General features: G+C 36.1%; 14 protein-coding genes and 3 pseudogenes across 25 annotated transcripts; 16 read left to right on the top strand and 1 right to left on the bottom strand.

The window, feature by feature from the left end:
• Positions 1 to 6492: 6492 nt before the first annotated feature.
• On the top strand, positions 6493 to 10885 carry LOC125191967 (anthranilate synthase alpha subunit 1, chloroplastic-like). The gene is made up of 11 exons (XM_048089448.2): positions 6493 to 6732; positions 6994 to 7178; positions 7292 to 7481; positions 8062 to 8213; positions 8457 to 8572; positions 8650 to 8896; positions 8982 to 9038; positions 9166 to 9318; positions 9763 to 9843; positions 9947 to 10033; positions 10262 to 10885. The coding sequence occupies exons 1-11, from the start codon at positions 6555 to 6557 to the stop codon at positions 10688 to 10690; spliced, it is 1875 nt and encodes a 624-aa protein (XP_047945405.2). The 5' UTR covers positions 6493 to 6554; the 3' UTR covers positions 10691 to 10885.
• Positions 10886 to 12037: 1152 nt separating this feature from the next.
• Positions 12038 to 12722, top strand: PSRP4 (plastid-specific ribosomal protein 4). Its single transcript, XM_048100029.2, has 3 exons — positions 12038 to 12216; positions 12281 to 12345; positions 12441 to 12722. Exons 1-3 carry the CDS (start codon positions 12063 to 12065, stop codon positions 12573 to 12575), a joined length of 354 nt encoding a protein of 117 aa, XP_047955986.1. The 5' UTR covers positions 12038 to 12062; the 3' UTR covers positions 12576 to 12722.
• A 2386-nt stretch (positions 12723 to 15108) lies between these two features.
• LOC125200947 (Pleckstrin homology (PH) domain superfamily protein) lies at positions 15109 to 15817 on the bottom strand. The gene has a single exon (XM_048098795.2). It carries the CDS (start codon positions 15725 to 15727, stop codon positions 15290 to 15292), a length of 438 nt encoding a protein of 145 aa, XP_047954752.1. The 5' UTR covers positions 15728 to 15817; the 3' UTR covers positions 15109 to 15289.
• Positions 15818 to 17838: 2021 nt separating this feature from the next.
• LOC125200950 (arginyl-tRNA--protein transferase 2-like) lies at positions 17839 to 21460 on the top strand. Of its 2 annotated transcripts, none has more exons than XM_048098798.2 (6): positions 17839 to 18109; positions 18391 to 18429; positions 18835 to 18985; positions 19344 to 20483; positions 20684 to 20999; positions 21082 to 21460. In XM_048098798.2, the coding sequence occupies exons 1-6, from the start codon at positions 17977 to 17979 to the stop codon at positions 21196 to 21198; spliced, it is 1896 nt and encodes a 631-aa protein (XP_047954755.2). In that variant the 5' UTR covers positions 17839 to 17976; the 3' UTR covers positions 21199 to 21460. The 2 variants fall into 2 exon arrangements, with proteins under 2 accessions (XP_047954755.2, XP_088920849.1); XM_089064723.1 differs by having other exon boundaries at positions 17975 to 18109; positions 19409 to 20483.
• Positions 21461 to 21561: 101 nt separating this feature from the next.
• Positions 21562 to 23335, top strand: LOC125200940 (6,7,8-trihydroxycoumarin synthase-like). The gene is made up of 2 exons (XM_048098788.1): positions 21562 to 22546; positions 22668 to 23335. The coding sequence occupies exons 1-2, from the start codon at positions 21644 to 21646 to the stop codon at positions 23277 to 23279; spliced, it is 1515 nt and encodes a 504-aa protein (XP_047954745.1). The 5' UTR covers positions 21562 to 21643; the 3' UTR covers positions 23280 to 23335.
• A 1304-nt stretch (positions 23336 to 24639) lies between these two features.
• LOC125200936 (disease resistance protein RGA2-like) lies at positions 24640 to 30464 on the top strand. Of its 5 annotated transcripts, XM_048098781.2 has the most exons (8): positions 24640 to 27899; positions 27980 to 28061; positions 28172 to 28203; positions 28776 to 28880; positions 29370 to 29482; positions 29763 to 29852; positions 30009 to 30138; positions 30228 to 30464. In XM_048098781.2, the coding sequence occupies exons 1-2, from the start codon at positions 24736 to 24738 to the stop codon at positions 27984 to 27986; spliced, it is 3171 nt and encodes a 1056-aa protein (XP_047954738.1). In that variant the 5' UTR covers positions 24640 to 24735; the 3' UTR covers positions 27987 to 28061; positions 28172 to 28203; positions 28776 to 28880; positions 29370 to 29482; positions 29763 to 29852; positions 30009 to 30138; positions 30228 to 30464. The 5 variants fall into 5 exon arrangements, with proteins under 5 accessions (XP_047954738.1, XP_047954735.1, XP_047954733.1 ...); XM_048098778.2 differs by having other exon boundaries at positions 24641 to 28061; positions 28803 to 28880; XM_048098776.2 differs by having other exon boundaries at positions 24641 to 28061.
• A 1480-nt stretch (positions 30465 to 31944) lies between these two features.
• Positions 31945 to 39857, top strand: LOC148931366 (putative disease resistance protein RGA3). 3 transcript variants are annotated; one of them, XM_089065923.1, is made up of 10 exons: positions 31945 to 35321; positions 35662 to 36260; positions 36366 to 36419; positions 36572 to 36620; positions 36854 to 36938; positions 37016 to 37095; positions 37911 to 38001; positions 38153 to 38404; positions 39327 to 39423; positions 39577 to 39857. In XM_089065923.1, exons 1-2 carry the CDS (start codon positions 32606 to 32608, stop codon positions 35682 to 35684), a joined length of 2739 nt encoding a protein of 912 aa, XP_088922049.1. In that variant the 5' UTR covers positions 31945 to 32605; the 3' UTR covers positions 35685 to 36260; positions 36366 to 36419; positions 36572 to 36620; positions 36854 to 36938; positions 37016 to 37095; positions 37911 to 38001; positions 38153 to 38404; positions 39327 to 39423; positions 39577 to 39857. The 3 variants fall into 3 exon arrangements, with proteins under 3 accessions (XP_088922049.1, XP_088922048.1, XP_088922050.1); XM_089065922.1 differs by lacking the exon at positions 36572 to 36620; XM_089065924.1 differs by lacking the exons at positions 35662 to 36260; positions 36366 to 36419; positions 36572 to 36620; ... (4 more) ...; positions 39327 to 39423; positions 39577 to 39857 and having other exon boundaries at positions 31945 to 34747; positions 34830 to 34980.
• LOC125209928 (disease resistance protein RGA2-like) lies at positions 32055 to 32600 on the top strand. The gene has a single exon (XM_089063959.1). The coding sequence runs from the start codon at positions 32055 to 32057 to the stop codon at positions 32598 to 32600; it is 546 nt and encodes a 181-aa protein (XP_088920085.1).
• A 4079-nt stretch (positions 39858 to 43936) lies between the features above and the next one.
• On the top strand, positions 43937 to 47178 carry LOC125209886 (putative disease resistance protein RGA3; annotated as a pseudogene).
• Positions 47179 to 50968: 3790 nt separating this feature from the next.
• LOC125200939 (putative disease resistance protein RGA1) lies at positions 50969 to 57395 on the top strand (annotated as a pseudogene). The gene is made up of 7 exons (XR_016135521.1): positions 50969 to 51144; positions 51558 to 51657; positions 52152 to 55450; positions 55544 to 55602; positions 55856 to 55912; positions 56059 to 56290; positions 56848 to 57395. The product of XR_016135521.1 is annotated as a putative disease resistance protein RGA1 (transcript).
• A 416-nt stretch (positions 57396 to 57811) lies between these two features.
• LOC125209741 (putative disease resistance protein RGA1) lies at positions 57812 to 61069 on the top strand (annotated as a pseudogene).
• Positions 61070 to 64422: 3353 nt separating this feature from the next.
• On the top strand, positions 64423 to 68474 carry LOC125200938 (putative disease resistance protein RGA3). 3 transcript variants are annotated; one of them, XM_089064728.1, is made up of 4 exons: positions 64423 to 67128; positions 67829 to 67893; positions 68034 to 68046; positions 68099 to 68474. In XM_089064728.1, the coding sequence occupies exon 1, from the start codon at positions 64453 to 64455 to the stop codon at positions 67123 to 67125; it is 2673 nt and encodes an 890-aa protein (XP_088920854.1). In that variant the 5' UTR covers positions 64423 to 64452; the 3' UTR covers positions 67126 to 67128; positions 67829 to 67893; positions 68034 to 68046; positions 68099 to 68474. The 3 variants fall into 3 exon arrangements, with proteins under 3 accessions (XP_088920854.1, XP_088920853.1, XP_088920852.1); XM_089064727.1 differs by having other exon boundaries at positions 67829 to 67904; XM_089064726.1 differs by lacking the exon at positions 68034 to 68046 and having other exon boundaries at positions 67829 to 67904; positions 68065 to 68474.
• A 136-nt stretch (positions 68475 to 68610) lies between these two features.
• On the top strand, positions 68611 to 72431 carry LOC125209660 (putative disease resistance protein RGA3). The gene has a single exon (XM_089064725.1). It carries the CDS (start codon positions 68947 to 68949, stop codon positions 72259 to 72261), a length of 3315 nt encoding a protein of 1104 aa, XP_088920851.1. The 5' UTR covers positions 68611 to 68946; the 3' UTR covers positions 72262 to 72431.
• A 2287-nt stretch (positions 72432 to 74718) lies between these two features.
• On the top strand, positions 74719 to 76887 carry LOC148931365 (uncharacterized). The gene is made up of 4 exons (XM_089063952.1): positions 74719 to 74895; positions 75060 to 75392; positions 75999 to 76066; positions 76170 to 76887. The coding sequence occupies exons 1-4, from the start codon at positions 74719 to 74721 to the stop codon at positions 76885 to 76887; spliced, it is 1296 nt and encodes a 431-aa protein (XP_088920078.1).
• Positions 76888 to 83841: 6954 nt separating this feature from the next.
• On the top strand, positions 83842 to 86328 carry LOC125200944 ((+)-pulegone reductase-like). 2 transcript variants are annotated; one of them, XM_089064731.1, is made up of 5 exons: positions 83842 to 84080; positions 84505 to 84682; positions 84992 to 85158; positions 85294 to 85376; positions 85744 to 86328. In XM_089064731.1, exons 1-5 carry the CDS (start codon positions 83889 to 83891, stop codon positions 86120 to 86122), a joined length of 999 nt encoding a protein of 332 aa, XP_088920857.1. In that variant the 5' UTR covers positions 83842 to 83888; the 3' UTR covers positions 86123 to 86328. The 2 variants fall into 2 exon arrangements, with proteins under 2 accessions (XP_088920857.1, XP_088920856.1); XM_089064730.1 differs by having other exon boundaries at positions 83842 to 84113.
• A 3944-nt stretch (positions 86329 to 90272) lies between these two features.
• Positions 90273 to 92933, top strand: LOC148931364 ((+)-pulegone reductase-like). Its single transcript, XM_089064729.1, has 5 exons — positions 90273 to 90532; positions 91169 to 91346; positions 91620 to 91786; positions 91942 to 92024; positions 92386 to 92933. The coding sequence occupies exons 1-5, from the start codon at positions 90308 to 90310 to the stop codon at positions 92765 to 92767; spliced, it is 1035 nt and encodes a 344-aa protein (XP_088920855.1). The 5' UTR covers positions 90273 to 90307; the 3' UTR covers positions 92768 to 92933.
• Positions 92934 to 102241: 9308 nt separating this feature from the next.
• On the top strand, positions 102242 to 104642 carry LOC125200941 ((+)-pulegone reductase-like). Its single transcript, XM_048098789.2, has 5 exons — positions 102242 to 102504; positions 102971 to 103148; positions 103465 to 103631; positions 103738 to 103820; positions 104074 to 104642. Exons 1-5 carry the CDS (start codon positions 102280 to 102282, stop codon positions 104450 to 104452), a joined length of 1032 nt encoding a protein of 343 aa, XP_047954746.2. The 5' UTR covers positions 102242 to 102279; the 3' UTR covers positions 104453 to 104642.
• Positions 104643 to 105621: the final 979 nt, after the last annotated feature.

The following is a 105621-nucleotide window of genomic DNA, read 5'->3' as shown; positions in this document are numbered from 1 at the left end:
AAATATAGGAATGTTGTAATTAGTGAAAAATTGATGGAGTGTGATGTTTTTATGTTCCAGCAATGTTTTTATTGTGATGATTTTGACAAATATATTTTTGACATAAACTGCTCCTAATTTGTATCGTTGAAGTGTGGAATATAATAATTAATGAAACATTTAAGTTGTTATTAAAAAGATTGGACCCATGCTTTTTAGGCCCAGAATATCTATAGTTTGACATTATCCTATAATAATCTATATTTTGTTTTTCGTCACAAAGAAAATTCAATAAAATCTGCCGATTTCAAACCAAAGTGAGTACTAAAATCCATCCTAAAGAGAACCAACGATTTTCAGCCCCACGGCATGTCTAATTTTTGTGACAATAAACTCTTCATTTCTCCTTCCTTTTTTGACCTGATTAATCGAAAAATATACTCCATTCGTCCCGGAATAAGAGTCCTATTTAGTTAGGACATGAGTTTTAAGAAATGTAAAGAAAATTGAGTTGAATAAGTTAGTAGAATATGAGTCTCACTTATATATATTAGATTTATAACAAAATGTGAGTGAAATAAGTTAGTGAATGTGTGACCTACTTACCATTTATGGTAAAAGTGAAATATGACGTTTATTGTGAGACGAACCGAAATGACAAAACATGACTTTTATCATGGGATGAAGAGAGTAGATGTTAACAGAAGACATACGTATGTCAACTATATTTATTTGATATACAAATATCTTCGTGATGACATCTTATAACATAGGTTGTTGACATAGTTGTCAGTTGTCAATTTAAAATAGCTATCAACTTAACATGATATTATATTTATATTTATATTTATATTTTTGACAATGTAGACATATACACTAGTTTTATTTACTACCTAAGTTGGCACTATCATGAGACTTGTTTAGAGGGGCAGATGTAACATAAAGCTATGAAACATACAGTTCATTTCTTGCTTATTAATCTCATTTTTTGCATGTTTATAGTAAGAAAGCTATTTGTAGAGGTTAATCAACGACGAAATGGATGAGAATTTGGAAAATGACATTAAATTAAAGTACGTAAGAATAAGAGATCGGTTACACAACACGCGTTGATTTAATGAGATGGGACATGGGTCCACCTAATTTAGATAACTATTTGACCGATAAATTTCAGAATATGAGTCTCAATTCGGTGATCTTTTGAAATTTAGGATTAAATTTGCTAACTTTTCAGAATATGAGATCGAGGCACTCAATTTTTTCGGAATAAGGCTTTTAGTTTTTTCTCTTTTTGTCTCTTTTTTTTTCTTGTTATTTCTCTCACAAAATATATGAATATACCAAAATTAAGTACTAAGAGCATAAGCATTGGAAGACCCTCCCAAAAGGCCCTTCTATTTTTATTATTTTCACGTGAGCATTTTACCCCACTTATTATTCAGGACCTATCTCCCGGCAATGGAAAAGCATATCTCAAGGGCCTATCCCATTTTTCATTTCACGATGAATATTTATATATTTTATTTTTAATTATTGGTATCAAATAAAATGCGATAAATGAGAATAAATTCAAGACAAATAAATTTTAAAAAATATATTATTAAAAAATTCCTACATTTAAAAAAATACAGAAAGCAAATCAACTAAAAAAACCCAGATAAAAACCTACAAGATACTGACTCAAGCATTATCGTCATCGGAATTCAGACCCAATTTTTTCTTCATCTTTGTGATTTTTTCCAGATGTCCGAAATTCTGCAGAGTGTCATCAAAATTCATTTTATAGAGAGAGGAAAAGAGGTATAGAGTGAGAAGAATGAGGTGAAATGTAAGAATGGGGCATGGAGGATAATAAATAAATGAAAATTCGTTCATAGAGCCAATCATCGCCCCTATCACTACAGTGGGGGCCGATGATCGGCCCTATGAGATCGGCCATGGCTGATAAAACAGCTCTTTGCGGGTGTTGCCGATGATCGGCCCCTCTTCCACAATGAGGGGTCAATGGGGAAGCCAATCATGGGCTTGGTTGATCGGTCCCCATTGCTAATGCAGTAAAGCCTATCAATCAAATCGCCTATCAATCAAATCGAACACCACAAATATATAATTTCGAAATGATTCAGTTTGATTTACAAGATATGATTGACAAAATATCCAACTTAAAGGATTGGTTTGCATGAATGACCCTATGGTGGATAATTCACGACTGAACTTGTGATGGATAATTAGGTCCTTTTACTTGTACCGTCCAAGGCAAAAGTACGATTCAACTCAATTGGATTAACTATTTGGTTTGCACTACTAACTTTGTGAATAATAATTCTATCTACTTACTAGTAATTCTTGGGGCAAAAGTATGAAGTGATTGCAGATGCATTGGCATGGACAAGGATCGGGTCCTATGGAATGAACGACGGTGCATAGACACGGACAATGAACAACTCCTACCTCTAAAGCGGAAGATAACATGAAAAAGATAATATATATATATATATATATATATATATATATGGGCATGTTAGGGTGCCACCACCCCTTAAAATAACATCATACCACCATTCATAGCCAATCATTTGTACACGTGGACGAATAATAAGCTGTCACGTGGCAAAAAAACAAAAAAAAAACTGAAAAAGACGGTCAACAATTTGTTGGTCTTTATACAACAATATTTCTTGTCCAGCAATATCCGACACACTATACAACAATCTATAGATTGTTGTGTAGTGTTTGTAATATTGATGTGTAGCGTTTATAATATTACTGTATAAGTGGTGTCACGATGTCATTTTAACACAAACCTATACATATATATATTAAAAAATTGTAGACTTGAGAATATGCATGTACGAGACTATTAATTATTCATGTTGCCATCTAATAATACGCAACAATAATTGAAATGAGCAAGATCAAGATTCATATGTTGAGCATATAAGAGACCTTACTTGTTGAGATATTTGTTTTACTGATTTAATCAGAAAAAACTAGAAAATCTCTTATTGAACATACTAAATAATGGAGTACATGATTTTGTCTAATAAAATAATAACTATATCTTTTAAACCTTCTGAATTGATGTCATATTCTCTACTATCAATATACAAATATATACTACTTAATACACATTAAAAATGAAAGTATAAAACCTATTCAACCAAGATGCATTACTATAAGGACATAGTGATATAAAAAATTGTAAGGTGACCCAATGAAACAAAATGAATCGGTATAAGGATCTAATAGAATAAAAAATTTGTATAAGGTCCTAATGAAATAAAATGTATTACTACAAGGACCTTTAGATATACTTTGACTTAATTTTATATAAAAAAAATGAGTTATTGAGATGTGAGGTCCATTGCCAAAAATAAGATAGAAAAATAATCGAAATAGTTATTTGCGGATGAACAAAAATGAAAAGTTTAGACAATTAATCGATGACAAATGGAGTATTATTGATTTTATTTGTCATAGTTTTTATGCAATTTCCCATGATTATAAAAAAAACTTATTATTTTCCTATTTTAATCACAATCCTTCAATTTGTTAAATACCAAAATCATTCTATCCATATACCAAACCAAGAGCCACCTTCAAAATAATTTGTGTATATGCTAAGTGTTTCATCTGGGAAATTTTATCTTATAATGAACCCCTATTCAGGGAGTCACTGTATTTTATTTTGTGATGTGTTTATCTTATTTAAAAAAAGAGTATCTAAATTGATTTATATATTTTCCACAAATATATTTGGGGTCTTATCTATGGGATTGGGAGTCACTAAATATCGCTTGCAACTTCCAAATGCAAAAGTTAAATTGGAAAACGGCATTGATGAAGTATGAGCAAATTGGCAAAGAAGTTAAATGATATTTGCCATATTATTTCTATTTGTTGAAAATTGGAATACCACCATGAATCCTTGATTACATACGACATTTGATTTTACTTTATTCTATAGTTAGATGAACTATTCAATGCATGCTGATCTGTAACATTAAAAAGTGTACATTTATAAATAAAAAAAATAAACGTGAAAATTATTCGAACTCTTTCAGTTGAGAAGTAATTTGGTAGTAGTTGATGACAAGTAATCGCAATAAATATTTTTTTGATACTATTAGTTTTGTAATTTTTGTGGGAATCCCTTCTTTTATAACATTAATTTAAAAAAAATGCTAAGTTAAAAAATTAATAAAATATGAATCTCAATTTTATAAATTAATTTTATAATACTAAATATGTATAATCAGTTAGTGAAATATAAAGTCAGTATATTATTTATAATAAAAATAAAATGAGATTATGAGATATTTATTAGTGGATGAATTAATATAGCAAATGAGACTTTTATTATCGGACGAAAGAGCAGAAGTACTATATTTGCATTTATATATTTTCTTATTGAGCACCATAATCGAGAGTGATTAAAAAATGTCAATCAAATTTGCATCCGAAAATAATTCATTGCAACCTTTTGATTTTCAGAATTTCTCCAAATTTCTGTTTAACTTCAAATACACGCAGTATAGTTTTTTTTTTAATTGCTAACTTTATAATAGAGTAATAAACAATTCTTAAGAATTAAAATCAGTGAGAATATAAGAAAATAAAGTACTCCGAATTATAATGTGAAATTAAACAATTTTCTAGATATCTTCTCTATATCAAAATTAGGATTACCCAACTCTTTAAATAAAAATAAAGTAAAATGTTAATGTAGAATATAATGAATGGTGTATATTTTAAATGTAGTACTTTTTTTTTTATCATGTTGTCCTTTCATAGTTTTACAGTGTCTGTTAATCGGTAAAATAATTTACTACTTTATTCTTTTAATGGTTACATATTTGACATAATCGGATATGCTCGAATCTATAATGGGAAAATCTCCAATAAAGCCAAAAGGTACTTATTTATTTATTCAATCAAAAAGTACAAAGATTATTACGATAATAAAAATAATAATTAAATTTTGAGAAATATTACTTTAAATTCTAATTATTCTGCACTATTAATTATATAATGAAATATCAAAAATATTTTCATATATCATAAAATATCAATTTTAAACCAATTTTCCAACCCCATATCTACAAACCATACATAATCTCATTTATTCCATGTTGACAATCATATACTTATATTAATAAGATTATCGTTGAATAAAATACAACGAATCGACTTACAGATATAGTCCGTTATATCGTCGTATCGTTATCAAGCCGCAATCATGACATCTCATTTCTCGATTGATTGGTTAAAAAATGTCGACGTGGCTCATAAAGTACAATATCAGGATATAATAACTGTTTACATTAATCCTCGATTCGATGGTCTTACAAATCATGAATAACGTCATTTTATTCTGTGTGATATAGTTCGTTATATCGTCACATCGTTATCAAGCCGCAATCATGACATCTCATTTCTCGATTGGTTGGTTCAAAAATATCAACGCGGCTCGTAAAGTACAATATCGGGATACAATAACCGTTTACATTAATCCTCGATTCGATAGTCTTGAAATCATGAATAACGTCATTTTATTCTACGTTGAAAACACGACAAGATGACTATAGAGCCAAAAAAACCGCGAAAAACAAAATTACAGGTAAAGATCGTTATACTGCTACGTCGTTATTATGCCACAGTCTCGACAATTTCATTTCACGATTCGTTACCTCCATAAATTTAGGGTTTCTTAGTAATACACTAATACTCCTCATTTGACAAATTTGATAAATTTCAAAATTATTTGATTTAGTACATGGCTTCTATAGGAAGGTAAACTGATTAAATAAATCGATATTTACAAAAGTACTCAATTGGCTAGATAAGATCGTTATTGAACTTTGGAAATATGAAAGTAACATACATTTATTGCAATATTCCTGATTTACACAAGAATTTATATTGGGATAAGCTATAAACATAGGTGTGCAAAGTTTAATACTTTTATGATTATTTTCGATTAAATATATATAAATCGATATTCAATTTTACACTCTATTTATTTTTGGTGGCAAATTAATTTCAAAAAATATTTAAATTAATCTCTAATTGAATTATCAATTACTCCCTCCGTCCACGAATAAGAGTCTTGTTTTTTCATTTTGGTCCGTTCACGAATAAGAGTCGCGGTTCATAATTACCATAAATGGTAAAGAGACCATACATTCAACTAACTCATTACACTCACATATCATATAAAACTAATCTATACAAGTGAGACTCTTATTCTACTAACTTTCGTCCACCTATTTTTCTTAACATTTCTTAAAACCCGCGCTATTTAGAATTAAAACTCTTAATCGTGGACGGAGGGAATATATACTTAAAAAAAGAAAATATAAAGGGAGAGCATGCCGAGTATATGCTAAAAAGTTATAAGCGCCAACCGCATTAATAGGTAACCGTTTTTATTCAAGTCAAGCTTTGCAATAAATTTAAATTTCACTATTCATTTCTATTTTAATATAAATACCGCTCACAATTTCCCGATTTTCACCATTCTCTCTCTTCTCTCAAAAACCACAGTCACACACTGCTGCAAGCTCTTCTTAGCTATGGCAATGCAAATGCAAATGCAAGCTCTATCGTTTTCGCAGCGGCTCTCTCCGAAGCCGTCGCCGGCGGTGCGGAGAGCGTCTCCGCCGTCCGTCGCTTGCGTTTCCAGAAGAAGCTGCGTCTCGCTCCGCCTCCGCGCGGCATTCCGGTGCGCTTCCCCGAGGATGAGCTCTCTAGGTTTGAATCGACTTTTCCGAGCTGTTTCATTTTGATGATTTCGTGTTTTGTGATGCTTAATTTGCTCCGATTTGAGGTTTGCGCTCTGATTTTAGTTTTAATTTGAGGAATCTCGAGTTGGAAATTGAAATTGCAATTGAAATTGAGTCGATTTCAAATTCAGTGATGATTTAGTTTGTGTTTGTGTCTGTTTATTTTATTTGAAAATTGAGCGGCATGTTGAATTGTTGATGGATTTTTGATTTGGTGAGAGCTGTGTAGAGGTGGATGAGAAGAGATTTGTTGAAGCGGCTGAAGCTGGAAACATAATTCCGTTGTATAAATGCATATTCTCGGATCATTTGACGCCGGTGCTGGCTTACCGGTGCTTGGTGAAGGAGGACGACAGGGAGGCTCCGAGCTTCCTGTTTGAGTCTGTTGAGCCTGGATTTCGCTCATCGAGTGTTGTAAGTAGCTGATTTTTCCATCTGATTGTTGTTTGTTGGTGAATTAGACGTACATGCATGTGTGTGGATTCTTGTAGTTATGACTCGAGTGAGCTCGGTTGCGATTTTTGCAGGGTCGTTACAGTGTGCTTGGGGCACAACCAGCTGTGGAAGTTCTCGCAAAAGAGAATAAAGTTACGATTCTGGATCACGCCTCTGGAAAGATAGTCGAGAGGTTTGTAGAGGACCCTATGACAGTTCCGAGAAGCATTTCGGAATCGTGGAGGCCGCAACTAGTCGATGACCTTCCAGATGCGTTTTGTGGTGAGGATTGGTCTCGTTAAAATATGAATAGTGTTTATGCTTGCCTTTTAAACATGTTTCATGGACTCATTATCTTTTTAATTGCATATATGTTATTTTGGTGGATCTTGTGGAAGCATCGTTTTGGCGTTCTGGTTCTTGCTGACGCATGTTTAACCCCCTTGTTGGTAACTTTCGTGTGATATTATGGAATAGTCACTTATATGAAAATTGTCGTTATGGAACTGGAAAAGATACTATTATATGTTTCATATTTGCCAAAAACAATGTTTTTTTTCTTTCCTTCTTGGTATGCCTGACTACACATAAGTCCAATAAATTTACATACATATATGCTCAATAAATTGATATAATGTTTCCCTGATAACTGAGTTTTAAGTGAAAAGGGATCTAGGGAATTGCATATGTCTTCATTGGGTTGATTAAAGCAATTGGTTTTGGTTTCGCTTCATTGGCAGTATCCAGTAGGTAATGATATGAGCCATATGCATTTTCTCTCACCCTTTTATTAAGTGTATATACAAACTGCATCTGTAGTTATAATATTTAAGCTACTCTCATTTTTTTACCTTCTCAACAGGTGGATGGGTTGGATTTTTCTCATATGATACAATTCGTTATGCGGAGAAGAAAAAGCTTCCTTTCTCTAGCGCTCCAGAAGATGACAGAAATCTGCCTGACGTTCATCTTGGGCTGTATGATGACGTAATTGTTTTTGATCACGTGGACAAGGTACACCAATTATTTTTATGTGGATCTTTTGTTATATACTTTTTTGTAGCCTTATGTTTCTTCCTTGAAATTGCCAAAGCAATCATAATATAAAGAGTTGACAACCTCATTTTGTTTAAAGGTGTCCATAAATAGTCTCGCATTGATATCTCGTTATCTCAACTTCGCGCTTTGTAGCTTTCATTACTTCTTATTTCATATTGGGATCATCAATTGACATTATATCTATGATATTCTTCTCAGAAAGCATATATAATCCATTGGGTGCGCTTAGATCAATATTCATCTGCTAAAAAAGCTTACAACGAAGGAATGAAACGCTTGGAAAGATTGGTTTCAAAAGTTCAGGACATAGATTCGTGAGTATTTTACATTTCATCCTTAAAATATGAATATTGTCATTTTGTATACCAATGCGTTTATCACCATTTTGCAGTCCACGGCTAGCTCCAGCTCGTGTTGATTTCTGCACTCCTGATTTTGACCTTTCTCAATACAAGAGAAACATGACAAGCGAGGAATACATGAAGGGTGTTTTAGAGGCTAAAGAGCATATTTTGGCTGGGGATATCTTTCAAATTGTTTTAAGTCAACGCTTTGAAAGAAGGACATTTGCTGACCCATTCGAAGTATACAGAGCTCTGAGAGTGGCGAATCCAAGTCCATATATGAGTTACTTGCAGGTTGTATTTTTGTGTGGGTCTAGTCTTCATTAGTTTTAATGAGTCAAGAACTCAACATACCATTTTCATTTTTGCTCCATATCAGGTTAGAGGTTGCGTTATGGTTGCTTCGAGCCCAGAAATTCTTGTTCGTGTAAATAAGGTAAACTTATAGCTTGATATCAGTTTGTCTTTGATGATGTGCTCATTTTACATGGTTGAAATTATCAACATTTATTTGTCATATGGACAAACACACCTGACACATTTGAATGTTGCTGTATTGACAGAAAAAGGTTGTTAATCGACCTTTGGCTGGGACAACTAAACGAGGGAAGACAAGCGCTGAGGATGAAATGTTGGAGATGAACCTTTTACAGGATGAGAAGCAATGCGCAGAACATATTATGCTGGTTGATCTTGGCAGGAACGATGTTGGCAAGGTTTGTTTATTATTCATATTTGACGTTACTCTTTTTAGACAAAAATTATACTGATGTCTAGAAGGAAACTTTTGACACCATATCTATATTTTCTGCTTTTGATAACATGATTGTAAAAAGTAAAATCTCTTAATTCTCGAGTACTTCCTGTTTACATACTAGACCAAGAACAGTACATCCAAGTCCTAAATCATAATAAAATTACTGAAATATAGTCCTAATATTATATGAATAGTTAGTTAAGTAGCGAGGATTAACATGTTTTACACTTTCACTTGTTACTCCATACATTATTTCTTCTCTACTTGGGGATGGGGGGAGATGTGGAGAGTTTGAACCATCGATCTTAACATAACTGAAAATGATTTTATATTGGAATATGGCCTTTCTAGCAAATCAAGATCGTTTCTTATCTGATGCACCTGTTTTTTAATATTTCGCCAGGTTTCAAAACCTGGTTCGGTCAAAGTGGAAAAGCTCATGACTATTGAACGATATTCCCATGTGATGCACATAAGCTCCACTGTAAGAATATGATTATAATTGTATAGTTTCTTATTGAATCGCCATTGTTTTTGTCCGGTTGCTCAAGAACTATTCCATATTCCGTGGTAAATTATGATTATAGGTAACTGGGGAGTTACTAGATCATCTGACGGCTTGGGATGCACTGCGTGCTGCACTTCCCGTTGGAACAGTTAGTGGAGCACCAAAGGTAACGATGCAGCTCTAGCTTATATGAGTTTATGCACTGAATTTAACTCGACTGAAACACAATGATATCTCTCTCTCCAACGGGTCTCTTCATGATATATATACTGACACAACCCTTGGTTACTAGTATTAATTCTTGTTAGTGCTTCTCTTGCTAAAATCACAAACGATTATTGTTTTTTCGTATTTGTGAGTCGATAAGATTCGTGTTTTGTGTCCCCTTCTTCAGGTGAGGGCTATGGAGCTGATTGATGAATTTGAACCAACAAGGCGGGGACCATACAGCGGTGGGTTCGGAGGGATCTCCTTCCTAGGCGACATGGACATCGCGTTGACTCTGAGGACAATCGTCTTCCCCACTGGAGTCCGTTACGACACAATGTATTCGTACAAGGACGGCAACAGGCGTCAGGAATGGATAGCCCACCTCCAAGCAGGTGCTGGAATCGTGGCTGATAGCCAACCAGAGGACGAGCAAGTCGAGTGTGAACGCAAATCTGCTGGTCTGGCCAGGGCCATTGATCTGGCTGAGTCGGCTTTCGTCAACAACGCTGCCCCAGAACCAGCAACGGCGGATAGCTCTCCCCCGGCCCAGGTCCGCAGTCGGGAGTTGATTGCTCACAACGGAGCTATGGTGCTTGACTTGGAATCAAACTAGCTTTGTTAGAATAGTGTTTGTTATGCTCTAGCGTTTTACAAACTACAGTATATGAGGGCTCATATGCTTTTAGGCTTAATGGCTTAATGCAAGTGCTCTTTTTTTTTTTTCCTTCTTGCTTTGTCCTTTTAGTTTTTATATGTAAATTATGTTGAAACTACAGTTTTCTCCCTTCAAATAGAATCAATGGTTTCACATTTGCTCTCAAACTCTCGGCCTACCGGTCTGAGGGGAATCGCCTTACCAATCAAAGTATTCTCTATTGCCATGTTGAAAGGCAAATTTGTCGAGGGAAAGGCTATCGTCTTACCGTTGCGGCTCACGTGTCTTCGAGTTGAATAGTGTCACGCATATAAACCCTCCAGGCTCCAAGGCGGTTGATGTCAAAACCACAGGGTTAAAAATTTTCCTATTTATTTATTTTTTATTATTGAAAAAAAGGCTTAAACCATTCAAAAACTCCCCAAAAGCAAAGAAATACCGCATACAATCAACACAACAAGCACAAGTGCCCAACCTAGCAACCTTGCAATTGAATGTTTGAGAGTAAAATGGATTGGTTATTGGGTGACTTGTTTTTGTAATGTATTTTAGTCATCATATGTGATTTGCATTTTATCATATTGATAGAGAAACATTTCATTAGTTGAATTACATTTATAGAGAATGAGTGATAGAGACTATGATTATAAGACGACTTAGATATCTCAGTCAATTATGATTCTATAGTGTAAAAGGTGCATGAATTACTCCAATATTTCTCGCCATATGCATAAAAAAGATAAATTTGAAACTCATATTTTATCGCATTTTGTTTATAGCTTTACTAGAGGAGACTGAGGAGTCATGTTTTGGTTTGATAAGCTAGTAATATCCAGATATAGATACTTATATGACTATTTTTAAGTGTTTGATATTATAGTTAATCTATTATGTCAGCTCGTAGTTTTCTCTATGGTCCATCCGAGCCCGCAAATTTCTCCTTAAAATACAAAGATACGTATCTCACAAATTTGGTCAGATAACATTTCTACCTCATTTATTATGATTTATTAATACAAAATCTAGATAATTTCTTGTCTACCAAACAACAATTAAAAAACCTTCATCCGAGCTTATCTTGACACGAAACCCGCATTTCTTATCTCATTTAACAAATCTTGTTATATCTCATCTTTCTTATCAAACGAGCCCAGGAGTGTATTTTTTGCGGGTGGGCATATTTTTAATTGGAGGTAAATAAAAAGTTATGAATAGTTGTGTAAAATCAAAAGTCCTCCACAAACGACGTCGTTGCGGCATCACATTCTATCCAAAACAAAATCCTTAAAAATCCCCCAATTCACAAATTCGTCACTCAATTCCACAGATAATGGCGTCTCTCTTGCTCGGAATCGGAGCTCCTCCAATGGCGGCCAGAGCCCTCACAATTCCCCCTTCTCTCCCTCTCTCCAAATCCCAAGCCCTACTCAACCCCTCCTCCTCCTCCCTCTCCATCTCCACACCTTCCCCCACTCTTCCCCTCAGTAAGTAAACTCTCTCTCCTCCCTCCCTCTCTCTCTCTCTCTAATTTTTCAATTTTTGGTTCAGTTTTCTGCGGCAGAGGGGACAAGAAAACTGCAAGGGGGAAGCGGTTCAATCACTCGTTCGGAAATGTGGGTTTATTACGCTGAATTTTTAGTAATTTTTTTAGTTTTCTGTTTTGGGCATTTATTCATACAATTTGTGGGTGGTTTTTTGGTGTGTGAAGGCGAGGCCGAAGGATAAGAAGAAGGGGCGAGGGCCGCCGAGGGTGCCGGCGCCGCCGCTTCCGCCGAGGAAAGACAAGTATGACGACGGCGAGGTGGTCAAGATTGAGATTGATGAGTCTCTGTTTGGGAACTGATTGAATGTGTTTTTGTGTTTTGGGTAATTTTTTTTTGTTAAAATCTTCAGCTAGAACTGAGTTTTATTTTGATTATCCAATATTTGCATATAGAATGTTTCAAGATTATTCATGATTCATAATATTTGAGCTAATTTGTTTGATTTATATTCTATTGAAAATGTGAGACTAAAAATAACTTAGTATTGATGATAAAAGTACATTCAATTATGAAAAATACACATTTCTTTATGCTAGAATGTCTATCATTGCTAATTCATCAAGAATTCTTTCTTTTAAGAAAGTATATTTATCATTGCTAATTTCTCAAGAATTCTTTCTTTAAGATAGTATATTTATCATTGCTAATATATCAAGATTTATTTCTTTAAGATAGTAATCCCTCCGTCTACGATTAAGAGTCTCATTTCTAAATGGCGCGGGTTTTAAGAAATGTTAAGAAAAGTAGGTGGAAGAAAGTTAGTGGAGGAGTCCCACTTGTATATATTAGTTTTAAATGATATGTGAGTGAAATGAGTTAGTGGAATGTGAAATCTTTTTACCATTCATGATAATTATGAACCGGGACTTTTATTCATGGATGAATAATTATGAACCGGGACTTTTATTCATGGACGGAACAAAATGGTAAAATGAAACTCTTATTTGTGGACGGAAGGAATAGTATATTTATCATTGCTAATTTATCAAGAATTCTTTATTGGTGATATTGGTATAGGCTTGTAATTAATTGACTTTGAAATTCCCCTCTCAAAGATTGCATTTTTCTGGGATTTTGGAGCTATATCTGTTGAAAGGTCCCATTTTTAATAAGGTTGAATGGTTGATGATCTTTGTAAAGCCATCTTTGTATGCCCTAGGAAGTATATGATGCTACCCTATAACATGCAATGAAGAAAAGAAAGATTAGATTTTTAACTAAAAAATTACATGTAACTACTATTCCTGACTTACTATTTGGAAGATTTGCTGCACAAAATGGCTTAAGAGATCCAAATAAGAATTGCAAGCAAAAAACACCTTGTAAAGAGTAAAATAGCAAATCTCATTCAACAATGCTGATATCCCATTGCTAATTTATCAAGAATTCTTTATTGGTGATTTTGGTATAGGCTTGTAATTAATTGACTTTGAAGCATTTTTCTGGGATTTTAAAGCTATATCTATTTAAAGGTCCCATTTTTATTAAGGTTGAATCTGGTTGATTATCTTTGTAAAGCCTTCTCTGTATTCCCATCTAAGTAAACGAACATGACAACAAATTCACACGAAAATGTATCACTTTTCTAATCAATTCCACATTTTCACTGGAAACTATTTCAGCAGTTAAGAGAGAGAGAGAAATCACATCTGAAGATTTCACCTTTAGAACTATAACCACACATACTCTAGGTTCTAAGCAGGTTAAAAACAAACTATATAATCAGCAAAGACCGAGAGATGTTGCTCGGAAACTCCCCTGATGCTACCTTACGAACTAGATAATATCGTGCATCGAATACGGTTTCATATACAAGACTACCTGCTCATCATATATTCCCAAATATCATAATTGTAACTAGTAAGATGCATTTAAACAAGATACACACATTTGATCACAAAATTGGTTGATGCTTTTAGATTTTCCAAATCCGAGAGATACCAATGAGTTTAAAGCACGAAACGAGTAAGGTGATTGGAGCTGCAATAGGAAACCTATCAAGATATACCAACTGGAAAATACAAGGCATTTGTTCACCACCTTGGTTGATTCAGATTGTCAATCAGAGAGATACCAACACATTTGAACAAATCCAATCTCAAACAAGCAAGTAATTCGAATAAGCAAACACCATTTGATGCCACAATTTACAACATTTATCACAATTAACACCAAATACACTTTCCACAAAACCACAGCAAAACAGAATTTGAAGTTTATTGGAGATTCAACTACCTAAGTTCAAGTTTGCAGAAATAGGAACAAAATCACAAATCCAACCTCAAACAAGCAAATAACTGAATAAGCAAACAACATTTGATGCGACATATACTGCATTTATCACAATTGATTAACACAAAATACACTTTCCAGAATCACAAAGCAAAACAAAGTTTGAAGCTTTTTTGGAGATTCAACTACCTAAGTTCAAGTTTTGCAGAAATAGGAACAAATCCAACCTCAAACAAGCAAGTAATTGAATAAGCAAACACAATTTGATGCCACAATTTACTGCATTTATCACAATTAACACCAAATACACTTTCCACAAAAGTAAAGCAAAACAAAATTTGAAGCTTTTTTGGAGATTCAACTACCTAAGTTCAAGTTTGCAGAAACCGGAACAAAATCACAAATCCAACATCAAACAAGCAAGTAATTGAATAAGCAAACACCAATTGATGCAACATATACTGCATTTATTACAATTAACACCAAATACACTTACCACAAAACCAAAGCAAAATAAAATTTGAAGCTTTTTTGGAGATTCAACTACCTAAGCTCAATTTTGCAGAAACAGGAACAATTCAACCTCAAACAAACAAGTAATTGAATAAGCAAGCACCATAGATGCAACATATACTGCATTTATCACAATTGATTAACACCAAATACACTTCCAGAAACACAAAGCAAAACAGAAATTGAGAATTTATTTATATACCAACACCACCATAAAATTAAAAAAAAAAGCAAAGATCAGAAAAATTAGGGCAAACCGATTTCACCCCTAACCCTTGCGGCTATCGTAATCGAGAACTTCGTTATCAGTAACCGACCTCGACTGCTGGACGATGGATCGGCCGATCGAGTTGATCCAGTCCTCCTTCTCCTTCTCGGAATCGGCGATGAAGTACATCGTCTCGCTCCGGGTGGAGAGCTCGAAGGCGAATTGGCGATGGAGCACGTCCTCGGCGCCCTTGACGGTGAGGCAATCGGCGACGGGGATGACGCCGCGGGGGCGGGAGGCGCGGGTGACGGTGGACTCCTTGAACCAGAAGAGCTTCCCCTGCTTCAGCACGAACCAGCGGCGGCGCCAGGTCTTGATGTACTCGCCCTGCTTCGTCAGCCAGCCGGCGCGCTCCGGCGCGCCCCAGAACTCGACGCCGTCGTAGTCGTCGGCGCCGGCTTCGGCTGAGCCAACCACAGCTCGCCATAGGCTTGCCATGGACGGTGATTTTGGGGATGGATTTGATGATGGATGAATTTCTGTAGCGTTTCTGCTTTTGGTTTATTGTTTATTTATCGATTTCATTTTAATTGGAATCTATTGACATTTTGTGATTATACGAAGCTAGAATTATTAAATACTCCCTCCGTCCCAAATTTATAGTCGTATTTTGTTATGGCACGAGTTTTAAGGAATTGGTGGAGTATATAATTAATAAAGTGAGCGGTGAAGTGTGTAATAAATTAAATGAGATAGTGGAGTGTGATGATGGAGTATGTAATAAATGAAGTGAATTGGTTGAAGGTGAGTCCCTTTTTACTTTTTGGTTTTTTACTTTTATTTTGATTTATTTTAATGTAGATAATGACACTTGAGTGTAATTTTAGTGAATAATGGGGTAAAATTTTATGTCCAAATATGAAAAATTCTAAATGTGACTATAAATGTGGGACAGACTTTTATGGCAAAATGTAACTACAAATCTGGGACGGAGAGAGTACGGAATAATATATAACTATCTCTAGAAAATTAGTCAAGAATGCAACAAAAATAAGAATAACAAGAATGCAATAATTGATCAATGACCACTACTGATGCAATACTCCCTCCATCCCCGATTAAGAGTCACACTTTTTTATTTCAGTTGGTCCCCAATTAAGAGTCACACTTTATTTTTACTATAAATAGTAAGTAGATTTCACATTCTACTACCTCAATTCACTCACATTTTATTATAAAATTAATATAAAAAAATAAGTCCCACATTTCATTAACTTTTTCAACTAACTTTTTTTTAACATTTCTTAAAACTTGTGCCCGGTCAAAGTGTGACTCCTAATCGGGGACGGATGGAGTATAATACTATGACATCTATTGATCGAATATATTTCTACACATGAATTAAAGTGATCATTCTATTTTCAGTTCGACTCTACGGGATATTTAGGCTTTTCGGATGGTCGGCTGCTTTCCCCACCCTCCTTAAATCCGCCATTATATTAAAAGTTGAAATGAAAATTCAGATAACTAATACTCTTTCTGTTTCCTTATTTCGGCACGGAGTTTAAGAAATGAATGTTGAGTGTATTAAATAAATATATAAATAAATAAGAAAGAAAAAAAGGTAGATAGAATAAAATAAAAAGTGAGTAAAGTAGAGATAATAAAGTAAGTGAACTAAGTAAGAAAAAGAAAATATTTACTTTATATGAAAATGACTCAACTGTGAGAAAATTTTTTCCGAATGAAAAAATGATTCAACTATGAAGGAATGTGGAGAGTATGACACTTTCAATTAATGATTTTATTTATCACACCATTATTCTATCAGAACTTAATATAGCCAATAATTTACTCAGTCAAATCAGCCTGATAAATATACTTATTTGAAGGAGCTTATTAATGAAGCTTTCAAATAATTATTCAATCATTTGAACCAATCCAATTATTAATTAATCAAAAGAACTTCGATTTATGGTTTAATTAGGTCAAATTATTATTAATAAAAATATTTCTTTTGAATACAGAATTAAAAGTAATGTAGTTATTAAATAAATAATGAATAAAATATAAGAGACTAACAAAGACATTTCTTTCAAAACTTTTAAAATAGAAAATTAACTTAATTAACAATGACAATACTTATTTATGTTATGTTAATATCCCTACTGTAATTATCGGATTAGGATAGTTAGAAATAATTGTCATAGAAGTAATTATTTTAACTCCATTTTCGCTTTTCTTTTTAACTTTCTCAGGTGACTATTCTTTTTCAGAAAAAAATAGTACTCTCTGTCCCTGTTTAAAATAACACGCTTTTTTTCTAGTTTGTCCCAACTAAGATGACACATTTTTTTTTTGGTAACTTTCTCTCTCCAATTAATACACTCAACCACTTTTTCTTACTCCTATTAAAATATCTATCTATCTTTATCTCTCTACTTTAATACCTACACCCACATTTTCTCTCTCCAATTAATCACTTTAACCAATAACTCCTAAAAACCCGTGTCGATAAGCAATGTGTCATTTTAGCCGGGACGGAGGGAGTAGTAATTGTTACAGTATGATTTTTTGACCATATTTTCATTGTTATTTTTTGTCTCAAAGAAATGAATTTTCAATTAAAGGAAAAGGAAAGGGAGAGAATCAATAGAAGCAAAATCGCCCAATTGATTCCACTGCCGAATCACAAACTCGGAGAATTTGCTGCAAATCCTTCAAATTCGAAACAGTAAGCATCGGAGATGGCGGATGCGCGGAGCGAAGCGAGCACCAGCGGCGGCGGTGGAAGAGGCGAAAGCGTGGTCGGCGATGTAGGCCGCCGGAAAAGCACCTGTGGCTACTGCAAATCTGGCGCCCGCACCAGTGTTTCTCACGGTTAGTGCATCGATTGATTGCTCGTGGCTCCCCGATTTGTGTGATTCAGCTGAGGATGTTTTTGATAAGTGAATGAACTGTCACTTTAGCAATTAGAAATGCGTTTTTCAGATTGGGGATTTGAGGTTAGGTTTTTGGTGTAGTTATTCGTTTGGAGAGAATTGTGTTTTTCTGTGATTGGATGATTGATGAGAATTGTTGGTTACTGAATATCGCAATGTTTGAGCTTGATGATGGTGTAATTGAGTTATGTTCTGAATTTCGGGAATTTTATGTTGTAGGGCTTTGGGCGCATAGTTTGACGGTTGATGATTATCAAGGTTAGTTCTTTGCTTGATTTCCTTCAATAGAGTATAATGCGGTGCTATCAATTCTCTTCAGTAATTTGCTCCCACTGCTTTGTTTCCGTAGCTCGGGAATCGGTTTGATACACTTGCTACTTTTGAGATTCATTTGTTTAATCAGGTTTAAATCAGTAGTATATAAATTCTAGTGGTTATCATTTACGAAATGTGCTATGCTGACGAGCACTCTTAAATAGCCCTGTGGCTCATATTTTCTATGTGAGAGAAATTAAACACCAAAGCAAGTGCAGTTTTGATTTGTTACAGGGATTTGATGATATACTGTTAATAATTTTGTTATATAATTTAATTGGTGAATGGTGATGCTGTATAATTTTTACTAGACTAGGCTGAGTTTTCTGAAAGCTTTCTTCGCTCTAGCTCTCCTTGACAGAGGCTGGAGAAGATCTGGCTGTTTCCTGTACAAACCGGATATGGAGAAAACATGCTGCCCCTCATATACTATTCGTCTCAAAGCTGCTGACTTTGTTCCTTCAAAGGAACAAGTGCGCGTGTCTAAAAAGATGCAAAGGTATACCCATAACTCCAGCATTTCATTGTATGCAAATTAATTCATTTATTTACTTAATGCAAGCCTTCTGCTGGTTGTCTATATTAATGCATGAGCTCTATAAACGGCTTGGTAGTTGGCCAGCTTTTAAAATACTAATCAATTTTCTGAAATTGATTGTCCTATGATTTGCCTGTTTGACTAAAGACATGATAAGGAACCTGTCAGTTTCCTAGCATAATCCTCGTCTGAAATATTTTTTATCTGCTTGAGGACGTTTATGTTGCTTCATTTCGAACTTTAGTTACTTGTCACAAAGAATCCTTATTTTGGAAAGTTTCCAATGGGTAAATAGCTAAATGTGAGTTGATCTTTCTAGGTTTTTAAATCGCACATTAGATGTGACCACAACAGGCAAGTCAGCTAATGAGCTGAATTCTGCAGCCGCTTCCAGCTCTGGAGATAACCGCGAAAAAAAATCTGCTACAGTGGATTCCTCCAAAGTTGATGGCAAAGATAAGGATAAAACTGGTCAGTCTGCGCATCTCTTGTCAGACCAGATTGATAAAACAGTAGAGCTATGTGTAGAATCTGGCGAATTACCTGCTCACATACAGCTGCCAAAGGCTTCCGTCAAACAAGTTACACCAGCTAAAAGAAAGTTGCAAGCAGAAAACTCAGAAGAACTGATGTTCTCCTGCAATGTTGCCTTCCAGATTGTAGCTACTATACGGCGATTAAAGAAAGATGCTGAGCATGTGAAATCAGTTGAACATGGACTTGGAGGGAACAAAGACATCTCTGACCTTTCCACTCAGAAGACTGCTGAAATTTTAGTGAGCCACTTGAAGCAGCTAGGACAATCCCATGGTTTGTCAGTTAGAGCTTGCAATGGACACATAAATTTCTATTCTGCTATAGAAAAGGCTGATATGGTGGAAGTTGGTAGAAGCACAGGCTCCAAAACTCCTCTCCCAGATGCTGATGCCAATATTAGAACTGTAAAGAAAAATTCTGGAGGAGGCAGCCAAGAAAGGAGGATTGAGATTCGATTAAATAAATCTAGCTTTAATTATGAAGAGTATTGTTTGTACAGAAAATATCAACTTAGGGTGCATAATGATACACCCGAACATGTGACTGAAAGCTCATACAAGAGATTTTTGGTTGACACTCCTTTAGTATATGTTCCACCGAATGGTGATGGCTCGGTGCCCCCATGTGGCTTTGGCTCTTTCCATCAGCAGTATGTGGTAGACGGGAAGCTAATTGCTGTTGGAGTTATTGATATATTGCCAAAGTGTTTGTCGAGCAAGTATTTATTTTGGGATCCTGATTATGCATTTCTGTCACTTGGCAAATATTCAGCTCTAGAAGAAATCAAATGTGTTCAGGCGAACCAAGTACATTGCCCCATGCTTCAGTACTATTATCTTGGCTATTATATTCACTCATGCAGCAAGATGAGGTACAAAGCTGCGTATCGACCATCTGAGCTTCTCTGTCCTCTTCGCTACGAGTAAGTACACCAAATTACTGCTTCTATTAGCTTATTACTAGAGCACACAACACATTGGAAAATAAATTCCACCGTGAAGCTTTTGTGAGATGTTGTACAAAGAGTATTCTTCATAAATTTCAACTTGTTAATTATTCACATTACAAGTTTTGATTGTCAGACTTTGCATTCCAGTAACTTATTATATTCTAATATGTCAGGTGGGTTCCATATGATATCGCAAAGCCACTTCTTGATAGAAAAAAGTATGTGGTCTTATCAGACCATGCCAGTCTACAAAACGAAGATTCATCGCCGCCGAAGGTGAGTGATGGGCACATAGAAGAGCAGCAAAATGAGCTTGACCAGGAGACCATGGATGATGGTATGCACGATGATGAAATGACTGAACTCGACTCGGATTCATCCGACGTTGAATCAGACTCGGAAGTTGGTGCCTCAGCCACTGTGGTCCTGGACGATGCTGACCTTGACAATGTTTTGATTGGAATAAGAGGACTTCGTCTCCGATACAAGGTACCCCTGCCATATTCTCTAATCAAAATGTTTACTCTTGTTGTGCCATAATGTGATATTCTTTGTTTAACATCTGTTGAAGGACCTTAAACACGCGTTTGATCCAAGTCAGAGGAAGTTCTTGGAGACACAGTTAGAAAGATATGCCAAAGCTGTGGGCACTGAGCTATCGGGCCAGATGGTTTACACCGCAGGGTAGATCTCTTCTCTTCGAGGGCGTATATTGGTGATCGATGGTCTGGATCTTCGCAAGGTAATTCAGCTTTCTGAGCTACAAAACTGGGAGTTTTATCTATTGTTCCACCAGATATGTTTCTCATTTCATTTTCCATCTGTTTCTGCTGTTACTTTCTCTATTATCACTTCATGAAATTACAAGGTGTTTCTGTAATTAATTGCTTTGTATATTTCAGACGTTTGAATGATTTATAGACTGGTTTATTTCAGGTACAGTATTATTATATCCCTTTCCATTTGATATTGTACATTTTTACTTTATCGTGTGGGGGCCACAACATTAGGACCGATGCATGCACACACACTTAGGTATCACGTGGAATTATTTTTCTACATTATCATTTATATAAATATCTCCATCCCATTAAAATTCAATCTATTTGTAGCCTCATTTCTTCCAATCCACAATGCAACTCTTACTATCCATAGCTCTCCCACTAATACTAATATACCTAATCATCCACAAAACAAGAAAACCCCCCAAAACCCTATCTCCGCCCGGTCCCCGCGGCCTCCCCTTCATCGGAAACCTCCACCAATTCGCGGCCGCGGCCGACCCACACCTCTACCTATGGAAACTCTCCCAACAACACGGCCCGATAATGCAACTCAAACTCGGCTCCACACCTCTCCTCGTCCTCTCCTCCGCGAAATCCGCCAAAGAAGCCCTGAAAACGCATGACCGCGCATTCTCCGGCCGGCCTAGGCTCCACGGCCAGCAGCGCCTCTCCTACAACGCCTCCGACATGGTCTTCGCCCCCTACGGGGACTACTGGAGGGAGATGAGGAAAATCACCTCCCTCCACCTCTTCAGCATCCGGAAGACCCAGTCCTTCCGCCCAGTCCGCGAGGACGAGGTCTCCCGGATGCTGGAAAGGATCAGGAGCGCCAGAGGAGCTGATAGCTCCTCTGGCGTGGACCTCAGTGCCGCGGCTATGGCGCTCAGCACTGCTCTGATATGCAGAGTGGCGTTCGGGAGGAGGTACGAGGAGGGCGGGGACGAGAGGAGGCGGTTCGACAAGATGTCGAGGGAAGCGCAAGGGCTGATGGCGGCTTTCTATTTGAAGGATTACTTTCCTTGGTTGGGATGGGTGGATAGGGTGAGTGGATTGATGGATCGCCTTGAGAGAGGGTTTTGGGAGCTTGACTCGTTCTACGAGGAGCTCATCGGGGAACGGAGGCGGAGGAAGACGGCGGTGGAGGGGAAGGGGAAGGAGGAGGAAGATATTCTTGGGGTTTTGATCAAGCTTAAAGAGGAGAATTCATCTTCTATTGAAATAGGTTGGGATAATATCAAAGCACTCCTAATGGTAAAACATTTTTAAATATTTATTTTTGTGCTTTGATTGAAAATGGAACACATTTATTTCCATTCATTTTCCACTTTGATACATCTAATTATTTTATAGTTTGCTTATAATTTTTTTGCAGAATATTTTTCTTGCTGCAACCGATACGACCAGTGTGTCGATCGTTTGGGCGATGACGGCCCTAATGAAAGCACCCAACGTTATGAAAAAAGTTCAATTAGAAATCAGAAATTTGATAGGAGAAAAGGCCAAATTAGATGAAGATGATTTACCTAATCTCCCATACTTAAAAGCAGTGATTAAAGAGACATTGAGGTTGTACCCTGCAGGCCCACTTCTTGTACCTAGACAAACAATCGAAAAATGCACCCTAGAGGGCTATGAGATTCAACCTAACACAACAGTTTTCGTTAACGCGTGGGCGATTGCACGTGATCCCGAGTACTGGGACGAACCGCACGAGTTCAGGCCCGAGAGGTTCTTAGATAGTAATATCGACATCACAGGGCAAGACTTCGGGGCGATCCCATTTGGATCGGGCAGGAGAATTTGCCCTGGGATATTGATGGGACTTGCAAATGTGGAGCTCGCGGTTGCAAGTCTTGTTTATCATTTCGACTGGCAGATGCCTCCTGGTATTCGAGCTGAGGATATCGATACAGATGTTGTGCCAGGGATTACTATGCATAAGAAAAATCCACTTATCCTTGTGGCTAGAGACTATGTTGTTTAGTATACTTTTCTTTTAAGGCATGTATACATGTTTTCCTTCTATTTTTGGTAGGTCAAGGATTTGAGTCACGCCAAATACAAGAATTGTCACTCAAAAAGGAAAATGAAGACATAGATCCGAGTATGAAGATTATTATCTAATAAAAATAAAATGCATTTTTAAATAGACTCTCACATCTGTAAAAAAATGTAGTGCAAATTATTATAGATACGCATAAATTAGTATACTCCATCTGTCCCATTAAAGATGAAACGTTTTTCTTTTTTGTTTGTCTCAATAAAAATGAAACATTTCCTAAAATGGAAACAACTCTATCTCTACTTTTTCATCTCTCTTACTTTACTCTTTCTTCATCAACTCACAAAACACTACATAAAATCCCGTGCCGATTCTCAAATATTTCATTTTAAGTGGGACGGAGGGAGTACTACTGTATATGCATAAGTCAGGAAATTCGAATTATCATGGTTATGGAGACACATTAAAATTCATTATTGATCCTCTTAAAAAAATTTAGTTTCACAATCTAAGGCTAAATCGAGGATTCGAATCATCATAAGGTAAATGGAGAAGTAGTCCTTATGCTTAAACTATCCATAAATCTTGCACGTAAAATACAAAATCTAACCGTTAATTCAAACTATGGTTTATAAGAGATTATTGACTCAAGCCTTGAATCATTTTATAGTAGATGACTAAACGTTTTAAATTTAAGTACTACTCCCTCCGTCCCGGCTAAGATGACACATTGCTTAGCCGACACGGGATTTTAGGAGTTATTGGTTAAAGTGTTTAATTGAAGAGAGAGAAGGTGAATGTAAGTATTATAGTAGAGAGATGAAGAATGATGGATATTTTAATAGGAGTGAGAAAAAGTAGTTGAGTGTATTAATTGGAGAGAGAAAGTTACCAAAAAAAGAAATGTGTCATCTTAGTTGGGACAAACTAAAAAGGAAAACGTGTCATCTTAAGCGGGACGGAGGGAGTATATCTAATATATTGTATATATTCCTATAGGTGGCCAATCATAATCAAAATCTTGACTTTTTATTTGTTTGGATTTTCCTTGCGTAAGAGATTTCATTCATAGATTTTAACGAGAAGTTATATGTATACAAGGATTAAGTTTCAATCGATTACGAAAAAGAAAATACTTAACACACTTTACAACATAATCAAACGGTTACATTGATAGATAATGTTTAAACAGTGGTGGTACTTTGTAAGCATTCTCTTTACTTCACATTCATTGGATTCTAACATTGTCAAGGACAATTGACAGTGAATGATAGATGAGACTCATAATGAATGTTAGGTGAGAGTCATATTGAATGAGTTTGGTTTGGGATTGCATATCATCCACATTTCATATTACCCAAAACTTTTACAACCATTCTTCATCTTCCAACATAAACTCTCAAGCATTTTGTCTCTCTAGATCTATCTCTACGAAACCATGGAAGCCGTTGCTACAGCAGCCGTTGAAGTTGTTGTCCAAAACCTGATCAACTTTCTCAAGGAAGAGTACTCTCTGCTTCGAGGTCTCGACAAAGATTCTGAACAGCTGCAGGAGACTTTGAAGATGATTCAAGCCTACTTGAGTGATGCTGAGAAGAAATCCACCACTGAAGCTGTGAAGATGTGGTTGAGGAAACTTGAAGCTGTGGCATTCGATGCTTATTATGTCTTGGATGAACTCAACTATCATTTTCTCTACAAAAAGGCGAGGAAAATGGAAGCACCCAATCCCAAGCCGAAGTACAAGGTACTATCATGCTTGTCATCCTGTTGTAGTGGTAGTCGCATCTCACGTCACTCTAAAATGGCTCATACCATTAAACAAATTAATGCGGATTTTGAGTGTGTGAACAAAAAGGCAACAGATCTTGGCCTTCAATTCATTCTTGCGAATGCACCTCCTGCTGTTGTAGATACTTCCCGTGAGACTGATTCGGTGAGTCTTGATCCAATCTTTATTGGAAGAGATGATGATGTGCCTAAACTAGTTCACATGCTCATCCAAACACACCCCGAGAAAGAGAACCGGATGTTCTCCATCGTTGCTCTTGTGGGAATGGGGGGTATGGGGAAAACTACGTTGACTAAAAAAGTGTTTAACCATGAAAATGTGAAGGCTCAATTCGGATCACTTCTCTGGGTTCACGTTTCTCAAATCTTTAATCCCATCATTCTTTTCAAAAAAATTCTTTTAGCATTGAAGTCACTTGGTGGTGATGAAGGTCAGAGTAGGGAAGCTATCCTTTCAGCATTGCCTTCAGACGGTGGTGATGAAGGTCAGTGTAGGGAAGCTATCATGAGAAAGCTTAAAGATGCTTTCAAGGAGAAAACATATCTTCTTGTTCTTGATGATGTATGGAATGAAGATGTTGCAATGTGGGAAGAGTTTTTAAATTCCTTGTCAGGAATTACTTCAACTTTGGGAAATGGCATTATCATCACTACCAGAAGTCTAAATGTTGCTTCTATTGTTAAACCACTTAAATACACTTTAAGAGGCTTATCAGATGAGGATTGTTGGACCATAATCAAAGAAAAAGCCTTTGATGTAAATGAAGAAGTTCCACCACAATTTGAGATTATTGGAAAAAGGATTGCAGAAGCATGTCAAGGTTTGCCCTTAGCTGCCAATGTTGTTGGTGGTGTGCTTCGACGATGTAAGTCCGAAGAAGATTGGCGTTTAATCAGTGTAAATTGTCTTTCAGTTGCTGAAGGTGCTGAAAGAATTAAAGATATACTGAAATTGAGTTATAATTATTTGCCTTCACCATCTCTGAAGAAATGTTTTGCATACTGTTCAATTTTTCCTAAAGGTGACATGATTATTAAGCATCAGTTAATTGAGCAGTGGATGGCCGAAGGATTTCTTCAACCAGATGAAAGAAATGAGATGGAAGATGTGGGAAATAAGTTTTTCAATGTTCTTCTACACAACTCTTTGCTTCATGTTGCATGGCGAGATGATTATGGAAATGTGAAAGGTTGCATGATGCACGATCTTGTGCATGATCTTGCATCTTTTGCTCTATCTAACAATGCAGAAGGCAGCACCCCCACCAGATACATGTTTCTCAAAAAAGAATCAAGTCTTATTTCGAAAGAAGTGGCCAAGCACTTGCGTACATTAATCTTGAAAAGGGGAACTTCTGGTATCACGTTCTCAGAGTTCCAATGTCTGCATAGTCTAACTCTCGATGATGATAATATTAAAGAGTTGCCCAATTCAATTAGGGAGTTGATACATTTGAGATATCTTGATATTTTAAATACATCCGCTGAAGGCTTCCCGGAGTGGATTGGTGAACTTAGTCACTTGCAAACATTAAGAATTCCACGTCTCACGCGACAGAAACTGCCAAACACTTTCAAGTACTTGGTTAACTTAAAGCATCTTTATATCAATGATCAAGTTGAGTTGCCCGCAGAAATTGGGAGATTAACTAGTCTCCAAACACTACCTTACTTCAAAGTGGGAGAAGAGAAGGGCTCTCGTATTGAAGAACTCAGAAATTTGAAAAATCTCAAAGGAGAATTAACTATTACAAATCTTGAGAGGGTGCGTGACAAGGAAGAGGCTCTGAAAGCCAATATTTTGCAGAAGCAACACTTATCTGAATTGCAGTTTGAATGGGGAAGGTATTCTTCGGGTGAAAGAAATGATGAGAGTGTGTTGGAAGGTCTCAGACCTCATGCTAATCTGAAGAAGTTGAAGATTCTAGGATACAAAGGCAAAAAATTTCCAACATGGTTACGGAATGATCCTCAAGGCTCTTGCTCACCATTTCAAAACATTATTGAGATAGATCTCCATTGGTGCTTAGAATGTGAGGAAATAACATTAGACCACTTCCCAAGTTTAAGGTCGCTCTATATATGGGGATTAGAGAGTTTGGAATGCTTTTCAAAGAGTTTTTTCTATAACCATCGCAATCTCTCATACTTGAACATTATAGATTGTGATATGTTGAGAGCATTACCAGATGGACTGGACACCCTGAATTCTCTGCATACCTTGGCCATAGAAAGGTGTAGAAATCTGAAGTCGATGGGGAATCCAAGCTGCGTAGAAGGAGAAAATCAAGGAACCCTCCGTTGGCTGAGCATTACAGATTGTGGAGAACTGAGGGAATTGCCACGTCAAATGCTAGAGTTGTGGGCCCCTACAATTGAGCATCTTGAATTGGAGGGATTAAGGAGCCTAACGAATCTACCAATGCTAATTGATTGTCTCGCTAAATCATCTCATCTCTGGTATTTACATTTCACGGGTGTTCCTAAAATGATGTCTGCTGGAAGTGTTGAGAGTTGGGATTTAGGTAGCTTGCAGACTTTAAATATAGATGTGAGTGTGGAGTGGTCAGAAGAGAATAGTGTTGGCATTAATGAGACTGTGAATGGCATATTGGAAGGCTGTTGCAACTCACTTGGGAGATTAACATTAAGAGGGGTGGAAAATTGGAAGTGGTTGCCTCAATCAATTGAATGTCTCACTTCTCTTTCTTGGTTAGAGTTGGAGAATATAGGGATAGAAGAATTTCCGCAATGGTTTGGAAACCTCTCAACTCTAATGGTGCTAGTTTTAAATGGCTGCACAAAGTTGAGGTGCCTGCCCTCTTCTGTGGATGCATTGAAGCTCCTTAATGCATTAAAAGAGTTAGAAATTAAAAATTGTCTGGAACTAGGTATTGATCCGGAGTGGTGCAACCATCCCAATCTCAAAATCACGGTTGATGGCAACGTCGTCTCATCTGAACATCATAGCGAGTAAGTACGATATTTAATACTAGTATTGTGTTGATAAAAAGATGGCTCTGCATTCGCAAAGTTGAAACTCCTCTCATCACTCTGACACTTGACAACACTTTCTTGTGCAGCCAAGACAATTAATGCTGGGCTGCAAAAAGAGGTAGATCATACCGGTCAAGTATTTTGGGTGAATTACTGATTTGTTTACCATTTGTTTCATGGTCAGTTTGTCAAATTTTGTATTTTGGATGAATGACTGATTTGTTTACCATTTTTTTCATGATCAGATGAAAACTAATTGAAATTGATGTTTTGTATTTATTTTGCTCATTCAGTTTGTCAAATTCTGTATTTGGTGTTCGATTCAGAATGCTTTCATCACACAATTTGCAGATTCCTGCTTGTTTTGCATAAAATATCTTCAATTCCGTTCTGTAGAATATGCACTGTTTCGTACATGATTTTCCAAGGACTCTATTTGGTTTTGCTATTGATTCATTGCATTGCTCGTCTTTCTCCCATTGAATGAATAAACTTTCTAATTTTAGTGGAAACTGGATATATATTTGGTTGAAGACATGATCAATATGAATGTTGATTCAGAATAGTTGTTTTTGCACTTGTTTTATTCATCTTACCCTTTTGTTTGTTTAACCCTTTCACTTCTTGTTTTCTAATTAATTCACGCTGATCCAAAATGATCTTGTTTTGTCGCTTCGCTCTTTTTGCAAGTTGATGATATATGGTTGTCTTGAGAAGGGAAAAGATGGAAAAACTTTGAGTTGAGTGGTGATTTGGAGAAGAAGATGATTGCCTTGCAAAGATGGCATTTGTGAGGTATGTTAGAAGTAAATGAAATGGACATACAAATTCTGTATTATTATATTCTTTCAAATGAAATACTATTAGTATAGGATATCATTGAACAGGACCATACGTATATTTTGATGGTATACAATTTTGATCATGTTTTATGAGAGGCAACACCATCTCCAAGTAGGTTAGGGTAGAGGTGGAAGTAGTCGAAGACGATGAATCCTTGCATTCGGATTTTCTTTATATTTCTGCACTTTTTTATTAAATCCTTCATGTCCCTTTATATCACTTTGCTTTCTGGGAATGAGGGAAAGAGAGCAAAAGGATTGGCGTATAACTGATTTTCTTTATATTTTAATTATCACCCAACCATTTGATCTTATTCAATTATTTTGCAATGGACTAAAGTTTTGTAAAACATACTAATAACAAACATCATATTCTCTAAGAATGACCTTACATTTGTTTTGCATTTAAAATTAATTCTGACTATTATTATTCTTATTTTAGAAACAAGATTTGCTATTTGTGCTCGAAGTGCGATAACAAGCAGCAAAACGACGTGGTTTCTCTGTATTGGATGCTCCTCTTACCGACAGCAGCAATTCCGTTTACAGACAAAAGTAACTATGTCGTTTCTCTGTTCTTCTACAATGCTTATTTTGTGTTAGTATCATTAGCCCTTTTGTTGTACATAAATTGGATACATCATACATGATTGTTTAAAAGCCTAAGTATGTGTGTATTTTCCATAAATTTTTGTGGTTAATGTATTTTCGTTGAAATCATATTAATTTATGATCTATTTTGGTTTTTTCCTGTAAATTGTGAAAATAGGCCTCAAGTTTGCTAAAAGTTTATTTGTGTAGCATTTTTTTGATGATATATTGTCGTCTGAATCAGATTGCCTTGAGAAGGGAAAAGATGGATACATTTTTAGTTGAGTAGTGAGTTGGAGAAGAAGATTGTTGCCTTGCATACATGATTTGTGAGGTATATATGTTTTTGGTCAGTGTTTCAAAAAAATGCAAATTCTCTATTATATCCTATCAAATGAAAGACTGTTACTATAGGAGATCATTGTTTAGGGTTATGCATTAAGCATGCATATATTTTGATGGATTAATCATTTTTGAGTTTGTTTTGAAGGTCGCTCGAACGGGCAGGGGCGGCTCTGGTATGGGAGTAGGACCAAAGCACCTCCGTGGATACTCGTTTTGACCATCAGTACCGTCTTACAATCAGCGTTGATGGCTATTGCGTTGCAATCTCGTCGCAAGTAAGTTGAATTTTCATATTCTGTTGAGGAAATTGAAGCAATGGATTGCTCTCTATTTGGTTTGACACCTGCAAGACTTTGTTTTGCAGCCTGAAATGCAAGGCTTGAGTCATTACTGCAAAAAAGGTGCAAGCTTGGGAGCTGCCAAAAACTGAGTTTCTTCTTGTTTGCTTCTTAGATGGATGCATATATTTCTTATCTTATCATTATTTGGGCATGTTTGGTTAATTGATTTGCTTGCCATGAATTGATATGTTAAGTCATGATTGTTTTGGATTTCTATAAACCACTTTTGAATACCCAATGATCTAGTTATCTTTTGGTCATAGCCACTAGCTAGATGCTTCAAATTCAAATTATAAATATAGGAGAGGGATTTCCTAAGGAAATCTCCTAGTTTATTGTGTTAAAATGGGCAAAATTGAATCATAATCTTTCTACTAGACGAAAGCCCAATATAATTCTTATTAGGCGTAATGGACTATAACTTAAAATTAATTTACTTTGGGCCAAGCCCAAAATAAGTTGAGTAATTCGTGACAGCTGTTTCTTAGATTTCATGTCAATATCTTTTATAATTTGCAATCTTTACCGAATTCCAAGTATTGTATGTTGAATATTTTAGTTTCTATATTTTGAACAAGAGTAGAACTTTCCCTCAAGTATGGCAATATTAATGAACCAGTTTCTATTGGTTCTTATTAATTAGTAAAATATTAAGGAAGTTTTATGGGTGACTATTCAAGTAAGTTATACTCTCAGAATATGTTTGGTTGGCAAGACTAAATCTCATGATTAAATATGTATCATGTTTGGTTCATAAGATTGACTCCCACAATTTAATCTTAGATGAATAGTTTCATGATTATTAGTCATAGCCTCCCCTTCCAACTAAAATAATCCCATAACTTAATCTTAGATGGATAGTCTCATGATTATTAGTCATGGCAACCGAACGCCACCTTAGAAGACTGTGCAATTGTTAATGCAATGTAAAATTTGGAATTCTAGTTACCGATTCGTTTGGCATTTTTATTTACTCTCTTCATCACTCAATCATTGTCCACTTTGATTTTAAATATAGAAAGTAGAGTGGAAAAAAGTGATTAAATATTTTAATAAGGAGAGAAGAGAGGGGGATTTAGTTCTAAATATAGAAAATGAACATCTTGAATAAAACAAACTAAAAAAGAATTGTGAATATTTTGAATGAGACGGAGAGAGTAGTAAATGATATTACTCCTTTCATTTATAAAATATGTCACTCTTTAGTTTGGTATTTAGTTTGGTATGAATTTTGGAGAATGTAAAGAAAATGTGAATATAATAAGTTGGTGGAATATTCTATTTGAAAAATTAATTAATCTTATAATAAAATAACTGTGAAAATATCTTTTTAAAAAAAATATTAATTACGGGCTGATCAATTTTTTTTTTCAATTGTTTGTAGACTCAATGGGCTAGATAGTTGAAAAAAGTCCACTAAACGTAACCAATTCGGGCCAAGCCCAATATTAGTCAAAATGGTCCATAATTCTAATTGGGCCCAAGGAACACAGCATAAATTGGATCTACTTTGGATCGATCATGCCCATGATGAGAATTAGAATATTCCATATTAATTAATGATTGGTCACATTCTAAGTCAATCACACTGCACAGCTTGTATTCCAAACTAATAATGCACAATGAATTAATTAAACTTAGTGGAAGACAATAGTTGGACTTTTTTACAATTGCAGCACTTTTTTATTATATCTTTCATTAATTTTATTTCAATTTGCTTCGTGGGAATGAGAGAAAGAGTTCAAAGAGAGAATATTATTAGCATACAGTCCAAAAGTTTACAGACATTCTTCATCTTGGAAGATAAACTTGCAATCATTTTCTCTCTTTAGATCTCTCTCTGTGAAACCATGGAAGCGGTTGCTACAGCTGGCGTTGAAGTTGTTGTGCAAAACCTGATCAACTTTCTCAAGGAAGAGTACTCTCTGCTTCGAGGTTTCGAGGAAGATGCTGGAAAGCTGCAGGAGACTTTGGAGATGGTTCAAGCCTACTTGAGTGGTGCTGAGAAGAAATCCACCACACAAGCTGTCAAGATCTGGTTGAGGCGGCTTGAAGATGTGGCTTTCCATGCTGATAATACCTTGGATGAACTCAACTATCATTTTCTCTACAAAAAAGTGAGGCAAATGGACGCACCCCTTCCCAAGCTGAAGAATAAGGTACTATCATGCTTGTCATCCTGTAGTAGTAGTCGTATTTCACGTCGCTCTAAAATGGCTCATACCATCAAACAAATCAATATGGATTTTGAGTGTGTGAACAAAAAGGCAACAGATCTTGGCCTTCAATTCATTCTTGCGAACGCACCTCCTACTGTTGTAGATACTTCCCCTGAGACTGATTCGTTGAGTGTTGATCCAATCTTCATTGGAAGAGATGTGATGTGCCTAAACTAGTTGACATGCTAATCCAAACATACCCCGAGGAAGAGAAACGGATGTTCTCCATCGTTGCTCTTGTGGGAATGGGGGGTATGGGAAAAACTACGTTGACTAAAAAAGTCTTCCATCATGAAAGGGTGAAGGCTCGATTTGGATCACTTCTTTGGGTTCATGTTTCTCAAACCTTTGATCCCATCATTCTTTTCAAAAGAATCCTTTCTTCATTGACTTCACATGGTGGTGATGAATGTCAGAGTAAGGAAGCTATCCTGAGAAAGCTTCAAGAAGCTCTGAAGGCTAAAACATATCTTCTTGTTCTTGATGATGTATGGAATGAAGATGGTACAAAGTGGGACGACTTTCTAAATTCCATGTCCGGAGTAACTTCCACTATGGGAAATGGCATTATCATCACTACTAGGAATCAAGAGGTTGCTTCAATTGTGCGACCACTTGAATTCACTTTAAGTGGCTTATCAGATGATGATTGTTGGTCCATAATCAAATCAAAAGCTTTTGATAGAAATGAAGAAGTTCCACCACAATTTGAGATTACTGGAAAAAAGATTGCAGAAGCATGTCGAGGTTTGCCCTTAGCTGCCAATGTAATTGGTGGTGTGCTTCGACGGTATAAGTCCGAAGAAGAGTGGCTCTTAATCAGTGTAAATTGTCTTTCAGATGCCGAAGGTGCTGAAAAAATAAAAAAAATACTGAAATTGAGCTTTGATTATTTGCCTTCACCATCTGTCAAGAAGTGCTTTGCATACTGTTCAATTTTCCCTAAAGGTCGCCATATTGAGAAACAAGAAGTAATTGAGCAGTGGATGGCTGAAGGTTTTCTTCCACGAGATGAAAGAAACGAGATGGAAGATGTGGGAAATAAGTTTTTCAATGTTCTTCTACACAACTCTTTGTTACAAGTTGCACGACGAGATGTATATGGGAATGTGGAAAGTTGTGTGATGCACGATCTTGTGCATGATCTTGCATCTTCTGTTTTATCTTATAATAATGCAAATGGCAGCACCCTAGTTCGATACAAGTTTGTCGAAGAAGAATCAAGTCCTATTTCAAAAGAGGTGGCCAAGCAATTGCGTACATTAATCTTGAAAAGTGGAACTTCTGATATCTTGTTCTCAGACTTCCAATGTCTGCATAATCTAACTCTCGATGATGATAATATTACAGAGTTGCCCAATGCAATTAGGGAGTTGATACATTTGAGATATCTTGATCTTTCAAATACATCTATTAAAGACATTCCGGAGTGGATTGGTGAACTCAGTCACATGCAAACGTTGAAATTATCACGTGTGTCGTCTTCGCAGAAACTGGCAAACACGTTGAAGAACTTGGTTAACTTAAGGCATCTGTATATCAAAGATGTAGATTTTCCTGCGGAGATTGGGAGATTAACTAGACTCCAAGCACTACCTTACTTCGAAGTGGGCGAAGAGAAGGGCTATCATATTGAAGAACTCGGAAACTTGAAAAATCTCAAAGGAGGATTAGCTATTAAAAATCTTGAGAGGGTGCGTGACAAGGTAGAGGCTCTGAAAGCCAATATATTGCAGAAGCAACACTTATCTGAATTGCGTTTTGTATGGGACTATCATAGTCTGGGTGAAAGAAATGATGAGAGTGTGTTGGAAGGTCTCAGACCTCATGCAAATCTGAAGAATTTGACCATTTATGGATACAGAGGAAAAAGATTTCCAACATGGTTACAGGGTGAACCTCAAGGCTCTTGCTCACCATTTCATAACTTGATTCGGATAAAACTGGTGAGGTGTATAGAATGTGAGGAAATAACATTGGACCACTTGCCAAATTTAAGGTGGCTCTCTATATGGGAATTAAAGAGTTTGAAATGTTTGTCAAAGAAGTTTTTCTATAACCATCGCAATCTCTCATACTTGGAGATTGTAAAATGTGATATGTTGGAAGCATTACCAGCTGGATTGGACACCCTCAATTCTCTGGAGAGGTTGAGTATAGAAAGGTGTAGAAATCTGAAGTCGATGGGGAATCCAAGCTGCGGTGAAGGAGAAAATCAAAGAACCCTCCGTCGGCTAAGAATTGTAGAGTGCGGAGAACTGAGGGAGGTGCCATGTCAAATGCTAGAGTCGTGGGCCCCTACAATTGAGGAACTAATATTGCAGGTATTAAAGAGCCTAATGAATCTACCAATGCTAATTGACTGCCTCGCTAAATCATCTCATCTCACAAAGTTGACAATCACAGGCGTTCCTGAATTGAACTATGTTGGTAGTGTTGAGAGTTGGGATTTAGGTTGCTTGAAGACTTTAATGATAGATGTGAGTGTGGAGTGGTCAAGGGAGAATAGTGTTGGCATTAATGACACTGTGAATGGCATATTGGAAGGGTGCTGCAACACTCTTGAGAGGTTAACATTAAGAGGGGTGGAAAATTGGGAGTGGCTGCCTCAATCAATTCAACGTCTCACTTCCCTTTCTCGCTTAGAGTTAGAAAATATAGGGATAGAAGAATTGCCTCAATGGTTTGGAAACCTCTCAGCTCTAAAGATGTTAGATCTATATGGCTGCACAAAGTTGAGGTGCCTGCCCTCTGTGGATTCAATGAAGCCCCTCACTAAATTACAAGATATAGAAATTGAAAATTGTCCGGAACTAAGTATTGATCCAGAGTGGCGCAACCATCCCAATCTCAAAATAAAAGAAAGTTCGTGGATGGCTTATTCCAATCTCATAGCAAGTGAGTATGCTTTTTCATATTGTGTTCATGAAAGATGGCTTATTCCAATCTCAGCATTGCTTGTCTTTTTCCCATTGAATATATGGCCTCTAATATTTGTGCAAAATGGATATATATATATTTGGTTGAAGACATGATCAAAATGGATACTGACCAGGATACAGAGACAGAGCTAGTAGTAATACGTTGTTTTTGCACTTGTTTTATTTTAGGACAATTGACAGTGAATGATAGTGTTAGGTGAGAGTCATATTGAATGAGTTTGGTTTGAGATTGCATGTTATCCTAAAGTTTTACAAGCATTCTTCATCTTCACTCTAAACCATTTCTCTCTCTCTAGATGTAGACCATCTGGTCCGTTGATGCAGCAGCCGTCGAGTTTCTTGTCCAAAAGCTGATTAACGTTCTGACTGAAGAGTTCGCCATACTTCAAGGTCTCGAGGAAGATGCCGGAAAGCTGCAGGAGACTTTGGAGATGATTCAAGCCTACTTGAGTGGTGCTGATGAAATCCATCACTGATGCTGTCAAGATATGGCTGAAGGAGCTTGAAGCTTTGGCTTTCTATGGTTATTATGTCTTGGATGATTTCAACTATCATTTTCTCCGCAAAAAAGTGAAGAAAATACATGCACCCAGTCCCAAGCCTAAGGATAAGGTACTATCATGCTTGCCATCCTGTAGTGGAAGTCGCATGTCACGTTGCTCTAAAATGGCTCATGCCATCAAACAAATCAATGTAAAATTTGAGTCTGAACAAAGAGGCAACACAAGTATGAATGTGGAGTGGTCAGAAGAGGCGAGTGTTGGCATTAATGAGACTGTGAATGGCATATTGGAAGGCTGTTGCAACTCACTTCATGAGTTAAGATTATGTTGATGGCAACCATCCCAATCTCAATATCAAGGTTGATGGCAACCTCATCTGAATCTCATAGCATGTAAGTAGTATGATAGTCAATATTGTGTTGATAAAAAGATGACTCTTTATTCCAAAGTTGAAACTCCTCTCATCACTCGACACTTGACAACGCATTCTTGTGCAGCCAAGACGAGTGCATACCTTGTGGATCACTACTGCAAAAAGTGTGTAGACAGAGGTAGATCATAAGAGTCTAAGTATTTTGAATGAATGTATGATTTGTTTACCATTTTTATCATGATCAGATGTAAACTAAGTGAAACTGGTGTGTTGTAAGTATTTAGTTTGCTCGCTCAATTTGTCTGATTCTGTATTTGGTGTTCGATTCAGAATGCTTTTGTGATGGATTTAAGATGTTTGATCATGCTATCAATTCGAGGTAAAATGTCACATTGTTTGTGTGTTTGTTGGTGATGAAGCAGCTTCAAATGAAGGATAGTCATGATCTTTTCATGGTGACATAAAAATAGATTCACTTTTTTGATAATATATTGTTTAACCATTTCACTTCTCATGTGCCTAAAAATTGATTCTCTTTTTTGATGATATATTTGTTAACGTTTTCACTTCTCATGTGCCTAAACATAGATTCTTCTTCTGCCCTTTTCTCAGAGTGATGTGGCTTGAAAACTTGTGTGTTTGGTCAATTTTGTATCAGTTGGAATCAGCAGAGAGATTGCTAGCTATGACTGGAAAGGTAAAAAAAAAAATTCCTGTTCTTGTTTTGTCTTTTCACTCTGTGTGAAAGTGATGATATATGATTGTCTGTATCAGATTGCATTGAAAAGGGAAAAGATGAGTAAACTTTGAGTTGAGTGGTGATTTGGAGAAGAAAGGGCTGCCTTGCAAAGATGGTAACATGGAGGAAACATGCTTCCCTTCACATACTATTCGTCTCAAAGCTGCTGCCCTTATACGTTGTTTATGCACTTGTTTTATTCATGTCACTCTTTTGTTTAACCATTTTGCTTCTTCTTCTGCTCTTTTCTCAGAGTGATGTGGCTAGTGAACAGCAGCAATTCCGTTTATTTAGTGTAACTATGTCGTTTCTCTGTTCATCTACGTTGCTTATTTTGTGTTAGTATCATTAGCTCTTTTGTTGGACCTAAATTGGATACATGATACATGATTGTTTAAAAGCCCAAGTATGTGTGTATTTTCCATAAATTTTTGTGGTTAATGTATTTTCGTTGAAATCATATTAATTTGTGAAATATGCCTCAAGTTTGCTAAAAGTTGAGTTGTGTAGCATTTTTTTTGGTGATCAGATGAGACTGAGTGACATTGGTGTTCTGTATTTTGTGTTAACAGTTGCATTTGTGTTATTTGTTGTTCGATTCAGAATGCTTTTGTGATGAATTTAAGCTCTTTGACGACACTATTGCTTCAGGTTGAAACATCACAACATCACACAGTTTCTATGTTTGTTGATAATGAAGAATCTTCAGAAGCTCCTCATCATCATCATCTAACATAGAAACTGTGATGAAAGTCATGATCTTTTCTTGGTGATAGTCTCTTCATTTTTTTTGATATATTGCTTATTCTTTTAAATAGCTTGTGGTTAGGTTGATGCCAAGTTCTTTTAGAGATGAATTATCTATGAAACTATTTAACTCTTTCGTTTCTCTGTTTATGAAAGTTGATGATATATTGTTGTCTGAATCAGATTGCCTTGAGAAGGGAAAAGATGGATAGACTTTCAGTTGAGTAGTGAGTTGGAGAAGAAGATTGTTGCCTTGCATTACATGATTTGTGAGGTATGTTTTTGGTCAGTGTTTGAAAAAATGCAAATTCTCTATTATATCCTTTCAAATGAAAGACTATTAGTATAGGTTATCATTGATTAGTGTTATGCATTAAGCATACATATATTTTGATATTTTAATCATTTTTGAGTTTGTTTTGAAGGTCGCTTGAACGGGCAGGGGCGGCTCTGGTATGGGAGTTGACCCAAAGCACCTCCATGGATACTCGTTTCGACCATCAGCACCGTCTCACAATCATCGTTGATGTCTATTGCGTTTCAATCTCGTACCAAGTTGTATTTTCATATTCTGTTGAGGAAATTGAAGCAATGGATTGCTCTCTATTTGGTTTGACACCTGCAAGACTTTGTTTTGCAGCCTGAAATGCAAGCCTTGAGTCATTACTGCAAAAAAGGTGCAAGCTTGGAAGCTGCCAAAAACTGAGTTTCTTCTTGTTTGCTTCTTAGATGGATGCATATATTGCTATCTTATCATTATTTGGGCATGTTTGGTTAAATGATTTGCTTGGCATGATATGTCAAGTCATGACAGTTTTAGATTTCTATTAACCACATTTGAATACCCAATGATCTAGTTATCTTTTGGTCATAACCACCAGCTAGATGCTTCAAATTCAATTATAATTATATGAAACTCACATATAGGAGAGGGATTTCCTAAGTAATCATCCTAGACTATATTGGGTAAAATGGGCAAAATTGCAGCATAATCCTTCTAGTAGACCAAAGCCCAACATAATTCTTATTTGGCATAATGGATCATAACTTACAATTGATTTGCTTTGGGCCAAGCCCAAAATAAGTTGAGTTGTTCATGCCAGCTGGTTCTTAGATTTCATGTCAATATTTTTTACGATTTCAAATATAATTTGCAATCTTTACCGAATTACAAGTATAGTATGTTGGAAATTTTACTTTCTACATTTTGGATATGAATAGAACTTTCTGCAATTGCTTATGCTGTATAAAATCTGGGATTCTAATTACTGGATTTGTTTGGTACTTACGATAAGAATTATGTTGTTGTACATGTATATTTGTGTCATGGTCTTTTCGTGATGACAGTTTTTTCTTTTTTGATGATATAATACTTAATTTTTAAAATAGCTTTTGCTTAGGTTAAAAAGCCAAGTTTTGTTTCAGACATGATTTGCCGAGGGATGTATTTGGCTTTGCTATTGATTCATTGGATATGTATAGTCTCTAATTTTTGTGAAAATGGACATTTCTCATGTGGCTAAATATGGCTTGTGAACATTTCTTGTTTTGTCGTTTCGCTGTTTATGCATCATGATGATATATGGTTGTCTGAATCAGATTGCCTTGAGATGGGAAAAGATGAGTGAACTTTGAGTTGAGTGGTTATTTGGAGAAGAAGATGGTTGCCTTGCCTTGCAAACATGGCATGTGTTAGGTATGTTATTATTGTCCAGTGTTTAGAAATTGAAATGGACCTTCAAATTCTCTAATACTACTATATCCTTATTAGTATAAGGATATCAATGAATAGAGTTATGCATATACCATATGCTTTGATGGATTAAACAATTCTGGGCTTGTTTTGAAGGTCACTCGAACGGGCAAGGCGTACAGGAGTCGACTCGAAGTACCTCCGTGGATACTAGTGTGATTCTGGGGCTTCCTCTGTTTTTCAACATCACAGATTTCATTGTCATCTTCAATTTGAAGAAGAAAGAAGTTTGATCTTGTAGCTTGGAGATTCACTCATCGTGTTCATTTTGATTTTGTAGTTTATGTGAAAAAATTGAATGAATGAAAAATTGAAAATAGTTTATAACATAAACATATAAAAACAGCTCTGATCTATTAATGCTCATGGCGCTGAGAATTAACACAAATTATTGTCTTATTACATTACAAGAATCAATCTTGACCATCCATTATATCAAGATCGAAAGTACCAAATCGATCAATCACGAGCCACAAGAACAACCTGCTTTCCCACATTCCGACCATAAAAGATTCCAACCAAAGCAGCTGGTGCAGCCTCAAGTCCTTCAACAATGTCTTCAACATATGCCAATTTGCCTTGTTTAATCTGAGGCAATCCTTGCATTCATATTTTCTTTATGATCATATATATTAAGTTGCATGTAGCGTCTTGATCCTCGACGTCATATTGCGAAATCATCCCACAGGGAGCCATGCGGCCGTGCGGTCTCATGTTTGGGAGCACTGCGTAGAGCGTCCAACGTTCTCGGATTATATGTCGATCCGGAAAGTACCTAGTTATTATGATCAGAGTAAATTAACAAAGAGATAGAAAAAGTGACATTAGAGAGGATTTTGAGGTTTATGACATTAGAGAGGAAAAATATTTCTATAATAAATATTGCTATTTTGATAGAACGGACAAAATGATAAAAATGGTGTATTCTTATGGGAAGCAAGATATTGCTTTTAAGGAATATTAGGATGAAAAAGTTCCTAAATAGTGTTAATTAATTTAATACAATTGCTAGAGCTGACAACAAAAAAAAGGGTAAATTAGGAGCCCAAATTCATGGGATAACTATTTCGATTGGCCCGACTAAAAATCTTACTGGCCCATAATATATACGGCCCATTGGCTAGCAGCCTAGCAAAGGTGTTAGGACTTAGGACAGATCTATTTTCAGTTTTGACTATTCCCTTCCTTATTACTCCCTCCGTCCCACTTTAGCACTCCCGATTTATCATTTTTGGGTGTCCCACTTTAGGATTTCCGATTGAAATATTTTATAAATGGTATTAGGTCCCACATTCCATTAACATTTTCCCACTCACATTTTATTATAAAACTAATATAAAAAAGTAAGACCCGCATTCCACTATTTTTTTTCACCAACTTTCCTTTACATTTTTTAAAACCCGTGCCGAACTCAACCGGGACTCCTAAAGTGGGACGGAGGGAGTAATTCTTTGTATAATAAAAATTAATAAATTGTTGTCACTTTGTAGTTACCATTTTATGATTTCATTCAAAGCAGGTTCTTCTTTGTAGTTGAATGCATCATCAAACCTAATTAGAATTTGCATTTCAATAAATCCCAATATATATTTCCTACCCATATAAATATAAATATGACATACTCCACATGTATACTCCTATTAAAATAATTTTGCCTCAACTCAATCTGGTGCAGCGCCGTTCACTACTTTTATTTTTTTCCATTCCAAGGAAGAAGTCATCGTGTAAATCTTTGTGATAGATAACAAAATTAATTTGCCTATTTTATATGATTGTTTAGATTTTTGGAAATTGTGCTACAATAAATAACAACAATTTGATTTACTGAGTTTGTAACTTGTACTGTGAGATTAACTTCGTCAAACATCAACTGGCTAACTGCATTAATTTATTTGATAATTTATCTATTTGGGCCAACGAATCTCAGTTTATATAGACTATAAAATATTTGAATTCGGATCAAAATTCTTATTTTATGTCCCAATTGACCAGGACCTAGCATGTGCATGTGGACCCGTTTCTTATATTAATGTACTTACTAATTTAATTATATGAGTTATGGTTTCAAAAAATCTCGTTAAATGTAAAGTATTTTTTTATATATATATGTGCAAGCTGTAATAGTACGAATTTACTAGTTAATGTTATATTCAATTTGGTGAAATACATAGCTGTTGATTTAAATTTAGAATGCAACGTCAACGTGCTATACATTAAGGTAACTTTATTGTATCAAATCTATACATTTCTAATTTTGATTTTCCCTTCCTTAACTCAATTAATACAGCTTTCTTAAATCTTATACTCCATCCGTCCCGCTTAAGATGATACGTTTTCCTTTTTAGTTTAATTTGTCCCAACTAAGATGACACATTTCCTTTTTTGGTAACTTTCTCTCACCAATTAATACACTCAACCACTTTTTCTCACTCCTATTAAAATATCCATCTTTCTTTATCTCTCTACTTTAATACTTACACCCATCTTCTCTCTCTCCAATTAAACACTTTAATCAATAACTCCTAAAATCCCGTGCCGGCTAAGTAATGTGTTATCTTAGCCGGGACGGAGGGAGTATCCAAAAGAAATATCTCTACTAGGGGTAGATGAAGTATCATATTATACGTATAAATCAATATACTAATATATTTTGGTACATAAAAGTTATTAACTACTCCCTCCGTCCCACAAAAGATGTCACACTTGTGGGACGTCACAGGATTTTAGGAGGTTTTGTTTGTGTGTTAAACGGAGAGAGAAAATATAATTTTTATATTCATGTGATAGTGAACTTTTTCTAAAAAGGGAAATGTGACATCTTTTGTGGGACAAACTGAAAAGGAAAGTGTGATATCTTTTGTGGGCCAAAGGGAGTATTACTATACTAAAATCTTCTAAGACGATATCATATATAAATTGATATTATTCTGTATTTTTCTGTTCTTAGGTCAATTATGAAGTGATTGAGAATAATTAAGGATATTGATGAATACTTAGCACCTCTTTTTACTAACGCCAATTTTTTTTTAATGGATTATGAACAAAGTTTTAAAGATCTCTATCACAGTGGACTCAAATTCAAATTGAATATCAAACCCGTGCTATACACAATCTATTTTATTTTTTTTCTTACTAATTTCAAACTGTTAATTAAAAAAAATAAGTTTAGAAATAAAATAATACAAGCACTAATGTTGATTAGAATATTGTTGCATATATGTTACAAAGAAAGTGGTCATACTTAAACAACATATAAAAATTATTATGCATCAACAGAAAAATAAAAAATATCTACTATATATTTATTAAAATGTTTTAGATATCTAATGCAAACACGCATCAACAACATTTAACTAAGAATACATCTAGTTCAATAGTAAAACACCGCACCAAGATAAAAAATAATATAAATATTCATTTTTATCAACATTATCGTTGAAATGTTGAATTAGTTAATTAAACAAAACGAAAGATATGTACTAATTTTACCTAGTTGGATGCAATGTATAATTTATGAATTTATTGAACTCCTTAAATTTACTTTTACACATATAAAAATATTTATTGTTATTATAATAATGTCTCTATATTTCAAAAAAATCATAAAATATGAAAAAAAATTATAGTAATGAAATATAGGAACAATAAAACACTAAGAATTAAAAAAATGATCATTTACTCAAGAAAAATCTGTATTTCATAAGTTCCCCTGTCAGTATGACAAAATAGTTAATTAAAAAAAGTTGCAGGCGAACTCTAATTAGCTAACAATACAAACTCTAAGCTAATAATAACTCGAATCCATAACAAGATTATATAAATTAGTGTTTGTTCGCTTGGTGATAATTTAAACATATACTTATTTTTAAAATTAATTTCGGTTTTAGAAGTTCAGTTTTTTATTTTTTTAATTTTATGGGTTCGGTTCGGTTTGGATTTTGAGCTAAATTTGGTTTTTCGATTTTAGTTCGATTTAGGCAAAAAACCGAACCGAAACCCAAATGCGAACCCCTAATTGCACTACTTTTGTCGTTCACTTTCACATGTTGAGTTTGTGTTGAATTTAAAATTTTATGCACTAAAATGTGATTTTCAATATTAATTAATTATCTTAATCCTTTTTATGGACTATATGTTAATATCACCACTCGGGTAAGATTGGTCACCTTCTAAGCCAATCACAATGCACACCTTTAATTCCAAACCAATCATGTACAATGAATAATTGAACCAAATGGAAGCAATTGTTGGTAATTATTTATAATTACTGGTCTCCTTTATATATATCTTTCATAAAAATTAGAGATGAGATGATCACAAGCTTTAATCTTCTGTCCGAAATTATAACTGTGAACGATAAATTAGTCAAGAAAAAAAAAACATATTATTAGCATTCTTCATATTGGAATATAAACTTGCAAGCATTTTCTCTCTTTTGATCTCTCTCTGCGAAACCATGGAAGCCGTTGCTACAGCTGGCGTCGAAGTTGTCGTCCAAAACCTGATCAACTTTCTCAAGGAAGAGTACTCTCTGCTTCGAGGTCTTGAGGAAGAAGCCGGAAAGCTGCAGGAAACTTTGGAGATGATTCAAGCCTACTTGAGTGACGCTGAGACGAAATCCACCGGTGAAGCAGTCAAGATGTGGTTGAGGAAACTTGAAGCTGTGGCTTTCGATGCTTATTATGTTTTGGATGAACTCAACTATCATTTTCTCTACAAAGAAGCGAGAAAAATGGATGCACCCAATCCCAAGCTGAAGAATAAGGTACTATCATGCTTCTCATCCTGTAGTCGCATTTCACGTCGCTCTAAAATGGCTCATACCATCAAACAAATCAATGCGGATTTTGAGTCTGTCAACAACAATGCAACACAACTTGGCTTTCAAAACATTATTGCGAATGCACTTCCAGCTGTTGTTGATACTTCTCCTGAAACTGATTCATTCAGTCTTGATCCAATATTTATTGGAAGAGATGATGCTGTGAATAAATTGGTTGACATGCTCACCCCAACACACCCTGAGGAAGAGAAACGGATGTTCTACATCGTTGCTCTTGTGGGAATGGGGGTATGGGGAAAACTACGTTAACTAAAAAAGTCTTCAACCATGAAAGGGTGAAGGCTCGATTCGGATCATTTCTTTGGGTTCATGTTTCTCAAACCTTTGATCCAATCATTCTTTTCAGTAAAATCCTGTCAACATTAACTCCTTCAGATATTGGTGAAGGGGTTCAGAATAGGGAAGCTATTCTGAAAATGCTTCATGAAGCTCTAATGGCAAAAACTTATCTTCTTGTTCTTGACGATGTTTGGAATGAAGATGTTCGGAAATGGGACAATTTTATAAATTCCATGTCAGGAGTTACTTCAACTATGGGAAATGGTATTATCATCACTACCAGAAGTTAAGATGTTGCTTCAATTGTTAAACCATTTCATATTCATTCTTTAAATGGCTTATCAGATGAGGATTGCTGGTCCATAATAAAAGCAAAGGCTTTTGATGGAAATGGAGAAGTTCGACCGGAATTTGAGACGATTGGGAAAGAGACTGCGAAAAGATGCGGGGGTTTGCCTTTAGCTGCCAATGTAAAGTTGGGGGTATGCTTCGCCGTAAACCCGAAGAAGAGTGGCGATTGATCAATGAAAAAGGCCTTGCAGGTGGTAAGGGTGGTGAGAATATAAAAAATATACTGAAATTGAGCTTTGATTATCTGTCTTCACCGTCACTCAAAAAGTGTTTCGCATATTGTTCGATTTTCCCCAAAGGTCATGGAATCGGAAAGCTTGAGCTGATTGGACTACGGATGGGAGAAGGGTTTCTTCAACCAAGGCAAGGAGATGATATGGAGTCTATAGGAAACATGTTTTGTAATGTGCTTCTACAAAACTCTTTGTTGCAAGTTTCACAGAAATATGCATACGGAGAGGTGTGCTATGTGATGCACGATCTAGTGCATGATCTTGCATATTCTGTTTTATCTAATAATGCAGACCACAGAACCCCAGCTCGATACATGTTTCTTAAAACAGAATCAAGTCATGTTTCAAAAGAAGTGACGAAGCATTTGCGTACATTAATCTTGAAAGGTGGAACTTCTGGTATCAATTTCTCAGACTTCCAATGTCTGCAGAATCTAACTATTGGTGAAAGTTCAGAAGAGCATCAATTGCCCAATTCAATTAAAAAGTTGATACATTTGAGAAATCTTGATCTGTCAAATACATATACTGAAGACTTGCCGGTGTGGATTGGTGAACTCAGTCACTTGCAATCGTTAAGAACGTCAAGTGCCAGGGGTCAGAAACTGCCAAACACCTTGAAGTACTTGGTTGACTTGAGGCATCTATATATTCACGATGATGTTGAGTTGCCTGCGGAGATTGGGAGATTAACTAGACTGCGAACACTACCTTTCTTTAAAGTGGGCGAAGAGAAGGGCTACCATATTGAAGAACTTGGAAATTTGAATTGTCTCAATGGAAAATTAACTGTTAAAAATCTTGAGAGGGTGCTTAACAAGGAAGAGGCTCTGAAAGCCAATATATTTCGGAAGCAACACTTATCTGAATTGCGTTTCAATGGGGATCGGATTGTTTGGGTGTAAGAGATGATGATAGTGTGTTGGAAGGTCTGAGACCTCATGCTAATCTGAAGGAGTTGGAGATTAACAATTACAAAGGCAAAAGATTTCCAACATGGTTACAGGGTGAAGCTCATGGCTCTTGCTTACCACTTCATAACTTGATTGAGATAAGTCTCTACAAGTGCTCAGAATGTGAGGAACATTGGAACACTTGCCAAATTTAAGGTCGCTCTCTATATGGCAATTAAAGAGTTTGAAATGTTTGTCAAAGAGGTTTTTCTATAACCATCGCAATCTCTCAATATTGAGCATTTTTGGATGTGATATGTTGGTAGCATTACCAGATGGGCTGGACACCTTGAATTCTCTGAAGGTGTTGAGTATAGATATGTGTAAAAATCTGAAGTCGGTGGGGAATCCAAGCTGCGGAGAAGGAGAAAATCAAGGAACCGTCCACCGGCTGAGAATTAGAGGCTGTGGAGAACTGATGGAATTGCCACGTCAAATGCTAGAGTTGTGGGCCCCTACAATTGCATCTCTCTCATTGGAGGGATTAAGGAGCCTAACGAATCTACCAATGCTAATTGACTGCCTCGCTAAATCATCTAATCTCGAAGATTTAACAATCAGAGGCGTTCCTAAATTGATGTCTGCTGGTAGTGTTGAGAGTTGGGATTTAGGTAAATTGTGGAATTTAAATATAGATGTGAGTGAGGAGTGGTCAGAAGAGATTAATGTTGCCATTAATGAGACTGTTAATGGCATATTGGTAGGCTGTTGCAACTCACTTCAGTGGTTAACATTAAGAGGGGTGGAAAATTGGCAGTGGCTGCCTCAATCAAGTCAACGTTTCACTTCTCTTTCTGTGTTACAGTTAAAGAATATAGGGATAGAAGAATTGCCGCAATGGTTTGGAAACCTCTCATCTCTAGGAACGTTACATCTACATGGCTGCACAAAGTTGAGGTGCCTGCCCTCTGTGGATTCATTGAAGCTCCTCGCTAAATTAGATGACATAAATATTAATAATTGTCCAAAACTAAGTATTGATCCAGAGTGGCACAACCATCCCGACCTCCAGATCATGGTTGATTACAAGCGCATTTGAACCTCCAGGAGTATGATTTTTCATATTGTGCTGATTAAAAGATGGCTTTGTATTTGCAAAGTTGAAACTGCTCTTTCTCTTGACAAGTGCAGGCCTCGGATCATTACTGCCAAAGTCTGCACGCTCCACAAACAGAGGTTGATCATTACGTCACCAGATTTAATTTGTGTGTTTGTTGGTGACGAAGCGGCTTCAAATGTAGGTCAGTCATGCTCTTTTCATGATGACAATATCCTCTTTTTTTGGTGATATATTACTTTCTCTTTTTAATAAGTTTTGGTTATGATATTATTAGGTTGAAGCCTGCTTCACTAGAGCACAGATGAATTATCTCTAAAACTTGTTAAATCTCATTCCTGCTTGTTTGCATAAAAGATCTTTTACTCCGTTCTGTAGAATATGCACTATATCGGACAGAATTGCTCGTCTTTTTCCTATTGAACATGTATAGCCTCTAATTTTTGAGCAAACTGGATATATATTTTGTTGAAGACATTGTCAAAATGAATGCTGATCCAGAATACCGAGCAGAGGTTTTCTTGTTATACATTGTTTCTATTCATGTCACCCTTTCACTTCTCATGTGCCGAAAAACAGCTTTCACTAATCAAATTTGTCAAAGTGCTGCAATGACTGTAAACTTGTGCTCCTCTGATATGCTTGTAAACTTGTGTGTTTGGTCAATCATGTCTCACTTTCAAGAACTTGGAATCAGTAGAGAGATAGCTAGCTAGGACCGGAAAAGTAGAAAAAGAAGAAAAATGATCTTGTTCTTGTTTTGTCGTTTCGCTCTTTATGAAAGTTGATGATTTATGGTTGTATGAATCATATTGCCTTTGAGAAGGGAAAAGATGAGTAAACTTTGAGTTGAGTGGTGATTTGGGGAAGAAGATGGTTGCCATGCAAATATGGCATTTTTATGAGGTGTGTTATTATTGTTCAGTGTTTGGAAAATGAAATGGACATTCAAAGTCTCTAATACTACTATATCCTCTATAATGAGAATTGTGTCCAACAGGGCGGTCCGGTGCTTCTTTTCGCATGGGGGCTGGAATTCCACGATAGAGGTGCAGAGATCTAGGGTGATGGGAATTTGGGTCAGGTTTGGCGTGGATGGCATCGTGCGGAGATCTAGGGCTGTGTGGCTGGAAAAAGTTGAGGTGTCTGCCCTCTGTGGATGCACTGAAGCTCCTCACTAAATTAGAAGAATTAAGAATTCAAAATTGTCCAAATCTAAGTATTGATTCGGGGTGGCGCAACCACTACCCCAAGCTCAGAATCAAGGTTGATGGCAACCACATTTGAAACTCGTGGCAAGTAAGTAAGATTTTTCATATTGTGTAAATAAAAAGATGACTCTGTATTTACAAACTTGATAACTAAGTGTTTTGAGATGAATGAATGATTTGTTTAGCAATTTTTTCATGATCAAATGAAAACTAAGTGAAATTTGTATTTTGCAATTTGTGGTTGGACGTTTCAATTACAGTTGGATTGTGTTATTATGTGAATAGTTCAATGGAAGCTGAGGGTGGTTTTAGTTTGCTTGTTCAATTTGTCTCATTGTGTATTTGGTGTTCTGTTCAGATTGCTTTCGTCTAGGATTAAGCAGTTTGAAGATATATTGCCTACTCTTTTTAATAAGCTTTGGTCAGGATATATCCTTAGTTTGATGCCTGCTTCACAATAGCAGAGATGGATCTCTCTCTAAAACTTTTTAAATCTCATTGTTTGCCATAAAAGACCTTCAACTACATTCTGCAGAATCTGCACTGTTTCGGACATGATTTGATTCATTGCATTACTCGTCTTTCTCCAATTGAATGAATAAAGTTTCTAATTATAGTGGAAACTGGATATATATTTGGTTGAAGACATGATCAAAATGAATGCTGATTCAGAATAGATGTTGTTGCACTTGTTTTATTCATCTCACCCTTTTGTTTAACCCGTTCACTTCTTGTTTCCTAATCAATTAATGCTGATCCAACATGATCTTGTTTTGTCGCCTCGCTCTTTTTGCAAGTTGTGATGATTGTCTGAATCAGATTGCCTTAGAGAAGGGAAAAATGGATAAACTTTAAGTTGAGTGGTGATTTTGGAGAAGAAGATGATTGCCTTGCAAAGATGACATTTGTGAGGTATGTTATATATTGGTCAGTGTTTGAAAAATGAAATGGACTTACAAATTCTCTATTTTGAAAGATTATTAGTATAGGATATCATTGAACAGGGTTATGCATTATGGTAACCATACATATATTTTGATGGATTATAACAATTTTGATCTTGTTTTGAAGGTTTTTTCGAATGGGCAAGCGAGGAGGCTCTGGCAGGGGAGTCGACTCCAAGTATCTCCATGGATGCTAATGTGATTCCGGTGCTTCCTCAGTTTTTCATTGTGATTAGGTGTTTTTCTATGATTATGATTAGCTCGGAAATCGATTTGATACACTTGCTACTTTTGAGATTCACTTGTTTGATCAGGTCTAAATCAGTAGTACATAAATTCTAGTGGTTATCATTTACGAAACGTGCTATGCTGACGAGCACTCTTAAATAGCCATGTGGCTCATATTTTCTAAGTGAGAGAAATTAAACACCAAAGCAAGTGCAATTTTTGTCTGTTACATGGATCTGAATATATACTGTTAATAATTTTGTTATAATTTAATTGGTGAATGGTGATGCTGTATAGTTTTCACTAGACTCGGCTGAGTTTTCTCAAAGCTTTCTTTGCTCCTGCTCTCCTTGACAGAGGCTGGAGAAGATCTGGCTGTTTCCTGTACAAACCCGATACGGAGAAAACATGCTGCCCCTCATATACTATTCGTCTCGAAGCTGCTGACTTTGTTCCTTCAAAAGAACAAGTGCGCCTGTCTAAAAAGATGTAAAGAAAAACACCGGAGGAGGCAGCGAAGAAAGGAGGATTGAGATTCAATTAAATAAATCTAGCTTTGATTATGAAGAGTACTGTTTGATTATGATACACCTGAGCATGTGACTGAAAGCTCATACAAGAGATTTTTGGTTGACACTCCTTTAGTATATGTTCCACCGAATGGCGATGGCTCGGTGCCCCCATGTGGCTTTGGCTCTTTCCATCAGCAGTATGTGGTAGACGGGAAGCTAATTGCTGTTGGAGTTATTGATATATTGCCAAAGTGTTTGTCGAGCAAGTATTTATTTTGGGATCCTGATTACGCATTTCTATCACTTGGCAAATATTCAGCTCTAGAAGAAATCAAGTACATTGCCCAATGCTTCAGTACTATTATCTTGGCTATTATATTCACTCGTGCAGAAAGATGAGATACAAAGCTGCGTATCGACCATCTGAGCTCCTCTGTCCTCTTCACTACGAGTAAGTTTACAGAGAGCATCTCATTGGAAGTTTTGATTGTCTGACTAATTTAATTGCCCGTAACTTATTGTATTCTAATTTATCAGATCATGCCACTCTACAAAACGAAGATTCATCGCCACTGAAGGTGAGTGATGGGCACATGGAAGAGCAGCAAATGAGCTTTACCAGGAGACCACAGATGATGATGAAATGACTGAACTTGACTCGGATTCATCCGATGTTGAATCAGACTCGGAAGTTGGTGCCTCAGTCACTGAGTTCCTGGACGATACCGGAAACATTTTGCATGTGCTTACATCTCATCGTGCAAAAACATTTTGAGTTGCTGATCGTTAATTTTGGAGTACAGCTTTCAAAATTTTCAAGTGCTGCTTTCAATTTCCAGAACTTAGAATGATCAGCAGAGATTGCTAGGACCACAGGTAAACAAAACTAAGAAAAATGATCCTCTTCTTGTTTTGTCGTTTCGCTCTTTATGATATTGATGATATATGGTTGTCAGTATCAGATTGCATTGAAAAGGGAAAAGATTAGTAAACTTTGAGTTGAGTGGTGATTTGGAGAAGAAATAGCTGCTTTGCAAAGATGGTATTTGTGAGGTATGTTATTGGTAAATAGAGTAGTGCACATACAAATTATCTATTATATCCTTTAAAATGAAAGATTTTAAGTATATAAGATCATTGAATAGAGTTATGCATCAAGCATACATATATTTTGATGGATTATTAATTTTTTAGCTTGTTTTGAAGGTTGCTTGAACTTCAATCTGGATTTTATAAATATTTGATTTGCCAAAGACTTTAAGGCATCTTTTGAAGTAGTCTAGTGAATAGACAATATGAGACATGGACACAATAATATCTTTGTAGGCAGTCTCCCATTAAACTTATATATACTGTAAATAATGACTAACTCAAGGTCAATAAACAATTTTAAATTAGCCACTAGATTTAACTATTCAATAATTGAAATTTGAAGCTCTGCTGAGACAATCTTTTGTTTATCACAGCTTCAAACTCCTAATTTCTGAAATTGACCCTTGAGATTGAGATAGAGAGAGAGCAATTTCGTATTGAACAAACCATCTACGCAATTGAATCTTGCAGCAAGTAAGTGCAACAATTTACATTTTCTCTTCATGTGTTGAGTATGTAAATTTCATATTGAACAGAAGTAGAGAAGTAGTTTTCACTGATTTATGTAATATAAGTAACTTCTAATTCACTGATTTAAACTAATAATAACATCTCTTTGATTCAAACCCAAATTACTTGAGATTATTTGCTAATCAAAAACTGGCCAAGCTCACAAAATAACTAAAAGAATTCATAGATTATGCTTACCAATTAACAGAATATTTTGAGAAAAATGAAATTTAAAGACTTGATTGCACAAGATTTTCAGATTTGGTTTTCACTTATATGTGTTTCTTGCATATGTTTGAAAATGATGAAGAATAAATTCCCTAGTCAAATCCATTTATGTGTGATTAAATTGTTAAGAACAAATACAATTGTGAAGGACAATTGGTAGTGTTTTTCATACCATCCAAAAGTTTTACAAGCATTCTTAATCTTCAATAATAAATTACCTTTCTCTCTAGATCTATCTCCTTGAAACTATGGAAGCAGCACTGACTGCAGCAGTGCTTTCAGTAGGCATCAAAATTCTTGTCGAAAAGCTGATCGACATTTTGAAGGAAGAGTATTCTCTGTTTGAAGGTCTGAATGAAGATATCCGAAAACTGCAAAAGACTTTGGCGATGATTGAAGCCTACTTGAGTGACGCTGATAGTAAATCCATTACCCAACAGGCTGTCAAGATCTGGTTGAATGATCTTGAGGATGTCGCTTTCGATGCTGATAATGTCTTGGATGAACTCAACTATCATCTTCTCCGTGAAAAAGTGAAGAAAATGGACGCACCCAGTCCCAAGCCGAAGAATAAGGTACTATCATGCTTGTCATCCTGCAGTCGTGGTAACGTTTCTCGCCGCTTTAAAATTGCTCATTCCATCAAACAAATCAATGAGAATTTTGAATCTATGAACAACAAGGCAACACAACTTGGCCTTCAAAACATTATTGCGAATGCACTTCCTGCTGCTGTTGATACTTCCAACGAGACTGATTCGTTGAGTGTTGATCCAGTCTTTATTGGAAGAGATGATGATGTGACTATGCTAGTTGACATGCTCACCCAGACCCACCCAGAGGAAGAGAAACGGATGTTCTCCATCGTTGCTCTTGTGGGAATGGGGGGTATGGGGAAAACTACGTTGACTAGAAAAGTCTTTAATCATGAGAGGATGAAGGAACGCTTCAGATCACTTATTTGGGTTCATGTTTCTCAAACCTTTGATCCCATTCTTCTTTTTAAAAAAATTCTTTCAACATTTACTTCACATGAAGGTCAGACTAGGGAAGCTATCCTGAGAAAACTTCAAAAAGCTCTCGAAGGTAAAACATATCTTCTTGTTCTTGATGATGTATGGAATGAAGATGTTCCAAAGTGGGAAGACTTTATGAATTCCCTGTCAGGAATTACTTCCACTATGGGAAATGGAATTATCATCACTACCAGAAGTCAAAATGTTGCTTCAATTGTGAGACCACTTGAATACACTTTAAGAGGCTTATCAGATGATGATTGCTGGAACATAATTAAAGCAAAAGCCTTTGATGGAAATGAAGATGTTCCACCAGAATTTGAGATTGTTGGAAAAAAGATTGCAGAATCATGTCGAGGTTTGCCCTTAGCTGCCAATGTAGTTGGCGGTGTGCTTCGACGGTGTAAGTCCGAAGAAGAGTGGCGGTTAATCAGTGTAAATTGTCTCTCAGATGCTGAAGGTGCAGAAAGAATTAAAAAAATACTGAAATTGAGCTTTGATTATTTGCCTTCTCCATCTCTCAAAAAGTGTTTTGCATACTGTTCAATTTTCCCTAAAGGTCATTGGTTTATGAAACAGCGAGTAATTGAGCAGTGGATGGCAGAAGGTTTTCTTCAACCAGATGAAAGAAATGAGATGGAAGATGTGGGAAATAAGTTTTTCAGTATTCTTATGCACAACTCTTTGATGCAAGTTGCCAAGCTAGATGGTTATGGAAATGAGGAAATTTGTGTGATGCATGATCTTGCATCTTCTGTTTTATCTAGTAATGTGGACGGCAGCACCCCGGTTCGATACATGTTTCTTGAAGAAGAATCAAGTCATATTTCTAAAGAAGTGGCCAAGCATTTGCGTACATTATTCTTGAAAGTTGGATCTTCTGGTATCAATTTTCAGACTTCCATTGTCTGCATAATCTAACTCTTGGTGAAAGTAATCTAACTCTTGGTGAAAGTTATACAGAGTTGCAGTTGCCCGATTCAATTAGGAAGTTGATACATTTGAGAAATCTTGATATTTCAAATACATCTACTAAAAACTTGCCGGAGTGGATTGGTGAACTCTGTCACTTGCAATCATTAAGAGTATCACATGCCATGGATCAGAAACTGCCAAACACATTGAAGCATTTGGTTAACTTAAGGCATCTGTATATAGAATATGATGTAGAGTTGCCTGCGGAGATTGGGAGATTAACTAGTCTCCAAACACTACCTTACTTCATGGTGGGCGAAGAGAAGGGCTATCATATTGAAGAACTCGGAAATTTGAAAAATCTCAAAGGAGAATTGTCTATTACAAATCTTGAGAGGGTTCGTGACAAAGAAGAGGCTCTGAAAGCCAAAATAATGCAGAAAGAAAAGTTATCTGGATTGCGTTTTGGATGGAACTGTAATCGTCCGGGTGAAAATAATGATGAGAGTGTGTTGGAAGGTCTCAAACCTCATGCAAATTTAAAGAAGTTGACGATTGAAGGATACAGTGGCAAAAGATTTCCATCATGGTTACGAAATGAGCCTCAAGGCTCTTACTTACCACTTCATAACTTGATTGAGATAAATCTCGATTATTGCTTACAATGTGAGGAAATTATATTGGACCACTTACCAAATTTAAGGTTGCTCTATATAAAAGAATTAAAGAGTTTGAAATGTTTGTCAAAAATGTTTTTCTATAACAATCGCAATCTCTCGTACTTGCACATTGCAGAATGTGATATGTTGACAGCATTACCAGATGGACTGGACACCCTGAATTCTCTGCATACTTTGGTAATAGAAAGGTGTGAAAATCTGAAGTCGATTGGGAAACCAAGTTGTGGAGAAGGAGAAAATCAAGGAATCCTCAATCGGCTGAGCATTGTAGACTGCGGAAAACTGATAGAATTGCCATATCAAATGGTAGATTCATGGGCCCCTACAATTGAGTTTCTCAAATTGGATGGCTTAAGGAGCCTAACGAATCTACCAATGCTAATTGACTGCCTCAGTAAGTCATCTCCTTGTCTTAGAGAATTAACAATCAGAGGCGTTCCTATGATGTCTGCTGGAAGTGTTGAGAGTTGGAATTTAGGTAGCTTGTGGAAATTAGAAATATATGTGAGTGAGGAGTGGTCAAAAGAGAATAGTGTGGCCATTAATGACACTGTGAATGGCATATTGGAAGGTTGTTGCAACTCACTTCATACATTAAAATTAAGAGGAGTGGAAAATTGGGAGTGGCTGCCTCAATCAATTCAACGTCTCACTTCTCTTCCTTTCTTACAGTTAGAAAATATAGGGATAGAAGAATTGCCGGAATGGTTTGGAAACCTCTCAACTCTAACGCAGTTACATCTATATGGCTGCACAAAGTTGAGGTGCCTGCCCTCTGTGGATGCATTGAAGCTGCTCATTAAATTGAAATTGTTAGAAATTAAAAACTGTCCAAAACTAAGTATTGATTCGGAGTGGCGCAACCATCCCAATCTCCAAATCATGGTTGATGGCAAGCGCATTTGAATCTCATAGCAAGTAAGTATGATATTTCATATTGTGTTGATAAAAAGATGGCATTGTATTAGCAAAGTTGCAACTCCCCTCATCTTACAACACTTTCTTGTGCAGCCAAGACAAATGCAGGCCTTGTAATTGGTTGACTACTGCAAAAAAGTGTGTAAACAGAGGTAGATCATAACTGTCAAGTATTTTGGATGAATGAATGATTTGCTTAACAATTTTTCATCGTAGATCAAAACAGTCAAGTATTCGGATCAAATGAGTGTAGTTTTAGTTTGCTTGTTCAATTTGTCTTATTCTGTATTTGGTGCTTTCGTTATGGATTATTTAAGCTGTCTATTTTTGCTATTGATTCATTGCATTGTTCTTCTTTCTCCCGTTATATATCGTCTCTAACTTTTGTGCAAACTGGACAACCAGGTTGAAGACGCAATCAAAATCAATGCTGGTCCAGAATACTGAGCAGAGGTTTTCAAGGTATACGTTGTTTTTGCCCTTGTTTTATTCATATCATCCTTTTGTTTAACCCTCGAGGTGATGCCTATTTCTCTTTGTCCAAATTGTTGCATAGTATTTTGTAGGGAGTGTAGCACAGTGTATTAACACAATTATGATGAAAACAGGAATGGAGAGTAAACGACATAGTTTTTGAGAAACCCCGAAAATTTTTTGTCTGGACTGAAAAGAGCAGAAAAATGGCGCTGTTTCACGACAGGGGCGCTGAGATGGTAATTCAAGAAATAAATTTGTATCTGTAAAGCTTTAAAAATATTATATCAGACATTCCAAGTGTGAGCAAGATTGTATTAAGTCAAAATCGAGGTTGATGGCAACCATATTGTAATCCCATAGCAAGTATGATTTTTCATATTGTGTTGATGAGAAGATGGCTCTGTATTTGCGAAGTTGCAACTCCTCTGTATTTGTTGAATCATGATTATTTAGATCTATTTTGGTTTTCTTTCCTTATATTTTAGATGTGTGCATATGTGCAGCATTTTTTCATGATCAGATGAAAATTAAGTGAAATTGGTGTTTTGTATTTTGTGGTTAGACTTTTCAATTACAGTTGGATTGTGTTATTTTGTGAATAGTTCCATGGAAGCTGAGGCTAGTTACAGTTTGCTCATTCTATTTGTCTCATTGTGTATTTGTGCGAACTGGATTTATATTTGGTTGAAGACATGATCCAAATGAATGCTGATCCAGAATACCGAAGCACGGATTTTCTAGTTATACGTTTTTTTTTGCACTTGTTTTATGCACCTGACCCTTTTCTATAACCCATGCTCGTCTGATACGCTTGTAAACTTGTGTGACCGGAAAGGGAAAAAAACGTATAAAAATCATCTTGTTCTTGTTTTGTCGTTTTGCTGTTTACGAAGTTGATGATATATGGTTATCTGAATCAGATTTCCTTTGAGAAGAGAAAAGATGGGTAACCTTTCAGTTGAGTGGTGATTTGGAGAAGAAGATGGCTGCCTTGAAAAAATGGTATGTATGAGGTATGTTATTGGTTAGTGTTTGGTAAATAAAGTGGACATACAAATCCTCTATCATTTCCTTTAAAATGAAAGATTATTAGTATAGGAGATCAATGAATAGGGCTATGCATTAACCATACATATATTTAGAGGGATTAATCTATTTTGAGCTTGTTTGAAGGTAGCTCGAACGGGTAGGTAGGGCGGCTCTGGTACGAGAGTCGACTCGAAGGACCTCCGTGGATACTAGTGTGATTCTGGACTTCCTCAGTTTTTCAGCAACGAAGATTTTGCTGTTGTCTACGATTTTTTCTTCAAAGAAGAAGAAAGAAGTTTGGATCTTGCATTTTGCAGATTCCTTCATCATGTTGATTTTGATTTTCAAGTTTGATGTCCAGAGAATATACATTCTTTCTTTAGCGAGCTGATTAATACTTCATCCGTTCCCACAAGAATAAGCATTTTCCAAATTTTGAAACCCCTTCTCTCTAACGAGAAGAGACCTATTCTTCATTAACAATATTTTATTTACCTTTTCTTTCTATCTCTTTGTCTTACTTTTTCAATTATGCATTAAAATCCGCGAGCAACCTAAAGAGAATATTGAGTCGAGATGGAGTATTAGGCATTGAACTCTCCGGCCTTAAATTTCGTATGCGAATAAGTTTTGTCTAAAAACAAGAAAAATTAATTTTCCATATAAATTAATGATTGGTCACCTTCTAAGCCAATCACACTGCACAATGCACAATGGTTGGACTTTTTTATAATTGCTGCACTTTTTTATTATATCTTTCATTAACGTTTATATCAATTTGCTTTGTGGGAATGAGAGAAAGAGTTCAAAGAGAGAATATTATTAGCATACCGTCCAAAAGTTTACAGATATCCTTCATCTTGGAAGATAAACTTGCAAGCATTTTCTCTCTTTTGATCTCTCTCTGTGAAACCATGGAAGCTGTTGCTACAGCTGGCGTCGAAGTTGTCGTCCAAAACCTGATCAACTTTCTCAAGGAAGAGTACTCTCTGCTTCGAGGTCTTGAGGAAGAAGCCGGAAAGCTGCAGGAGACTTTGGAGATGATTCAAGCCTACTTGAGTGACGCTGAGACGAAATCCACCGGTGAAGCAGTCAAGATGTGGTTGAGGAAACTTGAAGCTGTGGCTTTCGATGCTTATTATGTCTTGGATGAATTCAACTATCATTTTCTCTACAAAAAAGCGAGGGAAATGAACGCACCCAATCCCAATCCCAAGCCGAAGAATAAGGTACTATCATGCTTGTCATCCTGTACTAGTAGTCGTATTTCACGTCGCTCTAAAATGGCTCATACCATCAAACAAATCAATGCGAATTTTGAGTCTGTCAACAAAAAGGCAACACAACTTGGCCTTCAAAATATGCTTGTGTATGCACCCCCTGCTGTTGTTGATACCTCTGATGAGACTGATTCGTTGAGTCTTGATCCAATATTTATTGGTAGAAATCATGATGTGCCTAAACTAGTTGACATGCTCACACAGACCCACCCAGAAGAAGATAAACGGATGTTCTCCATCATTGCTCTTGTGGGAATGGGTGGTATGGGGAAAACTACGTTGACTAAAAAAGTCTTCAATCATGAAAGGGTGAAGGCTCAATTCGGATCACTTATCTGGGTTCACGTTTCTCAATCTTTTGATCCCATCATTCTTTTAAAAAAAATCTTGTCTGCATTGACTAGAGAGATCATTAGTGAGGTTCAAAGTAGGGAAGTCATACTGAAAAAACTTCAAGAAGCTCTCAAGTCAAAAACTTTTCTTCTTGTTCTTGATGATGTATGGAATGAAGATGTTTCCAAGTGGGAAGACTTTATAAACTCCATGTCAGGAGTTAGTTCCACTATGGGAAATGGAATTATCATCACTACCAGAAGTCAAAATGTTGCTTCAATTGTGAGACCACTTGAATACACTTTAAGTGGTTTATCAGATGATGATTGCTGGTCTATAATTAGAGAAAAAGCTTTTGATGGAAATGAAGAAGTTCCACCACAATTTGAGATTATTGGGAGAAAGATTGCAGAAGCATGTCGAGGTTTGCCCTTAGCTGCCAATGTAGTTGCTGGTGTGCTTCGACGGTGTAAGTTCGAAGAAGAGTGGCGCTTAATCAGTGTAAATTGTCTTTCAGATGCTGAAGGTGCTGAAAGAATAAACAAAATACTGAAATTGAGCTTTGATTATTTGCCTTCACCATCCCTCAAGAAGTGCTTTGCATATTGTTCAATTTTCCCTAAAGGTCACTGGATTGGGAAGCAGAGAGTTATTGAGCAGTGGATGGCAGAAGGTTTTCTTCAACGAGATGAAAGAAATGAGATGGAAGATGTGGGAAATAAGTATTTCAATGTTCTTCTACACAACTCTTTGCTTCAAGTTGCATGGCGAGATGCTTATGGAAATGAGAGAGGTTACATGATGCATGATCTTGTGCATGATCTAGCATCTTCTGCTCTATCTAACAATGCAGAAGGAAGCACCCCCACCCGATACATGTTTCTTGAAAAAGAAACAAGTCATATTTCGAAAGAAGTGGCCAAGCAATTGCGTACATTAATCTTGGAAAGTGGAACTTCTGGTATATTGTTCTCAGACTTCCAGTGTCTGCATAGTCTAACTCTCGATGATTATTATAATATTAAAGAGTTGCCCAATTCAATTAGGGAATTGATACATTTGAGATATCTTGATATTTCAAATACGAATACTGGAGACTTCCCGGAGTGGATTGGTGAACTTAGTCACATGCAAACGTTAAGATTACCATGGGTGTCGTCTTCGCAGAAACTGGGAAACACGCTGAAGTACTTGGGTAACTTGAGGCATCTGTATATCAAATATGTAGATTACCTTGCGGAGATTGGGAGATTAACTAGTCTCCAAACACTACCTTGTTTTAGAGTGGGTGAAGAGAAGGGCTATCATATTGAGGAACTTGGAAATTTGAAAAACCTCAGTGGAGAATTGGCTATTAGAAATCTTCAAAGGGTGAGTGACAAGGAAGAGGCTCTGAAAGCCAATATATCCCGGAAGGAAAAGTTATCTGAATTGCAGTTTTATTGGAAATCTGATTGTTCAGGTGAAAGAAATGATGAGAGTGTGTTGGAAGGTCTCAGACCTCATGCAAATCTGAAGAAGTTGGTGATTCAGGGATACAAAGGCAAAAGATTTCCAACATGGTTACAGGGTGATCCTCATGGCTCTAGCTTACCACTTCATAACTTGATTGAGTTAAAACTCACTGGGTGCTCAGAATGTGAGGAAATAACATTGGACCACTTGCCAAATTTAGGGTCGCTGTTTATAACCCAATTAGAGAATTTGAGATCATTAGATGGGATGGACACCCTGAATTCTCTGCATACCTTGGTAATAGAAAGGTGTGAAAATCTGAAGTCGATTGGGAAACCAAGTTGTGGAGAAGGAGGAAATCAAAGAATCTTCGTTGTGATGAGAATTACAGACTGCAGAGAACTGATGGAATTTCCACATCAAATGCTAGAGTTGTGGGCCCCTACGATTAAGGCTCTTGAATTGGTAGGATTAAGAAGCCTAAAGAATCTACCAATGCTAATTGAATGTCTCGCTAAATCATCTAATCTTGGATTTTTAACAATCAGAGACGTTCCTAAATTGATGTATGCTGGAAGTGTTGAGAGTTGGGATTTAGGTAGCTTGAGGTATTTAAATATAGATGTGAGTGTGGAGTGGTCAAAAGAGAGTAGTGTTGCCATTAATGAGACTGTGAATGGCATATTGGAAGGCTGTTGCAACTCACTTAAGCAGTTAACATTAAGAGGGGTGGAAAATTGGGAGTGGCTGCCTCAATCAATTCAACGTCTCACTTCTCTTCGTATGTTAAAGTTAGAAAATATAGGGATAGAAGAATTACCGCAATGGTTTGGAAACCTCTCAGCTCTAAAGAGGTTAAATCTATATGACTGCGCAAAGTTGAGGTGCCGCAATGGCTTGGAAACCTCTCGGCCTCTGTGGATGCATTGAAGCTCCTCACTACATTAGAGAGGTTAAATATTAGAAAGTGCCCGGAACTAAGTATTGATTTGGAGTGGCGCAACCATAGAATCTCAATATCAAGGTTGATGACAACCTCATCTGAATCTCATAGCACGTAAGTATGATATTTAATAGTATTGTGTAGATAAAAAGATGACTCTTTATTTCCAAAGTTGAAACTCCTCTCATCACTCGACATTTGACAACGCATTCTTGTGCAGCCAAGACGAGTGCATACCTTGTGGATCACTACTGCAAAAAGTGTGTAGACAGAGGTAGATCATAAGAGTCTGAGTATTTTGAATAAACGAATGATTTGTTTACCATTCTTATCATGATCAGATGAAAACTAAGTGAAACTGGTGTGTTGTAAGTATCAATTTGTCTGATTCTGTGTTTGATGTTTGATTCAGAATGCTGTTGTGATGGATTTAAGCTGTTTGATGATGCTATCAATTCGAGGTAAAATGTCACACTGTTTGTGGGTTTGTTGGTGATGAAGTAGCTTCAAATGAAGGTCAGTCATGATCTTTTCATGGTGACATAAAAAATAGATTCTCTTTTTTTATGATTTATTGTTTAACCTTTTTAACTTCTCATGTGCCTAAACATAGATTCTTCTTCTGCCCTTTTCTCAGAGTGATGTGGGTTGAAAACTTGTGTGTTTGGTCAATTATGTATCAGTTGGAATCAGCAGAGAGATTGCTAGCTAGGACTCGAAAGGTAAAAAAAATACTATTCGTCTCAAAGCTGCTGCACTTATACGTTGTTTATGCACTTGTTTTATTCATGTCACTCTTTTGTTTAACCCTTTCACTAGTGAACATTTCTAGGGCAAAATTTGACCTCTAACCGTTGGGGTGATGCCTATTTCTCTTCGTTTAGCAAATATTCTATCATTTTATACACACACCAAATATCAGCTGCCAACCATATTTGTCAAGTGCTCCTCTGATATGCTTGTAAACTTGTGTGTTTGGTCAATCATGTATTAGTTTCCAGAACAGCGATTTCTAGCTAGGATCGGAAAGGTCATTAAATGAAGAAAAATGATCTTGTGAACTACTGATCTAAAGGTGCTGCCGAGATGGTGGAATCGAAGGAAGTGCCATCGTGGAATTCAATGATGAACCAAATGTTGACTCTTGAGTCTTGACATCAGCTCTCAATATGGAAGCTGTACGCCTCTGTCAAATTTGCGAATCGGGATGAGCATTCACAACATTGAGCTTTGCCCGGGGCAAGGTGGGAAACTTGTGCGTGCTGCAGACACATCTGCGAAGATACTCACTGCACCGAATAGATCAGTCAGGTACAGAGTTGATCTCTAATGTATGAGTCATGCTTATCTAATGCTGGAAAATTTGGTATGTGTTTGATGGTAACTGAGAATATGGTTTAATTGATATAAAACTATAGAGAAATCTGCGTTTTGTTCCTATTTTGGTGCATATTGAGCACATCATTTTGTGTTGTGTTATTAAACACAGCAGAGCATTCCATCTTGGTCTTAATGCATTATTATTTCTTGTGCTTAATTTTCTCAAGCAATTGATTTTCTTTCATGATTCATCTATCTTATTCCTTAAGCACAGTTTGAACTTCACAATGATATGAAGGTGTATGGATCCCATTCAATTAAAAATTACTTACACATATATATAGTAATCTTTAATCTATTTTAATTTCTTCATACAGGTTGTTGGTTCAGTGTCAAAAGTATTTCCAGTTCTTACATTGGACCCACAGTCCCATCTTTCGATCAGGACAAACGAGTTGCAAACGACAACAAGTACGATATCAACCTTTTACAGTCTGAATTAACCCTCAACTGGCTGAACATAAAACCTCAATGATCAGTTGTATACGTTGCATTTTGGCAGCATGGCCACTCTCCCCCAAGAACAAATGGAGGAGCTGGCGTGGGGCCTACTAAACACGAACTTCGGGATGGTGTCGTGCGGAGAGAGGAGATCGAGGGGTGTGTGAGGGAGGTGATGGAGGGGGAGAGAGGGAAGGAGATGAAGAGGAATGCTGGTAAATGGAGTGATTTGGCTAAGGAGGTGATGAGTGAGGGTGGCACTTTGGATGTAAATCTTGATGCATTTATGTCTAATTTGATCGCAAGTTCTTAACCCTTGCAATTGATCAATTGTTCGTTGTTACTCTCTTGAATAGTTTTATTGATTTCGAAGAAGTTCCTCCCATTTGACACCAGGTCGGAGGGGTTGTCGCGATGCTGCGTTCGTCCTCAGAGGTGTTAATGATTTGGTGGAAAAGGAGGGGGAGATTTGGACATGGTTGAAGGTGACGGAATTACTATTCATAGAAAGTTTCCACTTTGTGATGTTCATGTGTATCGTTTGCTTGACTTCGATTATACAGTAATTCGTGTATAAATCCTGTCTATTTGTGGTTTTGTTATGGCCAAATTTTGTGCTCTGTTTTAGACTATTCTTTCTATGTTGTTTGTGTTCAAAATTGTGCATTATGTGTGAGATTGGTTTTACAATTATTGGGCTCTTTAATTAAATCTCTTATGAAAATTTGAGATGTTGTAATTGCAAGAAATAAATTTGTAGCTGCAATGCTTAAAAAGTATTATATCCGAAATTCCAAATGTGAGCAAAGATTGTAGGAGTATTATTTGAGTCAAGAAAGAAAGAGATAAGAAGATAAGAATTTTTTCTTCAAATTGTGGTTTAGTTATTAACTTTATGTCTTTGCTTTCTGCTTTCTCGAGGGAGATGACAAAAGATGTGGGACATAATTCATAGTTTGATGAGTGAAAACCATAATGCAGGAGAGAGAATATTAGCATATCATCCACACGTTTACAAGCATTCTTCATCTTCAAAGATACACTTGCAACCATTTTCTCCCTAAAAATCAATCTCTGCAAATCATGGAAGCCGTTGCTACAGCAGGCGTCGAAGTTCTTGTCCAAAACCTGATTAACATTCTCAAGGAAGAGTACTCTCTGCTTTGAGGTCTCAATAAAGATACTGAACAGCTGCAGGAGACTCTGAAGATGATTCAAGCCTACTTGAGTGATGCTGAGAAGAAATCCACCACCCAAGCTGTCAAGATTTGGTTGAGGCAACTTGAAGCTGTGGCTATTGATGCAGATAATGTCTTGGATGAACTCAACTATCATTTTCTCTACAAAGAAGTGAGGAAAATGGATGCACCCAAGCCTAAGAATAAGGTACTATCATGCTTGTCATCCTGCAGTCGTAGTCGCATTTCACGTTGTTGTAAAATGGCTCATACCATCAAACAAATCAATGTGAATTTTAAGTCTGTCAACATCAAGGCAACACAACTTGGCCTTCAAAACATGCTTGCGAATGCACTTCCTGCTGTTGTTGATACTTCCGATGAGACTGATTCGTTCAGTATTGATCCAATCTTTATCGGAAGAGATGATGATGTGCTAAATTAGTTGACATCCTCACCCAGACCCACCCAAAGGATGAGAGACGGATGTTCTCCATCGTTGCTCTGGTGGGAATGGGGGGTATGGGGAAAACTACGTTGACTAAAAAAGTCTTTAATCATGAAAAGGTGAAGGCTCGATTCGGATCACTTATATGGGTTCATGTTTCTCAAAAATTTGATCCAATCAATCTTTTTAAGAAAATACATTATAAGTTGACTAAGAGGGCAACTGATGGAGTTGAGAGTAGAGATGATATCTTAGAAAAGCTTGAAGAAGCTCTCAAGGATAAAACATATCTTCTTGTTCTTGATGATATCTGGAATGAAGATGTTCACGAATGGGAAGGCTTTATGAACTCCATGTCAGGAGTTACTTCCACTTTGGGAAATGGCATTATCATCACTACCAGGAGTCAAAAGGTTGCTTTAATTGTGAACCCTCTTGAATATACTTTAAGTGAATTATCAAATAAAGATTGTTGGTCCATAATCAAAGCAAAAGCTTTTGATGGAAATGAAGAAGTTCCACCAGAATTGGAGATTATTGGAAAAAAGATTGCAGAAGCATGTCGAGGTTTGCCCTTAGCTGCCAATGTAGTTGGTGGTGTGCTTCGAAGATGTAAGTCCGAAGAAGAGTGGCGCTCAATCAGTGAAAATTGTCTTTCAGATGCAGAAGGTGCTGAAAGAATAAAAAAGATACTACAATTGAGCTTTGATTATTTGCCTTCGCCATATCTCAAGAAGTGCTTTGCGTACTGTTCAGTTTTCCCTAAAGGTTACCAAATATTGAAACATGAAGTGATTGAGCAGTGGATGGCAGAATGTTTTCTTCAACCGGATGAAAGAAATGAGATGGAAGATGTGGGAAGTAAGTTTTTCAATGTTCTTCTACACAGCTCTTTGATGCTAGTTGAAAAGCGAGATAAGTATGGAAATGTATATAGTTGTGTGATGCATGATCTTGTGCATGATCTTGCATCTTATGTTTTATTTAATAATGCGGACGGCAGCACCCCAGTCCCATACATGTTTCTCGAAGGAGAACAAAGTCATATTTCAAAAGAAGTAGCAAAGAATTTGCGTACATTACTCTTGTCAAGTGGGACTTCCGATATCATCTTCTCAGACTTCCAATTTCTACATAATCTAATTCTTGGTAGAAATTATGAAGAGAAGCAATTGCCCAATTCAATTAGGAAGTTGATACATTTGAGAAATCTTGATATTTCAAATACATCTATTGAAGTTTTGCCGGAGTGGATTGGTGAACTCTGTCACTTGCAAACTTTAAGAATGTCAAGTGTCAGGGAACAGAAACTGCCAAACACGTTGAAGTACTTGGTTGACTTGAGGCATCTGTATATTCGCAATGATGTTGGGTTGCCTGCAGAGATTGGGAAATTGAGTAGTCTCCGAACACTACCTTACTTCAAAGTGGGAGAAGAGAAGGGCTATCATATTGAAGAACTCGGAAATTTGAAAAATCTCAATGGAGAATTGGCTATTACAAATCTTGAGAGGGTGCGTGACGAGGAAGAGGCTCTGAAAGCCAATATATTGCAGAAGCAAAATTTATCTGAATTGCGGTTGAAATGGGGATGGGATTATTCGGATGAAAGAAATGATGAGAGTGTGTTGGAAGGTCTCAAACCTCATGCAAATCTGAAGAAGTTGACCATTTACGGATACAAAGGCGAAAAATTTCCAACGTGGTTACGAAATGAGCCTCAAGGCTCTTGCTTACCACTTCGTAACTTGATTGAGATTAAACTCGAGAGGTGCTCAGAATGTAAGGAAATAACATTGGGACATTTTCCAAATTTAAGGTCGCTCTATGTATGGCGATTAGAGAGATCAGAATGTTTGTCAAAGAGTTTTTTCTATAACAATCACAATCTCTCATATTTGACCATTAACGAATGTGATATGTTGGAAGCATTACCGGATGGATTGGACATCCTCAATTCTCTGCATAGCTTGGTTATACAAAACTGTAGAAATCTAAAGTCGATTGGGAAACCAAGTTGTGGAGGAGGAGAAAATCAAGGAATCCTCTTTCGGCTGAGCATTATAGGCTGCAGAGAACTGATGGAATTGCCTCGCCAAATGCTAGAGTCGTGGGCCCCTACAATTGAGCTTCTTCACCTGGATGGATTAAGGAGCGTAATGAATCTTCCAATGCTGATCGACAGTCTCGCGAAATCATCTAGTCTCAGAGTTTTAACAATCAAAGGCGTTCCTCAATTGATGTCTGCTGGAAGTGTTGAGAGTTGGGATTTAGGTAGCTTGACGAATTTAAGGTTGGATGTGAGTGTGGAGTGGTCAAGGGAGAATAGTGTTGCCATAAATGACACTGTGAATGGCATATTGGAAGGCTGTTGCAACTCACTTACGCAGTTAACGTTAAGAGGGGTGGAAAATTGGGAGTGGCTGCCCCAATCAATTCAACGTCTCACTTCTCTTGCTGTCTTAAAGTTAGAAAACATAGGGATAGAAGAATTGCCGCAATGGTTTGGAAACCTCTCAGCTCTAGAGAGGTTATGCCTATATGGCTGCACAAGCTTGAGGTGCCTGCCCTTTGTAGATACATTGAACCCCCTCATTAAATTAGAAGAGTTAGAAATTGAAAATTGTTCGAAACTAAGTATTGATTCTGAGCTGCGCAACCATCCCAATCTCAAAATCAAGATTGATGGCAACCATATTGTAATCCCATAGCAAGTAAGTATGATTTGTCATAGTGTTGATGAGAAGATGGCTCTGTATTTGCAAAGTTGCAACTGCTCTGTATTTGTTGAATCATGGTTATTAGATCTATTTTGGTTTGTTTTCCTTATATTTTAGTAGTACTAGTGAGATCTGAATTGGCTGCAGTTGCAATCAGTTTATGTGTGTAGCATTTTTTCATGACAGATGAAAACTAAGTGAAATTGGTGTTTTGTATTTTGTGGTTACACTTTTCAATCACAGTTGGATTGTGTTTTTTTGTGAATAGTTCCATGGAAGCTGAGACTAGTTTTAGTTTGCTCGTTCTATTTGTCTCATGATGTATTTGGTGTTCGATTAATATTACTTTTTTCATGGATTTAAGGTGTTTGATTTTGCAATTGATTCATCGTGTTGCTCGTGTTTCTCCCATTGAGTATATATAGCCTCTAATTTTTGTTCAAACTGGATGTATATTTCATTGAAAACATTATCCAAATGAATGTTGATCCAGAATACCGAGCAGAGGTTTTCTAGTTATACATTTTTTTGGGAACTTGTTTTATTCATCTCACCCTTTTTTTAACCCTTGCTCTTCTGATATGCCTGTAAACTTGTGTGACCGGAAAGGTAAAAAAACAAAGAAAAATCATCTTGTTCTTGTTTTGTCGTTTTGCTCTTTACGAAGTTGATGATATATGGTTATCTGAATCAGATTTCCTTTGGGAAGAGTCAGTTGAGTGGTGATTTGGAGAAGAAGATGGCTGCCTTGAAAAAATGGTATGTATGAGGTATGTTATTGGTTAGTGTTTGGTAAATAAAGTGGACATACAAATCCTCTATCATTTCCTTTAAAATGAAAGATTATTAGTATAGGAGATCAATGAATAGGGCTATGCATTAACCATACATATATTTAGAGGGATTAATCTATGTTGAGCTTGTTTGAAGGTAGCTCGAACGGGTAGGTAGGGCGTCTCTGGTACGAGAGTCGACTCGAAGGACCTCCGTGGATACTAGTGTGATTCTGGACTTCCTCAGTTTTTCCGCAACGCAGATTTCATTGTCGTCTGCGATTTTTACTTCAAAGAAGAAGTTTGGATCTTGCAGTTTGCAGATTCCTTCATCATGTTGATTTTGATTTTCAATTTTGATGTCAAGAGAAAGAAGCCTAGTTTTCTTAAAGAAACAAAGTTAGACTGTGTATTCTCATCCGATATCAATTTTTGGGTTCGTTTTGTTTCATGTTGTGGGAAAACTTGTGTTGTCGTTTGTTAAATGATAAATGTGTGTACATATAACATAAATCTGAAACATTCAATTACTGAACTAATCCTAAGTTTTGTGATTTGTTATCATCATTTAGTTTGTTGGATAAGTATATTTGTAAATCATACTCCCTCTGTTGTCCCAAGGTAGTTGAGTAGCAGTAGTATTATTTTTTGGGTTGTCCTAAAATAGTTTAAGTCATTTTTTTTTGGCAAAAACTTTATCTTCCTCTTACTTTATTTTCCCCACTTTAATATTTAACACATCAATTTGTTGAATTCCGTACTCAAAAGAAATGTCTCAATTACCTTGAGACGGATGAAGTATTGTGCTATTTACTGATTAAATTTGTATTTACATGCTATTAGTAATAGTATTCGAGAAGAAGAGTAGAAATTAAAGATTTAGGTGAGTTTGTGTCAATCGAATTCAAGTTTATGAATAGACATCTTAGCTTGTTGGGATGAGAGGGGATGTGTGTACATATCATCCACAAGTATACAATATAAACATTTTTCATATGCAAAGATAAACAAACAAGCATTTTCTCTCTCTTGTCAAACTATGGATGGAGGTGCGGCAGCAACTGAAGTTCTTGTTCAGAACCTGATAAACGTTTTGAAGGAAGAGTACTCTCTACTTCGAGGTCTCGATGAAGATGCCCAACAACTGCAGATGACTTTGGGGATGATTCAAGCCTACTTGAATGATGCTGAGAAGAAATCCATCACTGAAGATGCTGTCAAATTCTGGTTGAGGAAGCTCGAGTCTGTGGCTTTCGATGCTGATAATGCCTTGGACGAACTAAGCTATCATCTTCTCCACAAAAAAGTGAAGAAAATGAAGACAGCCAATGCCAAGGATAAGGTACTATCATGCTTCTCATCATTTAATAACATTTCACACCAGCGAAATATGGCTCATACAATTAAAAAAATCAATGCGGATTTTGAGTCTATGAACAAAAGGGCAACAGATCTTGGCCTTCAAAGCATGATTGTGAATGCACCTGTTGCTGCTCATGCTTCCTCTGAGAGTGATTCGTTCAGTCTTGATCCGATCTTTATTGGAAGAGATGACGATCTGCCTAAACTAGTTCAGGTGTTTACCCAGCCCAGCCCAGTGGAACGCATCTTCTCCATTGTTGCACTAGTGGGAATGGGGGGTTTGGGGAAGACTACGTTGACTAGGAAAGTCTTTAATGATGAAAGGGTAAAGGCTCGATTCAAATTACTTATTTGGGTTCATGTTTCTCAAACTTTTGATCCCATCATTCTCCTTAAAAAAATCTTCTCAGCATTGACTAGAGATATCATTGATGAGGTTCAGAGTAGGGAAGTTATTCTGAAAAAGCTACAAGAAGTTCTAAAGTCAAAAACATATCTTCTTGTTCTTGATGATGTATGGAATGACGATGTTTCAAAGTGGGAAGACTTCATTAATTCCATGTTAGGAGTTACTTCAACTAAAGAAAATGGCATTATCATCACTACAAGGAACAAAAGGGTTGCTTCAATTGTTAATCCACTTGAAATCCATCTTTTATGTGGGTTATCAGAAGATGATTGTTGGTCCATAATCAAAACAAAAGCTTTTGATGCAAATGGAGAAGTTCCATCAGGAGTTGAGATAATTGGAAGAAAGATTGCTAAAAGATGTCAAGGTCTACCCTTAGCTGCCAATGTAGTTGGAGGTGTGCTTCGTTGTAAGTCTGAAGAAGAATGGCACTTCATTAGTGAAAATTGGCTTTCAGATAGTGAGGGAGGTGAAAATATCTCAAAAGTATTGAAATTGAGCTTTGATCACCTGTCTTCACCGTCGCTTAAGAAGTGCTTCACGTTTTGTTCGATTTTCCCCAAAGGTCGACGGATTATGAAACGGGAGCTGATTGAACTATGGATGGCAGAAGGGTTTCTTCAAGCAAGTCGCAGAGATGATATGGAGTCTGTGGGAAACATGTTCTTTACTGTACTTCTACGTAGTTCTTTGTTGCAAGTTGCAGAGAGAAGTGATAATGTAAATGGGGAATGCTATTTGATGCACGATCTTGTGCATGATCTTGCATCTTCTGTTTTATCTAATAATGCAGATGTTAGCACCCCAGTTCGATACATGTTTCTCGAAGAAGAATCAAATCCTATTCTGGAAAAAGTGGCAACGTATTTGCGTACATTATTCCTGGAAGGTGCTATTGTCAGTACCATTTTAGTGCTCTCAAATTTCCGATGTTTGCATAATCTGACTCTCAGTGGCAACAATTATAGTGAGTTGCCCAATTCGGTTAGAAAGTTGATACATTTGAGAAATCTGAATATTTCTAACACTAGAATTGGAAACTTGCCAGAGTGGATTGATGAACTTCATCACTTGCAAACATTAGGTGCATATATATGGCATTTGAAGAAGCTGCCAAGTTCGATCAAGTACTTGATTAACTTAAGGCATCTTCACATTTACTCTGTTACAAAGTTGCCTACAGAAATTGGGAGATTAACTAATCTCCAAACACTACGGTACTTTACGGTAGGCAAAGAGAAAGGCTACCAAATTGAAGAGCTCGGAAATTTGAATAATCTCAAAGGAAAACTATTGATTTGTCATCTTGAAAAGGTACATGACAAGGAAGAGGCTCTGAAGGCAAATATATCGGAGAAGCCAAATTTATTTGATTTGGTGTTTGAATGGAATGATGGTAGAGAAGATGAAAGAAATGATGAGAGTGTGTTAGAAGGCCTCCAACCTCATGCAAATCTAAAGAAGCTATGGATTAATGGATTTCAAGGCAAAAGATTTCCAACATGGACCAAGAAGATGGCAGTACAGGATGGGCTTCAAGGCTATTGGGTACCACTTGACAACTTGATTGAGATAACACTTTGGAAGTGTTCGGAATGTGAGGAAATCCCGATGCTAGAACACTTGCCTAATCTCAAATCTCTTAGTTTGCGGGGATTGAAGAAGGTGAGGTTTATAAATACATCATTTCACAATTTAAAGACTCTCACTATAGAAGAATTCGATGGATTGGAATTTTTGCCAGAATGGTTATTCAACAACAATCAGACTCTTTCAAAGTTATGGATTATTGAGTGCCCTGTGTTGAGAGAATTACCAGATGGTGTGAACGCCCTCAATTCCCTGGACGAGTTGATTATAAGGGATTGTCCAAATCTGAAGTCGATTGGGAACCCAAGTGGCGAAGCACGGGAATCACATGGAATCCTCCGATCACTGTGGATTACAGAGTGTGGGGAGCTGATGGAATTGCCAAGTCAAATGTTGGACTCATGGGCGCCTACAATTGAGGATCTCCAGTTGAAGGGATTAAGGAGGCTAAAGAATCTACCGATGCTAATTGATTGCCTTGCTAAATCATCTCATCTCAGGAGATTGACAATTCTTGATGTTCCTAATTTCATGGCTACTGGTGGAGTTGAGGGTTGGGATTTAGGCAGCTTGGAGAAATTAAAGATAGATGTAAGTGTGGAGTGGTCAAGTGAGAATAATGGTGTCACTAAAGACACTGTGGATGGAATCTTGCAAGGATGCTGCAACTCACTTTCTGAGTTGCATTTGGGAGGGGTGGCAAATTGGGAGTGTCTGCCCCGATCGATTCAATATCTCACTGCTCTTTCGCAGTTAACGTTGTTGAATTTCGGGATAGAAGAATTGCCTCAGTGGTTTGAGAACCTCTCATCTCTTTGGGAGTTGCGTCTACTTGGTTGCAACAAGTTGAGATGTCTGCCTTCTGCCGATGCCTTGAAGCGCCTCACTCGATTAGAATCTTTACAGATTAAAGATTGTCCGGAACTAAGTATTGATTCGGGGTGGCGCAACCATCGCCGTCTCAATATTGATGTTGATGGCCAGTCTGTTTAAGGTGCACAAAGTTGAGGTGCCTGCCCCCTCTGTAGATGCATTGAAGCCCCTTACTCAATTACATAAGTTTCAATAAAAAGATTCCCCAGAACTAAGCATTGATTCGGAGTGGCGCAAGCATCCCAATCTCTGCAACGAACGTTGAATGATGGAAACCTTATTCCAATCTTGTAGCAAGTAAGTATATGTTTTTTCTTATTGTGTTCATGTAAAGATACTTATATTTTCAATTTCAAGTGATTTTCATCTACTTTGTTCACGTAATTTCCTTTTGTCTTGCTTTTAGTACTAGTGAGATGTGAATTGGCTACAGATTGCAATAAGTTGATCTATAAGTTGGAAAGCCAAGTTGTGCATCACTAGAGTAGAGATGAACTTTTAAAACCTCATCCCTGCTTGTTTTTGTGTAAATGATATTCGACTCGGTTCTGCAGAATCTGCACTGTTCCGGACATGATTTGCCGGAAGATGTGTTTGGTTTTGCTATTGATTCATTACATTGCTCGTCTCCCATAGAATATATATAAACGAAGAAAAATGATCCTGTTCTTGTTTTGTCGTTTCACTGTCTATGAAAGTTGATGATATATGGTTGTCTGAATCAGATTGCATTTGCATTGAGAAGGGAAAAGATGGGAAAAATTCCAGTTAAGTGGTGATTTGGAGAAGAAGATGGTTGCCTTCCAAAGATGGCATTTGTGAGGTATGATATTATTGTTCAGTATTAGTAAATGAGTCATTGAATTTACCATATATTTTGGTGGATTCAACATTTTTGAGCGTGTTCTAAAGGTCGCTCGAACGGGTAGGGCGGCTCTGGTACGGTAGTCTTGACTCGAAGTACCTTCTTGGATACTCGTTTCGATCATGATTCTGGGCTTCCTCAGGTTTTCAGCATCTCACATTTCATTGTCTTCTTGGATTTACCCTTAAAGAAGAAGAAAGCTGTTTGATCTTGAAGTTTGCATATTCGCTCAAACGGGCAGGGCGGCTCTGGCACGGGAGTCTCTTAAATTTTGTTACATTTTTCCATCTCCGTCCGTCCCTCAAATTTGTCACCTTTGACTTTTTTATCATGTTTGGTAGTGGATCTCATATTCCACTAACTTCTTTTCACTCACATTTTATTACTTCCACCATCACATAAAAATATGGGCAATGGGTATGGCACGGACATTAACAAAAAATTGGTAAAATAAGAGAGAGGGAGAATGATATGGAAAAGTATTAGAGAGGAGGGGAATGGTAGTTATAGTAGTGTTAGTGGATAGTGGAACCTACATTATTAAATTAATACTCCCTCCGTCTCTCTGTAGTAGAGACATTTCTTTTCGGCACGAAGTTTAAGAAAAATTATTTTAAATGAATTAAGTAAAATGAGAATAAAGTAGAAAGGAAAAAGGTAGAGGGATGAAGAGAGAGTAAAGTAAGTGACAGTAAAGTACTTTTTGTCAAAAAAATAAAATGCCTCAGCGACAGTGGGATAACCCAAAAAGGAATACGACTCAGCTACAAAGAGACGGGGGAGTATAACTTTCCAAAAATGGAATGCACATATTTATGTGGGGCGGAGGAAAATGGAAAGTGCACATTTTTTATGGGACGAAGTGAGTATAAAACTAAGAGTAAAGGTTAATTTTGGTCCCAAACATATGACCAAAATACGAATTTGGTCTAAAACATTCACTTTTTAAAAAACAGGTCCATAACAAATGAAAATGTTGCCGAAGTAGTCCTTTTTTTGACGGTTCTGTCAAAAAACTAATGGTCAATGCTATTTGCACTGTGGCATGACCGTTTACTCTAAAACTAATGCTCCCTCCGTCCCAAGATAAGAGTATCGTATTCCTTTTTGGAATGTCCATCTATAAGTGAGCCATTTCCTTTTTTAGCAAAAAATCGTCTCTCATACTCTATTCCCACTTACTTTATTCTCCCTTCACTCCTGTACTTTTCTCTTCCTCATACTTTACTCTCTCCACTTTAACTATTTAAATGTCAATTCCTTAAATCTCGTGCCTAAAAGAAGTGATTTGCTTATCTTGGGACAGAGAGGGTACTATATAAAAGTTCTCTTCACTAACTTTTCAACCTACTTTCCATTAAATTTCTTAAAATTTGTGCCCGGTCAAAGTGTGACAAAATTTATGGGACGAAGGGAGTAAATTTTTTAAAAATTTCATAATTTTACAAACAATCAGGTTCATTCTCAAGACCATGTTCTTGTAAGTTGCAACATGCACTTATTCCGGTCCCTATAATTGAATAACATATGTTTTGTATGAATCTTTATATTTTAACTATAACCCAAAATAGATGACCTGTAATACTAGAGTAGCTGATTCTATTCAAATATTTGCAATTGTTGTAAACTTCACGGCTAATATCTAGCAAAAACTAATCAACGCAAATTTTGAGTCTGTGAACAACAAGGCAACACAACTTGGCCTTCAAAGCATGATTGTGAATGCACCGGTTGTTGCTCCTGTTTCCTTCGAAACTGATTCGTTGAGTCTTGATCCAATCTTTATTGGAAGAGATGATGATGTGCCTAAACTAGTTGACATGCTCATCCAAACCCACCTCGAGGAAGAGGAACGGATGTTTTCCATCGTTGCCCTGGTGGGAATGGGGGTATAGGGAAACCTACGCTGACTAAAAAAGTCTTCCATCATGAAAGGGTGAAGGATCGATTCGGATCACTTATTTGGGTTCATGTTTCTCAAACCTTTGATCCAATCATTCTTTTCAAAAAAATACTTTCATCATTGCCTTCACAAGGTGGTGATGAATGTCAGAGTAATGAAGCTATCTTGAGAAAACTTAAAGATGCTCTCAGGGAGAAAACATATCTTCTTGTTCTTGATGATGTATGGAATGAAGATGTTCCAAAATGGGAAGGCTTCATGAACTCAATGTCAGGAGTCACTTCTACCATGGGAAATGGCATTATCATCACTACCAGGAGCCAATATGTTGCTTCAATTGTGACCCCACTTGAATACACTTTAAGTGGCTTATCAGATGATGAATGTTGGTCCATAATCAAAGAAAAAGCTTTTGATGGAAATGATGGAGAAGTTCCAATAGAATTTGAGACAATTGGAAAGAGATTGCAAAAGGATGCGGGGGTTTGCCTTTAGCTGCCAATGTCGTTGGGGGTATGCTTAGCCGTAAGACCGAGGAAGAGTGGCGTTTGATCAATGAAATAGGCCTTTCAAATGGCGAGGGTGGTGAAAATATAAATAAAAATAGTGAAATTGAGCTTTGATTGTCTATCTCCACCATTACTCAAAAAGTGCTTTGCGGATTGTTCGGTTTTACCCAAAGGTCAGGAAATCATGAAGCAACAATTGATTGAACTGTGGATGGGAGAAGAGTTTCTTCAACTAAACAAAGAAGATGATATGGAGTTTATGGGCAATATGTTCTTTAATGTTCTTCTACAAAACTCTTTGCTACAAGTTGCAAAGAGAGATTATTAGGGAAATTTGGAAATCTATGCGATGCACGATCTTGTGCATGACCTTGCATCTTCTGTTTAATGTAATAGGACACCGATTCGATATATGTTTCTCAATGAAGAATTAAGTCCTATTCCAAAAGAAGTTGCAAAACATGTGCGTACATTATTCTTTGAAGGTGACCCTTCCCATACCAAGTTCTCAAACTTCAAAAGTCTGCATAATCTAACACTTGACGGTTGTGATTGTGAAGAGTTGCCCGATTCAATTCAGGCATTGATACATTTGAGAAATTTGAATATTTCAAATGTATCACTTAAAAACTTAACCGGAGTGGATTGGTGAGATTCATCACTTGCAAACTTTAAGAGTGAACGAGTATAATACAAAACTGCCAAACACAGTGTTGTACTTGATTAACTTAAGACGTCTGTATGTGGGTAGTGACAAGTTGCCTGCGAAGATCGGGAGATTAGCTAGTCTCCAAACACTACCAGAGTTTATAGTGGGCAATGAGAAGGGATATCGGATTGAAGAGCTTGGAAGTTTGAAGAATCTTAGGAAAAGTCTAATGATTCAAAATCTTGAAAGAGTGTGTGACAAGAAAGAGGCCATGAAAGCAAATGTGTTGGAGAAGCCAAACCTGCATGAATTGGTGCTTAAATGGGATGAGATTGATTTTAGTGAAAGAAATGATGAGAGTGTGTTGGAAGGTCTTAGACCTCATGCAAATCTTAAGGAGTTGACCATGTATGGATACAAAGGCAAAAGATTTCCAACATGGTTACAAAATGAGCCTCAAGGCTCTAACTTACCACTTCATAACTTGATTGAGATAAACCTCTATAATTGCTCGGGTTGTGAGGAAATAACATTGGACCACTTGCCGAATTTAAGGTCGCTCTATATAAGGGTATTAAAGAGTTTAAAATGTTTGTTAAAGAGGTTTTTCTATAACCATCGCAATCTCTCAAAATTGCGCATTGAAGATTGTGATATGTTGGAAGCATTGCCAGATGGATTGGACACCCTCAAGTCTCTGTATAACTTGATGATAGAAAGGTGTAAAAATCTGGAGTCGATGGGGAATCCAAGCTGCGGAGAAGGAGAAAATCAAGGAACCCTCGGTTGGCTGATAATTAGAGACTGCGGAGAACTATAGAATTGCCACGTCAAATGCTAGAGTTGTGGGCCCCTACAATTGAGTTTCTCGTATTGGATGGATTAAGGAGCCTAACGAATCTACCAATGCTAATTAATTGCCTCGCTAAATCATCTCTTCACGAAGATTTAACAATTAGAGGTGTTCCTAAATTGATGTCTGCTGCTGGTAGTGTTGAGAGTTGGGATTTAGGTAGCTTGAGGCATTTATGTATAGATGTGAGTGTGGGGTGGTCAATAGAGACAAGTGATGCCATTAATGACACTGTGAATGGCATATTGGAAGGGTGTTGCAACTCACTTGAAATTTTAACATTAAGAGGGGTGGAAAATTGGGAGTGGCTGCCTCAATCAATTCAACTCACTTCTCTTTCTTGGTTAGAGTTGGAGAATATAGGGATAGAAGAATTGCCTCAATGGTTTGGAAACCTCTCAGCTCTAGAGACGTTATATCTATATAGCTGCACAAAGTTGAGGTGCCTGCCCTCTGTTTATACTGTTGGAAATATATAAGATATATGTTGGAGGAGTATTTAGTTTGGAGGAATTATTTGAGAGGAGGATGGGTGAAATATGTAGGAAATAATTTAGGAGAGGTGATGTGGGAAAACTAATAACACTTTATTTTTCAAACTTCAACTTCTCAACTTGTTCAACCTCTCCACTTCGTCAACTTGTTCAAAATGGTACAACTCTCACATATTTATAGGCATACATCTCCTATTCTAGATTTCTCTACTAGATATTTTTCTCCATAAAAGTAGGAAATTCCACTAAAAATATCTAGATATTTCTACTAAAATATCTAGATATTCTCCTACTTAATTCTAGAGAATTCTATAATATCTACTCTATTTGTATCATATCTAGATAATTCTATTACAAAAATCAAGTTTATTAATTTCAATTCCAACACCCCCCTTGATTTGTCATTCCGAGCAACGTCCTGATTTTGATAAAGTCTTCGTACTTGAGGGGCTTTGTGAAAATATCGACAACTTGATCTTGCGATTTGACATACTCAACTTGAATCTCCTGGTTTGCAACGCATTTTCTAATGGTAGCGGGTGTGATATGCTTGCTTCGGTTGTGGAACACTAGATTTTCGAATCAATCGCCGACTTGCTATCCACACAAATAGTTGTTCCCTCCTTTTGTTTGGAAAATGTGAGTGTGGAGTGGTCAAAAGAGACAAGTGATGCCATTACTGACACTGTGAATGGCATATTGGAAGGCTGTTGCAACTCACTTAAATTTTAACATTAAGAGGGGTGGAAAATTGGGAGTGGCTGCCTTAATCAATTCAACTCACTTCTCTTTCTTGGTTAGAGTTGGAGAATATAGAAGAATTACCTCAATTGGAAACCTCTCATCTCTAGAGACGTTATATCTATATAGCTGCACAAAGTTGAGGTGCCTGCCCTCTGTGGATACACTGAAGCTCCTCACTTAATTAGGAGACATAAAAATTGAAAATTGTCCGAAACTAAGTATTGTTCAGAGTGGCGCAACCATCCCAATCTCAAGATCACAGTTGATGGCCACCGCATTTGAATCTCATAGCAAGTAAGTATGATTTTTCATATTGTGCTGATGAAAAGATGGCTTTGTATTTGCAAAGTTGCAATTGCTCTTTCTCTTGACAAGTGCAGGCCTCGGATCATTGCTTTCAAAGTTTGTGTGTTTGTTGGTGATGAAGCGGCTTCAAATGAAGGTCAGTCATGATCTTTTCATGGTGACAATATCCACGTTTTGATGATATATTGCTTACTCTTTTTAATTAGAGCACAGATGAATTATCTCTAAAGCTTTTTGAATCTAATTCCAGCTTGTTTGTATATAAGATCTTCTACTCCGTTTTGTAGAATATGTACTATATCGGAAAGATTAATTGCACGTCTTTTTCCTATTGAACATGTATAGCCTCTAATTTTTGAGCAAACTGGATATATATTTAGTTGACAACTTCATCAAAATGAATGCTGATCCAGAAGACTGAGCAGAGGTTTTCTTGTTATACATTGTTTATGCACTTGTTTCTATTTATGTCACCCTTTTGTTTAACCCTTTCACTTCTCATGTGTCTAAATATAGCTTTTGCCAATCAAATTTGTCAAAGTGCTGCTATGACTGTACTAGTGCTCCTCTGATATGCTTGTAAACTTGTGTGTTTGGTGAATCATGTCTCAGTTTCAAGAACTTGGAATCAGTAGAGAGATAGCTAGCTAGGACCGGGAAAGTAGAAAAAATAAGAAAAATGATCTTGTTCTAGTTTTTCCGTTTCGCTCTTTATGAAAGTTGATGATATATGGTTGTCTGAATCAGATTGCCTTGAGAAGGGAAAAGATGAGTGAGCTTTGAGTTGGGTGGTGATTTGGAGAAGAAGATGGTTGCCTTGCAAATATGGCATTTATGAGGTGTGTTATTATTGATTGCTCAGTTTTTAGAAATTGAAATGGACATTCCAATTCTTTATAATGAAAGATTATTAGTATAGTATATCAATGAATGGGGTTATGCATATACCATATGCTTTGATGGATTAAACAATTTTGAGCTTGTTTTGAAGGTCGATCGAACGGGCAAGGCGTCTCTGTTAAGGGAGTCGACTCGAAGTACCTCTGTGGATACTAGTGTGATTCTAAGGCTTCCTCTGTTTTTCAGCAACACACATTTCATTGTCATCTTCAATTTGAAGAAGAATGAAGTTTGATCTTGTAGTTTGTAGATTCACTCATCGTGTTCATTTTGCTTTTGAATTTTATGTGAAAAAATTGAATGAATGAAAAATTGAAAATAGTTTAAAACATAAATGTAGGGATCAGATCACTTGGGATTCGCTAATTACCGGGACCTCTTTATTGATTGGATTCTGAGATGGCTAATCTCAGAAGTTACAAGCCAAATACAAGGGTGTTACAAGATTACAAGTAATCTAACTCACTGAGGTATCTAACTATTACAGATATCGAACCCTAATTGGAGTCCTAACTATTCCAAGATTTCAACCAATCTAGAATTCAAGTCCTTGTCCAATTAGTACCTGCACACCCAAGTAGATAGATCAGTAAATCAACACAAGACTCAAGGAGTCTAAATCAAAACAGAAAAGGAGACAAGAAATCAGAGATATGCGGATATGGCTCAAGTCACAATGTGACTATGCTCTGGGCCGAGGACATCCTCAATTACACTGATTTATCCAAGGAGCGTAGTGAAATCGTCTGAATCAGAGATCTACCAAGACCTCACTGACTGCTACCAACGTTACCGTCTCAACACGCACAACCCCCTTTTCACCGAGAGAACCTCTCTAATACTCACGAACTCACAGATCCTCACAAGAATACAATGAAATCGCTTCCAACTTAGCAGATCCAACAAACAAGTTAGACCTAGCGCTGGACTTCGCAAGGCCACCGAAGAGGTAACCTCTGCTAGTGATTTCACCGGTTGAAACACTCTGAAAGGCTCAGAGAAACACTCGAAGAGACGATCTCAGGCGAAGAATGGAAACCCTAGAAAAATCGCCAGAGAGAGAGTGTAGTCTACAATGAATGAGAGAGTCTAAGAGACTCCTCACTTATTACTCACAAAACTAACACACTCCACATCCATCGGCGAGGAGGGGCGATCCGCGTGGAGTTGCAACGTGGCAGCAATCCAGCCACTCTAGAGAGTAAGGCAACGACCAACCGGGCCTAAAGCTTTGGGCCCAGAATTAATAAGTCATTGGGCTGAACACATCCAAGCCCAAGACACCATTATTCATATATGGTCCATTAAGTCTCACTATAAATATATAAAAACAGCTCTGATTTATTAATGCTCACAAAATTATTGTCTTATTACATTACAAGAATCAATCTTGACCATCCATTAAATTAAGATCGACGGGACCAAATCGATCAATCACGAGCCACAAGAACAACCTGCTTCCCCACATTCCGACCGGAAAAGAGTCCAACCAAAGCGGCTGGCGCAGCCTCAATTCCTTCAACAATGTCTTCAACATAAGCCAATTTGCCTTGTTTAGTCGAACACGACGAATCCTCCTTGCATTCGGATTTTCTTTACAATCACATACTTCAAGTTGTGTGTCGCGTCTGGCTCCTCGACATTGTACTGCGAGATCATCCCACAAGCAGAGATGCAGCCGTACGGTCTCATGTTCGGGAGCACCGCATCGAGCATTTTGCCTCCTACGTTCTCGAAATATATGTTGATCCCTCCGGGGAAGTAACTAAATACTCCCTCCGTCCAGATAATTCGTCCCAGTTTTCCATTTCGGTCCGTCCCACATAATTTGTCCCATTTCACTTTTACCATTTTTGGTAGTGGACCCCATATTCCACTAACTCATTCCTACTCACATTTTATTATAAAACTAATATATAAAGGTAGGACCCACATTCCACTAACTTTTTCAACCCACTTTTCATTACAATTCTTAAAACCCGTGCCCGGTCAAAGTGACCCGAATTATCCGGGATGGAGGGAGTAGTTGTTATTAATTTCATACTTTGTATTAGAACTATTATTTGTTTTATTTTATTATGAAACTATGGAGATATTTCATGTATTAACTAGTATTAATTAACTTTGATGAGATTAATTTTTTAATTGGGGATCACTGTCACTTTTGTTATAGTAGTTTTAGTTTTTTATAATTTTAATTTTAAATGTTATTCATTGAAATTTTGTTTATGGAACTTTTTGATAGTATATATCAAAAAGGATAAAATGTACTAGAATTAGTTTTTAGATCTATCTTATTATTATTTAACTATTTTTATAATTTAACATAGCACTCGTATATAATATTCATACGATCAATGTGCAATGAAAATATTTAAAAAAAAACTACACTATATAATTAATTTAATTTATAAGTATTTAACGCTAATAAACTTGCAGTTATAATTACATGTTTTATTTATCTAAATTTTTTGTATATATAAATAAAGAGGAAAAAAAAGTAATCACCTGAAATCTAAAATGGGTGACGTAATCGTTTTTTTTATTTACGTTTAAGATGATCTTGACAATAATCATGAAAATTGATTAAATATGGTATGTCATTGAATTTTTTCTCCTTTTCATCAGCCGTTGCATATCTGCAATTCTTTCTACATCGCGAGGTCGAAGACTTTGAAGCACAACGACAGAAATTTGATTCTGGCGGTATTCATGGGTCGGCGGTGGGATCGGTCGACCCCAATCGCCGTTCATTCCTATCGGGTTATATGTTTTGGTCCATATTAAAATACTTTTGTTAATAGTTAATAGTTCATTAATTTCATTTTGACTTGATTAATGAGTTAAATATGGATTGACTTGATTAACAAGTTAAATATGAATCGAAACATATAGGTTAGGACCAAAACCAAACAGACTTGATTATTACTATATATAGGACAAAATATGATTTTTTAATATGCGAGCCTAATTTTGAATTTTAAAATACAATTACTCTACCTAATCGACAAAATCTTTAAACAATGGACCAAAATAACATTTTAACTAAATATGCCAGACAAAATTTAAACTTTAGTCAAAATACAAATAGTAAGTCAAATATTGTGCCGCATTTGTGAGTTAGTCAAATATAGTGAGGTTAATACCTAATGACCCACAAATACAACAAAAATTTTCAGCCATAACCTAAAGTCATAAAGAAAAAAATACATTACGGAAGGGTTTCCTTATGTGGACTGGTGGGGCCCACTTAATTGGATCTTTTTTCAAGTGAATTGCGGCTGGTTAGGTATTTAGGTGTAGGGGTGGTTCGGTACGGTATATCGTACCGGGAGTGCCATATCGTATACCGTACCGAAAGTTACAGTATGACAAAAATCATACCGATACCGTACCGTAAGTTTCGGCATACCGGAGTTCGGTATACCGAAAATTCGGTAGGGCAGTTTTCCATACCGTTACCATACCGTGTTATCGGTATACCGTACTTTTGCGGTATACCGAACTGCGATATGGCATTCCGATATACCGTTATACCGTGTTTTGCGGTACGGCATACCGTTATACCATTATACCGTGAAAAAACTATTATATCCAAAATATTAAAAAAAAATCTAGTTTTAGACTACTTCAAAAAATAGGGTTCCCAATTTTGATTCTTTTATTTTTGTATAATAAAAATTCTTATGTTTTAAAATTTAGTTTAAATATAACATATATAAATATATATTTATAGGGATGTATTCAGGTCAGAACGCTAAGTATAAGTAAAACTCAAAACACTTGCAGTCCATTGGATCTTATGATCTAACGGTTAGATTAATGCCACGTGTCATCTAATGATGTAGAATTTTAGACTAATAATGTAGCTCGGATAATAATGTAGCATTTTAGTTTAATAATGTACAGTTTTAGTCTTACAATGTACATTTCTAGTCTAATAATGTACCTCGGCTAATAATGTAGATTTTTAGTATGATAATGTAACTAATCACAACCATCCAATCTAATGATCCAAGGGCTGTGATTAGTGCTGTGTTTTACACTAAAATGCTGTAAGGACCTTAACACACCCCTATATTTATATATTATATATATATCAATTGGTATACCGGTATACCACGGTATACCGAAGCATCGGTATATACCGAATCTTCGGTATACCGGTATATACCGGCATACCGAATCTTTGGTATACCACAGTAAGGGAAATCTAATACCGTTACCGTACCGATCTCTATCGGTACGGTATGATACCGTACCGAAAACTACGGTATACCGAAAAAACGGTATTTTCGATACGGTAAGTCCGGTATTCCGGTATTTCGATATAATTCCCCAGCCCTATTTAGGTGTTAATTTTTGTTTTTTTATTAGAGCTCCATGTGATTCCCTCAACCCAAAGCTTCTACTCCATTAATTTGCAACTCTAAGAAGAATAGTGTGGCCAAGAGCTTTTCTAGGGCTTTTCAGATATAAAACAATGAAGCTGAACACCAGAATTCAACCGGAATTAACGGCAAAATGGGTGAGGAAATTAGCAACAAGCAAGTGATACTCAACAACTATGTCGAAACATCTGTGAAGGAATCCGATATGTCGCTTAGAACTTCCAAAATTCAGCTCAAAATTCCCAGCGGTTGCGACGGCGCCGTTTTGGTGAAGAATCTCTACTTATCCATCGATCCTTACATTATTGGCCGCATGAAGAAGCAGGTGCTCTATATGTCTTCTTACACGCTGGATTCTGTAAGTCTAGATTTTTTTAGTGAAATTTTTCTTGTTGAAATTAATTTTTTCTTCTTGTTGAAATAGAATTTGTTATGTACGTCTTGATTTAAATTGGGGCCCTTAATTTTTTATTTTATTATAAAAATAAGATTGACTTATAATAAAATATTGCGTAGATGATCTAATTGGAATATAATAGTATTGTTTTTGTTTGATGAATAGTTGGAAAAAATAAAAATTGAATCTTTTCATAGTTAAAATGTTGGTTGTCTTTTTGAGGTTCTTGTTTGATGAATAGTTTGAGATTTTGGGGTAACAAATAAAAAATGTTATCTTCCATTGATACAATGTTGGTTGCCTCTTTTGTGTTTCTGAGATTAGTTGATGTTTGACCTTTTTCTGGTGACAGCCTATTACTGGATATGGAGTGTCGAAAGTACTGGATTCGTCTCATCCAAATTTCAAGACGGGCGAGCTAGTTTGGGGGTTTACTGGCTGGGAGGAGTATAGCCTTATTAAAGATCCAAGCCTATTGCATAAAGTTCATGATAAAGATTTGCCTCTCTCTTATTATATTGGGTTTCTCGGTGAGTTTCTCGAGCCCATTGTGATGATCGGCTTATTTAGCTTGTAGCCTTTAAATTTCACGCTTGATTCCTGCTTCAGAGGTAGAACTAGTTGTCTATGATTTTGCACAAGTTATTTATCTAGATTTGTATGCAGTTAAATTGTTAACGAAACAAGCTGTTGATGAACTATATATGCTTGAATTAGGAGGGGAATAGATTGGGAAATGTTGGATTTGTGGCGTGTATCTTGATAATTTCTGAAAAACAACGATAGGAGATGTACGAACGTGAGACTGAAAATCAACATGTTTCGTGTTATCATTTTAGGCATGCCTGGCATGACAGCTTATGCTGGTTTTTTCGAGGTTTGCTCTCCCAAAAAGGGGGAAATTGTATATATCTCTGCTGCATCCGGAGCTATTGGTCAGCTCGTTGGTCAGTTTGCAAAGACCACAGGTTGTTACGTTGTTGGGAGTGCAGGAAGCAAAGAAAAGGTCAGAATCTAATGGCTTATCGAAAACTTATTAGATTGTTGGCTATAGATTGGTTGTCGATTTATGTGCAATTTTTCTTCCGTGGCAAGTTTATGTTCACATTTGATGAACAAGTCGGCTGTTGCATTGACCAAGGTCGATCTCTTGAAGAACAAATTGGGGTTTGATGAAGCATTCAACTACAAAGAAGAGCAAGACTATAATGCGGCGTTGAAGAGGTGACCTTTTGCCTCCCTATGAGCGATCTATCATTGCTATAAAAATGTGTATATTTATTTAACATTTCAAAAATAGTTATTTAACACACAATACACATATTTACGTTCATATATAAGAAAAGAATCCTTTTGTATCCAACACAAATTTCATAAAAAACTGCCAAAAAACCGCGAAGTTTGGTAAATCAGCTGAAAAACCACTTAGTATGGATCAATTTGCAATCATCCCATGTTTGTGGATAACAAATCCAAATATATAATTTTTTTGGTTAGTTTTTTGAAAGAATTTGGCCAAATTTTATAGTTTTTCTGGCAATTTATCGTTATATATATATAACACTCACAAATCTGTGTTGTTGTTCATTAGGTACTTCCCCGATGGCATAGACATCTACTTTGATAACGTGGGAGGGAAAATGCTCGAAGCGGTGCTAAACAACATGAGACTCCACGGCCGCATTGCTCTTTGTGGGATGATCTCCCAATACAGCCTTGAGCAGCACGAAGGCGTCCACAACTTGATTAACGTAATATTAAAACGGATCCGGATGGAAGGATTTTTCACTAGCGACCACTACCATCTCTACCCGAAGTTCCTAGAGATGGTTGTGCCTCTAATCAAAGAAGGGAAGATCACATGCGTTGAAGATAAAGCTGAAGGCATTGAAAGTGCTCCTGGGGCTCTCGTTGGCTTATACTCCGGTCGCAACGTCGGGAAGCAAGTGGTGGTGGTTGCTCGTGAGTAAGTCTGTTTTTCGCAGAGTGAATCATCGGAAATAAGGAAGGACCTAAATAAGGTTATAATCATGAATTATAAATATATAATCATGAATTTGATGTATTGTTATTAATGGAAACAGGAAGGACTTAAATAAGGTTAATCATCGCAAATAACACAATCTGTATTGCAATTTATTGATTTTCAAACTATTGCACAAATGATGAGACAACACCTCCAATTCTCCATTTCTTATTTTATTTTAACTTCCATTTATGTCTTTGGTAGGGATGTCAATCGGGTCGGCCCAGCGGGTTTTGGGCCAACCCTACCCGAGTTATGGGTCAATCAGGTGCGGGCTAATCGGGTCGTGGTTTTTTTGGGTACAGAAGTTTAACACTAAACCTAAAAACTCGGGTTTTGGGCTAGCCCAACGGGTTAATCAGGTTGCTACCGATAAATTTAACATGTGATCAATCTAATAAATAATGTTGAAAATTAGTTGTATTTGTAAAATGTAAAACACTTAATTATGATAAATTTGAGATATATGCTTAAATTAAAACATAGACACGATTGAATACTACTCCCTCCGTCCCACTTTACGAGTTCCATTTGAGTTCGGCACGAGTTTTAAGAATTGTAATGGAAAATTGGTGAAAAAAGTTAGAGGAATGTGGGTCCTATATTCTTAGATTGAAGCCAAATTCTGCTTCACTAGAGAAATTATCTATAAAACTATTTAAATCTCATTCTTGATTGTTTTCCAACTCCGTTTCTGTATAATCTACACTGTTCAGACATGATTTTCCAAGGAATGTATTTGGTTTAAAAATCGGTCAAAATCGGGTTAAAACCGTTTAAAAATTGACGGAATTGTTAGTGTAGGACCAATTGGATCCGAGTTGAAATGTCCAGGATGCAAAAATTCGAAAGATAAAATTTGGTTTTTTCGAGATTTGCTCTCCCAAAAAGGGGGACACTGTGTATGTTTCTGTTGCATCCGGAGCTGTTGGTCAGTTTGCAAAGACCGCAGGTTGTTACGTTGTTGGGAGTAGGGGTGGAAAATCATGCGTGTCGGGACACGATAACAACAAACACGAACACGACCCGTTAAGAAAACCTCAAACACGAACACGAACACGACCCGCTACCCTCAGACACGAACACGACACGAACCCATTAATGACACGAAAATAAGTATTGAAAAATGAAAATAATAAGAATAATAATATTAAAATATTATGTGTTAACGGATAACACGAACACGACACGAACACGCATTATTAACGGATAACACGAACCCGACACGAACACGACACGAAATTTCGTGTCCTTAATGGGTCGACCCGATAAGGACACGAACACGATAAGCTCTGACCCAAACCCATTAATTTCGTGCCGGTTCATGTCGTGTTATCGTGTCGTGTCAAAAATTGTCAGCCCTAGTTGGGAGTGCAGGGAGTGAAAGGTCAGAATCTAATAGCTTATCGAAAACTTATTAGATTGTTGGCTAGATTGGTTGGCAAGTTTATGTTTCACATTTGATGAACAAGTCGGCTGTTGCATTGATGAAGGTCGATCTCTTGAAGAACAAATTGGGGTTTGACTAAGCATTCAACTACAAAGAAGAGCAAGACTATGATACAGCGTTGAAGAGGTGACCTTTTGCCTCCCTATGATCTATCATTGCTATAAAAATGTGTATACTTAATTAATATTGAAGAATAGTTAGTAATTTAACACACAATACACATATTTATGTTCTTATAAGAACAGAATTCTTTTGTATCCAACACAAATTTCATAAAATCCTAAAAAAAAAAAACGCAAAGTTTGGTATCCTATGTCTGTGGATAACAAATCCAAAATTTATAATTTTTTTGGTTAGATTTTTGAAAGAATTTGACCAAATTTTATAGTTTTTCCGATAATTTATCGTTATATAGATAATACTCACAAATTTGTGTTGTTGTTCATTAGGTACTTCCCCGATGGCATTGACATCTACTTTGATAACGTGGGAGGGATGATGCTCGAAGCGATGCTAAGCAACATGAGAATCCACGGCCGTGTTGCTCTTTGTGGGATGATCTCCCAATACAACAGCCTTGAGCAGCCCAGTGTTCACAACTTGTTTAACGCACCAATAAAACGGGTCCGTATGGAAGGTGACTCGAATTATTTTAACACGAGAAATACCCGCAAGTGTACGATGCTATTATAGTATAGGCAAGTCAAGAGTATCGTATCCACAGAGACTAATTAAGTGCTTAAGTACCTCGAATCACGATCATTCGCTATTTAGACAACCGAAGATTAGGTTTTTGTATCTAAATCCTAAGAACAATGAATCAAAACAAAGTAAATAAAATGAAGATGAGTGAATTGAAGAGAAAGTGGAGAAAGAGTAGAGCTTTGGGATACAACTACAATGTTATAGTCTTGATTAATCTCACTAAACCTCTAAATCAATCTTCGAGCTATGCCGACTGGGGTCTCTAGAGTTACTAAGCTATCACGAAGGTAAGATCATGCCTTCTCTCGAATGCACATGACTTGTAGGTTGCATGCTAGGCCCAAAGTCTCCTTATAGTGTAAGCACACAACTCCAAAAGGCTCCTAAGATTTATATCCTCACACAAAACCTCACTCCTCTCGGATGATATTAATTAAGGTGTTGTCCACTCCCAAATCACACATTTGTTAATCAACTCTCGTATATTGTAACAATGTAAAGATGCATTCAAACGGGTAGCTAATCCAATGAATGTAAAGGCGCGGGAATGACAAAACAACTACATGAGCCAAGCATAACATTAAAAGATCGATTCACCTATTTGTGTCTCTAGGATTATTAGGAAAGTCGCTACCATAGATAAGCCCTCTCTCGAGTGCACCTACCCAGTTGATTAGATTCTAACTATCAAAGTCTCCTTCCAATAGATTAGATTCTAATTCCTTAAGTTCCTAAGACTCAAGCCCTTACATAGGGTCCCCTCTCTCGAGTGTTGATAAACCATGTGTTGTACTCGTTTCTTTTACCACATAAAACTAGCTATCTCTCGATTAATCTAGTTAAACGGACATGGTTCTAAAGTTGGCCAAACAAAAGAATAATAAAAGCACAAGAACAAGCAAAATAACCACAAGAGCTAGGCGAAGGTTCAATTCAATTAAATCAAAACATATTCAAAGTAATCTTCACCCAAAGCTCCACAAATGTATCTAGCTACTCATGTTTAACAAGAATTCAACAAAATCATTGGTAGAAAACATGGAAAACACAAGTAAATTGATACTAAATGTCCCGGAGATGAATTAGGGGTTGAGAATCCTTCGTCTTGATGGTTGAACTCTTCTCAATCGCCCTCCTCTTGCTCTTGGAGAAAATTGATGTATATGGATGTTTAGCAACTACCTAAATTGTGCTACTAATGTTTTAGTAACGAATTATTAGCAGAATGAGTCCGTTGATAATTGTTGGCATCAAAAGGGGATCGAAAAATTTAGCAATAAACTTAGTATGTTGCAAATTGTTAGCAATGAATTAGCAACGCACCAAATCCGCTTCTAAATTGTTGGCATCAAAAAGGGATCGAAAACGCTAGCAATGAACTTAGTCCGCTACAAATTGTTAGCAACGGATTAGCAATGCACCAAATCCGCTCCTAAATTGTTGACATCAAAAAGGGATCGAAATATTTAGCAGCAAACTTAGTCTGTTACAAATCGTTAGCAACAAATAAGAAAATAATCATTTTGTTAGCTAAATATGCAAGACAAAATTTAAACACAATGGACCAAAATAACTTTTTAACTAAATATGCAAGACAAAATTTAAACTTCAGTCAAAATAAAAATAATAAGTCAAATATAGTTAGGTTAATACCTAATGACCCACAAATACAACAAAATTTGTTAGCCATAACCTAAAGTCATAAAGAAAAAAATACACTAGGGAAGGGTTTCCTTATATGGACTGGTGGGGCCCACTTAATTGGATTATTTTTCAAGTGAATTGCGGCTGGTTAGGTATTTAGGTGTTAATTTTTGTTTTTTTATTAGAGCTGCATGTGATTCCCAGAACCCAAAGCTTCTACTCCATTATTTGCAACTCTAAGAAGAATAGTGTGGCCAAGAGCTTTTCTAGGGCTTTTCAGATATAAAACAATGAAGCTGAACACCATAATAAATCAGAATTAACAGCAAAATGGGTGAGGAAATTAGCAACAAGCAAGTGATACTCAACAACTATGTCGAAACATCTGTGAAGGAATCCGATATGTCGCTTAGAACTTCCAAAATTCAGCTCAAAATTCCCAGCGGTTGCGATGGCGCCGTTTTGGTGAAGAATCTCTACTTATCTTGCGAGCCTAGCATTATTCACCGCATGAAGAAGCAGGAGCTCTATACTGCTTCTTTCAAGCCGGATTATGTAAGTTTAGTTTTTTTAGTGAAATTTTTCTTGTTGAAATTAATTTGTTCTTCTAGTTGGAATAGAATTTGTTATACACGTCTTGATTTAAATTGGGGCCCTTAACTTTTTATTTTATTAAAAAAAAGATTGACTTATAGATGATCTCATTGGAATATAATACGGCCTCGGTCCCTGAAATTTTGTCACATTTTTCTATATTCGTCCACCCCATAAAATTTCTCACTTTTCCCTTTTTACCATTTTTAGTAGTGGACCCCACACATTACACTAGCTTATTCTCACTCATATTTTATTATAAAACTAATACTTTAAAAGTAGGACTCACATCCTACCAACTTTTTCAACCCACTTTCCATTACATTTCTTAAAACACGTGCTCGGTCATATTATGACAATATTTAAGGGACGGAGGGAGTAGTATTATTTTTGTTTGATGAATAGTGGGAAGAAATAAAAATTGTAACTTTCTATAGTTAAATTGTTGTTTATGTCTTTTTGAGGTTCTTGTTTGATGAATAGTTTGAGATTTTAGGGAAAGAAATAAAAAATGTTATCTTTCCATTGATACAATGTTGGTTGCATCTTTTTTGTGTTTCTGAAATTAGTTGATGTTTGACCTATTTCTGGTGACAGCCTATGTCTGGAGTTGGAGTGTCGAAAGTACTGGATTCGACTCATCCGAATTTCAAGACGGGCGAGCTAGTTTGGGGGTTTACAGGCTGGGAGGAGTATAGCCTTATTAAAGATCCAGACATATTGTTTAAGGTTCATGATAAAGATTTGCCTCTCTCTTATTATACAGGGATTCTTGGTGAGTTTCTCGAGCCCATTGTGATGATCGGCTTATTTAGCTTGTAGCCTTTAAATTTCTCACTTGATTCCTGCTTCCTAGTTCTGAGGTAGAACTAGTTAAACTGTTAAAGAAACAAGCTGTTGATGAACTATATATATGCTTGAATTAGGAGGGGAATAGATTGGGAAATGTTGGATTTGTGGCGTGTATCTTGATAATTTCTGAAAAACAACGATAGGAGATGTACAAACGTGAGACTGAAAATCAACGTGTTTCGTGTTATCACTTTAGGCATACCTGGCATGACAGCTTATGTTGGTTTTTTCGAGTTTTGCTCTCCCAAAAAGGGGGACACTGTGTATGTCTCTGCTGCATCCGGAGCTGTTGGTCAGCTCGTTGGTCAGTTTGCAAAGACCGCAGGTTGTTACGTTGTTGGGAGTGCAGGGAGCAATGAAAAGGTCAGAATCTAATGGCTTATCGAAAACTTATTAGATTTTTGGCTAGATTGGTTGTCGATTTATGTGCTATTTTTCTTCCGTGGCAAATTTATGTTTCACATTTGATGAACAAGCTTGTTCTTTAGCACTTAATGTCGGCTGTTGCATTGATGAAGGTCGATCTCTTGAAGAACAAATTTGGGTTTGACGAAGCATTCAACTACAAAGAAGAGAAAGACTATGATGCAGCATTGAAGAGGTGACCTTTTGCCTTCCTATGATCTATAATTGTTATAAATGTGTGTACTTATTTAAATTGAAGAATAGTTAGTAATTTAACACACAATACACATATTTATGTTCTTATATAAGAAAAGAATCATTTTGTATCCAGCACAAATTTCATAAAAACTCCAAAAAACTGCGAAGTTTGATAAATCAACTTAAAAAACCACGAAGTATGGATCAGTTCGCATTCATCACATGTCTGTGGATAACAAATCCAGATATATATAATTTTTTTGGTTAGTTTTTGAAGGAATTTGACCAAATTTTATAGTTTTTCTGGAAATTTATCGTTATATAGATAATACTCACAAATTTGTGTTGTTGTTCATTAGGTACTTCCCCGATGGCATTGACATATACTTTGACAACGTGGGAGGGAAGATGCTCGAAGCGGTGCTAAGCAACATGAGACTCCACGGCCGTGTTGCTCTTTGTGGGATGATCTCCCAATACAATAGCATTGAGCAGCCCGAAGGCGTCCACAACTTGCTTAACGCAATAATAAAACGGGTCCGTATGGAAGGATTTTTCACTAACGACCACTACCATCTCTACCCGAAGTTCTTGGAGATGGTTGTGCCTCTAATCAAGGAAGAGAAGATCACATACGTCGAAGACATAGCCGAAGGCATTGAAAGCGCACCTGGGGCTCTCGTTGGCTTATACTCCGGTCGCAACGTCGGGAAGCAGGTGGTGGTGGTTGCTCGTGAGTAATTCTGTTTTCCGCAGAGTGAATCATCAGAGATAAGGACTTAAATAAGGTTATAATCATGAATTGTAAATTTATAATCAAGAATTTTATGTATTGTTATTAATTGTAACAGGAAGGACTTGAATAAGTTTAATCATCCCAAATAACACAATCTGTATTTCAATTTTATTGATTTTCAAACTGTTGCACAAATTAAGAGACAACACCTCTAATCCTCCTCCATTTCTTATTTATCTATTCTCTTCACTATTCATATTCTCTTCACTATTCATGACTCTCATTATTTCATTTTCTATTTAATTTATTTATAATAAAATTTAATTAAAATACGAAATTTCTAAATTTTAACTTCCATAGACGTCTCTGGTAGGGATGTTAATCGGGTTGGCCCAGCGGGTTTCGGGCCAACCCTACCCGAGTTATGGGTCAACCAGGTGCGGGCTAATTGGAGTATTAATATCCAGCGTTTAGAAATTGAAATGGACCTTCAAATTCTCTAATACTACTATATCCTTATTAGTATAGGATATCAATGAAAAGAGTTATGCATATACCATGTGCTTTGATGGATTAAACAATTTTGAGCTTGTTCTGAAGGTTGCTCGAACGGGCAAGGCGTCTCTGTTATGGGAGTCGACTCGAATTACCTCCGTGGATACTAGTGTGATCTTCAACAACACAGATTTCATTGTCATCTTCAATTTGAAGAAGAAAGAAGTTTGATCTTGTATTTTGCAGATTCACTCATCGTGTTCATTTTGATTTTGTAGTTTATCACTACAAAAAAATCTCTATTTACTAGCGAAAATTTTTTGTTGCTAATTCTCATAATTCCGCTAGTAAAATGGGTTAGCAGCCGATTAGCAACAAATCTACGCTGCTTCTAAATTCCTTGCTGCTAAAATTTAGCAACTACCTAAATTGTGCTACTAATGTTTTAGTAACGAATTATTAGCAGAATGAGTCCGTTGATAATTGTTGGCATCAAAAGGGGATCGAAAAATTTAGCAATAAACTTAGTATGTTGCAAATTGTTAGCAACGAATTAGCAACGCACCAAATCCGCTTCTAAATTGTTGGCATCAAAAATGCTAGCAATGAACTTAGTCCGCTACAAATTGTTAGCAACGGATTAGCAATGCACCAAATCCGCTCCTAAATTGTTGACATAAAAAAGGGATCGAAATATTTAGCAGCAAACTTAGTCTGTTACAAATCGTTAGCAACAAATTAGCAATACGCCAAATCCGCTCCTAAATTGATGGCATCTAGAAGGGATCGAAAATATTAGCAGCAAGCAATCAGAGTCCGTTACAAACTGTTAGCAACGAATTAGTAATGCACCAAATCCGCAGATTGATCAATTTGGTCCTTTCGATCTTGATTTTATGGACAGTGAGGATTAATTCTTGTAATGTAATTAAGACAATAATTTTGTGTGAATTCTCAGCACCATGAGCATTAATAAATCAGAGCTGTTTTTATATGTTTATGTTATAAACTATTTTCAATTTTTTATTCATTCAATTTTTTCACATAAACATATAAAAACAGCTCTGATTTACTAATGCTCATGGCGCTGAGAATTCACACAAATTATTGTCTTCTTACATTGCTAACAACTTACTACTACTATATTTATTTTAGATTTATAATACAAGAATCAATCTTGACCATCCATTAAATCTAGATCGACGGGACCAAATCGATCAATCACGAGCCACTAGAACAACCTGCTTGTGCTTCCCCACATTCCGACCGGAAAAGAGTCCAACCAAAGCAGCTGGTGCAGCCTCAATTCCTTCAACATAAGCCAATTTGCCTTGTTTAATCAGAGGCAACACCATCTCCATGTAGTCAAGTTGTGTGTCGCGTCTGGCTCCTCCACGTCCCCTGTACGGCGATGCGGCCGTGGGGTCTCATGTTCGGGAGAACCGCATCGAGCATTTTGCCTCCTAGTTCTCGAAATATATGTCGATCCCTTCGGGGAAGTACCTAAATAGTTGTGATTAATTTCATACACTTATTAGAGATAATAAAGGGAAATTTTGGGCCTAAAAATATGTTTTTTTGTTTATTTATGTGGCTAGCCAGGGCCATATGGGCTATATATATCTCTGGATTGGAATGGCCCGGCCCAATATCTTGCTGGCCCATAATCTATATGGTCAGATCAGTTAATTATATATGTAAAAAAAAAATTAATTTTGTCACTTTATATATATACCTCTTTATGGCTTCATTCAGGTCTGACTCTTCATTGTAGTTGAATGCATCATCAAACCCCTATTTGTTCTTCAAAAGGTCACCCTTGAACAAGCCATAGTTTCTTAATAGCCTCCAATAAATAAAGTTAAATTCTCAATACATATGAAGAAAGTGGAGAAAAAATTTCAGTGGTCCATCCAAAAGATGTCAATCCTATTTGGTATGCCATATTAATAGATACTTGGCAAGTGGAATTATATATAGTCATGCTTCCAACTAGATTTCCAACTAGATGTATTAACATTATGCCTGTTCAATGGGCCTTATCTAGGATATAATTAATATTGGATAAAGATTGTTGTTTGGTTTGCTAGATCAAATCTTAGATAATTTTAGTTTGATGTTTGGTAAACAGGTAATTATATTAACCCTTTTTTATTAAATATTAAAAATAATTAAAATTCACAATTTATTAAATCAAACTAAAACTACTGCTACTAATTAAAATCAATTAACCTAAACTCATAAACTTACCTCAAACTTTAGATCGACACGAATTCTAATTACTAGTGGATTATTTTTATAAAAATATTAAGGATCAAAAGCATTTTAATAGAAACTTGAAATGATTAAAATATAAAATTGTAACCAGATTTGTCACGGCCGAATTCAGCAAAAATCAACAAATGTTGGCAAAAAAAAGTATCGGTCAAAATCCAATCAATTTTTGTAAAATAAATGATGATAGAAAACGCCAGAAGACAGAAAACTGTAAGAAAGAGTGAATAGTCTGGCCTAAATAATGAAAATGGTATCAAAGAGGCGGGCCTCGTTGCGGGCCTCTTATTAGTCATGGGCCGTGATTTTAGTTTATTTTGCCAACCGAACACGCTATTAACAATCTATTGAGATTTAATCGGGCCAGTCAGCCCATCCAAACGGGCACAATGGAAACAATAAATTATATGGAAAGTTTCTACCTATTCCATGTATAAGAAATACACCATGTATGAAAGATATTCATTAGTCTATCTATTTAAATATTTAATCATCTTCATGATACAGGTATAGAAGACAAGACTTGAAGGCTAAGAAAAATATATTTTGTGTTTTATTTATTTTCTAGTTAGTAGAATTTATAGATGGAAAAATATAGTAGGGAGAAAATATTAGGAGTACTTATTTTTCCTTCCACAATATTTTGTTTTCCTATTTTGCTTATTTTCCTTTTGAATTTCTAGGGTTTCTAGATGCTTATAAATAGCTAATGTTTTTTGTTTTTGGACGCAGTTGATTTTTTGATAATAATATTTCGTTTTCATTGAAATTAGGGTTTCTCTGAATTTCTTCTTCGTTCTGTCAATTTCTCTATACGTTTTGCATCACATCACAATTATTGTAAGTCATTTTATACGTAAACATAAAAATATAATAGCTTTATACTTTGTATTAGAACTATTATTTGTTTTATTTTATTAAGAAACTATGGAGATCATCTTATTATTATTTAACTATTTTTATAATTTAACATAGCACGAGTATATAGTATTCATACAATCGATGTTCAATGAAAATATTAAACAAAAACTACACTATATAATTAGTCATATAATTAATTTAATTATGAAGTTTCTAATTTGTTTTAATCTATTATTATACTAATAAAATTAAGTATATAATTTATATATCTCATATAAAATTGAAAGTTAATTTTTTTAGTTATCTATATTATAAAATAATCAATGAAGTGTTGAATTAGGAGTTAAACAAATCGGGCCAGCCCTAATTTTACCCCGGTGAGGCACGGTTATATTGACTCTTTTACCCCCCGGTGAGGTCCGTGTTTTCCATTTTCCTTCACCATAAAGGAACCGTTGGGAATATTCCGTTTGATTTATGAGGTTTTCAGATCTGATTCCTATATCAAACCCTTCATGTAGTCTTTCAATATAATCTGCTTGTTTCCCTCCATTTTTCAGTATGTGTTTTGTTTTGTTTTTATTCTAAATTGAAGTGATCTGCTTCCATATACAGGGAAAACATTTAGGGGCTTCTTGGTATGATGGAATGGAATGTGATTCCTACTTCCATTCTATTCATTTGCTTGGTGTGATGGAATGAATGAGTGAATGGATGAAAATGCAAAGAAAATCCAAGGAAATTGACATTTCATTCCTATCTTCATTCCCTTCCAACCTCCATTCCATTCCATCCTCATTTCATTCCATCATACCAAGCATGGCCTTATTGTTTTTGGGAGGTCTCACTCAAACTCACACGATGAAAAATAAAATATGTCTGCTCTATTCTCTATTCTGCCTTATTTTATAAAGGGATCTTGACATATAATATCATGAAACTTTCCAAATATTAGTTTTTCCCACGAACACTAAAATTGGTCTAAAATATCACAAACTTTACATTTTGTTGTTATTTCACAACTCAGCACAAATATGATATTTTCGGCAAAAATCTTATTAAACGTGGGCAACCATGAAATGTTTATGATATTTTAGATTACCTTTTAAGTTTGTGACGAGTAGGATGAAAAGCTACGTTGAAAATCACATTAATTTAGTAAGTGCCAAGTAGGATTAAAAATGCACGGAAGTTGGTCGGATAAGGTGATTGACCTGCCATGGAAAATAACAAAGAAAGTGTAAAGTTTGTTATATTTTAGGCCAATTTTAAAGTTCATGAGAAATACCAAATCTTGGCCAAAATTGATGATTTTAGAGACCTATATTCCTTTATAAAACAATATGTGTTGGAAAAAAATTGCTTCATGTTATGTGTTGAAAATTTGGAAGTGCAATAAATTGAAATGAATAATTTTCTTTAACCAAGCGTGAAATACATTTATTTTTAGATGCGTGGGGCTGGTCCGAGGAGTACAATAAAATTGACCATGCTTGTGAAAAATAAATGTTGAATTTATTGCAGTAGAAGTTGAAAAAATATATGAATGCAGAGGAGTAATATAATACTAGTACAATAAATATCAATAATTGATCAACCATTGGCGGCGTATTCAAAATATAATTTGGATAGGAAATTTGTGTTCTCAACTTATCTTAGAGTGCTTTTGTCGGTTGTAAAATTTTGATATCATAATCATAATCATAATGTGAGTTTAAAAATACATATATCATTAAGGGACGTTATTGAAGTCTTTTTTGACACATGTTCCTCGATAAAAATGAGGCAATGTAGCTTATAACGTTTAGAAGACTGCGATATTTTAGTTTAATTTAAGCCCATACAATGTTGGTTGAAAGATGATAAATTTATATTACAAAATTTCAACATGCAAATATTAATATTATAATTTTGTAATTCAAGAATAACAACCTCTCCTGTAGTGACTGAATGCAAAGTATGGGATCTAAATCCCAACTATTCAGTGGCATTACTTCCACTAAAATTTAAATGTTTTATCCGTTTGACCAATGAATTCAAGCGTCGATTTCTCTTGACTAGGTCATCGAGAAATTAGTTTTTTTTTTTAATGAATTAAACAATTTTAAGCTTGTTTTCAAGGTTGCGATAACAGACAAGGCGGCTCTGGGAGTCGACTCGAAGTATGGATACTCATTTTGAGTGTGTTGAATTAAACAATTTTAAAACAAATCGCATAATATAATGTTTAAACATTAAATCATTGAGTAAAAAGATAAATCATTCACAATAAAGAATTAAACACAATGGATAATTACTAATCATTTTTAAAACTTCTTTATAAACTACATTAATTTTAAAATTAAAATCAATCTCATCATTATAAACTAAAACCTTTAATTCTTCATAATTCGTCACTCTTCAACACAACTCATAGATAAAAATATCACAACCTTCCACTCACTCCACTAAATCACATGTTTTGGCTTTTAAATTATATATAATTAATTTAATATAAAATTTTAAATTAAATAACAATCTTGTAAATTTCCTTTTAAAATGATTACAATTAAATTATAATTGATTTACCTAAATACCCCCAAAATTCTACTTATTTCCCTAAATACCCTCAAAACTCCCCTTTTATATATCGTATAGATTACCCTACCTAGGGGAGTGATCAATTGCTAACTCATCATTTAATTGCTAACTACAACTAATTTAAGGCCATAGAATTTTAGAAATCGTGTGGTCTACAATTTGCCACGTGTAATTTTCATTTTTATTAATAAAATAAAAAAAGATAAAAAAAAACGCCAAATTAGGGTTTTAGATGAAAATGTCAATATAGTGTTTCAGAAATATCAACACATTGCTTTGAGAATGTCAACACGATGCTTTAAGAATGTTAACCCATTGCTTATATTGACATTCTACATGTATTATATTGACATATTTTATATAGTATGTTGACATTTCTGCTTTACGAAAAAATTGAAAAATTTTCGATTTTTTTTCAAATTTTGACGTCGGAACATATGCATATATGATATCGTTGGAATCCTTATAAAATTATCTTTAATTTGATATATGTTATATGAATTTAAAGTTTTGGGATTTCTTTTAAAAGTTAGTTATAACTAAACATGTAGTTAATTGACATTAATACCCCTATTGATATTTTATGAAATTAATCATGTGGCTTTATTGACGTTTTTTTTTATCGTATTGATATTTCTTAGTTGATGATCTAGGCCCTTAATTTGAATATCTAATGGCTATTATTTAGTTGTAGTTAGCAATTAGGTATTGAGTTAGCAATATAACACTGCCCACCCTACCTAATTGACAAAGTATTTAAACAATGGACCAAACTATCTTTATAAATAAATATGCTAGATAAGTCAAATACTGTGCCGCATTTTTACGAAAAATTAAAACTATTGAAAACAACATTACAAACACTGTGTGTTAATACCAAATTACCCACTACTACAGTAATATTTGCCGGCCATAGCCCACAACCTAAAGTCATAAAGAAAAAAACACACTCAGACCCATTCAGTTTCCTTTATATGTCCTGGTGGGACCCACGTAATTGGATCTTTTTTCAAACAGTGGTGAAGAACTGCGGCTGGTTAGGGATTTAGGTGTTAATTTATTAAATGGGTGCTGACAAAAATACCCCTGCCTATTATAGGGAAGAGGGAATATCTTTTTTGATCCACGAATTTTGTTAAAGTATCAATTTAGATCCGTGAACTTTAAAAATATCATTTGAGATCCGTTAACTATGAGTTAATATCAATCGAAGTACTTTTTTTTTTACTATTTTCAAGTTTTTTGAACGAAAATACCATTAATATCTTAAAGAGTATATATTTTTAATAAACTTATCACATACTCATATTTTTTTATAAATATCTGTACTATATATGTTTTTTATGAATTTTCAAAATATAATTTGACCTTCAATATCTTTTTTTATCCACGAACTTTGTCAAAGTACCATTTTAGATCCGTGAACTTTAAATATATCATTTGAGATCCGTCAACTATAAGTTACTATCAATCGAAGTACTTTTTCACTATTTTCAAGGATTTTGAACGAGAATACCCTTTGAAGGTATATATTTTTAATAAACTTATCACACATACTCATATTTTTTTATAAATATATTTACTATTTATTTCTTTTATGAATTTTCTAAATATAATTTGACCTTCAGTATTATCACTTAATTTTGTGACATACAAGAAAAGTTCATCCTTCAACTTTTTATAATAAAAGAATTGTAAAATATTTTTAAGATATGTGTACTCGTAAAAATTAATGTTACAGTCAATAGACGATACTTGAATATTGATATGTTGATATTATTTAATTTTTAAATAATTGTGTATCAATATTCAGGTATCATCTATTGCGCGTGACCTTAATATTCACGAATATCTATACCTTAAAAATATTTAGAAAAATTGTCAAAAATATACAGTAAATATATTTATAAAAATCATATGAGTATGTGATAAGTTAATTAAAAATATGTACCCTTCAAGGTATTGAGGGTATTTTCGTCCAAAAAACTTGAAAATAGTAAAATAGTACTTCGATTGATATTAACTCATAGTTGACGGACCTCAAATGATATTTTTAAAGTTCATGAATCTAAAATAATACTTTAACAAAGTTCGTGGAAAAAAAAATGTCCCTCTATAGAAAATTAGAGCTCCCTGTGATTCCCACCGAGCAGCGCCACTACTACACACAACCCAAAACTTTTACTCCATTAATTAGGATTGTGTAATACTCCCTCCGTCTCATTAAATATGCAACATTTGGGAATTGGCACGAGAGTTTATATAGTGTTGTTTGTGTGTTAATGAAGAGAGTAAAGTAGGAGAGATGAAAAAGTAGAGATAGAATTGTTTCCATTTTAGGAAACGTTTCATTTTTAATGGGACAATCCAAAAAGTAAACCGTTTCATAGAACAGAGGGAGTATTTCCCAAGCTTTCCGAGCGCCTGCAACCTTCTTTGCCGGCTAGTCGGAGTATTTTTGGCCACCTCCTTGTTGTTTTGACGATTTTCCACCTGTTTGGACTAAAACTCATTCACAAATCGATTCTCCCTCTGTCCGTGAAATGTTGTCCAGTTTTTTCATTTTGGCCCGTCTATGAAAAGTTGTACACTTTGCTTTTTTTTTCTACTTTTGGTAAATAGTCCCTACTTTCCACTAACTCTTTACACTCACATTCTATTATAAAACTACTCCCTCCGTTTTGTAAAAATAGCAAACATTTCTAGTTTGGGCCGCTCCTTAAAAATAGAAACTTTAGATTTTTTTTTTAAATTTTAGGACGTGGACTCCACAATCCACTAACTCTACTTCACTACTTTTTCTCTTTCTCTCTTTTACTTTACTCATTTTTCTTTTCCTCTCTCTTACTTTACCAATTGCGCATTAACACCCGTGTTGTTTCAAATGTTTCTATTTTTTGAATACGGAGGAAGTGATATATAAGTGTGGGGACCCTCAATCCACTAATTTTTTCAACTCACTTTTTTTCACATTTCTTAAAAACCGTGTCATAGTCAAATTTGGACAATATTTCATGGACGGAAGTATAATCTTAGCGGTGTAAGTTCGGGGGTGAAACATGAAGGAATTTTGCTCCGAAAAATTGTAGAGACAAGACGAGATGAGGGGAGGTAACGTTGATGAAATTGCAGCTCTCGTCTGGTGGGAATTGGGGAAAATAACCTAAAGCAAAAATGAGGGGTAAAATCGTAATCTAAAATTCATTTCTGTATGTGAGGTGAGTCTAATAAGTCTAAGTCTAAGTCTAAGATTGACTTATAAAACAATGTAACTGAACACCAGAATTCCACCAGAATTAACGGCAAAATGGGTGAGGAAATTAGCAACAAGCAAGTGATACTCAACAACTATGTCGAAGATTCTGTGAAAGAATCCGATATGTCGATTAGAACTTCCAAAATTCAGCTCAAAATTCCCAGCGGTTGCGACGGCGCCGTTTTGGTGAAGAATCTCTACTTATCCATCGATCCTTTCGCTGTTCAAAGAATGAGAAAGGGGAATGTCTATTATGCTTCTATAAAGCTGGATTCTGTAAGTTTAGTTTTTTTTAGTGAAATGTTTCTTGTTGAAATTATTTTTTTCTTCTTGTTGGAATTGAAGTTGTTATATATGTCTAGATTTAAATCGGGGCCCTTAATTTTTTATTTTTTTTTAAAAAAAGATTGACTTATAATAAAATTTTTGTTTGATGAATAGTGGGAAGAACCGAAGAAATAAAAGTTGTATCTTTCCATAGTTAAAATGTTGGTTATGTCTTTTCGAGGTTCTTGTTTGATGAATAGTTTGAGATTTCGGGGAGAAAATTAAAAACTGTATCTTTCTATTGATAAAATGTTTGTTATGTCATTTTGGTGTTTCTGCAGAGGTCTTGTTTGATGAATTGTTTGAGATTTTGGGGAAAGAAATAAAAAATGTCATCTTTCCATTGATACAATGTTGGTTGCATCTTTTTTGTGTTTATGAGATTAGTTGATGTTTGACCTTTTTCTGGTGACAGCCTATTACTGGATATGGAGTGTCAAAAGTACTGGATTCGTCTCATCCAAATTTCAAGACGGGCGAGCTAGTTAGCGGGTTTACTTGCTGGGAGGAGTATAGCCTTATTAAAGATCCAAACACATTGATTAAGATTCATGATAAAGATTTTCCTCTCTCTTATTATATAGGGATTCTTGGTGAGTTTCTCGAGCCCATTGTGATGATCGGCTTATTTAGCTTGTAGCCATTAAATTGCTCGCTTGATTCTTGCTTCCTAGTTCTGAGGTAGAACTAGTTGTTTATGATTATGCACAAGTTATTTATCTAGTTATGTATGCAGTTAAACTATTAAAGAAACAAGCTGTTGATGAACTATATATGCTTGAGTTAGGAGGGGAATAGATTGGGAAATGTTGGATTTGTGGAATGTATCTTGATAATTTCTGAAAAACAACGATAGGAGATGTACGAACGTGAGACTGAAAATCAACGTGTTTCGTGTTATCACTTTAGGCATACCTGGCATGACAGCTTATGTTGGTTTTTTCGAGTTTTGCTCTCCCAAAAAGGGGGACACTGTGTATGTCTCTGCTGCATCCGGAGCTGTTGGTCAGCTCGTTGGTCAGTTTGCAAAGAACGCAGGTTGTTACGTTGTTGGGAGTGCAGGGAGCAAAGAAAAGGTCAGACTCTAATGGCTTATCAAAAACTTATTAGATTGTTGGCTAGATTGGTTGGCATGTTTATGTTTCACATTTGATGAACAAGTCGGCTGTTGCATTGACGAAGGTCGATCTCTTGAAGAACAAATTGGGGTTTGACGAAGCATTCAACTACAAAGAAGAGCAAGACTATGATGCAGCGTTGAAGAGGTGACCATATGCCTCCCTATGAACTATCATTGCTATAAAAATGTGTATACTTATTTAACATGGAGTTAGTAATTTAACACACAATACACATATTTATGTTCTTATATAAAGAAAAGAATCCTTTTTGTCTCCAATCCAAATATATAATTTTTTTGATTAGTTTTTTTGAAAGAATTTGACCAAATTTTATAGTTTTTCCGGCAATTTATCGTTATATAGATAATACTCACAAATTTGTGTTGTTGTTCATTAGGTACTTCCCCGATGGCATTGACATCTACTTTGACAACGTGGGAGGGAAGATGCTCGAAGCGGTGCTAAGCAACATGAGACTCCACGGCCGTATTGCTCTTTGTGGGATGATCTCCGAATACAACAGCCTTGAGCAGCCTGGTGTCCGCAACTTGTTTAACGCAGCAATAAAACGGGTCCGTATGGAAGGATTTGCCGCTAACGACCACTACCATCTCTACCCCAAGTTCCTGGAGATGGTTGTGTCTCTAATCAAGGAAGAGAAGATCACATACGTCGAAGACATAGCCGAAGGCATTGAAAGCGTGCCTGGGGCTCTCGTTGGCTTATACTCCGGTCACAACGTCGGGAAGCAGGTGGTTGTGGTTGCTCGTGAGTAATTCTGTTTTTTGCAGAGTGAATCATCGGAAATAAGGAAGGACTTAAATGAGGTTATCATATCTTAGCCAAAGTTGATGATTTTAGAGACCTATATCCCTTTATAGAAAATTATGTGTTGGAAAAAATTGCTTCCTGTTATATGTTGAAAATTTGGAAGTGCAAAAAATTGAAAGGATTAATTTTCTTTAACCAAGTGTGAAATATGTTTATTTTTAGATGGGCTGGTCCTAGGAGGGTTACTATAAAATTGACCATGATTGTGAAAAATAAATGTTGTATTTATTGCAGCAGACCTTGAAAAAAAAAATGACTGCGAAGGGTAATACTAATATAATACTAGTATAATAAGGGCTCGTTCGGTTCTTCACAATTGGAAAAGGAAGAATTTTATGTTGACTTAATTGTATATGGGCGGTCCCATCAAGCCGTAAATATACGTGTGCATTTATTGTTCCATATTTGGCTGACAACACGCAATGGTCTTCCACGCATGAAGACGTTTTTGTCCCTATCATTTCACATTAATTCCTCTACTACCCCTCTCATTCAATAAAGCGGTAAAATGAAAAATGAAATATTCGAATTCCCCTCCAAATTTTTCCTTTGTTCGCGGCAATTCGCACTTTAAAAGTACATACTCTCTCCGTTTCACTATAGTTGAGTCATTTTACCATTTCGGAAAGTTTCTTCTTAGTTGAGTCGTTTCCAAATATGGTAGCTTTTTTCTCTTTCTTACTTTACTCTCTCTTACTTTTTCTCTCTATTTTATTCACTTTATACTTTATTCTCTCTACCTTTTCCTCTCTGTTACTTTTTTTTTATCTATTTATTTAACACACCCAACATTACTTTCTAAAACTCCGTGCCGAAAATTTCGCCTCAACTATAGTGAAACGGAGGGAGTATATCATTAAGGGACGTCGTTGAAGTCTTCTCTACACATGTTCCTCGATGCGAATGAGGAATGCAGCTTATAACGTCTAGAAGACTGCGATATTTCAGTTTAATTTAAGCCTACATAATGGTGGTTGAATTTAATCTCTGCGTCGGGCCCAGGAGTAATTGCAATTTGATTGAAAGATGATAAATTTATATTACGAAATTTCAACATGGAAATATTGATATTGTAATATTATGGTTATACAAATTCCAACTATAGATGAAATAA

This window comes from Salvia hispanica, chromosome 2 (assembly GCF_029641045.1).
Source record: "Salvia hispanica isolate PSC_SH4W2 chromosome 2, Shi_PSC_v1, whole genome shotgun sequence".
Classification (NCBI taxonomy): Eukaryota; Viridiplantae; Streptophyta; class Magnoliopsida; order Lamiales; family Lamiaceae; genus Salvia; species Salvia hispanica.
This window is presented reverse-complemented; position numbering and strand designations above follow the sequence as displayed.

Excerpts from the sequence above, each read along its gene's own strand:
- LOC148931364 (XM_089064729.1), top strand. The coding sequence starts at position 90,308 with ATGGGTGAGGAAATTAGCAACAAGCAAGTGATACTCAACAACTATGTC. Across the intron at positions 91,347-91,619 it reads TTATTATACAGGGATTCTTG|GCATACCTGGCATGACAGCT; the intron begins GTGAGTTTCTCG and ends TTATCACTTTAG. Across the intron at positions 92,025-92,385 it reads TATGATGCAGCATTGAAGAG|GTACTTCCCCGATGGCATTG; the intron begins GTGACCTTTTGC and ends GTTGTTCATTAG.
- LOC125200944 (XM_089064730.1), top strand. The coding sequence starts at position 83,889 with ATGGGTGAGGAAATTAGCAACAAGCAAGTGATACTCAACAACTATGTC. Across the intron at positions 84,114-84,504 it reads CTTCTTACACGCTGGATTCT|CCTATTACTGGATATGGAGT; the intron begins GTAAGTCTAGAT and ends TTCTGGTGACAG. Across the intron at positions 85,377-85,743 it reads TATAATGCGGCGTTGAAGAG|GTACTTCCCCGATGGCATAG; the intron begins GTGACCTTTTGC and ends GTTGTTCATTAG.
- LOC125200950 (XM_048098798.2), top strand. The coding sequence starts at position 17,977 with ATGGCGGATGCGCGGAGCGAAGCGAGCACCAGCGGCGGCGGTGGAAGA. Across the intron at positions 18,110-18,390 it reads CCGCACCAGTGTTTCTCACG|GGCTTTGGGCGCATAGTTTG; the intron begins GTTAGTGCATCG and ends TTTATGTTGTAG. Across the intron at positions 21,000-21,081 it reads GACTTCGTCTCCGATACAAG|GACCTTAAACACGCGTTTGA; the intron begins GTACCCCTGCCA and ends CATCTGTTGAAG.
- LOC148931365 (XM_089063952.1), top strand. The coding sequence starts at position 74,719 with ATGATTGTGAATGCACCGGTTGTTGCTCCTGTTTCCTTCGAAACTGAT. Across the intron at positions 74,896-75,059 it reads TTGCCCTGGTGGGAATGGGG|AGTAATGAAGCTATCTTGAG; the intron begins GTATAGGGAAAC and ends GATGAATGTCAG. Across the intron at positions 75,393-75,998 it reads GATTGCAAAAGGATGCGGGG|GCATTGATACATTTGAGAAA; the intron begins GTTTGCCTTTAG and ends GATTCAATTCAG.
- LOC125200940 (XM_048098788.1), top strand. The coding sequence starts at position 21,644 with ATGCAACTCTTACTATCCATAGCTCTCCCACTAATACTAATATACCTA. Across the intron at positions 22,547-22,667 it reads ATATCAAAGCACTCCTAATG|AATATTTTTCTTGCTGCAAC; the intron begins GTAAAACATTTT and ends ATTTTTTTGCAG.
- LOC125200938 (XM_089064728.1), top strand. The coding sequence starts at position 64,453 with ATGTTCTCCATCGTTGCTCTGGTGGGAATGGGGGGTATGGGGAAAACT.
- LOC125200941 (XM_048098789.2), top strand. The coding sequence starts at position 102,280 with ATGGGTGAGGAAATTAGCAACAAGCAAGTGATACTCAACAACTATGTC. Across the intron at positions 103,632-103,737 it reads GTGCAGGGAGCAAAGAAAAG|GTCGATCTCTTGAAGAACAA; the intron begins GTCAGACTCTAA and ends GCATTGACGAAG. Across the intron at positions 103,821-104,073 it reads TATGATGCAGCGTTGAAGAG|GTACTTCCCCGATGGCATTG; the intron begins GTGACCATATGC and ends GTTGTTCATTAG.
- LOC125209660 (XM_089064725.1), top strand. The coding sequence starts at position 68,947 with ATGGATGGAGGTGCGGCAGCAACTGAAGTTCTTGTTCAGAACCTGATA.
- LOC125200936 (XM_048098778.2), top strand. The coding sequence starts at position 24,736 with ATGGAAGCCGTTGCTACAGCAGCCGTTGAAGTTGTTGTCCAAAACCTG.
- LOC125191967 (XM_048089448.2), top strand. The coding sequence starts at position 6,555 with ATGGCAATGCAAATGCAAATGCAAGCTCTATCGTTTTCGCAGCGGCTC. Across the intron at positions 6,733-6,993 it reads CCCGAGGATGAGCTCTCTAG|AGGTGGATGAGAAGAGATTT; the intron begins GTTTGAATCGAC and ends AGAGCTGTGTAG. Across the intron at positions 10,034-10,261 it reads CAGTTAGTGGAGCACCAAAG|GTGAGGGCTATGGAGCTGAT; the intron begins GTAACGATGCAG and ends CCCCTTCTTCAG.
- LOC125200947 (XM_048098795.2), bottom strand. The coding sequence starts at position 15,727 with ATGGCAAGCCTATGGCGAGCTGTGGTTGGCTCAGCCGAAGCCGGCGCC.
- LOC125209928 (XM_089063959.1), top strand. The coding sequence starts at position 32,055 with ATGGAAGCGGTTGCTACAGCTGGCGTTGAAGTTGTTGTGCAAAACCTG.
- PSRP4 (XM_048100029.2), top strand. The coding sequence starts at position 12,063 with ATGGCGTCTCTCTTGCTCGGAATCGGAGCTCCTCCAATGGCGGCCAGA. Across the intron at positions 12,217-12,280 it reads TTCCCCCACTCTTCCCCTCA|TTTTCTGCGGCAGAGGGGAC; the intron begins GTAAGTAAACTC and ends TTTTTGGTTCAG. Across the intron at positions 12,346-12,440 it reads TCAATCACTCGTTCGGAAAT|GCGAGGCCGAAGGATAAGAA; the intron begins GTGGGTTTATTA and ends TGGTGTGTGAAG.
- LOC148931366 (XM_089065922.1), top strand. The coding sequence starts at position 32,606 with ATGCTAATCCAAACATACCCCGAGGAAGAGAAACGGATGTTCTCCATC. Across the intron at positions 35,322-35,661 it reads TTATTCCAATCTCATAGCAA|ATGTAGACCATCTGGTCCGT; the intron begins GTGAGTATGCTT and ends CTCTCTCTCTAG.